Source organism: Eptesicus fuscus, chromosome 14 (genome assembly GCF_027574615.1).
Source record: "Eptesicus fuscus isolate TK198812 chromosome 14, DD_ASM_mEF_20220401, whole genome shotgun sequence".
In the NCBI taxonomy this organism is placed as follows: domain Eukaryota; kingdom Metazoa; phylum Chordata; class Mammalia; order Chiroptera; family Vespertilionidae; genus Eptesicus; species Eptesicus fuscus.
This window is the reverse complement of record NC_072486.1, coordinates 53,521,033-53,665,211: the sequence shown is the minus strand read 5'-3', so window position 1 is coordinate 53,665,211 and position 144,179 is coordinate 53,521,033. Positions and strand designations below refer to the sequence as shown.

Below are 144,179 nucleotides of genomic sequence, written 5' to 3'. Positions count from 1 at the left end.
ACAGACTACACTTTTAACCACAGGCTAGAGGCCTCCATAGTTGGCTCAGCTCACATGCCGATTCAGATCTATTTATAGTAGCTGTCAGGCAGGCACACATTGTTGAGAAGAATTCTAGGGCAGCATTTAGGTTCCATTGGTGGGGGTGGGGGGGAATCTGCCTTGATTGATTAATGATGTCTGCCACAGGCCCAGGAGTGGGGAGGTGGGGTTACTTTCTTTCTTTTTTATTTTTTTACTCAGCTTAATCAATCCTTGGAGGAAAAGATTATCTTTGGGGTTATATATAGCTCTAGTGCTTTTGAAATTAGGGCATGTTCACATCCAAAGTGTTTAAAGGCTGCTTTGTGTCTTTACTGTAGCAAGAGAATTCTTTAAGCACCTGTTCATAATTTATCTGAGAGAAGCCCTGGTGATTGGCATGTGAGCACCCCTTTGATTCCCTAGCCTCTTCCTCTTCCTGTGGCAAAAACAGAAAGTCAGAAAATAATCCCATCGCATCACGATACCAGTGGGCCATATAAAAACCCTGTGATGTTATTTTTCCAATCATCCGTTTCCTGGGCAGCCAGCATTTAAACCGTTCCAGATCGTTAGAAATGACCTTACCGTTGGTCTTTACTAACCCTTCTACGTCCCAAACAGCTTTACAACGTGGCTTCAGCTGCGGGGCAGCCATACTTGTAAAGGAATTCTATCCTTTCCCCTGAACATCCATTAGACAGCTTTAAGAAAGGCATCAAGTGATTTTCTCCCATCTCTACCCATTTTTCAAAGTGCACTTCTTCTATCTTACACTCAGAAACAGCATCTACTTGCTTAGGATAATTCTAGGAGGTGTTCAATATTCACTCTCCCATCCTTTAAAAAAAAATGTTTTCAGCTAAAAGAACATACATTTATCGAGAATTCCCGGGATGACTGTTGTCTCCTCTAACTACCAGACTGGGAACCGAGCAGAATAAAACATCACTGAGAAATCACAGGGTCCCCATCCCTCCAGCTGAGGAAAGGGAAGTTGCTCTGAAGTCCTTTTCATGAAGCCAACAGGGTTCTGAAGGAGGTCCGTTGAGAGGAAGTCCTATGACACCAGGAGTGGGTGGGGCTATCCTTTCCCCCCACTGGTTCCTCTGACTGGATCAGTTTCTCGGGGGAACTATGTACACCTAACCAAATGTTGTTGAGTTTTGAAAAGTGGGGTGTTAAGCACAAATCTAGCTGAATCATGGAAGGACGATACTGCCACTTCTGGGTGAAGCCTCCCAGGATGAGCTATTCCAAGAGTCTCCAGGTCAGAGCCCCTGTAAGGAATAGTGGGTACAGCTTGGAAAACCCAGGACTCACCGGGATTAGGGTACCTGTGTGGACGAGATACTGGGCACCTGACCGGAAGTTGATTAGGCAAGAGGTACGTTTGTGTTCACCAGCTCACCCCACTTCCTGAGGTCCCCTACGCTGCCTGTCCTATACCTTCTGAGGACTCCATGGTTCTCTGCTTTTCCCACTGGCCACCTGTGACTCTGTCCTCAGGTCTGCCACTTCACCCTCCTGCTGGGTTTCTATCTCTTAAATCTCGTTGCTGTCGTTTTAGTGGGGATTCCTGCGTCAGCCCCCATCCTCACCTGGAACTCTTTCTCTTGGTCTTACTTTTCTACTGAGCTGTGTGAGGACTGCTTCATTCACTCACTCACCAAATGTTCCCTGAGCTCCCCGAGCCTGCGAGACCAGGCTGTGAGGAGGAGGGAGCCCGTGGGCCTCTCCAGAGCGGGCACTGGTCAGGGAGACAGAGAGGAAACGGGTCTTTCCAGAGCAGCAGTGTTGCTTCAAACATGGTTCGGGGACCGGTTCTGCAGGAATCTCCCTGATGATCGTCCAGGATGTCGAACCCTGAAGGATCAGGAGTGAGCCGGGGCAGGGGCTTCGGGGCAGAGGCCCAGGGAGAACAAAACCTCAGGAGAGGTAGGAGCATCTGGGGGAGCTCGCCAGCAAAAGTGTAAGGTGGATTCACTGGCTGAGGACTGACTAGGGAGGACCGAGTAGGGAGAACGGCAGCCCCTGTGGGCTGAGCACAGGCAGGAGACCCCCAAGGGAGAGACAGCGGAAGCAGCCCGGTAGTCAGAGGGTGGCGTCTGCACTATGGCCGTCACGAAGGTTTCAGAAAGACAAGGCTTTCAAAAGGAACCTAGAAACCAATCCTGTGTGATGCCACTTATATGAGTTATCTAGAGCGGTCAAGTTCACAGGAACAGAAACTCGAGTGGTGGTTGCCAGGAAAGAGAAAAGCAGTTGTTTAATGAGTGTAGAGTTTCAGTTTTGCGGGATGAAAAAGTTCTGGAGATTGGCTGCGAACAGTGTAAACATACTTAACACTACTGCACACTTAGAAATGGTTAAGGTGGAAAATTCTGCTATGCTTTTGTTCCCACAGTAACACAGCAATCACAGCCTGTTTCTAACCTTCAAAGGTTGCTTGATTCTTTACCCCTTTGTGAGCAGGCTGACTCCGTGGGCCAGCATTCCCCAGAAGGAGAACGTGTCTGCTCATCACCACTGGAGCATGAGAGACTTTGCCCGCCCCCACACTTACCCATAAGCACCCCCAAAAACCACATGCTGGTAGACAGCAGTCTTAAAAAACTAAAGCCAGGGCTCTTAGCCTCCTCCAACTACATGGCCCTCTTCACACCTAGCAACTCTAATAAAGAAATTCTGGCCCTAACCGGTTTGGCTCAGTAGATAAGAGTGTCGGCCTACAGCCCTCACCGGTTTGGCTCAATGGATAGAGCATCGACCTGCGGACTCAAGGGTCCAGGGTTCGATTCCGGTCAAGGGCATGTACCTTAGTTGCGGGCACATCCCCAGTAGGGGGTGTGCGGGAGGCAGCTGATTGATGTTTCTCTCTCATCGATGTTTCTAACTCTCTATCCCTCTCCCTTCCTCTCTGTAAAAAAAATCAATAAAAATATATATATATATATAAAAAAAAAGAGTGTCGGCCTACGGACTCAAGGGTCCCAGGTTCGATTCCGGTCAAGGGCATGTACCTTGGTTGCGGGCACATACCCAGTAGGGAGTGTGCAGGAGGCAGCTGATCGATGTTTCTCTCTCATCGATGTTTCTAACTCTCTATCCCTCTCCCTTACTCTCTGTAAAAAATCAATAAAATATATGTTTTTAAAAAACAAAAAGAAATTCTGCCCAACCAGTGTGGTTCAGTGGTTGAGTGTCGACCTATGAACTATGAGCTCACGGTTTGAGTCCCAGTCAGGTGGGGAAAGAGGAAGGAACTGGCCAGGGTTTACACCGTCCGTTGTTAGGTACAGAACTCGATGGAGGGGGTTACCCTGGCTTCCGTTACAAGAGGAGGTGTCTGTGCTCACTTCCTTATCACTGCTGTCATTCCGAAGGACGGGTCTCTTGTTGAAATCTGAAATTTCTTGGGTGAGAAATAAACCACTGGTATTTGAATGAGGCCAGGCACTGCTTGTTCAATATTTCAAGCCCCAAAAGATGAGTTAATTATTAAAAGACATTGAACTTGGATCAAATTCAGGTGCTACTTTGATCCTGCAGCGACAACTGTTAAAAGCGAGGATAGCAGAATATTTTGGATGGTATCTACGCCTCTGAAAAAGGAACAGTTCAGGCTGATGGAGATCTAAGAGTAGTTCAGCTACAGAAATAACAAGATGGCAGATCATTCTTAAGAGCCTTTTAATACTTTAAGAAAGTAGTTAAAGCCCTAACTGGTTTGGCTCAGTGGATAGAGCATCGGCCTGCAGACTGAAAGGTCCCAGGATCGATTCTGGTCAAGGGCATGTACCTTGGTTGCGGGCACATCCCCAGTAGGAGGTGTGCAGGAGGCAGCTGATCGATGTTTCTCTCTCATCGATGTTCTAACTCTCTATCCCTCTCTCTTCCTCTTTGTAAAAAAAAAAATCAATAAAATATATATTTTTTAAAAAAGAAATAAAGTAATTAAAGTTCTCATTGAAGAAGAAAAAAGCACAGGGAGGTTGAACTACTTGTCCAAGGACACACTGCAAACCCAGGGGGGTCAGCTCCCCAATTGGCATCCTTACCCACCAAGCAACCACTCTCCCAGCTGCTGTCAGATGGCCTATGAGACAGATGGCTCCTCAGTAGGGGAAGCCAGACAAGTCCAGAGCCTGGCAGAGGTCAGTCATGGTTCCAGAGAATCCAATGGTGTGAAGCAGGGATCATGGGCTGAGGATTCAGACTCCCAGAGCCGGGCAGGAGACAGGGAAGGCTACAATCCCAGCAGAGGACACCTGGGCCCCGTTTCTGACCCGAGCAGCAGGAGTGCTGGGACACCACAGCTACGACAGGGGCCCCCAGGGCTTGACCTAGGGTGCATGATCCAGAGTATCAGAGCAGCAAACATAGCAACATGGGTGAGCTGGGTGGCACCAGGCTTCTGGGTCAATGACAAGGCCTCATGGGTTGGTAGAGATCAAGGAGCAAAGGGCAGACCTGCAGGTGAGAGCACCAATGGGCTCATGGTGGGGAAGGAGAGGATCCAACACAGAGCAGGCGTGGCAGAGTCATCAGCAAGGGCTGCTGCAAAGGCCCCAGCCCATTTAAAAACGAGGACAGCCTGGCCTCAGTGGCTCAGTGGTTGAGCATCGACCTATGAACCAGGAGGTCACAGTTCGATTCCCTGTCAGGGCACATGCCCAGGTTGCAGGCTCGATCCCTAGTAGGGGGCGTGGAGGAGGGAGCCAATCGATGATTCTCTCATCATTGATGTTTCTATCTCTCCCTCTCCCTTCCTCTCTGAAATCAATTTTAAAAAAAAATTTTTTTTTAAAGCAAGAAATACCAGGACACATCTGTGACCCCTTCAGTCCTAAGGGTAAGACATTGCTGGAGTCTTATAAGTACTTATAAGTCTTATAAGTACTCCCACCTCACCTTGGCTGTTCCTCACCATGCCCAGCTCGCCCTGCCTCAGGGCCTTTGAACTTGCCAGCCGTGGCCTAGAACGCCCTTCCCCAGATAGCCTCATGGGCCATTCCTCATGCCTCTCAGACCTGTGCTCAAAGGTCACCTAATCAGAGAGGCCTTCCCTGCAAAGAGCACCTCTCTCTCCTGCTTGCCCACCACTCAATATCCCCTTATGTGTGAACTGTGTTTTCCAAAGGTGCTACAGCAATTCTATCCCATGTTTTCTTTCTCCAGCTCCTGGAATCTCTAACCAACAGAATACGGTAGCAGTGACACTGATCCAGGTCTAAGCACAGCCCTTAGCTGCCCTGGCCACCTCTGCTTCCTGCTTCTTGGAGAGCTCCTTCCAGAGCCAAGCTGCCACGCTGAGAAGCCCAGGCCACGTAGAGAGGCCACAGGACGTGGACTGAACTCCCAGCTCGTGGCAAACATCAACAGTGGCCAAGTGAGTGAGCCACCTCGGATGTCCCACCCAGCCTGTCCTTCAGATGACGCAAGGCCTGGCCAACATCTGACAGCACCACGTGTGAGACCCCCAGCAAGAACCACCCTCCTGAGCCCAGTCCACCAAAGAACCATGAGAGATAATACTGAATCATTGTTTTAGGCTACTAAGCCTCTGGGTGGTTTGCTTCACACCAACAGTTACCTGGAACATTTACCCTGTCTACCTTTCACTGTGCCTATCACTACCCAATACTCTGCCATTATTGTCTTTTTCTCCCTCTTGTTTTTTTTTTTTTTTTTTAATATACATATTTTTATTAATTTTAGAGAGGAAGGGAGAGGGAGAGAGAAAATCAATGATGAGAGAGAATCATTGATTGGCTGCCTCCTGCACACCACCCACTGGGGATTAAGCCTGCAACCCAGCATATGCCCTTGACCTGAATCAAACCCGGGACCCTTCAGTCTGCAGGCCACTGAGCCAAACCAGCGAGGGCCTCCCTCTTGGTTTTGTTTACTGCTGCACTCTTACCACTGAGAGCAGTACCTGGCATGTAGTAGGCCCTCAGTAAATATTATCTGAATGAGTGAATGAATGAATGGATCCAAAGACATTTTCAAAAGAAATCATAAAGCCATAGTCAATGTGATTTCATTAGCTGTCAATAGGCCTAACACTGGATCATTTGTAAGCACATGCTGGGTGTCAGATTTGATTGTATTTATTCACTCAGCAACTATTTATTGAGCTTCTACTATGTGCTAGGCCCTAGAGGTAAATCAGATTTTGCCCAAAGCAAAATCCCAGCCCTCGCTCTTAAAAGAAAAGACAGATATCTAACAAAATAAATAAGGAAATTATGCAGTATATTAGAAGATAAGTTGCAAAGAAGAAAAATAAGCAAGAAGAGAGAGTGTGTGTGCTGGGGGCTGGTTGAAAGGTTAAATAAGGTGAGGTATGTTAGTTAACTAGGGCTGCCATAAGGAAGTACCACTTAATGGATGGCCTAGACAACAGAAACGGATTGCCTCACAGTTCTGGAGGCTAGAATCCAAGTAAGAGCGATTCTCTGCAAGTGTTTAGCATTTTAGAACAACATAATATGGATTTAATTTAACAACATAAAAATTAAAAATTGAGATCATAAAGTAACAGAATAGATGAAAAGGGAAGTTGAAGAGCTCAGGGAATAAATTGAAAACCAAAATACTATGATGACAGGTATAATAAATTAATTAGAAAAGAAAATAATCATGGCTAAAAATCAAATGACATCATGGAGGGAAGACTTAAGATAATAGTGGATATAGAGGGGAAAAAAACAAAAAGATTGAAGCAACCAGAAAGAATGTGATAGATATTGAAGCCAAAGATGATCTATTAATTAAGGATAATTGATGTCCTTTGTGTACAGATTTCAACAAAAGGAACTTAAAGTTATTCATAGATATAATACAAAAAAACTTCTCTGACTGGAATGAAAAATTCAATCTGAAGATTGAAAAGATAGTGTATCTGCCAGAAAAAAAAAACGTTTTAATATCCCCAACATTGACTGCCCTAATTAAGTTCCTGAGCTTCAAAGAAGAAAAAAAAAAGCAGATCACTTTTAAAGGAAGGAAAAAAATAAATTTGGTCGCAGGCTCCCTATGTAAGCCTATAAGTCCACTCCAAAAGTTGATAATTAGGTAGAGAGATAGGGAGATAGATTTGTTGCAGAGATTTGAGCTTAGCAATCATGGGAGCTGGTTAAGAAATGATGTATGTATTTGTCTTCACATGTATGAAGTCCAATGCTGGAGCTTGAAGCTCACAGGCAGTTAGGAGGAAAATGGATGTGAAATGGAAGACCAGGAAGGACAGGCTGTAACCCACAAGCACGAGCTAGGAGCAACTGGAATGAATTGAAACTGTGTCAGCTCTAACCACCCCTGACCTTGAGGGCTGAGTATTTTGCAGAAGCAGTCAGTGCCCTCTGTGGTGGAGCTACCTGGTAATGGCACGTCTGGCCCAGGAGTTGGAAGATCAGGGGCAGGTGGAGCAGTTGCAGGCTGGGCTGTTGCCCTGCCTTAATGAGGCGAGCCAGCAGGTGAGTGACAACTGGTGAGCTATAAAATGGCTGCTGCTTCACTCTACCCTCCAGTTCTCTCTTGGGCCCACTAATTGGTAACACACAGAGGAGGGAGTCTGAGAAATGTAGTTCAGCCTAGCCAAGTTAATACATTATAAAGTCACCGGAGTACCCCTTCTCAGATCGGGACTCTTTAAGCCATGCTTAACTTCTAGATAAAGACAGTAACATAGTAATGCTTCCACCTAACATGCACGACTGTCCACATACCACCAAAAGCACGTCAACCCTTCCCCCAGAGGAGATGCAAACCCCCTCTTTGTCTTTGAGTGATGTTTCTTCTTCTAGCTAACTCACACTCCCCTTCATGATCCTGTAATTAAAATACTGAGCTATAAGATTAATTGCAATCAACATGTCTGTTAAAGGAAAAGAAGAGGGAAAGAAAACAAAAATAGTTGGTTAACTTATAGTTATTTACCAACATATTCATATCAAGATCATAATTGTTGTAGTCCCCTTTTCTGTCATTGGTCATGTGGGCATAGCTGATGTTTTTTAATGTTTTATTGCTTTTTAGAGAGAGAGAAAAGGAGAGGGATAGAGAGACAGAAACATCGATGAGAGAAAAAAACTTCATCTATCGGCTGCCTCCTGCACGCTCCATATTGGGAATTGAGACCACAACCCAGGTATGTGCCCTGACTGGGAATTGAACCCGTGACCTCCTGGTTCCTGGATCACTGCTCAACCACTGAGCCACACCACTGGGCAGCATAGCTGATATTTTTAATTACCTTCCTCTTCCCACTGCAAACCCCCTTTCCCCACTGCAGGTTGTGGTTCCCTGCCTGCTGGGGTGACCGAATTGTCATTCTTGAAGGGTCTGGGCCATTAGCAGTCTTGCCTGAATTGAGTTGCTATGGTTTTTCACTGACTTTAACCACAGGGCATGGGAGTACTAACAAATCCCATAGGGGATCAGCTATATTCCAGGCATATTCCTTCTTACCCACATGGTGTAGCTGCAACCCAAGTTCCCTTGGTAGTCGGAATCGATTCCCCCAGGCAGTATAGTAACGCCCTTCTTTGCCTAATGATTCAATGGCATAAGGTATCCACAGTGGCCAGGTGATTGTATCGATTTTCAGTTCAATGGAATCGCTGTTGTGTTTCCATTGGTAGAAAAGGTAGAAGCATTCCTTCCTTGGGAACTAAGACCTCTACACTAGCAGAGCCTACAGTTGAGGGACAGAAAGATCACTAGGGGAATAGTGAGAGGGACTACTCCCTGTCCACCCCTTCCTGCCTGGCCTGGTGGATCCTGGCTATGGGAGACTCAGCTCTATATATTAGATGCCGATTAGAGTATCCTGGAGAACACTGCCCCAAATCCAAAAGTGTTGCCACCTAGCAGGCATCATAGCCAAGTCTTTGGAAGGCCATTCCATAATTCTGTCAACCCAACTCGTCTTGGATAATGAGGAATATGCTAAAACCAGTGAATTCCATAAGCACGGGGCCCATTTGCAGTGAAATGAGTTTCTGGTCAGAAATGATGCTGTGTGAAATACCTCGATTGTGCATAAAGCACTCTGTAAGTCCATAGATGGTAGTTTTGTTTTGCTTTTTGTTCTTTTTAAAAATATATTTTTATTGATTTCAGAGAGGAAGAGAGAGATAAACATCAATGATGAGAGAGAATCATTGATTGGCTGCCTCCTGCATGGCCCCTACTGAGGATCAAGCCCACAACCCAGGCATGTGCCCTGATGGGGAATCGAACTGTGATCTCCTGGTTTATAGGTCGATGCTCAACCACTGAGCCACACCAGCTGGGCCACAAATGGTAGTTTTGGCAGAAGCATCGTGGGCAGAGAAGGCAAATCGATGACCAGAGTGTCTATTCTAGTAAGAACCAAACACTGCCGCTTCCCTGGTGGAAGTGGCCCAGTGTAACCAATCTGTCACCAGGCGGCTGGCTGACTACTCTGGGGAATGGTGCCCTGTTATTGTTGGTCTCGGCTGGCAGACTGGGCACTCAGCAGTGGCTCCAGCGGGATGGGCCTTGGTGAGTTGTATGGGTGTAGATGTGGACAAAACCAACTCCGTCTCTGTGTCCTGGATTTCATTTCATTTCTAAGTTCATGTTGTGATCTCTGACCAACCTCACTATCCTTAGCAAGCTTATCAAAGCCTTCTAGTTGATCACTATCTGTTTGTGTTCCATAAAATGTAACCATAAATATTTTTGTTAAGCCGGAATGGCATGACGACTGAGATGAATATCAAACTGGTTATAGTATTGATTATAAACAATCATCCAGCACAAGACCACCAGGAGGGATGTTCCCTGGCGCCATTGCATTCTTTGTCCCTTTGTCCTGTCCATCATCAGTACCTGAGTTATACTAATAAAAAAATACAGTAACAGGGGTCTGTAGTGGAGGATAATTTGTACAGAACTGCTAGGTCATCTGTCTAAGCTGATCCTACATTCCTGGAACTAAACTACCCCATAATATTTCATTGTATTCTATAGAGTTGCCTGCAGTGTCTTTTTTTAAATATATTTTTACTAGAGGCCCGGTGCACGAAATTCGTGCACGGTGGGGGGTTGTCCCTCAGCCCAGCCTGTACCCTCTCCAATCTGGGACCCCTCAAGGGATGTCCGACTGCCCGTTTAGGCCCGATCCCTGGGATCGGGCCTAAACGGGCAGTCGGACATCCCTCTCACAATCCAGGACTGCTGGCTCCCAACTGCCTGCCTTCCTGATTGCCCCTAATCGCTTCTGCCTGCCTCTCACAATCCAGAACTGCTGGCTCCCAACTGCTTGCCCGCCTGCCTTCCTGATTGCCCCTAACCGCTTCTGCCTGCCAGCCTGATCACCCCCTAACCACTCTGCTGCCAGCCTGTTTGCCCCCAACTTCCCTCCTCTGCTGGCCTGGTCACCCCTAACTGCCCTCTCCTGCAGGGTTGATCACCTCCAACTGCCCTCCCTTGCAGGCTTGGTCCCTCTCAACTGCCCTCCCTTGCAGGCCAGGTGCCTCCCAACTGCCCTCTCCTTCTGGCCATCTTGTGGTGGCGATCCTGTGTCCACATGGGGGCAGCTATATTGTGTGTCGCAGTGATGATCAATCTGCATAGTACTCTTTTATTAGATAGGATAGAGGCCTGGCACAGGGGTGGGGGCCAGCTGGTTTGCCCTGAAGGGTGTCCCTGATCAGGGTGGGGTACCCTTGGGGCGTGGGGCGGCCTGAGCAAGAGGCCTGTGATGGTTTGCAGGCCAGCCACGCCCCCTGGCAACGCAAGCGGAGGCCCTGGTATCTGGAATTTATTTTCCTTCTACAATTGAAACTTTGTAGCCTGGAGCAGAGCCAAGCCTGGGGCTCCCTCCGAGGCCCGAAGCCATTTGTGTTGGGGTTATAATTGAAACTTTGTTGCCTTAAGCGGGTGGGCCTGGCCAGGGTGTGTGGAAAGCTTTGCTTCCCCTGTTGCTGGCGGCAACCCTGCCTGCTCTCTCAAGCTCCATTCTGCCGCCATTTGTTTGAATTTGTTTACCTTCTATAATTGAAACTTTGTAGCTTGAGTGGAGGCTTAGGCCTGCAACGGCTGGCAGAAAGCTTGGCTTCCTCTGTTACCTAGGAAACCTTGCTCTCTGTGGCTGTAGCCATCTTGGTTTGGGTTAATTTGCATGCTCGCTCTGATTGGATGGTGGGCGTGGCTTGTGGGCGTGGCTTGTGGGTGTGTTGGAGGTATGGTCAATTTGCATATTTGTCTATTATTAGATTAGATTGATTTCAGAGAGGAAGGAAGAGGGAGAGAGAGATAGAAACATCAATGATGAGAGAGAAACATCGATCAGCAGCTTCCTGCACGCCCCCTACTTGGAATCAAGCCTACAACCCAGGCATGTACCCTGACAGGAATCGAACCCTAACCTCCTGGTCCATGGGTTATCGCTCAGCCATTGATCCACACCAGCTAGGCTGAAGTGTCTTTCTATCTGAAGGTACCTTCTCGTTACCATAGCCTTTATGCCTTTGTCCCACTGTCAGACAGTGTTTAAAGTCCATGTTGCTGAGCCCATGAATGACCTTTTACCCCTGATATTGGGCAACAGCGGGAGAGGCCGGGGAAGGAGGCTGAATGGCATCCACAGAATGAATCAATCTATCCACCTGATTATTAAAATGCTCCTCTGCTGAGACCACCCTTTCATTCCCACTCATAGAATTCTATCCACATACCTTCTCTAGACCTCCCTGTCATCAGTTTTTCAATCATTATTCTTCCAAGTCTCTGACCACCAGCCAAACCATTAGCCAGACCCCACGAACTGATGCCAACCGTACCTCTAGCCATCTCTCCTTCCTGGCCAAATGAACAACCAGGTGAACTGCTAAAGTTCTGCCCACGGGGGAAGATTTCCCCCGTCACTGTCCTCCAGGTTCTTCCCACAGCGGGATGTAGGTGGTGGGTGTTTTTGCCTGGAAGAAACAAAACATCCAACAATAAGGAGCCCCTTCCCAGAACAACATGCAGAGGCAGAAAACTCGCTGTTGCAAAACTCTTTGTAAGAGTAAATAATACACTCCCAAAGCAGAGCCCCTTCCTGGAGCACCCCCTGGAGAGCAAACTCCAAACAAAACCAGTCGCTGCAAGAACAAAGGTAGGAGGGCCGTGGATGGAAATGAACCCTGTGCGGTGGGCTACTCCAGAGATGAGTTACTCCTCTTCTTCCTGGCTGTTTTTGTGTGTATGTGTGTTTGTTTGTTTTTTGTTAATACTCATCTGAAGATATTTTTTTTCCATTGATTTTTAAAGAGAGTGAAAGGGAGGGGAAGAGACAGAGAGAAACATCGTTGTAAGAGAGATACATTAATTGGCTGCCTCCCACACGCGCCACGATCGGGGCTGGGAATCAAGCCTGCAACCAGGGTACACGCCCTTGGCCAGAATCGAAACCAGGACCCTTCAGTACATGGGCCAGCACTCCATCCGATGAGCCAAACCGGTTAGGGATGGTTTGTTGTTTTTTTCCTTTGTAAATGTCTATGAGGCTTGACGTCTTTGTTGGTTTTATTGTGAAAACACACACACACACACACACACACACACACACACACAGCATAAAATTGACCTTTTTAAGCGTGCAGTTCAGTAATGTCAACTAGATGCCCATTGTTGTGCAAAACTCTCTGCCCTCGGAACAACAGCTCCCCATTCCCCCTCCCCTGGCCACCACCATCCTACTTCCTAGGAGTCTGACTATTCCAGTTGTCTCATGTAAGTGGACTCAGACAGTGTTTGTCTTTTGTGACTGGCTTATTTCACTTGTCATAACGTCCCCATGTTTCAGCCACGTTGTTGCATATGACAGACAGTATGACAGATCTGCTTCCTTTTTAGGGCTGAATAAGATTCCATTGTATGTGTGTGTATGTGTGTATATGTGTATATATGTATATATTTTATATGTGCATGTATACACATTTATTTTATCCATTCATCTGTCAGTAGGCACCTAGGCTGCTTCCACTTCTTGGCAATTATAAACAATGCTGCAGTAAACATAATGCTGTGAGCAGAACCCGCTTTCAGTTATTTTGGATATATTCCCAAAAGTAGGATTTCTGGATCGTACGGTGGTTCTACTTTTTATTTCTTGAGGAACCTCTATGCTGTTTTCCATGGCAGCTGCACCAGGTAACACTCCTCACAGTGCACCAGGTTTCCAATTTCTCCACACCCTTGCCCACACTTGGTTTGGCCTGGTTTTCAGTGGCCATCTAGTGGGTGCGAGGGGCTATCCACTGCAGTGTTGGTTTGCATGGCCCTGCTGAGTCACGGTGTTGAGCACCGGTTCACATGCATGTTGGCCATCCTCTTTGGAGAAATGTCTATTCAAGTCTCTGTCTCTTTGTTAATCAAGTTATTTGGGTTTTTTGGTGGTGAGTTGTAGGAGTTCCTTATAGATTTTGGTGTTAAAAATAGTTTGTATATATGTTCTCCCATTCTATAGGTTGCCTTTTCACTCTGTTAATTGTTTCCTTTGGGCTTGAAGTTTTTATAATTAAATATATCATATCAAGGGAAGATTAATAAACTGGCTCAGATCAAATGAGACTAAAGAGACACAACTAAATACAATGTGCTATACTGCTTGGGTCTTAGAAGAGGAAAAGGACATTCGTGGAAAAACTCTTGAAATCCTAATAAAACCCTGTAGTTGAGTCCATAGTATTATATCAACGTTCATCTCTTCGTTTTGACAAATGTACCATAGTTACGTAAGATTTTAGCATCAGGGGAAGCTGGATGAAGGGTACATGGGAACTTTCTGTACTATCTTTACAAAATTTTCTGTGAACTGAAAATGATCCCCCTCCAGAGATATATGTATATAATGAGTCATAATCTAAAATGAAATAAAATGGGATAAATACCTACCCTTAAAGTTGATGAGAGATCAAATGAGCTGGTGTCTGCAAAGCACTCCCACAGGGCACATGGCTGAAAAGCCAGTGAATGCAGGTAATTATAATAGTTGTTGTATTACCTCTCAATCCTTTTCCACCTCTCGGATTCTGTGAGCACTGTTACTTGGTGGCAGTGAACTTACAGCTTCAGTTTTTGGAAAAGGAAGTTATAACACAGTTCCACTTGCTAGTGTCCTCCTAAATGTGACACAGAGCAGTTCCGCTTCCCTTTACCCAATTTCTTTCTTTTAAAGCCACAAGGAAGATTGCCAAACGAACACATACTGTATCTGAAAACTCCCTGGAAAACTGTAGTAGATTCCACCCACCCTTCTCATCTTCTCCAGGTATTACTCCTCCTCCCCGCCATTAGTTCATTAGTAGTTGTAGTGTTTTGCAAACTCCTTAGCGCTGGATACTAAGGCAATGTCTACCTTTCCCAATGTCTACACCTGTGGTCTCAGCCTTTTGAATGCCACAGATCAGTTATTTTTTTTTTTTTGCTTTTTTTTTTTAAAGTTTAATAGGACAGTCTCATGTCCAAATTTTTTAATATGTTTTTATTGATTTCAGAGAGAGGAAGAAAGGGGTAGAAACATCAATGATGAGAGAGAATCACGGATTGGCTGTCTCCTGCACACCCCCTACTGGGGATCTAGCCAAAACCCAGGCATTTGCCCTGACTGGAATGGAACCATGACCTCCTGGTTCATGGGACAATTAATTTTTTTTTAAAGGAAGGGGTGGGGCAATTTACACTTATCAATTTGTTATTTTATCTACAAGAGAGCTTTTTGTTTTTAAATCTCAAATATACACTTACTATCATCAACATTTCATCGAGATGCCATAAAAGGAAAGGGCATTTTAACACCAAAAAAATAAGAGGGGCAGAATCTCAAAATAAAGTATCCTTCCAAAAAAATCACAGTTGCCAACTTACTCTGATACGTCAAAAATTTTAAACTAACAGTGTTAAAAAAAGTCCTAAAAAAAGTCAAGTCCTAAAAAAAAATCCCAACATAAAATATATCTTAAGATACTACATTGCATTTATTTTTGGATTGTGTCCATCGCATAAAGTAAGAGAGTACTTACAATGTGTACATGCGCCGTTTACAGAGTAACAGACTGCACAGCTGTGTGCCCATCACCTTGCATAGACTGGTCCCGGCACGTGGAAGGCCCTGGGGCCCCTGCACCTTCCTCTCCAGCTCCAGGGGACACCACCCCTGTGGGATGTAGAACCATTTCCTTTCTTTTCCTCATATTTTACTCCCTATGTCTCTATTCCTAACAAGGCACTTATTCTTTTTTTTTTCTTTCTGGTTTTACTACTTCTAAGAAAGGAATCATATTGTGTGTGACTTGCCTTTTTTTGCTCAGAATAATGGTTTTTCGTGGTACAAATGTGGTGTTGAGAGATCTGTATCTGACGGATTTTGCCAAGAGGAGCCAGGGTGTCCATCTATTTGTGCAGCAGCCGTGGTGGCTAAAGTCCAGCTGTGCCCACACCTGTGGCTGGAAGGGGACGCCAAGCTCCCAAAGCTCTCACCATGCTCCCTGGGTCAACAGCCTCTCGGTCTCCAGTGGCTTTTAGGAGACAGGCAGGCTCAGGGCCCTAATGTGGGCTGCGAGGGGGGTGGCACTTCACTGGAGTGGCACAGCTCTAGGCTCCGATCGCCCCCCAGCAGTCAGAACATCACCTGTGAAGGCACCGTGAGCAGGTGAATTTCACAGACCCACAGGGAGGCCTGGGCTGGTCTTGAAAATCACCACTCCATTGGTTTATAACTTCCTAGGTTAAGATTCCCACCCATTATCTCCTTGGCACGTGCAAGGAGAGGCCTAGGATACTTTCATCAGATTCCTGGAACGTCTCTAAAGAAAGATCCTGAGCATACCAGTCTCTAGGTCTCTCTAGAAACGCAGACTCGCACACCCCTCCCAAGACCAAATGAATCAGAAGTTTGCATTTTAATGAGATTCCCAGGGGACGCGTAGGCACATTCAAGTTCGAGAAGCACTGGCCTAGGTCCTTCATTTGGGAGGTGGTGTTCAAATGAATATTTTTAAGTATAACACACAGAGAGAAAAGCGTTACATCATGAGAGTGTCGTTGGAGAGGTCACTACAAAGTGAACCTACAGGTGTACCCAGCACCCAGATGAAGAACTAGAACTCTGCCACGCCCTGGAAGCCCCATTTCCCACATGCCCTCCGTCACCCAAGATAACCAAAACTCCAGCTTCTGATGGCACAGGTTAACTTGGTCCATGTTTGCCCTTCCTATAAGTGGAACCATACCGTAGGTACTGTTTTGTGTCCAACTTCATTTGCTCGACGTTACGTTTGTAAGAGTCTAAATCGCTCCCCAGGAGCCCTGCTGTCCGCTGTGTGCTTACACATTGTGTACTGGTCTCCCTCCAGCATCCTGCATCTCCCATCTCCAGAAAACTGCCATAATGTTAAAGAAAGCCCATTTAGTCAAGTGACTATTTATTGAGCATCTAGATTGCGTTGGGCATGGCGCTGAAGGCTGGACCCCGACATATGTTGCCAAATTGAGACTTCTGCTTCAATGCCCTCAGCGATGTGGGAGATTCGCGTTGGGATGTGAGTTCAAACTTTGAAAGGAATTTATTACCTGCCCTAAAAACACCCCAAACTGCAGGTTAGCACACAGCCGCCAAGGAGCAGAACACATCATGAAATCCAGGTCCAACAAGTTTCTGCCTCAACTATTTCTACTTCTCTTCAAATGTTATTGGGTTAAAGACTGGGGTTCTCCCAGCTAAAAGTTCTAACTCTCTCACAAACCTCTTGGTGCTTGTGCTTCTCAGGGCCTTTGGGAATAAAGGATGTGCAGACACGCACCCGGGCTCCCCGTGGACATCCGTGGCACTTAAATCCTCTTGCCTACTTAGTCCACCAGAAGCGTTGCTATGAGGCCAGTGGTTGAGCATCTTTCCGGGCCTCGGTTTTCTCATCTACAAAAACAAGGAAGCATACTGCATCACAGGTTTTTACCTTGAAATCCATGGATCCACTAGAGAATCTGTTAATCCGTGGAAATTACATGAAAGATTATGAATGTGTGTTTTGGGGTGGGGGAGGAAGTCCAGAGTACAATGACCCCCACATTAAACACATTCGGTGATCCCCAAGGACCTTTTAGCACTTACTATTCTGCAGTCAACGTGGCTCTTTGTGTCAACAGGAGGACTTGATTTTTCTCAGTGTCTGGCTCCAGCTGAATCTAAAAAGAGAGGTTGGCCTGGCCTTTTTCATTCTGTAGCTTTCCCTGCCCTAACAGGGAGGACTGTAATAGAGCAGCGCCACACAATAGAGTCTCTCTCATCTCTCCAGGTGAGATAACATCAAGGTCATTTCATTTAAAATAGCATGGCCCTGAATCGAGTCCCTTCGTTTTAATATGACCTCAATCTGGGTCGTATTGTGTTCAGTTGGCTTGTTTTCTAAACACCGTGTCGATCCAAACCCCCAGAACGCAGTGGCAGGTCTGGTTCTCATAAGCAAATAGATGTGAATGTACTGATGTCTTCTGGACCAGCGGTCGCCAACCTCTCGGACCTCACGGACCACCGGTGGTCTGCGGACCGGTTGGCGACCGCTCTTCTGGACAGTTGAACCGTCCAGTCTTCTCTACCCAAAGGAAGGGTCTGCAGCACCCCCAGGGAGAAAGGCACCCAGGTTGGCCCAGCCAGCCCAGGGTGCTAGCCTGTCACCTGAGCAAAAGCGTGAAACCGGACTCTTCCTACCCGTCCAAGGTCAGAGCTCGTCATTTTAACCCAACAATAATATTGCATTACACGTTCCCTCTGTGTGGCTGGTTCCCCTGGCAGCACCCTGGCAACAATTGAGCCAAAAGCTTTCATTACAAAACCACGTCGGTCAGTAAAGGAACACCTTGTATTCCTTACATGGAGCAAGACACGCTGGACTGGTAAACAGTGTTCTTAATAGCTGCACTGGTTTCACTGCCGATGAAAAGAGGTGGTTTCAGAACTCCTGGCTTCCGACAAACACCCTTTTCTGTTCTCAGTTATCTAAGGAGGCAGAGCCCCACCTTCAACGCTTGCTGCTCCGAGTGTGGGCCAGGGGCCAGCCCCACCTGGCAGCTTGTTAGAAATACGAACACCGCAGCCCCACCCAGAACTGCTAAGCCAGAATCTGCCTTCTACGCAGATCTCCAGGTCATCCCTCATCATAGACCCATTCAAATCTGAGGAGCACTCCTGAGGAGCGGCCCCAAGTCTCACAGGCAGCCGCACCTCTCTTCTATCATGTCTGCGCCCTCCCAGCAATTAATCAGTGATCAATAAAGGTGAGCTTCCTTCTTCTCCCTCCTAAAACCCAGAGGACCACCAGGGATGATTTGAGGGAGGAGAGAAGGAACAAGTCCAGAAGAGGAGATACTTGGGAAGGGAAGAGGGAATGATGAAGGAGAAAGAGCAAAGAGATTACTTCCGAAAAGGAAGTTTACATCTCAGGTTTTATGGGCTTTTTTTGTTTTTTTCTGCATGTATATTGAAGTACGGTTGGTATATACGTTATATTCATTATATGAGTTTCAGGTGTACAGTATAGTGACTCAACATTTTTATACCTTACAATGGGAACACCCCCACTAATTCTAATAATTGTCGGTCCCTATGCAAACGTATCACAATATTATTGACTGGATTCTGCTTCCCCTTTTCACTGATCGCTACACCCACTCCCCGCTGGCAACCATCCTTTTGTACTCTGTTTCTGTGAGTTTGTTTTTGTTTGGTTTGTTCGTTTGCTTTGTGTTTTTAGATTCCACATGCAAGTACAGAATCATGGCTATTAAGGTTTTGTTTGTAACCTCCTCAGGGATCCCTGGTGGTGTGCGTCCCGCCGGGGACACAGAGGAATGGTCGATCGGCCAAGTGCAGCAGGAGGCCCGTGAGAGCCGGCACAAAAGGCGCAATGAGGGCTCTGGTCGCCCTCTCTGTGAGCTGCACTGCAGGGCCTGAGGGTGTGGCATCGCACTGTCGCTCAGGCTGAGGCAGCAGTGGACAGCAGCTCACACTCCAGGACCAGCCGAATGTTTAAGGGTGTTGGCAGAACTCAGGGTAAAGACCTCAGCGTCACAGGTGAATGTCCATCCAATGCTCCAGGTAAGGGAAGGGTGCGGACATGAGAGAAGCAAGAAGCCCTCATCTGACCTGTAAGTTGTCACACAGCCACGTCCCTTTTCACTCGGTCTCCACAGAGTTCTCAACAATTGACGGAACTCACTCTTCCCTGTCTTCTGGGAAAAGGGAGATGAAAAACAAACCTAGGAGACTAGCATGTGCCACTTTTTAAAAGAAATGGAGAAACCAAAAATTCCAATAGAAAACAGAAAATGACCAAGAAGTCAGAAACACACACAAGAAAGGAAGGTAGCAATTATGTAAAGGTGTCAGTTAGCCGGTTCTCTGGAACTTAACAGATACACAGACCCTGGAAGGTGACAGTGTCCGCTCCATCTCCACCGAGAATACGACATGAAAGGAATAGACTCAAACCACAGCAGGAGCGCAACACAACTTGGACTGATTAGGGCTCCTAGACTCTGATCCAAACTAAAAAGGAAATAATGGGCTCGCGCGGAAGATCCTTTTTAATGGGTAGTTTTTTTAAAAACCACCCGCTCTATTGTACCTTAGGTGAGGTTCTGACGGGATGTCAGGGGTGCGTGTATGGTTCCTTTAATCCAGTTCTAAAAGGCTCCTGGGACCTCAGACCCAGTCCTTTCTAGTAGGGCAATTAATTCGACTGCATTAAGTATTCTTGTGGCAAGTGAGCCACCAACGGGCCCGGAGCCGTTCCGTTATTCACGTTTCTGTGCTTTCAAGAAAAAGGGCCTTAAAAAAAAAGAAAAGAAAGAAAGAAAAAGGGTCTTCTTACCAAGCCCTCTGTAAACAGACTTTCTACCAATGGCACACAGTATGTTAACTGCACCACAGGAGGAGGGAGGAACGAGCTTTACCGTCAAACTGAGACCCTTTTGTGAACCTGGGTTTTGAGAGACACAATGGAAGAGCCCACCCAAGGTAAAGAAATGAATCGCTCACAAACACAGGCCAGAAATTTAGGGCGGCTGGCAGGTACCCAACGCACGTGAAGCTGTTCGCACCGTGCCTACCCCTTAGGATGCAGGCAAGACACGGGGTGCTCTCAAAACATCTCTTCTCCGCTGTTTGCTCTAACCTCCACTGTGCACAGGCCTTGGGGTCCAAGGGTCAATATTTCATCCAGTGCGCCCAGGCTCTCCCATCTCTGTCCAGGAACCCACAGTGTTTCAAACCCAGGCTGCACCCCAGTTCCCTCCAGCCTCCCCTCCCTGCCCCGGGGTCAGGCCAGCCTCCTCTCTGTTCTCTGCAGAACATCAGCTCCTTCCTGTTCAGCCTTTCCCACCCTTCTGAGAGCCATGAGATGAAAACAGAAGCCTGAAAACCACTCCATCGAGCCTTGGCTGGTGTGGCTCTATGGTTAGAGTGTCCGTCCATGCATCGATTCCCAGTCAAGGGCACGTACTTGGGGTGCAGTTCCATCCCCCGCCCGGTTAGGGGCGTGTGCAGGAGGCAACCAATAGATTTTTCTCTCTCTCTCTCTCTCTCTCTCTCTCTCTCTCTCTCTCTCTCTCATTCTTTTCCTCTCTCTCTCCCTCCGCTCCTCCTCCCTTTTACTCTCTCTAAAAATCAATGAAAAAAATATCCTCGGATGAGGATTAACAAAAAAAGAAAATCACTTCATGGACTGGAGCTGAAATAGAGGGTAAAGGTAGTGAATGAGCCCGAGGTCCAGCCCCTTCCTCCTCTACTCCCTCCGACGTCCTCCGGAAGGTAACCCACACTCCGGGCCCACGCAGTTCGTGCAGAATGGGGGAGCTCACACTTCCTCCAAGTGACTCTCTGAAAGTACATGGCGCTTATCAGACATCTGGTTTACCAGGATTAAATTATGTATATTTTAAGCACCCTTTAACACAGGGGTTCGATTTTATTGTTTTTTGGTCAAAGGCCACGGTAAGATTACAGAGCGAGGAACAGCACAATGTAATCCTGAGTTATAGAGTCAGAGCCGTAACATTTCAGAGGAGGTTTCAAAGGAGGAATGGTTTCTGGGTCAACTTAACTGTAGAGTCCAAAATAACTTCAGCAGCCAGCTCAGAAGATAACCGCTGAAGGAAACGTGCGTGTCTGAGTCAAAGTAAGATTCTGACCTTCACAGCAACCTATCTCAAGTGAAGGCTGTTAGAGTTATCCCCGAGAACTTATGATGGAAGAGTTGATAGACTAGAAGAGTCTACATGGGACACTTATCAGTCAAGGCTGCCGAGCGGAAATGGGTCCCAGAAAAGGCTTGTCTCAGTTTAGACAAGACGAGGCTGGCCTGGGAGCAATGCATTTCGGTGAAGTCTAGCCATTGTCTACACTGTGTCCACCATCACCTGCCTATGGGCCACGGAAGGCCCAGCGGCGAAGATGTGCGCTGCTAAGAGCCTCACTTCTGTTTCTGCTTCTTCGGCCTTGTGTCCTTTTGTGGGTAGAATTGTGAGCCCCCAACCCTCCCACACACACAAAGATACTCTGAAGTCCTAACCCTGTGACCTGTGAATGTGACCTTATTTGGAAATAGGGTCTTTGCAGATGTAATCAAGTTAGGATGAGGTCATACTCAGTTAGGGTGGCATCCTGCCATGTAGAGAAAGCAGAGTTGGAGACAGACACACACAGAGGGAAGACGATGTAAAGAGGGACAGGGAGAACCCCATGTGACCACGGAGACAGAGATCAGAGTGGTGCACCTGCCAGCCAGGAGCACCAAGGATTGCTGGCACCATCACGAGCTCGAAGAGGCAAGGGTGGATCCTGCCTTAGAGCTTCATCACGAGCCCAGCCCTACTGACACTTGACTTTAGACTTCTAGCCTCCAGAACTTGAGGGAATAAATTTCTATTGTTTTGAGCCCCGTTCCCTCTCTCCGCCCCCTAGTTTGTGGTACTTTGTACGGCAGCCCCAGACGACATCCCCCCAAAGTGCTCTGGCCCCTCCTTCAGGTAAATCCTCATTCTTCCTCATCCACACAGATACACGTGCCGACCTATAACCACATGGGGTCCACAATCACAGCCCTCCGCATGGAGCTCCCCAAAATACAGACACACTTTGTGTGTATCTACTGAACTACAGATGCTGTTTTTTTTAATTTATATTATGGAAAAATTTTTTAACATTCACAAAAATAGAGCAGTATAATGAACTGCTATGTGTCCACCCCGCAGCTTCAAAAATTATTGACATGCTGCCCATTTTATTTCATCTGTCTCCTAGCCAAGTTTATTGTGCATGGAGGGGTGCCTGGAGCATTTTAAAGCAAACTCAACACATCATTCCAATTCATCTGTAAATGCTTCAGTCTCAACTACATTAGATACTTTTTTTGTCATCTTTTAGGATTGTGTATTTTATTAGTTATGTAAAAAGGAATGAATAGCATTTTATGTCTGGGTCCTCTGTTTTTTTTCTTTTTTACAGTTCAGTGGTTTTTAATATATTCACAGAGTTATGCAACTATCACTCAATCTAATTTTAGAGCATTTTCATCACCCCAAAAAGAAACCTTGTGCCCATCACTCCCCATTACCCTCCCCACCAGCCCCAGATAATCACTTATCTACTTTCTATCTTTATAGACTTGCCTTTTGTGCACATTTCATATAAATGGAGTCATATAATCTGTAGTTTCGTGTGTCTGACTTCTTTCACTCATCATAATGCTTATAAGATGCATCTATATTATGGCATTTCATTCCTTTTTATGGCTAAATAATATTTCATTGTATAAATAGACATTTTGTTCATCTATTCACTAGTTGACAGAAATTTGGGTTGCTTCCACTTTGAAGTTACTATGATATTACTGCAATGAATGGTTGTGTATGTTTTCATTTCATATATATAAAATGAAATGAAAACATACACACAGTGGCAGGGGGACAAGGGGGTCCCCTCAGCCCAGCCTGCACCCTCTCAAATCTGGGATCCCTCTCACAATATGGGACTGCTGGCTCCTAACTGCTCACCTGCCTGCCTGCCTGATCGCCCCTAACTGCCTATGCCTGCCGGCCTGATCGCCCCTAACTGTCCCCCTGCTGACCTGGTCACCCCCAACTGTCCCCCATGCCGACCTGGTCGCCCTACACAGCCTGCTGTTTGGTCATCCATCCGATTGTTTTGGTCGTGATGGCCCCTGGCTTTTTATATATTAGGATATCCTATCTAATAAAAGAGTAATATGTAAATTAACCATCACTCCGCTATACCCACAAGCCACGCCCACCAGCCAATCAGAGTGAGTATGCAAATTAACTCCAACCAGGATGGCTGCAGCCACGGAACGAGCAGGAGGGAGGCTTGGGTTTCCCTGGCAATGGAGGAAGCCAAGCTTTCCACACACCCTGGCAGGCCCAGGCCTCCACTCAAGGGTACAAAGTTTCAATTATAGAAGGTAAATAAATTCCAACAGAAATGGCAGCAACCATGGAGCTGGAAGAGCAGGAGGCTAGGGTTGCCCCGGGCAATGGAGGAAGCCAAGCTTCTGCAGCCCTGGCCAGCCTAGGCCTCCACTCCAGGCTACAAAGTTTCAATTGTAGAAGATAAATAAATTCCAGATACCGGGGCCTCCACTTGGGTTGCCGGAGGGCGTGGCTGGCCTGCAAATCACCACAGGCCCCTCCCCCAGGCTGCCCCATGCCCCAAGGGAACCCCCACCCTGATCCGGGACACCCTTCAGGGCAAACCAGCTGCCCCCCACCCATGCACCAGGCCTCTATCCTATCTAATAAAAGAGTAATATGCAGATTGACCATCACTCCAACACACAAGATGGCTGCCCCCATGTGGACACAAGATGGCCACCACAAGATGGCCAGCAGGGGAGGGCAGTTGGGAGGGACCAGGCCTGCAAGGGAGGGCAGTTGTGGGCGATCAGGCAAGCAGGGGAGGGCAGTTGGGAGGCACCAGGCCTGCAAGGGAGGGCAGTTGAGAGGGACCAGGCCTGCAAGGGAGGGCAGTTGGGGGCGATCAACCCTGCAGGGGAGAGCAGTTAGGGGTGACCAGGCCGGCAGAGGAGGGAAGTTGGTGGCAAACAGGTTGGCAGGGGAGCAGTTAGACATCAATCAGGCTAGCAGGGGAGTGGTTAGGGGGTGATCAGGCTGGCAGGCAGAAGCGGTTAGGGGTAATCAGGAAGGTAGGCAGGCAAGCAGTTGGGAGCCAGCAGTTCTGGATTGTGAGAGGGATGTCTGACTGCTCGTTTAGGCCCCATCCCACTGGGATCAGGTCTAAACGGGCAGTCAGACATCCCTTGAGGGGTCCCAGATTGGAGAGGGTGCAGTCTGGTCCCATATTGGAGAGGGTGCGCCGCCCCCCCCCCCACCCCGTGCACGAATTTTGTGCATCGGGCCTCTAGTGTGTGTGTGTGTGTGTGTGTGTGTGTGTGTGTGTGTGTGTATGTGTGTGTATATATATATATATATATATATATATATATATATATATATATATATGACTAGAATTGCTGGATCATATGTTCAACATTTAAACTTTTTTCCAAAGTGGCTACACCATTTACAACCTCACCAATGTCTGAGGGTTCCAACTTCTCCATAAATATTCTAATGTTTGTTACTGCCATTTTCTTTATTTTATAGCCATCCTTATGGGTATTAAATGGTATCCCATTGCGGTTTTGATTTGCATTTCCCTAATAACTAATAATGTTTAATTTTTCCATGGGCTGATTGGCCATTGATAAAACTTCTTTCAAAAACTCTCTCTTCACACTTTTTGCATATTTTTAATTGGGGTATTTATATTTTTATTGTTGAGTTGTAAAAGCTTTTTATATATTGTAAATACAAATTCCTTATCAGATATATGATTTGCAAATATTTTCTCCCATTCTGTGGACTTTTTCTAGTTTCTTAATAGAGTCCCTTGTAACACAAAAGTTTTCAATTTAATGAAGTCCAATTTATTTATTCTTTGTTTTGTTGCTTGTGAAGTCCAATTTATTTATTCTTTGTTTTGGTGTGTACCTAAGAAACCATTGCTTGACTCAACATCAAAAAGATTTACTCCTAGATTTTCTTCTAAGAAATTTATGGTTTAGCTCTTAATAAGTGATGATCCATTTTGGATTATTTTTATGTGCAGTTTGAGATGGGGGTCCAAATTTATTATTTTGTGTGTTGATACAGACATTACACTTTAATTCTATATCTTACTAACTTGTTCTATGATACTGAACCTCAGTTTGCCATAAATCACCTTTTAGATGGCTTTCTACATAAGACTAGCCTAGAGTGATAAGAAACAAAACCCTAATGGAGAAATATTTCAAATAAGGAAGTGGTTAGCCCTTCCCTCATTGCCTGTAATCTGTAATTCATTTCCCCAATTTCAGACTTCTTTCCATTTTCTTATAACATTCCGCAATGCATCTAGCACTTGGTTGACTCAGTCAGTCATAACTGTGCAAATTAGTTCTGCCCTAAACCGCAGATATTCAATTCAAAAATTCAATATACGAAAACTTGGGGTACCGACAATGTGCCATTCAGTCCTGATCAATCACAAATGAAAAGACAGTCATGCTGCCCTCAGACAATTGTAGCCTAGATGGGAAGGAATGGCATGTACACAAATAATAGAACAGAATGAGTACAAACATGGGAGGGAAAGAGTGACTGATGGGAGGGGATCAGAGCAAAGGCTTAGAACAGGGACCAGGAAGGGAGAGCCAAGGTCTGATGCTGACCAGATGAGAACCTTGTTGAGCTGAAGACCAGAGAACCATCTACAGGGGGTGGTCCCTCCTCATCCCCAGCCGCTCATATCCCCACAGAAAGGTGAACCCAGGAGTGATAAACTTCTAATTTTTTTCAAGAGAAGTTGGGACAAAAATCTAAATTTTATGTGTAATCCCTCAATTTTTAAAGTTGTCAAGTAGTTTGAGTTTTAAAATTCTACAGTGGGTTCTTCAAAAAGCTAAACATAGAGTTACCATATAACCCAGCCAATCCATTCCTCGGTATATACCCAAAAGAAATGAAAACAGGGACTTAAACAGACACTTGTATGCCAACATTCACTGCAGCATTATTCACAATAGTTGAAAGGAGGAAACGATCCAAGTGTCCATCAAAAGATAAATAGATAAACAAAATGTGGTATATCCATACCATGGAATATTATCTATATACTAGTGGCCTGGCGCATGAATTTGTGCACATTTAAAGGAAATTAGAAGAAATATTTTGATACCGCTATTCGCTCTTTCTCTATAATAGAGGAGTCAGAGATGAAAGAAAATTAGTAAAATGTACATGAAAATAATATATAAATTGATTAATAAACAATAACAGCATGATATAACAACAAATATTTTCCATGAAATTGCTACTGTCAGAATCTTCATTTATCATTAATTTTTTTCAAATATACCGGGTTGCCCTAGCTGGTTTGGCTCAGTGGATAAAGTGTTGGCCGGCAGACTGGAGGGTCCCAGGTTCAATTACATCAAGGGCACATGCTCGGGTTGCGGGCTCAGTCCCCAGTAGGGGGTGTTCAGGAGGCAGCCAATCAATGATTCACTCTCATCATTGATGTTTCTATCTCTATCTCCCTCTCCCTTCCTCTCTGAAATCAATAAAAATATACTAAATATGCTGGGTATTCTGGAAAATTTATATCATTTGGACAAACTTCGCCTTTGCTATACCAAATAAATTTTCCATCAGATGGTTTTTCATCAGAGAAATTTATGGATAAGCAAAATTGACATGTAACAGTCATTCCACCACAACTGTGTTCGATAATTGCATCCTCATTTACTTCATTTTCACTATGAAGGCAGTTCCTACCAGTATTGGTAGTACTTGTCTATGACTAATCTTCAGACATATTCTGTCAACGACGTCACTTTCAGCTTCAGAGGTATGTTGTGGCAATAGTTGGTCTTCAGACATATTCTGTCGACAATTTCGGCTTCAGAATGTCAACAAAAATGTGACCTCATTACCCGGCGCCCACAGCCACCCTTTGCAGGCTGGGCTGGGCTGTGGGCTGCATTTTGCGCCATGGCAGCATCAGCTGCAATTGGTGGGCTGTCGCTTAGGGGTGGTGGCGAGGCCTGTGTCCCACTTGGGGGAAGCCAAGTGTTGCTTTGTCGGCACCAGGTCCGCATGCTGTTTCTCTGTGCATGTCACAGCGGCTCCTACATTGAGCATCTGGCCCCTGGTGGTCAGTGCGCATCATAGTGACCGGTTGGACAGTGGGAAGGACACTTAGCATATTAGCCTTTTACATAAAATGCATCGGCAGGACCCCTAAGTGTCCGACTATTCGACCATTCGCTATGACGCGCACTGACCACAGGGGGCAGACGCTCCGACTAGTAGGTTAGCTTGCTGCTGGGGTCCGGCCGATGGGGACTGGACAAGATGGACCAGACACACCCTGGAACCCTCCCACAGTCCCTCCCCAGCCCTGATCGTGCACCTGTGGGGTCCCTTGGCCTGGCCTGCACCCTCTCGCAATCCAGGTCCCCTTGAGAGATGTCAGAGAGCCGGTTTCAGCCCGATCCTCACAGACCAGGCTGAGGGACCCCACTGGTGCATGAATCTGTGCACCGGGCCTCTAGTTGAGCTATAAAAAGGAATGAGTATTGGTATAGGCTACAACATGGGTGAATCTTGAAAACATTATGATATAAAGCAGACATAAATATTGCATAATTCCACTTATATATTCTATCTAGAAGAGGCAAATTCATAGACAGTAAGTAGGTAAGAGGTTACCAGGGGCTGGGGTAACCTCTGAATGGTTATAGAGTTTCTGTTTGGGGTGATTAAAACATTTTAGAAATAGATAGCGGTGTTGGTTGTACAAAGTTGTGAATGTAATCAATGCCACTAAAAATTGTACACTTAAAATGGTTAAATTACAAATTTTATATTTTATCCCATTTAGAGTGGCTAAATGAAACATGTCAGCGTTACTACGTGTGCTGGGGGCCACCAGTTTGGGACCTTGGGCTCCGAGTGATCAACACTGGACCCCACATGTGCACTGAGCAAGGACTCGGTGATAATGCAAAGCTCTAAACTAGACACCAGAATGGGGCAAAGCAGAGATAAAATTAAAAATATGTATCCCTTATCCTCAAGGAGATTAAAGGCTAGAAATACACCTAATATAGTTATAAGACAATTTTTCAGGAGGCTCTCAAAATGTGCTTCGAGAGATTCAGAATAGAAATCACTCCTGGTTGTGATCATGAAGGTGATGAACTTGAACGGCCCTTGAAGGTTAGGTAGGAAGGTGAGGCTGCTTCAGGAGAAGAAACAGCAAAGGAAAGATCTAGAAGGTGTATTTTAGTATGGAATCCAGTTTGGCTGGAGAAGAATACAAGTAGGGAGGTAGCTCAAAAGGTGGTGGGGGCAGGGGGAGCAGGACCAGGTGCCATGTTGCCAAATCAAGTATTTTCCACTTAATTTTGAGCAGAAGAATGAAGTTCTCAAAGCTGTCCCTGAGACTGATTAGCTAGGCATCAGGGTCTATAATGGGCTGGAAGAGGAGACAGAAGCTCCTGCACAGCTACGTGAGTGTTAAGGTAGGTCTGGGCCTGAACAGAAGCCATGAGATGGGTATAGTGGGGAGGGTGGGGGTGGAGAGGGGGCTCTTGGGAGGAGTAATAGATCCATCGATTGATGCTGATGCTGGGAGGGGAGAGGGAGTGTCAGAATGGGGCAGAGGGTGGTGGCTACATTTTTGGGGGTGTCAATTTTCGATTCATAGAGCAATGAAGATGAAGAGAGCTGTATGTTGAGGGGGAAGGTCTTTTTTACATCATTTTGATTTGTGGTTTTTGTCTTTTTTAGGTTAGGAGAGACAGGAGGAGTAGAATCGGTAGCATGGGGGATACTAGAGATTGAAGAGAGAAAGAAAAGTGAATTGATGGGGCAGAAGATCAGAGAGGGAGCTGAGTGGAGAGACTTGGCAGAGGGTTACGATGATGCAGACAGAAGGAAGGGTAGAAGGGTGGGAGATAGTAAAGAGTCAGTTTTTTAGAGAGGAAGGAAGATGGCTTCATACTTAAGAAATGAAGTTTCTACTTCAAGAGAGGGGCCAGGAGTGACTCTGATGGCTCAACAATGGCACATCTATTGCGGAATGTGACACAGGGAGCCCAGAGAAAGGATTAAGATGAGGCTGGAGAGAGAGCACTGACATAGCAAACCCACCCTGTGGCCCAGCCACCAACGCTTGGTGCTCTAAGCGGGGAGAGTTAAAAAACCTATGGCAGGTAGTTTCTCAGTATGCTCAGGATTAGTGTGATAAAAATCCAAGGAGCAAGGCATTCTTGGATCATAGAAGGCACATCTTTGAAATGGTCAACCATGGAAGCTTCTGAGTTTTTCAGGGAAACAAGAGAAGGTAGCCTTGGAGTGGCTGGGAAAATGAGATCTAAGTCTTCAAAGTCATGATGAGTGGAAGTGGGAAGGAAGGAAGGAGGGAAAGAAGAAAGAATGAAATGAAGGAAGGAAGACAGACAGAGAGAGAGAGAGAGAGAGAGAGAGAGAGAGAGAAGGGGTGGAGAGAGAAAAAGAGGTTGTAACCCCTTGGGCCAAATATGAAGATATAGGGGCACTAGTGTTCATGTGAAGAAGGACTTTCAAACCTGTGTCCAGGCTCAGTTGGACCAAGTGCCCTGGCCATCGATTAGTGATGTCTGGCAAAGAAGAGGAGAGCCATCAACCCTGTGAAATGTGGTCAGAGAGATTTTGAGTTGAAAAGACTGGAGGAGGAGCAGTCCCATATGATGATGCAGTCCAATAGCCAAATTGCCCTCATAGGACTGAAATGTCCTACAAAGGGAGGTACCATAGTTAAGGAGGTCTAGGAAACTAGATGGGGGGATGCTTGGATGGTCAGTATCATGGATGTCCAACGCTTTGGCAGTGGTGGCAGTAAAAAGGGTGGGGCACTATCAGTTCAGTACTAAACTCATCATCGAAGTCAGTAGATGGATGTGATGATAGGTGGTGTATCAGAATTCGGGACCTACAGGAGAAGAGGGTGTTGAGTAACGGTGACGGAACACGAATTTGTTTTCAATACTAAACACTAATCCTCAAGGACAGGGCCTCTCCTTCTCTTTGTATCTACAGACTTAGCAGAGAGCTCAACACACAGCAGATTCTCAATAATTATTTGTGGCATGAAGGGGAGCATCTCTAGGCAACAAGGAGTATTCCATTCCTTCTCCTGCCCCACAAGTCAGGGTGCCAGTGTGATGGGAAGTGGCACAGTCAGGAGAAAGTGAGGAAGATGCTAGCAGACCTGGTCTGGGAAGGTGTGGGCGGAGACAGAGGAGTGGAATCCTGAGGGACTGCAGAGGGAGCCTGCTCCTAGAACTTAAGATAAATTCCAGGTGATAAATACTCCGCTCTATGGAATAGCATGTAGATAACTCAGGGAAACCCTTTCCCCCTTTAATAAAAATCTCAGAGCACAGGTTCTTCTGAGGGTAGATTGTCTCCTCTCTTATCTAAAGGAGGTTTCTGGAAAAGAGAGCAGCCTGAGAGAAATCAAACACAGGTCAGGGGTCTAATCCCAACTGTGCTAACCAAGTCTGTGCCTTTTGGAATAAATGCTGAATGACTTCATTCATTCATTCATTCATTCATTCATTCATGCCTGTGTCTGTGTCCTCACTTTACCATGGGCTTAAATCTCTGTCTTACCCATTTCACAGAACTGCTCTGATGATAAAAATGAAAGCTACCTCAAATCATTTCACATGTAATTTAAGCGCCCTAGGTATCCCTTGAAATGAAATTTAGATAATTACCTCTTGTGCTTTCCAACGCTGTGTAACACGTTTGAAATAATGGGTCATCCACTGGGGATTAGACTAAGCCATGATCCAGGGACATGGTCGTATTTATTACAGGGCTGACCCTCGCACAAAAGTGAAGTCTGACTTGCACCCAACCTCCTGTTTTCCAACCTCACGCAGGATGTATCCCACACAGCCAGTGCTTCGTCTCATCTCGGGGGTTTTGGAAATAAATGTATTGGATGCTTTGTTACTAAAGCTGCATGGCCCTCAGAGCATGTGTGCTGTGCAGCCACGAGGAAGGGAAAATAGAAACATCTAACGCGGTAAATAACCACTCACCCAGACAAGCTATGCCACTCTAGACAAGCCAGGGAGCCTGGCCGTGCCTGCATTTCTCTAACCCGTCCTGGGACGACGCTGGTGACAGGCCCAGGAGGAGCTGGAAGCAGGAGCTCCCACTGTGAGGGAGAAACAGGGGCAAGTCAGATTTAACTCGAGTAGACACCAAGAACTCAATGTTGGGAAAGAGGCAGAAGACAAAGAATGCGTTGCTCCACGGATAAAGCAGCAGGAGCTGGGCGCTGTCGAGAGAATGAGAAGCTGGGCTGAAGGAGACCGCGAGACCTGGGCCCGATGAGAAAGGATCCATTTTTAAGCCTAATTCGGTGTTAGGATGGTCTTTAAACTCATGATTCTGCTGTGCGTCATAGGGGGACAGATGTGGTGACCTCTGGGCCCGGATGCACACTAGGGGGACAGTGTTGAGAACACTGGGATATCCTCTCCAGCAGGGCTAGCGATAGGCGAGGACCAACCAAGAGATTTGGATGCACCTGGTTGAAAACTATCCTGAGAAGGAAAAAATCCAACTACTGTGATTTCTTAAATATAATTCTGCCTGAGCAAGGAGAGAGAGAGAGATACAAAGAGAAAAGAGTGGGACAAAGAGAAGAGAATGCCAATCGGATTAACAGGTGCCGGATCTAACAATGAGGGATACTGTAACGATGGATGTAGGAGCACTGCTCAGCTCAATGGGGGAGGTAGGCCCCAAATTTAGATAGGCCCCAAATTTAGATAGGCCCCTAAAACGATCACTGTCTTCCAAATATCAGGATTCCCTTCCTCGCCAAATGTCGCTAGAGCTTAGTGCAGATGGAGCAGGAAGCCGTTCCAGAAGGGACGGGCCACAGCAGGCACCCTCTCCTCGTGGCACTGCCTCCCGCATCCTCCGCTGGCAGCGCTGTCGGGAGGAAGCTGCGGGAGGCCTGACTCACCCTGTCCTCGGCCACTCTGCTCACGGGTGGGTAGGCCTGCACACGATGAATCACCGAGAGCTGCGAAAGCTATTCTGGGCCCTGCCGAGGACACGGATGCTCTTGTTGGCACCCCTCACCGTTTCTCTCCTTTCTCGTCTGGCTGTCAGGAGACAAGTAGGAATGGAGTATTTGAGCTTTTTTAGCCCGAGACAGGAACTATGTAACTCTTTCTATTCCTCCTGCCTCCCTTCTCGGTTCCTGGAAATCACTGGTAGGAAACTGAAACCGAGAGCCACCTCCTTCAGGCCCCGTTGTGGTGGCCTTGCTAAGCAGCCATTTCAGGGAAGGGCAGGGCAGGGCAGGGCATACCTGTGGAATTTCCCAAATGAATCACCTGGCTATTTATTTTGACTGAAAGTACTTAAGAAGTAAGTTTCAGATTCTACAGGGGAAATCAGACTGGTACCCAGAGGTCTGCACAAGTGCATGGTACTCGGGTTGATTTCTCGATCTATCTGGGTCCCATGGAGCTCATGATGACTTATGGCCATGCAGACCCTGTAAAGCAAGCATGTCAAACTCAAAGGCAAACAACGGCCAAACATGCTTGCTGTAAAGAGTAAAGTGCTGTGTAGGTGAAATCAACCAGGCATTTAAATAAGAATGTGTCGTTGTAGACTGGCCAGAATGCAGTTGGCTGAGCAAGGTCCTGTGCACCAAAGGGTTGCCGGTCAGTCGGGGCAGATACCTGGGTTGGGGGTTTAATCTGGATCAGGGCATGTGCAAAAGGCAACAATTGACACTCTCTCTCTCTCTCTCTCTCTCTCTCTCTCTCTCTCTCTTTCCCCTCCTCTCTCTCTCCCTTCCTCTCTCTAAGCATGTCCTCAGGTGAGGATTAAATGAGAAAAAATAATGATTAAATAAATAATTAGAAAGAATGTGCCTTGGTAATATCGTCATACTACTCTATGTTAAATTACAAGAGGCTCCACAGGGGAAAGTCACTGTCCTTCGTCCTCACGGTCTGTCTCGCAGACCCTTGGGAACGGGCACTTGGAAAAACAAAGCTCATGCTTCAGGAAGATGAGAAACGTAGTACATCCCATTGACTAATATTTATTAAATGCAACGAAGGCATTTGGAGGTTTACAGAGATGAAGGAGCACCCTCAAGAGGATTAAATCTAGCAGAAGAGGTAAGGTACACAGATCATTTTAAGTCAGCACAAAGTCCTACAGGACATGGAGAAGGAGAACTACCTGGTTTGATGGAAGTCAGACAGGATTCATGAACTCTACCTGGGAGGACAAGTATAGTTTCCACAAGGGAAGACACAGGTGATACCAAAGGTACAGAAAGGTCTAATTTTTCTACAAGAATGCAGGGAGATAAAACTGGAGAGGCACCTTGGGCTTGGACATGCAGAACCTTAAATGACAAGCTTGGGCTTGGTCTAGTGGATGTGGGGAACTCACTGAAGACCCTCAACCGGGTGAGGTCATGATCAAATCAGAGTCTCCACAAACTCAGTCTGGCAGTTGCCTGCAGGATGGATCAAAAAGGAAGTCAGAGGTACAGAACTTGTGCTTTATTTCAGATGGGAGTAAGGAAGCCTGAACAAAGGCGGTAACAGTGGGACAGAAGACGTTATGGACAGGACTAAACTGAGCCTGAACTTTCACTGTATGCGAGGAAATGAGGGTGAGAGAGAAAGACATCAAGAAAACTGGAACACTAGAAACCATCAGAGATATATGTGTGGGGGTTTTTTCAACTAGAAAAAATAATGATTTTAAGCTGGTTTGACTGAGAAAATGACAGTGTTAGTAAGAGGCCTATGGACATGAAGAGGTACATGAGGCCCATGGATTTGGAGGATGGCTCTCCCTGTGAGCACTGAGAGGCCCAGAATACAATAAAAATACAAGTGAGGTCAGGGTAGTCAGAGATCTGGAAGTTATCCGCACAGGGGTAAGGTGGGAACTGTGGGGCACAGCAAAGAAAAGCATTCTGAAGATGGAACTAACAAAACGAAGACCTACACTTAGAGAATGGAAGAAACAGAAACAAAATGAGGAGAAATAAGAAGAATGGGTATTTTTTGAGTCTCAATCATATTCTTATGCACAGAGATTTGCATATATATCAGTGAAATATTTTTCCCCTTTACAGATAAAAAAACTGACTATCATGTTAGTCCACCAAACAACCCAGATGCCCATATCAGAAACTTGAGAGTCATTCTCTCCAAATCCATCTTTTTCACCTTAGTCAATTATAACATGCCTTGTTAATTCTACCTTCAAATCTTCCTTGACCTATTCCCTCCTACCAACCTTACTTTAGACCTTCAATTCTTCCCTGCTTTGGTAATAATCTCCTTTCTCCAGGTCTCCCATTCATGGTCTCACCCATCACCAACCCAATCTCCTTCCCCACCACTCAAGTGTTCTAACACAAATCCGGGCCTCACAAAGCCTGCAGAAGGTGCAAGGCCCTTGGTAAGATGCTCCACTAACTCTCTGGGATCACCTCAGGCCCCTTACTTGCAAGCACCCCACATTCCAGTCCCACCTTACCTGTGACTTACCTGTGGTTCGCAGAATCCAGCCACCTTCCCATCTCCTACAGTTGTTTAAGAGTGATTCAGGCACCAAATCCTCAGGTTGCACTAATCTTCCCAGGGGCCCACCTTCTGTCCTCCTCACTGCCTGGCCATCCTCCCATCATAGCACTAATCATACCACAGCATTTAATCCCACCTGACAGTCTCTCTACTGACCCTTAGTAGTTTGGGGGAAGGGGTTTTCTTTTACATACTGGTGTCTGGCACACAATAATTTTTTATAGAATTCATAAAACAATCAATTCAGACTCAAGTCTGATTCTGAGATCCACATTCTACTTATAAAGCCAGAGAGTAGAAAAGAAAAAAAGAAAGGATAGTGTAGGATGACAAAAAGGTAAGAGGCCATCTATGAAAAACCCACAGCTAACATCATACTTAATGATGAAGACTGGATGCGTTCTTCCTAAGATCAGGAGCAAGAAGTGGCCACTCTCACCACTTCTATTCAACCCTAACCAGGCAAATTAGACAAGAAAAAGAAATAATGGCATCCCAATTGGAAAGGAGAAAGTAAACTTTCTCTAGTCCCATGTGATGTAATCTCACATATTAAAAATCCTAAGGATTCCATAAAGGAATTATGAGAACAAAAAATAAGTTCAGCTACGTTGCAGGATATAAGATCAATACACAAGAATCAATTGTATCTCAGTATACTAAGCAATGAACAAGATGAAATTAAGCAACTAATTCTATTCCTAATAGCATCAAAATGAAAAAAAAAATTTTAGAAATAAATATAACAAAAGAAGTGCAAGACTTGCACACTGAAAACTATGAAACATCACTTGAAAGAAATTAAAGGAGACCTAAATAAGTGGAAAGATATCCCATATTCATGGACTGGAAGATTTAATATTTTTAGGATGGCAATACTTTACAAATTGATCACAGAGTCAACACAATCCCTTTCAAATTTCCAGCTGCCATTTTTTCCCCTTTTGGCAGATATTAACAAACTAATTCTAAAATTCATGTGGAAATGCAAGGAACCCAGGTCACCAAATCAAAATTGGGGGGGGGGAAAAAAGAACAAAGTTGGAGGACTTTGCATACATCTTGATTTCAAAACTTACTACAGAACTACAATAATCATGACTGTGTGGTACTGGCATAAGGATAGACACATAGATCCATGTGGACAAATAGATCAATGGAACACAATTGAGATTTCAGAAATAAATCCTTACATTTATGGCCAATTGATCTTTGACAAGAATGCCAGAAAATTAATGGGGAACCAACTGTCTTTTCAACCAGTGATGCTGGGACAACTGGATAGCCACATGTAAAAGAATGAACTTGGACTCCCACCTGATCCGACTTACAAAAATTAACTCAAAATGAATCATGTACCTAAAGGTCAGGGCTAAAACAATAAAACGCTTAGAAAACTTAGGAGTAAAACTTCATGGCCTGGGACTAAGTAAAGATATCTTATAAAGTCCACATTACACCACTTCAGTTTTACCAAAGACCTACATTAGTACCCGTTTCCCTAACCAAAAGAAGTCCAAACAGGGTTTTTATGAAAAAAGCCGTTACTGTACCAATGTCTTTGTTATAAACTAAGTGGCCTACTGTGAATTTAAAGAAAGCAGGGGATACCTGTATACCCAAGAGACCTGAACACATGTATCCACACAAAAACCTGTACACAAACACTCATAGTAGCATTATTCATGCTAGCCAAAAGTGGGAATAGCCCAAATGTCCACCAACTGATAAACGAATAAACCAAGTCTGGTTTGCATACTAGTATATAATTCAGTCATAATAAGGAATGAAGACGTGTTCCTTGTTGCTACAATATAAATGAACCTTTGTCTCAATTGGACCTGCAGGATTTTCGTTTATGGAGGTGGCTGAGTGATGACACCGAGAGGGCCATGCCATTTTAAGATCTTTATTACGTCAAGTCCCTTAGAGGGGGGGCACATCACCATTACACGGGGCCGCGTGGGAAGCTCCAGTTTGGTCAGGAGGCAGAAGGAGCAAGCCAGAGCCTGCATTGTTTTCTGAAGGAAAGGCGAGGCAGGACGGAGTAAACCGCTTAGGACTGGCTGGTCTGAATAATTCTGGCAGGCTTTGGGAAGGGGCTATCCCTAGGTGTCTGGTACCCGGCCTGGGGTTGATTCAGGGCAGGGAAAACACCGGCTAGGTGTGTGAGGGTTTGATAAAGGAGATGGCTGGTGAGGGTGTGGGCTCTGGACCAGGCCATTTGCATATGAAAAGTGTGCTCCTGGGTGAGCCCTGAACTGTCTCTAAGAATTGGATAGCCCTGGAAGTGCAGTTTCTGCCCTTGAGTCAAGGAGGCCACAAATGCTGGAGCATCAAGAATAGAGAAAATGTTAAAATATAATTAACACAGTTAGCCCTCTGATGAATGGATGCCAAAATAGACAAACACAGAATCTAAGAAAACCCAGTTAGAACAGCCTTGAAAACATTATGCTAAGCGAAAGAGGCCAATCACAAATGACAACATATTATGTGATTCATTTATATAAAACTAGTGACCCAGTGCACAGATTCATGCACATTAAAAGGATATTAATTAGAAGGTGGCTGGTGGGGCAGGACTGGGCAAGACGGGCCAGACACATCCTGGAGCCAACCTCCCGAGGTCCCTCCCCAGTGTCTGTGGAGTGAGCAGGGTCCCTCCAGCAGGTGGGGTCCCTCGGTCTGGCCTGTGGGTAGTGGGGTTTGCAGGGACTGGGGTGAGGAAATGAACGATATTAAATTGGACTGCCTGCAGATATCTGATCTCCAGGCAATTTAAGATTGGAAAATGATAAACAAATTGGGGATAGAGATAAATATTTGATAGTTACTTGTAGGTTTTGGAGAAACGTAAAAAGTGAACTTTCTGAAGCAAGTATTGGCAGTAGAACATTAGCGAAGTTCTATTTCCACTTACTAGCCACTCTATGAGGGGATTTTTCAAAAATGATCAGAAGATAGTACTGACTTTCTAGAGTTTTGTAGATGGGTTGAAGATAGGCTGAAAATAAACTATGAACAAGAATCTCAGGAACACAGAGGATGAAACAATTTCATTTGGAGAGTTTTCTTGGGATTGAAAACTAGAAGGAAAGGGGGGAATTAAATTGGAGAGAAAAGTAGACTTTAAAGAATGAGAAGATAGTCAACAACTTCAACAGTAAAGAACAGGTCTGTCAGATTTGATCAGAAATCAATAGCTGGGGGAATAGTTTCAATAAATTTCAAATGCTGGCCCACTGGTGTTGCTCAATGGTTAGAATGTCGACCTATGAACCAGGAGGTCATGGTTCGATTCCCAGTTAGGGCACATGCCCCAGTTGCGGGCTTGGCCTCCAGTAGGGGGCATGCAGGAGGCAGCTGATCAATGATTCTCTCTCATCATTGATGTTTCTCTGTTTCGCTGTTTCTCTCTCTCTCTCTCTCTCTCTCTCTCTCTCTCTCTCTCTCGCTCTCGCTCTTTCTCCCTTCCTCCATAAAATCAATAAAAATATATATTTTTTAATTTTAAACACTGAAAGGGAGAGACTAAAATTATCTTCAAATACAACAAGAGAAAATATATATCTGGGTTGCTTCAGAAGGAAGAATTAGGACCAATGGAAGACATTATAAGGAGAGTTCCACTCTGTAGGAGCATGAATTTTCTAACTATCTGAGCTATTCCCATGGAATGGCCCCACAAGGGAGAGTGTACTGTGTCTCTGGAGAGTCCACTTCCCAGTGCAGGTCCAGGCCATGACTGGCTGCTAGGATGACACAGAGGAATCCGCATACTGGGGAGGAAGAAGGAGGAGCTCCCCTGAGCTCTAACCTCCGTAATTCATAATTCAAAGCTGGAGTCCAGATTAGGGAAGGAATAGTTGGTGAATGAAACAAGGTTTTCAGGGGTGACCATGCAGGTTTAGACCATCTGGGCTTGCATGGGTAGACTTCAGGGTTGCTGGGTAGATCATCCAGGTTTTCACAGGTACACTTCCAGGTTTGCATGGGTGGATCATCCAGGAATGGTACCAGCCAGGCATGGAGGTAAATATTTGATAGTTACCTGTAGGGTTTGGGGATGGTTGAAGGTGTCAGTAGAGGAGCCTGCAGAGTTTAAAGACTGAAAAAAAAGGCCCTGGCCAGTTTGACTCAGTGGTTGGAGGGACGGCCCACAGACCGAAGGGTCATGGGTTCGATTCCCAGTCAAGGGCACACACCTCAGCTGCAGATTCTCCAGCTCCAGTAGGGGCACATGCAGGAGGCAACCAGCCGATCGATGCATCTCTCTCATATCAATGTTTCTCTTTCTCTCTCTTCCCCTGCCCCCTTCCTTCCACTGTCTCTGGAAATCAATGGAAAAAATATCCTCAGGTGAAGATGAAAAAAAAAAAAAAAAAAGGCTGAAATAAACAGTGAGAGAAACTAATCAAAGCAAGTGGGATTTAGAGTGAAGTTAATTCCTCTGAGAGACAGAACTGTCCAAGTGGAGAAGCTCCAGATAATCCTGATCCTTCGGTAAAATCAGTCCTCGGATGATGGGAGGCTGGGGCGGGGGAACTGAGAACTTCAAAGAGAACAACGAGCCAGGAGGGTTTCAAAACAAACGGATATAAAGTAATAATGAAATAAAGAACATGTGACGGGTGCTAAAAAGTACAGAAGGCACAGTCTTTGCAACTTTGTCTCCCCCTGCTGAGTCAAGAGGTACATGTGGCCGGTGACACGGAAAAAGGTGTGATAGTGAGCTGTTTCTTTGTGGGGTAGGAGGAGGTAAACATAAATGTTGACCTAAAAATCTTATAAATTAGAATCACCATGATGATCCTGTAGCATCAAATGAGCTGGTTACACAGACTGTGCCAAAGCCACACTGCAGATGTGTGTGTGTGTGTGTGTGTGTGTGTGTGTGTGTGTGTGTGTTGGGCAGGGACCAGGGTGTGTGTGTGTGTGTGTGTGTGTGTGTGTGTGTGTGTGTGTGTGTGTTGGGCAGGGACCAGGCTGGGGGCAGTATACTTGGGGAACGGGGGGGCAGCTTTGGTCTTGTTTTAACTCAGTGAGGAAACTATCCTTCAGTCATGACACGGGCTTGTTTCTCAAAAGTCCTGTTAACAGTGACAATCTGGGTGATCATGCAGCACTCATACTCCCTCCAAGGGCTTGCTCACAGAATCTTCTTCTATGCGGACCCAACTAGTGTGAACAATGATCAGACTATTTCATGGCTATGGGGGACCTGGGGAAGGAGCTCCCTGCTGCCTCCCCTCCCAGCTCCCCCCTCCTGGCTCCACAGGGGTTGTTCTTTATTTGATAAGCCCTTGAATATCTTCATTCCATGAAACAAAGGCATGTCATGTATGCTATTCATTAGGTACAATTTTTTAATGGAAATCAAGTGCAAAACTTTTTGATTCATGAAACTTCCTAGGGTGAGGCTAGGAAAGCAAACAAAACGCTAAATAAATCAGCAAATACACACACACACACACACACACACACACACACACACAAAACCTAGGCCTATGGTATCCTGATGTCACTTTTTAGGGCATGATAATAACTATTAAATAAGGTGAAGGCCTTTGAAGTCCTCAGATGAAAGGTTTTACCTAAATACAATTATCCCATTAAAATCCACAACAACATTCCCATCACACAGGGTGGCCCTTTTATAAGCATTTCGCAGATGATGAAGTTATGAGATGACAACTTCCTTGTGATAAAGGAGGTTTAAAATAGTCTCAAGTGATTTTGCTACTTCTTATCTAATTTCTAAAAGGGCAAACGGAAAAAAATATTTCTTTAATCAGCAGGCAACAGCAGGCAGTAAAAAGCTGACTAATGGCATCTTAGAGCCTCATTCAAAGCGAATGAAACATTCATTAGAGGGATGGGGAAGAGCGGGATCTTGGTAACAAGGAACGAGTCAGACTTGGCAAAGGTGGGACCCGCCCTATCCAGGGGCCCGGGAGGAAGAAGGAGATTACACAGTGCACTCCTCCTGAGCTTCAGACAGAAGGACCAGGAAAAAGAGGGAAGAAGTGTTTTCTAAAAAGCAAACCTGGAGCAGAAGGCACTGCAGAGACGCTAAGGTGTGGGTGCAGGGTGGCTCTGACAGGCTCTGGGGGCGCTCAGGCAAGCAGCAGGTGCGGGGCTGGGGGCAGCTGACCTGCAAATCCTCACAGGGTCAGGCAGGCCTGATCATCCTCCAGGAAGCTGGCCCTCGGAAAAGAGGAGAGCAGTTGCACAGTTGATAGCTTGGAAGTAAACCTAGGATAAGATTAAGTTAAATGAGACGAGGCCGCATAGCATAAGGGAAAAAGCACTGGCGTTAAATCGAAAGGCCTGGGTTGTGACTCAGTCCTTGTTCTGTCACTTGTCAGATTGTGTGACCCTGGGCAGACCACTTAACATCTCTGAGCCTGTTCTCACATCCAAGGAACAGAACCAGCTGCCCTGCCTACCTGACAAAGACATGGAGGGATAGAGTAGTGAATGGGACGGCATTTTAAGAGAGGTGTGTGCATATGAAGTATTGCATCCAGTGCTGGCGGGAAGACCACACCACTGGTGCTCGGGTACAGAATTCCTTCTCAAGTATTAGGCTTGAGATATACGTACACACATACGTATGTATGTGTGCATATACTTATATGCTGAAGTGGTACTTGTATACCTAAAGTTACATAACATACGTATAACATATAGTCACAGGCATATAAAATCATTTAAGTGATTTGTATCATCGCCTATATAAACAGCTGCATTTCACATTTAATCTGATTTACTCTGGATATATGCTGAAACAAACATGGTCACCAGAAATGCTCAGGGCATTTCAGGAAAAGCACAAGGAAGGTGACCCTGAAGCTAAAGGTCCAGAGGCCACGTGAGAAGGTAAGCCTGCCGTCTTGATGAAACAGCTACAGCGTCCTTGGAGGTGGAACTGACTCTTGGATGCTCACGGCTTAACTGAGGAATGACATCGTACCCAGAAACAACCCGAGAACAAAATAAGGCAGTAAAACCAGTCAGCCTGGGGCAGACTGTGTGTTCTACCTGGAACGGCTCTGAGGCTGTGCAGTGGGAACAAAGACGGCAGCCGGAACCGCGGACAGCGGGATAACGGGGCCATTTGCTGCATCCGGAGGCTGTGTCCTGTGTTATGCAAGGCAAAGGGTCATTTGTAGAGTCAGGGAGTCACAGCCCGCTTTTCCCACTCTCCACTCTCTCGATTTCCTTTCACGTTTTCCAGCATGATCAACATTTACTCAGGATCTACCACACAAGGAACCAGGGGCTGGAGAAAAAGAGCAACATGGTCCCTGGGGAGTTAGATATAAAAATAGGTAAGACAGAAACAGCTAAGCACCAAACAAGTAATATTGCTACTGCTACCAAAGCTAGGTGAGACAGTGGAGGCCACGTGGGGAGGAAAACCTGCCGTCTTGATGAAACGGCTAATAAGTGGAGGGCTAATGAGGCTGGCTGGGAAAGGTTTCTTGGATTAGATGGAGCTTGGCCAAGCCTTGATGGAAAATTAAGATTCAGAAAGCTGAGCATTAAAAGGGGTATCATAGACAAGAAGGTGTGCACCACAATGTGAATATAATTACACTACTTGACCATACACTTAAAACGGTTAAGATGGTAAATTTTATGTATATTTTACCACAATTAATTTTTTTTTCAATTTTTAAAGTAACAGATGCTTTCTAAAAAAAAATTAAAGACAAGATATGCCCAGCTGGTGTGGCTCAATGGATTGAGTGTCGTCCCATGGACCAAGAGGTCTCGAGTTCCATTCCCGCTCAGGGCACACGCCCAGGTTGCAGGCTCAACTCCGAGTAGGAAGCATGCAGGAGGCAGCTGATTGATGTCTCTCTCTCGTCAATGTTTCTCTCTCTCCCTCTTCCTTCCTCTCTGAAGTTTTTTTTTTTTTTTTGGTTAAATAAAAATAAAGACAAGATATGAAAACAAGCTGCCATTGGAAGCAAGTAATAAGCTGACTGGTCTGGTTTTGTAGTGGGTTTGTGTAGCAGCTTTGGGAAATTCAGTAAAGTAGATGGAAACTAGATGGAAAAACCTTATGCCAGGTGGTATTTAACAAGCGGATGCTATACCTCTCTTTAGTGGTTTCTTACTATTTAGCAGAGCTAATGGCAGATTATGAGAACAGCTCAACAGAAAAGTTGGTGACACCTACTGTAGGAAGGAAACTAGCAGAGGGTGAGCGGAGAAGAGAACCCAGTAAAAGGGAGGAGGTAAGAAGGTTCAATAAATTAAAAGGCCATAGAAGTCAAAGAGGGAAAGTCCGGTGTCAAGTACAAGAGCAGGCTTAAGATAAGGAAATGTCCAAAAAAGATCTCTAGCCCGGCTAGTGTGGCTCAGAGGTTGAGCATTGACCTATGAATCAGAAGGTCATGGTTCGATTCCAGGTCAGGGCACATACCCAGGTTGTGGGTTCGGTCCCCAGTGGAGGGTGTGCAGGAGGCAGCCAATCAATGATTCTCTCTCATCATTGATGTTTTCTCTCTCTCTCTCTCCCTTCCTCTCTGAAATATATATATAATCCTTAAAAAAATATCTCTAAATTCTATGACCTTCCAATGCACAGTTTCTGTCAGTCTCTGTGGGATGATGAAATAAGGTTAAGGATGAGATGTCCAAGTTGAAGAGCAAAGAGAAGTGGTGTTGATAATTATGTCAGAAGATCAGGCAGAAGCCAGGGCATCCGGGCAAACAGATCTAGTTAGTTACCTAGTTAAGGAGGAAGGTAGTAGTACAGCCAGGAAGGCAGCAGACACCAACTCAAAGGATTTGGTCGTGAAAAGATAAACAGGACGTGAGTCAGAAGAACTAGTAGAGATAAGAGAAGGCTTCATCAGTCATTTATGTGGGAGGCAAGTAGGACTTCTGGAGGTTTTAAAGGAGAAGGCAAGGAGCAGATGGGAGCATCTTGCATCCTTCATCCCCCACATGGAGGGATGCACACATCTCTTGCATGAATGTTCACTGTGGGGCTCTGGTCCTCCAAGAAGCAGGAAGGAACTGAATAAGCAGGAAGGGAGAGGGGCCTTTCTTCCTTTGAAACTACATGGAAGGAGAAAATGTATAACAAGAAAAGGCAGGCCAGAGCATTTTACTTCAACCTAGTGAACATCAGAGAGCAAGCTGTCAGCGAAGAATGCATTTCCATTTCCGAATCAGCCTCACTATGGCCTCTTCTTCATGGTAAAAACAGTCAGTAAGAAAGTGAAGGTACCTCTTGGGAGTTCTTTAACACTAATCCCTACGTAGATGGTCAGAACCAGAATAAGGAAATATATCCATAGTGCAACGTATAATGTCGTTCAGTGCTGGGCAGTTATTTGTAATTTCATTTCAGGTGCGTCTAAGTTTAAACTGGGTAAGAAAACAACAGTTGGTGTTGGGATAGAAAGATGTGACCACACCAAGAGAGGCGGAGGGGATGCATGGGGGAAAGATGGAAGACTTCCAGGTTGCGGGAGAGACTGCTTTTGTTGAGGAAGTGAGCAACATTAGAAAAGAGGCCACAGCAGGTGCCATCGGTGGCAATGCCGAGCAGCACAGCGAGGTGAATTAGTGCACCACAAGTGCAGTAGAACAAACTTGAAGCCAACTCACCAGCTGGGAAAACCATTTTAATACATTGTAACGGTGCAACTACAGAAGGGAGCAGGATTCCACACACAAGTTCTTGCTTCTGGGACAGCTCTGCTGCCCGCAGCTGCACCGGGTGACGGCAGAACACGACGTGTGCTGCACCGCAGTGCCCTTGGGCTGCCCATCCGACCTCCTCACCTGCCCGGCTCTTCCTCTTCTTGTCCCAACATTTCTCATCCATCTTCTAACCACCGCCGGGAATTCAGTGAACACCTTTCCCACTCTCTGTTTTTGGTGGCACTCCCAAAATGCAGAGGAAAACCCAAATGACTGCACTGTTCTGATCAGCACACCTCAGCCAGAGGACTCGTGCACCTGAGCGGTCAGAGGCCTCGACTGCCACCTGTCTCCACTTGAATAGCTCTAAAACTCCAATCTGCCAGTGGGAAACTGCTACTCTCTGAAGTGATTCAAACACATGAGTTTTCCATACTCTCTCAGTCAAATTCCAGGAAGAGGGTAAATAATCAGAATGGGGCTCATCTAGACAATATTCTTAAATTACAAGCAGGCAACTCATCCAAACGCAGCAGCACCTCACACAAGGGAAGAGCACAGAAATGGGCTGGCCCCGCACCCACAGATCTGCCGACACTGTAGGGCCGGTGAGTGGTCACGAGGGAACACTCAATAGCAGGAAATCATAAGGCATGAGTCACATCCTAAAACATGGAGCTCAGAGTATAAATTTAAATAACCAGATGGACAGACATTTATTATAAAAGTCAGTTTATTTTCCCTTCCTGTGTTTCATATTTTCCCTTTTTGTCAGTAATGAGCAATTAACTGATTGGAAATCTGCTTGATTAAATAACATTAAGTTCACAAACATACCACATTTCGGAGTATAAAGCAGGAGGCTGAAAAATATTCCCTAACCCAAAGCAAATTAGGCAGGCCTCAAAATTGCACATTTCCCCCTAGTTTGCTTACATAATTTAGAATATTTATCCAGAATGGCCTTAAAATATTGATAATCAGTCTAGAATTCACGCCTTGAAGACCGATACTCCACAAACTTCTGAAGAATGGATATGTAAGTCCCCCCAGGCCCTAGTGGTCCCTTAGTGCGATTCCATGTCACACGCTACCGCTTACTAGGACAAAGGTCCTTCCTTCCTTCCTCTCTAATTCTAGGCTCCTGCTGAGGCTACTCAAGGCAGCCAGTTGTGACAGAGGTCAGTCCTCTGAAAACAGGGCTGAGCAGATTAGCCTCCTTGTGGATCCGACAGCAAACCTGGGCTTGAGTACTTGTTGTGGTGACTCGTTGGAATGTTCACAACTGATATACCTTATGGTCCTTGAAAGGGTGACTCAACACTGCCAGGAGCCAGAGTTAGTTTTGAATGAAGGTGGAGAACAAGTTGACAGCAATTTGGAGACAGTCTGCTTCTGCACGTAGCATGATTTTTCCCACCGAGGTTAACAAAGGCATTCTTGGTCCAAGGCAGGCTTATTCTGGATCCAGTTGGAGCACCTTCTCAGGATTTGATGCTTCGAAGATGAGCTACCCTCTGCAAACTCATTTCCAAAGCAAAATGCAACGAGCCTTTCTATTCACGGAGCCCGACTCTGATAGAAACCAGGCACGGCTGCTTGTGGTCACTCAGCTTCCCAGGCTGGAGAACAAAGGTCCACGTCCAATGCAGCCTTTAAGGTTAAAGGGATAAACCTCAACAGGCCCAAGGAAGATTCGCAGGCCACTTGAACATTCATGAAACAACAATAAAACAATCAGCAATCATTCCTGTAGTGTAGCAAAACAGCCCACCTCGCTCTGGTCAGCATCGCAAGAGGCTGACACTGTTGAAAGAGGCTTGGCCATCTGAGGTTATTTTGGAGCTCTTCAGACAACCCCAAAATGGGATGAATTAAAAGAAATTATAGTCCTAATGTGCCTCCTATTATTCTTGTTCCTCTGGGGCACCAGTCATTCACTCAGTATGCGAACGTGTCGTCTTTGCATAAGAGAGCACATTTCCCTCACTATTAATGGCGAAATAAATACAATTGTACAACTTGTCTGTGAAGAGAAGAAGAGCATTAAATGTGCAGTAACAATTTAATTAATTCTGTTAGAGCATCATGTTTTGAACATAATGGCTTTGAAAAATTACATTCTTTCTGACTTCATACAAAGATAAATCTAACCTTCAATGAATTAAAAAATAACTTTGAAAATTACAGTTAATATTAAAAAAATACTTAATGTTACATTATAGTCTCCAAATAAAAGAACTAAGGCACACAAATTAAATAATTTGTGACAGATGGAACAGAAAATCAATACTGGGGCTTAGATTTTAAAAAGTGTTTCTTGCCTGGCCTGTGTGGCTCAGTGGTTGAGCGTCAACCTATGAACCGGGAGGTCACAATTCAATTCCCGATCAGGGCATATGCCTGGGTTGCAGGTTTGATCCCCAGTGTGGGGTGTGCAGGAGGCAACCGATCAGTGATTCTCTCTCATTACTGGTGTTTCCATCTCTCTCTCCCTCTCCCTTCCTCTCTGAAATCAATAAAAATATTTTTTAAATGTATTTCTTATAATAGATCCAGTTTTTTTCTATTAGAATTTCTAGTATGATCATAGCAGCAAGTTCATCAGGAGACACTGCCCTCTACTTAGCATGGGTGTCAGAAGTGGACAGAGTTCCATGACCCCAGTCTCTGGAAGCTGGAAGGCAGCTGGGCAGAAGGAAGCATCCTCTGTGACAGCAGAGAACGTAAGCCTTCTGGCCGTACCAGGGAACTCCAGTGCTGAACTCCCCCGACTCCCTGGACAAGACTGCGGTGTCTGGACTTGGGACGGCTGAGGCTGCCTTGAATTAGGATGCCCTAGATTTAGGGACAGCAAACTGAATGCATCCCCTGGTGGACGAAGCTGTCACAGACTCTCTCACGCAGACCTGTCTTAAGCACTGTCTCACCAATAATGGGAAAGACTACATCACATGCGTATTCAACAGAAAACAATATTTCAAAAGCACAGGCATTATTCTGTATTGGCTATTTCCCAGACAGTATAAAAGTCCAGCCAAGAAGGCCTAAGGCACAACAGATATTTTCTCAAGAGACTCAGGTTCTTTTTAGAACCCACACGACACAGTGTTAATCACAGCTTCTTTTTTAACCCTCTGTGGCTTGGTGCCCCCCACTGTAATTTCCTTCAGAATTCCCCAATTATATTCAGCAGCCGGAGAGTACCCTGGAAGAGCACACTGATTGATTGGTGATACTTTAAATAAGTCTCTTGTCATTTTTTCTGGTTTTATAAATGACAATACTCATTAGACTCGGGTCAAAGGCAAACTAAGGGCCCTTTCCTGCCTTGAAAAAAGAATGTCTTTTAGATTGACAAAATCTTATTTTTTACAAAAGGGTTTTAAAAGCAATCAGCAATTTTTCTGGTTTAAGAAGTGATTTAAGTAGATGCTTTGAAGTAAATCAGTAAGAAAACTTACTACTTCAAAAAAAGGGGGGCACACACTTACCATGAGAATGAAAAAGTAGAAAACCCACATCCATCCGAGGTTGTCCTGGATCAAAGACACTAAATACTAAAATGGAGAAAAAGAAATTATTATATAATCCTTCATAAATTAATAAAATCAAGTAGCTGTAAGTAGATTAAACATGGCTCTTCAGAAAATAAGGAGGGAGTTAGGATTTGCATAGTGTTTTGCAGTTTACAAAGCCCTTTCACATACATGCTCCTATGTGAGCTGTATTAACGGCCTTCACTTTGTAAGCTCGCAGAGTCCAAAACTGCACAACAGAAGACATGCGTTCAGAAGGTTTCTCTCTATTCCCTTTGCTATGAGAGAGGAAGATGAACATCCTCAAGTCACTTCCGTCTAATCGTTCTTTCCTCCAGTGAAAGGTATTATAATTGGTGTTTTCAAAAATGCTTTGTCTTCTAAGTGTATCACTCACTTTACAATTATGCTGTTAGCTCACAGGATTACTGTATCTTTAACATTTTACAACATATTCTTTTAATTTACTTTCAATTAATAAAAAGGATCTGGTAGCATTTAAACCCTTTACTTTTTTTTTTATGGTAAAATATATAAGAGAAAATTTGCCATTTTAACCATTTTTTGGTGTACAACTCAGTGGCATCAAATACATTCACAATGTTGCATAACCATCACCAACATCTGTTTCCAAAATTTTTCAGCACCCCAAACAGAACCTCTGTACCCATTAAGCAATAAATCCCCATCACCCCTTTTCCCCAGTCCCTGGTAACCTCTGATGTGCTTTCCACCTCTGAATTTGCCTATTCTGGATACTTCCAGTTAAGTGGAATCACATAGTATTTACCCTTTGTGTCTGGCTTATTTCACTTAGAATACTGTTTTTAAGGTCAACCATGTTGTACTACCTATCAGAACTTCATTCCTTTTTGTGGCTGAATAATATTCCATTATGTAGATACTAGAGGCCCAATGCACAAAATTTGTGCAAGGGGCTCGGCACTTGCAGCCACGGTGGCTTGCCTTGGCCCTCGCAGCCATGGCTTCGTCCAGAAGGTCATCCAGTCGTTCGGCTGTCTGGTCTAATTAGCATATTATGCTTTTATTATTATAGACTAGAGGGCTGGTGCACAAAAATTCGTGCACTGAGGGCGGGTCCCTCAACCCAGCCTGCCCCTTCTCACAGTCCAGGAGCCCTCAGGGGATGTCCTACTGACCTCTGCGGGAGGCGACCGGGCCTAAGAGGGGAAGGCGCCGCCTCCGTCACCCCGCTGCTGCTGCTGCCACTGCCAGCTGCAAGGCCTGAGCCCCAGGCTTTGCAGCCGCGAAAGCTCACAGCTGACTGAGCCCCGGGCCTCGCAGCCACTGTGGCTTTGTCCAGATGGACGTCCAGAAGATGTCCACTCTAATTAGCATATTACCCTTTTGTTAGTATAGATACCACATTTTGTTTCTCCAGTCACCTATTGGTCAACACTTGAGTTGTTTCCACCTTTTGACTACTATAAATAGTGCTGCAATGAACGTTGGCATATGAATGTCTGAAACCCTGTTTTCAATTCATTGAAATTCCACTCCTAAGAATATATACTTCGGAGTGGAATTGCTGGGCCATACGGTAATTCTAATGTTTAACTCTTTTTAGAACCACCAGTTTTCTATAACAGCTTTAACATTTTACATTTTCACCAGCAATGTATGAAAACTCCAATTTCTCCATGTCTTCATCAATAGTTGTTATTTTGTTGTATTTTTTTTTAATTATAGCTATCCTAATAGGTATGAAGTGGTATCTCACTCTGGTTTTTATCTGCATTTCCCTAATGACTTAGAATGTTGTAGGAAGCGGAGAAAGTGACTCAGAGCAGCTGCAGATCCCTGGCCACTTCTGGTGGGGATGGACCCATGTAATGAGCACATGTACGTGTGTGTTTGGTAGGGTTTACACGTCAGGTGGGGAATAATGACAAGCATGTCTCTCATGGCCTCCTTGGAGTGCCAAGTTCAGGCTAGAAAACGGGGTAGCAGGCTGAGGCTGAAGGATCTATCTGATGAGGTGTGAGCTTATTTCCAGGAAGAATCTGGAAGTAAAAGTGGAAAAAAGCAACTAAAAATGTAGAGGCACCTTCCAGATGGACCTTAGAAAGGACTCAACCTAGCTCCCAGTACAGCTGGCCCTTAGAGGTCTCAACCCCAGGCTCCCAATACAACTGGCCCTTAGAGAGGACCAAACCTCCAGGCTCTCCACCCCAGGCTCTCAGCACATCACACTACAGCACAAGAGTGCCACCTACTGTGGCCCAGCGGGCAGTTATAAATTCTTCCACCGGTTGAAGGACTACTTAACACTCCATTTCGACCCCTCTCCTGCTCACTTACCTGGCCCACCGCAGCTCCAATGCTCCCAGTTCCGTCAACAATTCCTGTGACAGTCGCCAAAGCCTCGCTGCTGCCTTGGATGAGCTCTTGGCGACCCAAGTCAGCAGAAATAGCAGAGCTAATCATATTAGAAGGTCCGCCAATAAAAAATCCTGAAGTCATACACAGAGAGGTTCTTATTAACACACTATTCATAACTCCATTAGGAATCTAGTGAATAAGGCAAACACTTATCCCACAATTTTAGTCAGTATGTTGGAAAGAAACAGAAAAAAAGGGAAAAATAACCAGTAAAAATGAAAACTCTCCCAGGTAGTACCATCTTCAAATTAATTACCATCCACTTTTCTGAAATCCCTTCTTGAATTACATGACACACTCGTATATTTTATAGAAACCGAACATATAAAAAATATAGTGAACACACAGTCTTTCTAATCCTGTGAATTGTACATTCATTAACAACTAGTTGCACTAGCTTGTCAAGTTCTGTCATAGAAGAGGTGGGTCAGAGACATCTGACTACCAAAGTCAACCAAACGTAATAAGAAAAGGAGAGAAGAGAAAAAGCTATTTAAACGGTGCAGGTGGTTCTGTCTGCGCTGCTTCAGGGACGCTGTCCAAGGCCCGCGCAGGAGCTGGCCCGCGTGAATCCCTTAGCACGGCGCCATCAGCTCCATGAGCCTCGGGTGGCATGGGCAGCTCTCACCATGCCGAGTACAATCCAAAGTTTAAAAATAAGGAATTTTTCTATAACACGGCCCCTAATTGCACTCAACTGTTTCATGTGGAGCTGAAGTGAAGAAATACTGACCAATTCCAACCCAGGAGGAAAAACTGGCTACACTGGGCTTTCTGAAAGCTGGTGAATTGGTTTCTAAGGTGGCAGCTTCCTAGGCCCCTTCCAGAAGTGATGTGAGAAGCTGGGGCAGCGATCAAAACTGTGAGGTCACCTCTGTCCAAAGGTGATCCTGTAACTGAAGGACTGAGGTCACAGACCAGCAGAGACACAGAATCTGCTGTGTCTGTCTTTCCTTTCACCATCTGAATTCTCTGTAATTAAGGTTTTAGTGTAACTCAAACTGAGAGAAATCGTTTCCTTTTTCCCTTCTTACTTATAGAGGAAATACAACAGTGAAATGGAGCCAGATGCCATACCTGTAACAGCCATCAGAAGCGCATTAATGGACTTGTCGTTTGGAGAGCCTGTGAGGAAAGACATGCTGACTTTAAAAGCGCGTCACGTGTGCCTTCACGGGACAGTCCACAAAGACCTGGGTCTCTGGGACCTCGCAGATCACACCCAGACACAACAAAGGGATACGACTCTTTCACGGCCTCTTCCAACTTTCATTTGTGACGTCTGTCTCTTGCTGGTGCTCAAGCTAATGAGACTTCTAAAAGCTACAGAAAAACCCTACTCCAATCTCAGCAGCATCTTAAGGGACATATACCAAACTCACTAATTACCATCTTTCCTCTTTTGAAACCTTTTCCCTTTTATTGTTTTATTGGCTCTAATGCTGTTCTTCTGGAGCCTACCCTCAAACAAAGCATACACACTCCCAAGCAACCTTTTAAACAAACCAACAAAGCAGAAGAGATGCCAGTTTCCTCCCCGACACAAATAAAACTATGTGATGATACTTCCACCAGGTATTCACAGGATAATACAAAAGTCTCTAGCATGCCTTTGTGGCTGGGCTCCAGGGTCTGCCCTGGGCTGGTCACGGACTCAAGGCAAATGCCTTAGTCCTAAGAGATCGGGACATTTAATTGCAAGGGAATACTCACGACTGTATCCAACCAGGGCCCCAATTGCCAGAAACAGACTCAGAGCTAAAACGGGTGCTCTCTTCTGTAACACATCAGAGATGAAGCCTTGCAGAGTTCCACCTTTAGGCACAAAGAGTGCATCATAATGAAAACCATTTATAATTTAGCTCGGTTACCTGAAACGTGCTCATCAGGTACCCTCCACCCGCTATCCAGAGCCTAACACTGGTCTATCCAGAGAGATGGCTGACTCTCCTAAGTTTCCTCCATAATTTTATTTCAGGAAGATTACTCACGATGGCTGACGGGGACAGGGCACCACAAATCAGACACCAAAATAAGGAAAAAGGGGAAATCACCAAAGCCACCCACTGTCCCTTGTTTTCTCTTCTCTAACCAGCTGTGAAGGTTTTTCCGGACTTTTTTGCTTTTTATTTAAAAGATGAGTAAGGACCATGCCTCATAGGCTATTAGTAGCAGCCAATAAATATTCACTACAATTAAATGCAGCAATTATGGCTTAAAATAACTACCAGGTCCTGATGTTTAAAAAGAGGTGACATGTTGCCCTGGCCAGGTGGCTCAGTTGGTTGGAGCATCGTCCCATGTATCAAAAGGTTTGCCGGTTCGATTCCTGATCAGGGCATGTACCTATATTGCACGTACAGAAGGCAACTAATCAATGTGCTACATCAATGTTTCTCTTTCTCTCTCCCATCCCCCGCTACTCTATCTGCCCCCATCTCTCTCTCTCTTTTTTCCTCCCTTCCAGTTTCCCTCCTTCTCTCCCTCCCCCTCTCTCTGGGATCAGTGAGTGTATCCTCTGGCGAATATTAAAATAAATAAAAATAAATAAAAAGAGGGGATATGAATTCTTCAAGCAACACAGTTGCATTTAGATACAGTCCCATGGTAAGTTCTAGGCGCTACCGGACATCTGGTACATCTTCATCAGAGAGTAGAACAAAGAAGTATTGTCAGGTCTAAAGGTGGCAACCTCACCTTTGACTCTGGATCCAAGAAGAGGGCAAACAAGTTCAAATACAATAGTAGTATATCACCTAAGGCTACAGCAGGTGCTTTCATGGGCTCAGGGCAGTTCAGTATTATTACCACCATTCGAAATGTAAACATTACAGAAAGGATGTTAAGGCTTTGTCATAGCCATTTAAGTCACACCCACTAAAATGCATTCTGAACGCTTGTCTTAAAGTTTCTTACTTCCCTGTTTATACTTCCAGCTATAATGAAAAGTCATTACTAAAATCTGTGTACAAAGCAGCTACAAAATATTCACAAATATCAATCCCTGCTATTATTCCCACCTCTATGATCTGAGAATCTAGACATTAACTAATGTGTATAGCTAAGAGCTAAGATTTACCAAAAGTGTATGCAAGGGTTACATTAAAAGAGGTCACAGAGGGAAACATCCCAAGACAAGAGAACAGATCCATCAACAAAGGTCTGAGAGTAAGAGCCCCATAAATCACAGGCTTCCATAGACTGGGTCTTTTGTACAAACTTCTTTTTAAGAGTTTGGCTGTTTACTGGTAGGACAGTTCAGGAAACATGGCTGTAGAATAAGTAATAAAACTATTATAGAAAAAGATGCATCACAGGCATTACCTATAATCCCTCCAACATCGTACCAAATGGACAGCTTGTCGGCTTCAGCCTCCTTCCACCCAAAGTTGTTACTCAGGTAAAAGGGCAACCAGAAGAAGAAGGAGTAATTCACTAACTTCAAGCAGGCATAGGCGAGCGAGTACTGCAAGAAACACATTCAACTATCAGCAAGGAACAAACAGCACAGCAGGGCCACAATTGCTAATGTCATTAAACAGCAAAACAAAATGGAGAAGTTTGGGACGGATAGCCTTACTGTAAAATTAAACTTTTCTACAAATTCCTATTGGCCTGACTTTACCTAATCTCCCTCTTCTCTTTATCCCCATTAACTTCTAGAAAGGCATTTACAGCAGGCCTTTGGAACAGAAAACACAGATGACCATCTCTTAATACTCCCTTTTTTCCTCCTTTCAGTTCTCTGGTAGAAGCAAACCAGTGTTTTGAACCTGTAAGGCAGGGCACATACTCATATTTCTTTATTTAGACAAAGATTAAAGGTATTCATGCCACCAACTAGCATTAATCATAGCAAATAAACCCAGTAAACATCACAGTTTCTATTGCAAGCAACCAAACTATTTTGGTTCTTCTATTTCCTGCAAAGTTAATATTATGAGCCATGGAAAATAACATGACTAAACTATAGTTTCAACATCTAAGAAAAGCATCAACATTACAACTACTTTCACATTATAGTTTCCAAAAGCTTTACATTCCCACATCCAGTGGAAAAGCAAACAATAACTTAAAAAAAAAAAAAAAAGAGTATCTTTAGTGAGTCACAAAGAAAGGAGCTTGATTGTCATGGGCCTTGTGGTTCTACTTTGAGGAATAAAAGGTGCAGCTGCCTTATGATGGCAGTGGCGCTAAGACTCCTGTATTCAACACATTATTACCAGGAAATCCTGACATTTAGCATCAAAGGAAAAAGGGGGAGGAACAGAGAGACTGACTTCAAAGGGTGTCTGGCTAGTATATTCTTTTCCCTGGAGCTGCCAGTTATTCCCTAGGTATCACTTGTTTTAAAACAGCTTCCCTGGCCGGGCCACAGCCACCCCCTGGAGAGCCAAGTCCCAGTCATAAGTGCATTTTGTCCAGACAGCCTGTTACAGAGACAAAGGAATTAAGTTAACTAGATTTCCCTTACATCCCTATCTATGTCAGGAAAAAACAGCTTGGGAAATACAAAGGAATAATGAAAGATTCCATATTTAATCACAACAAATTTTTAAGGTCTCAGAAATTAATCTATTACTATTTTATTAACTAGTTAAAAATACTAATCTTTAGCATAAGAACAGGACTAAAGGAACTTGCATGAACCTTATACATCATCTTTTTAAAAATCGTGGGAACTTACATTTTAACTTATACTTAACAATCCGTTTGCAAATGTCAGTTCCCTTACTGAGCTTGGGGCATAAGCAGAAGGGAACTGATAAGCATGAAATATGACAACCTACAGACTCAATCTAGCTCAGGGGCCACATTCAGAAAGCACCACTGAGCAATTAAGTAAGAGCCAGTGCGTGTTCACAATGCCATAACCCGTTCTAGACCCAGGGAGGACTGGTGTGCTCCACAGGAAGGGGAACTGAGACACAAGGTTGGGCTGAGTGACTTACCCCAGGCCTCACAGACAGTTAGTGGGTAAGCTGGAAACATAACCTAGGCCTCTTAACTTCCACTCCCGTGCTAGAGCGCCCGAAACATCAAGACAGAAAAACTGCAGCAGAAGGGATTTAGTTTAGACGTTAGAAAATTCTCCTGACTGTCAAGGTTGTGGAAACACTGGAATGCATTACCAAGAAATACTGTGGAGTATTCTGCTCTGGGCCTTTTCATAAAAGGGCAAACAATTGTTTCTTCCTAGAACAAGAGTATCAGCAAATAGGGCAGATTTAACGACCCATTCAAAACCCCTCTTGGTTAACATATAATTTTATAATACTGCAACAGGATATAAAGTATATATTTAAAAATACCAACTTTGCCTTCTTACTCAAATGCTAGGTCAGGGTCAGCAAGCTAGGGCTCAGGGCCAAATCTGGCATGCCCATTCATTCATTCCTTTTGTTTGGGAGTTAAGTAGTAGCAGAGACTGTGCGGTCCCCACGAGCTAAAAACATTACTCTCTTGCTCTTCATAGAAAAGGTTTGCCGGCCTCTGCGTAATGTCAGAAAAAATTTCCAGTGTTGCCAATATAAAAATAAGTTGAGGGGCACTATCCAATATTCCTCTGAATGCATTTCTAAAATAAAGTATCCGAGAGAATCTAAATACTTAACGATGCTTTGTCCCAGGCAGAGGTCATCTCCAGCTCTAATAGCTCACTGGCTGTGGCAAGGAGATCTGAATGATCCTTACCGGTATAACTCCAGGAAGGCAACAAGCCTGATAAAAGCTTATTGCCTTGACTTGGGTGATGGTACTGCCCTCTTGGACTGAATAATTAGGCTCATATTCATCTTCATTTTCAGCACCATTAATTAATGGCCTGTGCGAGTCTTCTTCGACATTTTCTTCTGCCTCGATACCTAGGAGACCTAAAACCACAGTAACAGCATCATTTACAGAGTGCCCTCTAGGTGCCTGGCGTTGTGCTAAGTGCTTTGCATGTATCATTACTTATGGGGTCAATATTATTTTATCTGCACTTTATAAAAGAAGCAACAAGGTTCACAGGCCAAGGTCAACTAAGGTCAATTAAGATCAACATTGCAACAAACTTTGGATTCTAATTCTACTTTATCTGGCTTCAAAGCAATGTGTTCTCAACTAAATCACACTAGCTCTCTCATATACAAAAAGGAGTGAATTACATGCTATTAAGCTGATGTGCCTCTTTAATAATATTCAAAGGATAGAATCATACATGTATTTGCTTCTGTGGTTTCGCTTATACAAATTCTGTATTTAACAAGAGGTAAATATCACACTAAATTATTTTTATGAAAGAAATCTGTCTCAAGAAGTGAAATTAGAAACACATCCATGCTAACTTCTAACCAGTGTCTCAATTATAAAACTCATTTGCAAATGAGTGTTCCCTATATCTGTAATAGGTGAGCCTCACTCCCCTCAAACACGTGCAGCTACGGTGGGCTTAGCTGGACCCAAGACACAACAGCAATACTGCTCCTTTAACCCACTGAAAGGAGCTCACAGCTCTCCTAGGAAAAATAGAGACTAACTGTCCTGGCCTCAGATTTCTCTTCGCCCATAATAGTAACAGAAGCGACAGCTTGTTCTCACCAATTTCTTCAGGTGACACCAGGAGTCCAAAGAAGATGACGATCCCACCAGCAAACTGCACAGCCGCCGTCACCAGGAAAGCGTACTAGAGGGAAGAGGGCAGATGCTCCTTATGTGTCTGGGACATTCATCAGAGACATGTGTGCAAGGTGGGAGGTGGGGGGTGGAGCGGGAAGGACGGGACACTGGGAAGAAAATGAGTGCTGAGTGCTTAGCCTGTGCCAGGCACTGAGCTATGATTTACTTGTGTTTTCTCTTTGATTTTCCCAATGACTTTATGAGGCTCAGAGAGGATAATTAAGGTCCCCTGAACACCGAGTGGTACGATTGGGAATCAGGACTAACTCCAAAAATCTTATTCTTTGCATTGCACAGCCTCCCAAAAGAGACATATCTGCCATCGATGATAGTCTACCCAGTTAGGGGATCAAACAATAAACACAACAATAATATAAGGCAGCATGAAGCTGAATAAATGAGGAAGCCAAATACTAATAAAAACCATGTACAAGAATTTAGAAGAAGGAAACCGCTTAAGAGGCTGAAGTAGCTGCACAATGCGTTAAGGAAAAGCTGAAGATCAAAACAATTGACCATCTTTCTGGGCACAACTGAGGCAAAGGCAGAGAGGGTGGGAGTGAGATGGAAAGCCATCCTCACAGTCGAGGGCTTCTGCTGAGAGGTAACAGGAATATAAAACTGATTTGGGCCCGGCTGGCATGGCTCAGTGGTTGAGCATTGACCTATGAACCAGTCACAGTTCAATTCCCAGTCAAGGCACATGCCCAGGCTGTGGGCTCCATCCCCAGTGTGATCCTCTCTCATTATTGATGTTTCTAGCTCTCTCTCCCACTTCCTTACTCTCTGAAACCAATAAAAAATAAAAAGAGCAACTTACCTACTTTTAATTATTTAGGTTTCTGAATAGGCAACACATTTACATGATTTAAGCAACAAAAATGTAAAAACTCTCCCCACACCCTTCTCCCGTCCACTCAATCCTCATTTTCCCATCATATAACCATAATTGTTACTGTATTTTTACTTTCCAGAGATTGCTTTAGTAACATACAAGCCAATACAAATACGTACTCTTGACTTCTTCCTCCATTTTACAGTAACGGCGTCATTCAATACACCCAGTTTAGCATCCCTGCTTTTTTCACTTAATATACACCATTGAGATAGTTCCCTATCGGTACAGAGAGAGCTCTGCAACCCTATTTCACAGCTGCACAGCATTCCACTGAACAGGTGTATCCCAGGGTAACTACTTCCCTCTTGGTTGACATTCGGCACCAACGTTTTGCTGTGACACACAACACTGAAGGAAGTAACCTTGTCGTATATCACTGCGCCTGCTGAAGCATATTCACCTGCAGGGTTCATTCCGGGGGGTGGAGAGCATCTCCTCGGGCAGAACAGCTGCAGTTTTAATAGACTGTCCGATACTGACCCCAAAGGGAGTTAGTTATTCACTTTGCCAACTGCAATGCCTGTTTTTCCACATCCTCATAAGCACAACGTATTATCACACTTCTGGATTTTGCCAATCTAATAAACATTCAGTGCAGTTTCTTTAATTTGCATTTCTCCTCAGGCTACTACCTAGCTCCATAAAGGGCAAAGAGTTTTAGGCCAATGTCCATTCTCTACTGCCTAGAGGCCCTTAGAGGAGCTTAATAAATATTAATGGAATAAAGTTATAAGTGAAGTGGAATTTCTTTTCATATGTTTATAAGGTGTTCCTATTCCCTTTTTACCAACTAGACGTTCAAGTCCTTTACCTTTTATCTGTGTTCTTGGTCTTTTTCTTATCAATCTGTGGGTGGTTTTTTATATTAGGAAGATATAAAAAATATTTAACGAGTTGCAAATACCTTTTCCTGATTATAAGTCTTTAGACTTGGGTATTCTTCAGAGATAATGCTGCCATATGTTTCCATTTGTCAAGTTTTCTTTTTATATTTTTTTTAAATATATTTTTATTGGTTTCAGAGAGGAAGGGAGAGGGAGAAAGGGATAGAAACATCAGTGATGAGAGAGAATCACTGATCAACTGCCTCCTGCACACCCCCTACTCGGGATTGAGCCCACAAACTGGGCATGTGCCCTGACCTGGATTCAAACCGTGACCTCCTGGTGCATGAGTCAACATTCAACCACTGAGCCACTCTTGACTGTGCAAGTTTGTTCATTTTTATCACAAGCCTTGTTTTACCCCGACACAGCTCAATGCGGTTTTAAATGGCCACAGTATTATTTCCTAAAAAAAAAACACACATTTATTTCCTTGAGAAAAAGCTGGAAATACCTACCTCATAACCATACTGCAGAACAGAAGAGGCCAGGCATGCTCCCAGAATGTTGCCCACCGAAGCACAGGCACTCCAGAGACCAAAAACAACGCCTCGGCTAAGATGGAGACAGCAGAACACAGAAGACAACAGAATAAGAAGGGATTTGATTCAAGGTTCAAATACAAAAATGCCAAAACAAAGAAGGTTCACACACAGAGAATCAATAATCTATTTTTAGATTTTTTTAAGTATACCCATATGACAAAACATCATGTCTCTTCCAACTCTATGACTTTATCATACTAAAGTTTAATTTGGGGCTCAATGAAAGAAACTATTCAGACATTTTAAAAAGACAAGCTACAGACTGGAAGAGAAAATCTTATATATTACGTATCTGATAAGATTTGTATCTGACATATAAAGAACCTGCAAAACTCAATAATATGAAAACAAGACAATGCAATAAAATGTTAAAGAGTATGAATCTTCAATCATCTCAAAATAAAAAATTTCTGAGAAGGGACAAAAGATTGTAATAGATACTTCACATATAAAAAATAGGATGTAAATAGCACATGAAAAGATGCTCAACAGCCCTAGCTGGTTTGGCTCAGTGGATAGAGCGTAGGCCTGCAGACTGAAAGGTCCCGGGTTCGATCCCAGTCAAGGGCACATGCCCAGGCTGCAGGCTCAATCTCCAGTAGGGGGTGTGCAGGAGGCAGCCAATCGATGATTCTCTCTCATCATTGATGTTTCTCTCTCTCTCTCCCTCTCCGTTCCTCTCCTAGTGGATATATATAAAGATGCTCAACATCAGACATTAGGGAAATACAAATTAAAACCACAATGAGGTATCACTATTCAGCTACAGAAGAGCTAAAATAAAAAAGACTGAGCATACCAAGTGTTGGCAAAGATATACAGTAACTAGAACACTTTACACTCTGCTGGTAGAAATGTAAAATGGTACAACCACATGGAAGAGACTACCAATTTCTTAAAAAGTTATAAAAATGCCTATCGTGCCCTAACTGGTTTGGCTCAGTGGATAGAGCGTCGGCCTGCGGACTCAAGGGTCCAAGGTTCGATTCCGGTCAAGGGCATGTACCTTGGTTTCGGGCACATCCCCAGTAGGGAGTGTGTAGGAGGCAGCTGATAAATGTTTCTCTCTCATTGATGTTTCTAACTCTCTATCCCTCTCCCTTCCTCTCTGTAAAAAAAATCAATAAAATTTATAAAAATAACTATCGTATGATCCAGCCAATCTATTCAAGGTATTTATCCAAGGGAAATGAAAGCATTTGTCCATAAAAGAATTTGTACACAAATGTTCACAGTGGCTTTATTTATGATAGCCAAAAACTGAAAACACCCCAAATGTTCATCAGCAGGTGGACAGATCACCAAACTGTGGTACAATGGATTACTATTCAGCTATGAAAAGGAATGGACTATCAATATATGCAACATGAATGAATCTCAAATTAATTATCGTGAGTGAAGACAAACAAGAAAGAGTACATAGTGTGTGACTCCATTTATATACAATTTTAGAAAATCCTAATTAACCTAGAGTGATAAAAAGCAGATCAGTAGTTGCCTGGAGATGGCAGTGGGGGGTGGGGGGGAGGGGGGTGGGGAGGAGGAATTACCAAGGAGCACAAGGAAACTTTTGGGGGGACGGGGGGACTGTCCATTATTTTAACTGTGATGATGGTTTTACGGTGTACTCTTGCCAAAACTCATCAAATAATACATTTTAAACACATGCAACTTATTGTACAACTCAATAAAGCCATTTTTAAAAGATGGATGGGGACAGGAAGAGTCTGGTGGAAGGAAACCAGATTTTACACACGTCTTGGAGAAAAAGGAATTAACTCTGAACATAGCCACTGGCAGAAAGGCTGGTGGGGAAAAAAAGGGGTTAAAAAGTTCATTTTTGAAAAGTTCACATTTGCATTTTATCTATTTGATACATATTAATAACACACTATGTTAGATTATCTAACTCCTTAAACATTTTTATAATCTCATCGAGACAGAAGGAATCTTAGAAATGAACAGGAAGCCACACTGTGAAAAACAAAGGCTGTTCACAAGCATGAGGCTGCTACCTCCAGCTGTTAATTTAAGTGAGTTACAGTGAAGGCTCAGTGTCCTCAACTGGGAGGGCCGTGCTCTGCAAGGACTGAGTGCAGTGAGGTACAGGAAAGGGCTCGGTGCTGCACACGAATCTGTGTGACTAACTCTGACCCTGACAACCAGAGGGGCCTGAATCATCCAATGGCCTCAATAGATGAGTGCTTTCTGTTGAGCCCCAACTTTTTTCACTTGGAAACAAATGACTTGAACCAGATGATCTCTATGCTCCTCCCCCGAGCTAAAATGCCCAATCCTCTTAAATATTAAGATCTGTCAAAGAGTGTTCTGGAGGAAAGAGTCAGAAAGCCAGACAACCTGCTGGCCAAAGACATGCTTTTACAAAAAGCTGGCTGAAAATAACTGTGACTTTACGTTGTCATAGTCTTATTAGCACTTTGTGGTTTCTTGTTATGTTTCATAGGAAGTCACTGTGTCTCAAGCAGTGCACTGTCAATTTCACTAATGTTACTTGTTTAAAAACAAATGATCTTACTTTCAAAAAGAAACTGTGACAACTTGCTTGAAATTTTGTTTCTTTGTAACTGATCCAAAAACATAAGGAAATGATCAGCCTGCCCAGTCACTCCTATCAAACACCCAGTGTCATCCAATTTATAAAAACTCAGATAAAAATTATCTCAAACTGATACATGTCAAAGTAATTATCTTTAGTTGATAGGATTTCAGGTGGTTTTGTTTTTATTTCTCTTTGCTCATTTATATTATCCAGTCTGTCTACAATAAACAAGTAGCATCTGTATAATTTTCAAAAATCATAAATGGAAAAAAATTACCTTAAAAGTCTTAATAACATTAAGTAGCACATGAGCAGACGGCATCATCCACTCCAAAAGAAAACGGAAGTATGCCGGGGGAACAAGAGCCTCTCAAAATCAATTCTGTTAAACCAGTGCTGCTAGAGTTAGAAACAGACATTACCAGCACACGGAAATATAATCAGAGCATTCTCATTAAGTGGTCTTATTCTGACCACAGGCATTTATAGGTGAACTTTGATGACGTTGCAGCCAGCAAGCATCCCCTCTGAAACCGGGGAAGCTGGGAACCGAGAGGCTAGGTCAGAGCACACGCGGATCCTGAGCTGGTGGACAATGTCTGGTGCACAACTGGCCCCGACATAAACGTATAAACAACCAGAAAAGACAGAGCCATCGGTAAGATAAATGTGTATCTCACAACACAAATACTTACCTATAAAAATTATAGGAATTCAAATTAATAATATTCCTGAAATTGGAGTGTCACATACAATGGCATACAACAAAGCCAAGTCTTGGGGTGTCTGAACTTATTCCCATCCTGTAAATTAAGCGTGGCTCTTCTTCCTGGTGGCCTAGAAGATACTTTAGCGGGTGCCTATCCTCACATCTTTGGCCCACACCACACACACAAACTCAAATACAATCTAATAATTACTTAAAGGTGTAGGGGGAAAAAGCCCCAAAGTTTGGCATTCTCCATTGCATCTTATTAGAGCCTTTGCTACGTGACCTTAGGCAAGTCCCATGGATCTCTTTGGCCTCGGTTTCCTTATATTTAATGGAAGAAGGCTAAAGAAGAACACTAAGTCTCAAAAAAGGGAAAGGAAGGCAAACCCACAGGAAGATCCTGATGGGACTGCACCTGAGATATTTATACTCTCTCAAGGGAAGATTAAAGAAAAAACGGAGCCGAAACCGGTTTGGCTCAGTGGATAGAGCATTGGCCTGCAGACTCAAGGGTCCCGGGTTCGATTCCGGTCAAGGGCATGTACCTTGGTTGCGGGCACATCCCCAGTAGGGGGTGTGCAAGAGGCAGCTGATCGATGTTTCTCTCTCATCGATGTTTCTAGCTCTCTATCCCTCTCTCTTCCTCTCTGTAAAAAATCAATAAAATATATTAAAAACAAAACAAACAAACAAACAAAAAAAACGGAGACACGCTGCCTTAGCCACACTCAAAATCTTACTATGGCCAGAGAGCGTTGTGGACGACACTATTTCCAATACACTTTGATGTGAAACCTCTCCCTGAACAATTCTAATTTTCTAAATGAAGGGAGAACATGGGGAGTGTCGAAGGGACCGAGTTAACTGACAAGTCTGAATAATCGGTATTAAAACCACTTAAAAAGAAAAATTAAAGAGGAAGGAGGCGGCATACCCAGCTTTCCCAAACCAGTTGCCCATGACAGCAACCACACAGGGCCACCCAGTGGACTGCAGCAGGCCATTCACAATCCACAGGCAGCAGTACAGCCACTTGTTGTAGAAATGCAGCCATTCTGTGACAGTGCCAAAGATAAACACCTTGGAGAAGAGGGAAGAAAGAGGGACATGTATCATCCATGTGGACACCTGGAGTACACTCAACTGCCAAGCACACTGTTTCTACGGGAAGAGACTACAGGAAGGAGACATTCAATGTCTCGACCTACGAGACATGTGGCCGACTCTTGGGATGCTCCTGCTCAAAGCAGCACTGAGTGAGTGACACACCACCAAACCACTGCCAACCGAAGAGGCAAAGAAGCCAAAGGCATAAAACTCATTAGTGATCATCCCTCCAACTGCTGTCTTCAACTCTAAAAAGTTAAGGCCTCATTGTCTGACCTCCTTTTGATCACTGAGTTTCAAAAAAGGGAAAGGAAGGCAAAACCCACAGGAGGATAGCTGATGGGATGGCACGTGAGAGTGGACCCTTGAACAACATGGAGGCCAGGGCTGCTGACCCCCAAGCAGTCACAAGTCCATGTTTAACTTTTCACTCCCCCAAAACTTAACTTCTAATAGCCTACTGCTGACAGGAAGCCTTAACAATATAGTGAACAGTCGACTAATACATATTTTGTGTGTTTATGTATTATAGGCTGTATTCTTACAATAAATAAGCTAGAGAAAATGTTATTAAGAAAATCATAGCCGAAGCCAGTTTGGCTCAGTGGATAGAGCGTCGGCCTGTGGACTGAAGGGTCCCAGGTTCGATTCTGGTCAAGGGCATGTACCTTGGTTGCGGGCACATCCCCAGTGGGGGGTGTGCAAGAGGCAGCTGATTGATGTTTCTCTATCATCGATGTTTCTAACTCTCTATCCCTCTCTCTTTCTCTCTGTAAAAAATCAATAAAATATATTAAAAAAAAAAAAAAAAGAAAATCATAAGAAGAGTCCAGCAGGCACGGCTTGGTGGTTGAGCATCAACCTATGAACCAGGAGGTCACGGTTCAATTCCCAGTTGGGACACATGCCCAGGTTGTGGCTCAATCCCCAGTGTGGGGGTGCTAGAGGCAGCCAATCAATGATTCTCTCTTATCACTGATGTTTCTCTCTCTCTCTCTTCTTCTCCCTTCCTCTCTGAATATATAAAAATACATAAAAATATATTTGGGGGGAAAAAAGAAAATCGCCAAGAGGAGAAAATACATTTACAGTATCTATTGAAAAATATTTCCATACAAGTGGACCCACGCAGTTCAAACCCATGTTGTTCTAGGGTCACCTGTGTTTCCGTTTCCTCTTCCTCAAGCTGTGCTTGTGGAAGACTGGCATGGGGACTGGGAAGCGCCAGCTATCACTACTAGTGTCACTACTAAGTGAATCTGAGTAACTCTTGATCGGCTCAGTCATTTAGTAGCATTCGTGTCTCTGAATTTTTTCCCAGGCATTTTGCTCAAGTGGACATTTTATTTGCGGTTGAAGTCTCTTTTGGGAATACCTGGCACGGGTACATAGAATAATGTATGATGCCAGTTACATGGCATCCTGAAATGAGCAAAACTCTAAGGACAGGAAAATGGTCAGTGATGGTCAGAGACCAGAGGAAGAAGGAGAGATGGCAGTTACACGACTACTAGTATACTTGCTGGCCAAAATTCAGGACTATACACAAAAAAGGGTGAGTTTATGTACACACTTCAATTTTTTTAATTGTTTACGTATATTTTCAAACCAGTTTTGAAATAGTATGTACATATGTGTGGTGAGCAGCTTGTGAATAAATAAAATGGTTCAATCTCTAAAATCTCTAAGGAAAATACATTTTTCCCTGTACACAAATGGCAGACATTGAAAAACAATAATAAACTAAACTACTTTAGTCTAACTAAACTCCATGCCTTTATTCAATCAACAAAAATTTCTCACCAGACCCTTGTAAGCAAATCAAGATGACTCACAGGGACCTTGCCCATGTACTGCGCCAGGCACTGTTCCAAATGCCTCACTACAGCCCTAGGCAGAGGGATTCACGTGAGGAAGCTGAAGCCCAGAGAAATCACAGCCAGGAAATTGCAGAGGAGGGACCGAAAACAGGCACTGCCGTCTCAGGAAGTCTGTGATCTTAACCACTGGGCTCCAACCTCCCAGGGAAAGCAGGACTGACACAGACCAAGTAGGCTACACAATAGGCAATATCCATGCCTTCAAAGAAATGCAGGCAGGGAGCTCCAAAGAGGAACGGTGACTTCTGCAGGGGGCGGGGGAGTTAGTAAAGTAAGGCATTATGAAGGAAGTATCACTTAGCCAGTGACTTGCAGGAGACGTTGAGTGAGACTGGAAAGCTGAAGAGAGGGCCATCCAAGCGAGGCAGAACAGCAGGAACAACAGGCGTGAGGGAGAAAGCAGCCGGACATGTCAGGGCCACGGAAAGTAGTCTGACCAGGCAGAGCAGTGAAGCAGTGACAGATGCGACTGCAGGCGGCTGGGACCAGGTCCTGGGCAGCACTGAACGGCATGCCATTTATGCACTGACTTTGGTGGATGAGAGTCAAGGAAGGGGCGTGACCCCAATCATACTTATAAAAGACTCCCCGAACTGAAAAGGCAGGCAAGGCATTCAACAACTGAAGACTAATTTATTCTCTTCTACATACAGAAGTAGGGGGATTGCTTGGATGGTAAAAACCTGACAATCATCATCATCATCATCATTTTTTAAAAACGTTCAAACTTACCACTAATGCAGAAGAGCACATGCCAAAAGATAGGACATATCGTAAATTAAGCCGATCCCCAACAATACCGCTGATGAAAAGGCCCTGAAAAACAAAACGTTTTATTTTTCAGCCCTGAATTACAGCACCGACTGGAAAAAAGAGGCACTGCAAAGCAAATGAGGCAAGCAATACACTGATATTACTTCAAATTAAATCTCATTCTCATACCCAGGCGAGCTGTCTATAACAGTTTCATAAATGTTTCATGAAATGACACGGCTTCTGCACACCCCATGCACTGGGACATCGTAACTCAGTGCAAAACTTATGTTCTACTTGATCCCATCCCCTAACTGCCTAAAAGGAGACTGGGAAAAAAAAAACAAAAAACAAAAATTCTTCCAATAACACAAGCAGACAACTCCATTTCACTTTCCAGGAGAGATTAACTCCTAACCATCAGTTATCTGCTTTCCCAAAGGCACCCCTCTTGGCCATCTGCATTCTGAATGGAGGTGTGCTACGCTCCCCGCTCCCCGCAGAGCAGAAGCTTCCGGAGCACAGGTGCTGCCTCTTTAGTCTGACCCTGGGGCTTCATGACACCACAGGGCCAGGAGCTAGGGAGGCAGAGGCAGTAATTAGTTGATCAGAGGTACAAACGTTCTGCCTTCTGCTCTCCTGCCACCGAGTAGCAGAAGTTAAAATGCTCAGAGCATAGCAGCAAGCAGACTAAAGAGCTAAGGGCAACACACTTTAGGTTTCTTCCATAAATATGTAAAATGAATAAAAGTCCCTACTAAAAACCTAAATTTTGATTCAAGTGTTTCTGATAAACTGACCATCTGTATTAGAGAAAATGTAGATGACAAATACCATAATAAATGTTTCTCCCTCCTTATGGACAAGCTTTCACTAGCTTGAAAGAGGCACCTGCAAACACTGGAGAAGATTCTATGTTCTATAGCTGCCACTCATCACATGGTCTTATGCTGTAGAGAATAATGGGGATGAAGAAAATTTCTGTTATGTTTCAGATTAGGGAATCAATTTATTCTGTGCTGCTCCAACTCCCTGCACAAAACCTGGAAGTTATAGAAGAAAGCACAGCTCAATGGAAGAACCACAATCACCAATTTTCCATGGCACTTACCTTTTACCTCCTAAATCTATTTTACCCTATAGACAGGTACTATCATAACTCTACCGAGGAGGACACTACATATCAAAAAAAAGGTTAACCCTGGCCAGGTGGCTCAGTTAGTTGGAGCATCATCCCATATACCGAAAGGTTCCCGATTCAATTCCCGGTCAGGACGTGTACAGGAGGCAACCGATTGATGTTTCTCTCTTGAATCGATGTTTCTCTCTCGCGCTCTCTCCCCCCTTCTCCTCTCTCTCTAAAATCAATAAACAAACATATCTTCTGGTGAGGATTTAAAAAAAAAGGTTAGACGCCAGTGTGAAACCAAGTTTAACACAGCTAGCTGATAGTGGTAGAACTGGTTTTTCCACTAGACTCCATTGATTCTTAAAATACTTCATAAAAGGCCTTGACTGGTGTGGCTGGGCATCATCTTGTGCACTCAGGGTTACTGGTTCCCTGAGAGGTTGGTGCACATGCCTGGGGTGGGGGCCCTCGATTCCGGACAAGGCACATGCCCAGGATGCAGCTGATCGACAGATGTTTTGCTCTCACATCGATGCTTCTCTCTCTCTCTCTCTCCCCTTCTCCCTTCCTTTCTCTATAAAAATCAATTTTAAAATCTTTAATAAAAATTAAAAAAAAAAACACTTCATAAAAGGCAAATAGAGAAGCCTCACTCGGAATGACCATATATGCCCAGGGTGAGAAACTAGGCAACGTGATCTAATTTCCAATTTTATAACTGTCCTCTTTGAAGATATTCTAATAATTACCCAAATATACATTGAGAGATTACTTTGGGACTTTCACTCAGTATTTCACATCACTGGACACATTTTCAAGACGGGAAAAAAGATGCTGGGAGAAAAGGTCAGACTGCTCCCACAGTGCCCAGTGTCAGCCGTTGCCACCCCTGGCCCCACAGCTCTAACTTGGCAGCCACCACTGACGTTCCCTACGACCCTGGCTGCCCAATCCGAGGACCGAGGACAGGGTCAGCCCCTGCCACCCTGGATGGCTCCCGGGACTCCACCCTCTCTCGGTACTCCTGCTCCCCATAGCTCCGTCTCAGCCTCCCTGCCCGTTCCTCATCTTCCCTAACTCACTTAGGGGTGGAGAACCTTCTTTCTGCCCAGGATATTTACAACATTATTCAGGGGCCATAAATTATCAACTTAAAAATTAGCCTGCTAGCCCTGGTGGACTTGGCTCAGTGGATAGAGCACCAGCGTGGGGACTAAAGGGTCTGGGGTTCGATTGTGGTCAAGGGCACATGCCCAGGTTGCGGGCTCGATCCCCAGTGTAGGACATGCAGGAGGCAGCGGATCAATGATTCTCTCTCATCATTAATGTTTCTATCTCTCTCTCCTCTCCCTTCCTCTCTGAAATCAATAAAAAAATACTTTTTAAAAAAAGATTGTCAGGATTTTTTTTAAAAATCAGCCTGCTATATTTGGTCAAACATTTAATTAACTCACCCCGAATGCCTTGGCAAGGCCTTATATGGCCCACGATCTGGACGTTCCCACCCCTGCTCTAAATGCTAGAAATCCCATGGCTTAGTCTTCACACTTCTTTATCTTCACCAACTCTTTTTTTTTTTTTTTAAGATTTTTAAAATTGATTTTGAGAGAGAGAGGAGGGAAGGGAGGGAGAGAAACACCGATGTGACAGTGAAACATCAATCAGGTGCCTCCTGCACACCCCCTACTAGAAACTGAGCCCACAACCCTGGGCATGTGCCCTGACCAGGAATTGAACCGGCAACCTTCAGTGCATGGGACGATGCTCAACCAACTGAGTCACACAGGCCAGGGTCTCACCAATTCTCTTGATGATTTCACTCAGTCTCATAATTTTAAAAATCACGTACACACAAAGGACTCTGAAATTTGTGCCTCCAGCCTGTCTGACCTCATTTACCCACTTCAGGTCTTTGTTCAAATAACCCCTTCTTTGTGAGGTTCTCCCCAGCCACCTGCTTAAATCACCCCACCCTGAGCTATCTACTCCCCTTTCCATGCTTTATTTTTCTCCACAGCACTTACCACCTTTAAATATACCTTATAATTTCCTTCTTTGTAGCGTTTTGTGACTGTTTGTCTCTCTTAGCTCCCACTCCAAGATAGAAGCTTTATAAAGGTAGGGTTTTCCCTATGTTGTCCACTGATGAATTCTCACTGACTGGAACAGTCCCTGGCACATGCTAGGTGCTCAATTTGTCAAAAGAATGGATGGATGAGAAAGACACAAAATATAACCTTCTGAACACTCCTCAGTCAGCAAATTCAAAATGTCTTATGAACTTCATAAAACTTGGGAGTCATTTCCTTTTACATCTTTCTTTAAAACCCTGGAATTCTAAAACTTACCACGGCATAGGAGAAGAGAAAAATAGTATCCAGTGTCCCGAGGAAAAGAGTGGCTTCCTCCGCACTGGGGAACAAATGGTTGCTGCTCCAGATCTACAGGAACACAACAAGAGCAGGTCAGTCCCGCCGGCATCTGCAATGCTTTATATTCCTCAAGGCACCTTCACGTACAACCTCCCCCACTCTCTGAGACCTGGTGATGCTGAAAAGAGCACACGACGTCAAACTATTTGCATAATACAGTAGCCCGCCCCCCTTACCCTCAGTCAAAACTATTCACTTAATACAGGAGCCCCCCCCCCTTATCCAAGGTTTTGCTTTCCAGTTACCTAAGATCAACCAAGCTCCAAAATATTTCAGTATATTGAGGGGGAGAGGGAGAGTATGCACATTCGAGAGCAGGAGAGTGGGAGAAAGAGAAAGAAAAAGAGAGAGTCTACATTCACATAACTTTTATTACAATACTAGAGGCCCAGTGCACAAAATTCATGCACAGGTGCAGTCCCTAGGCCTGACCGGCAATCGAAGCTCAAGCATCTGGTGTGGAAGGGCCCTGGGCAGCACCTGGGCCCCTGGGCCCCCACACACACCCCTCCACCTGAGTCACAGTGCCCAAGTCCCCACGTGGAGATGCAGTGAGCGCATCCAGACGCCGCAGGCCAGGGCACTGTGGGCCTCTGGGCCACCCAGCAGCACCGCACGGAAGCTGGCGGGCAGCGTGCTCTCTTCTGGCTGGCCTCACAGACCGGCTCCTGCACGAACCCATGGGGAGCCCGATCGGCCCCTGCGGTCCCAGCGGCTGCGGCCCAGCTCACCTGGAAGAGGCCATACAGGTACGGGGTAGGCTCCTCACACGCACCTGGTACCTGAGTGCAGGGGCTTCCCCAGCGTGCGAGCCCTGGCATCCCGGGGGAGGTTAGCAGGGGGAGTGAGAGTGAGCTCGGCAGATACCCCGCATTCTCACAGCACCTCCATCCCCATCACCCCTGCCCCCAGGCAGCTGGTGAGAGGTCACAGCCCCCTGCCCAGGCACCACGTCACCCGTCATTTTCCGCCCCGCCCCCTGGTGGTTAGTGCACGTCATAGCAAGCGGTCGAACTCCCAGTCTCCTGGTCGAACTCCCAGTTGAACAACTGCCTGAGGGGGCAATTTGCATATTAGGGTTTTATTATATCGGATATTGTTATAATAGTTCTATTTTATAATTAGTTATTGTTGTTAATCTGTTATTATGCCTAATTTATAATTAATCTTTATTAGAGGTATGTATGTATAGGAAAAAGGATAGTACATACAGGATTTGGTACTATCCAGAGTTTCAGGCATCCGCTGGGGTCTTAGAATGTATCCCCTATGGATAAGGGAAGACTATCTATCCTATATAATAAAAGCCTAATATGCTAAGTGTCCGACCATTCGTTCAACCAGTTGCTATGACCCACACTGACCACCAGGGGGCAGACGCTCCAATCGGTAGGTTAGCTTGCTGCTAGGGTCCAGCCGATCAGGACTGGGCAAGACAGGCTGGACACGCCCTGGAGTCCTCCCATGATCCCTCCCCAGTCCTGATCGTGACCGGTATGAGGGATCCCACCAGTGCACGGATTCGTGCACCGGGCCTCTAGTATATATAAAAAAGCCTAAGCAACCATTTGACTGGTAACTATGACTCACACTGACCACCAGGGGGCAGACGCTCAACGCACAGGCATGGAAACATGGAATAGACTGATGAATCTCAGAGGGAAGGGATGGGGGGAGGGCAGGAAGAGATTAACCAAAGATCTTACCTGTATACTAGAGGCCTGGTGCACCGATTCACGCACCAGTGGGGTCCCTCATCCTGGATTGTGGGGATTGGGCCAAAACCAGCAGTATGATATCCCCTGAGGGATCCCGGATTGCGAGAGGGCTCAGGACAGGACGAGGGACCCCACCGATGCATGAATCCGTGCACCGGGCCTCTAGTCATACTGTAGTTATTTTCTTTTTCCCCTTTAACTTTAGCATTGATGATGCAAAAGCTGTGGTGGGTAAAACTGCTGTGCTTTGGCATGAATCGAGCAGTTACACCAAACTGTGCTATATTAATTACTGTATTCTTTATTGCCACACTGACAATAAAAAAAGGTCAATTTCACTTGAGAATGTTCTTAATGAAGTAGTAAAAATTATTAATTGTATTAAATCTGGCCCCTGAGTATACTTATTTTTACCATTCCGTGTGATGAGGTGGAAAATACACGTACAGACCCTGCATACCAGAGTCAGATGGCTGTCCTGGAGGAAAGCACTGTGCAACTGTGTGAGCGGCAAGCTGGTATGTCATTTTTACTTGAAAGAATGACTGACAGACTTAGTGCCCAGTTTTGAGTATTTGAGTACTGTATTTGGCAGATTTAAGTATCTGGCAGATATTTCCTCAAAAAAGAATGAAACCAGCCTGTCACTTCAAGATTCATTTAAAATACAAGATAGGCAAATGGATGTTAATGTAAGGTTATAAAAAGTTAATTAATACAGTTTCAGATTCCACATTGCAACTACCCTTTAAGAAATTGCTACTTGTCAAATTCTGGTGTAATATCAAAGACAACTACCCACAATTAACTGAAAAGGCTGTTAAAATACTTCCCCCCTTTCCACCATGTATCTGTGGAAGACAAACTCTTCAGAGACTTGAAATTCACAAGCAGACATGAAGACCCATTGTATTCTATTCAGCCAGACAGGAAGAGATTTGCAAGAATGTGTCAATCAATGCCACTCTCCTCACTAAGTGAATTTTTTTTGTCTTGAAAAAGTCAATTTTCATAAAATGTCATTCATGTTGCCCAGCCAGCATAACTCAGTGGCTGAGCGTCAACCTATGAACCAGAAGGTCACAATTCAATTCCTGGTCAGGACACATGCCCACCCGGGCTGTGGGCTCAATCCCCATTGTGGGGCATACAGGAGGCAGCCAATAAATGACTCTCTCTCATCATTGAGGTTTCTATCTCTCCCTCCTTCTCCATTCCTCTCTGAAATCAATAAAAATATATTTTTTTAAAATGTCATTCATGTTAACATGTTGTAGATCAATTCATTTGAAAATAACCTAATCATGTATTTTTTAATTTCTTTTAATTTCTAAAATAGTAAATATCTATAAATATAAATCCACATAACCAAAAAGTTCAAGAACTGCTGGACTAAATGATTTCTGAGATGGGTTATTAAAGAAGGGGAAAAAAATTTTTAATCCTCACCCAAAGATATGTTTACTGATTTTAGAGAGGGGAAGGAGGTAAGGGGGGAAGAAGAGAGAGAGAAACATCCATCGGTTGCCTCTATTACATGCCCTGACCAGTGATCAAACTTGAAACCTAGTCATGTGCTGTGAGTGGGAATCAAACCCACAACCTTTTGGTGTATAGGAGGATGCTCCAACCCACTGAGACACACTGGCCAGGGCAAGAAGAAAAATTTTGACTTAAGAATAGTAAAAAGAAAAATCACAATGAACAATTAAAAAACATGTATCTTCAACATAAAGTAAAATCTGAAATTGTAAGAAAATATTTAAAGTGTGATTCTAAAGTACTGGGACTCGTTTCTGGGTGGCTTATCGCACCAATTTTTTACTTTAACAACACGCACTGCTTTCATGATCGATAAGAAACCAGTTCACACCTAGATCAATCAGTATTTAATCATGCCAATTGGGGCCCTAAATATCTCCAATTAGTTATTTTGCCACATTTCCCCTGTAACCACAATCTTTGATCCCTGATGCCATCTGGGCTCAATAGGACCCAGGATTAAGCCCTCTTGGGCACACACCCAGGTGACCTAGAGACCCAGGCCTCACGTAGCTGCTGCAAGTTTCAGGATTTTCTTTACTCTTGGGGGAAGCCATCAAACTCCCAAAGACGTGGCTTTCCCAGGAACTGACAGACTGCAAACAGCTTTTTTTCTGTTCCACTGCCAGAACTCAGCCGAAATAGTACACTTCTGCTTACCTACTTAACAAGCGTAAACAAAACAGAACCAAAAACTAAAACAACCAAGTAGGACTAACAAAGAGAGTCAGAAAATAGGTTAACAGAAAAAGCCTAATGAAGCAAGTTTAGGTCCATAATATAGCTCCGATCAAGATGATTATACCAGTAGGTGAGAAATGGTCCAAGTGCACTTAGTGAATCATCCAATGTTTAATGAAGATCCAGTTCGATCTTCAAACGCTCCAGTGATTCAAGCTGTCCTACAAGCATGTACAATTACCATGTGAATGTACCGGCCTATATGTATGTAAGGTTTTCTGGTGTTGTGGGGGCAGGCGCCGTGCTAAGTCACTGTAATTGCTACATGTTGAGACACTTCCTGGAAGCATGACATTGTGGGCACATTCAAAAGGTCACGGTGAGAATGTTTGTCACAGAGTAAGGGCTGTGCACGGAGGTGGGGGAACCACTGACATGAAAGAGCTTCCTGGTACACAGAGGGTGAGCTCAAGCGACCTGAGCTCGGGGGTTTGTTCTCCGTCTAAGGTAAGAATCTGAGGGACAGGAGCTGTGAATGTGATTGAGATGGAACGTTGAGGACACCCTGAACCCTGCATCCTTCTCCTGAAGAGAACTCTAGAATCTCTTTCGCTATTCTCTTTATCTTTTTTTAAAAAAAAACATGTTTTTATTGATTTTACAGGGAGAGGAAGGGAGAGAAAGAGAGAAACATCAATTGGCTGCCTCCTGCATGCCCCCTACAGGAGATTGAGCTAGAAATCCAGGCTTGTGCCCTGACCAGGAATCCAACCAGTGAGTGACCTTTCAGTGCACAGGATGATGCCCAACCAACTGAGCCACACTGGCCAGGGCTCTTACACCATTCTCAAAGAAGGACTGTGCTGTCTAAAGAGGTAAGACTTTTTAATTTAATAGAACAAATTTTTGTTTATAATATTCAGTCAAGTTGTCCTCAAATATTAGATTTAGCCATTACCTCTTTATTATCTATAAACATAATTTCATGCTAGTTTCACTTGGTACTTCCAATGTTTGTCCATGTCAGTGGAATCCATTATAAATTCTCAAGGTATAGCCCTGGCCGGTTTGGCTAACTGGATAGAGCGTTGGCCTGGGGACTGAAGGATCCCAGGTTCGATTCCGGTCAAGGGCATGTACCTTGGTTGCGGGCACATCCCCAGTAGGGGGTGTGCAGGAGGCAGCTGATCAATGCTTCTCTCTCATTGATGTTTCTGGCTTTCTATCCCTCTCCCTTCCTCTCTGTAAAAAATCAATAAAATGTATTTTTTAAAAATAAAATAAATTCTCAAGGTATAGAGACTGTGTCTGCTTAATTTTCTGTAAAGCACCTAAGATAGCAATGCATAAAAAAAGCACCCTTGGTGGTATGGTCAGAAGTTAGGGTGTCAGCCCTCGCACCAAAGGATCTCCAGTTCGATTCCACATCAAGGGCACGTACCTGGGTTGCAGGTTAAATCCCTGGCCCTGGTCAGGTCACACGCAGAAGGCAACCAACCAATGTGTCTCTCTCACATCCATGTGTCTGTCTGTCTGTCTGTCTGTCTCTCTCTCTCTCTCTCTCTCTCTCTCCTCCCTGCTCCTCCCTCCCTCCCTTCCACTCCCTCTAAAAAAAAATCAATGGGGGAAATAAATAAAAACAAAAGCTATAATAAATACTTTTTGATGATGCTATTTAAGGTATTTAAGAAATGTTTAACAATATATGTAAACAAAATATTTTTTAGAGTGCATACTCATTTTATGTATACTTCTGTCACTAAGTTCCTTTCCACTTCAGACAAGAAAGAGTCTCAAAGGGAAGCTGGAGTAAAGGTGTTATAGACTCAAGCACAGGAGGAGTGAAGGGTACATGCCACCTCTGAACTCCCAGCAGTGGTCTTCAGGAAAAAAACCCTGGGTTTGAAAGTCTAAAGAAAGAATGGACAAAAGTCACATAATCATATCAATTGATGCAGAAAAAGCATTTGACAAAATCCAACACCCTTTCTTGATAAAAACTCTCAGCAAAGTGGGAATAGAGGGATCATACCTCAACATAATAAAAGCCCTATATGACAGCCAACATCATACTCAATGGGCAAAAACTAAACCCATTTCCCCTAAGAATAGGAACAAGACAAGGATACCCACTTTCACCACTCCTGTTCGACATACTACTAGTACTAGCCATATCAATCAGACAAGAAGAAATTAAAGGCATCCAAATTGGAAAAGAAGAAGTAAAACTGTCCTTATTCGCAGATAACATGAGAACTATACATAGAGAACCCCAAAGACTCCATCAAAAAACTACTAGACCTAGAACAGGTGGGGTGCCCCGGGCTCCCTCGTGCAGCCGCCGGTGTGCGCTCATTCCGGTACCGGCGGCGCGGGCCAAACAAGCCCCAACGTCAAGGAAGCCAGTAGTGCCTTCCCAGTCCCCTCCACGATATCCAAGGCCGAGGAGGCCAAGAAGCTTGCGGGCCACGCGGCGGTGGAGAATCACGTGAGGAATAACCAAGTGCTGGGAACTGGAAGTGGTTCTACAATTGTCCATGCTGTGCAGCGAATAGCTGAAAGAGTGAAGCAGGAGAACCTGAACCTCGTCTGTGTTCCCACATCCTTCCAGGCCGGTCCGCTGATCCTGCAGTACGGCTTAACACTCAGTGACCTGGACCGACACCCAGAGATCGACTCGCCATCGATGGTGCTGAAGTAGATGCTGATCTCAATCTCATCAAGGGTGGTGGAGGCTGCCTGACCCAGGAGAAGACTGTGGCGGGCTATGCCAGTCGCTTCATCGTGATTGCTGACTTTAGGAAAGATTCAAAGAAACTTGGGGATCAGTGGCACCAGGGAATCCCCATCAAGTTCATCCCCATGGCTATGTCCCAGTGAACCAAGATGTGACTCAGAAGTTCGGGGGTGTGGTTGAACTTCGAATGGCCGTCAACAAGACAGGTCCCATGGTGACGGATAATGGGAATTTTATCCTGGACTGGAAGTTTGACCGGGTGCACAAATGGAGTGAAGTGAACACAGCTATCAAAATGACCCCAGGTGTGGTGGACACAGATCTGTTCATCAACATGGCTGAGAGGGTCTACTTCGGGATGCAGGACGGCTCAGTGAACATGCGGGAGAAGCCTTTCTGCTGATGTGTGCTCACCTGGAATCCCCGCCCAAAGCAGGTGGACACGCCTCTCCCGGATCTTTGCCTTAATGTATCTGTGCCAAGGTCCTGCTGGCAGGGAGGGGTCGGGGGGGGAGTGAAATCCAGCCTTCTTGTATTGTTATTAAGTGTCTTTTTTAAAAAGAGAAGTATAAACATCTATTTTTACTATTAAAAATGCTGTGTTTTTAAAATAAAATTAAATAAATTAATTAAAAAAAACTACTAGACCTAATAAATGAATTTGTCAATGTAGCAAGATACAAAATTAACACCCAGAAATGTATGGCCTTTTTATACACCAATAATGAACTCACAGAAAGAGAAATGAAAAAAACAATCCCATTTACCATTGCACCAAAAAAATTAAGATACCTAGGAATAAACTTAACTAAGGACGTAAAAGACCTGTACTCGGAAAACTACAGGACGTTGAAAAAAGAGATAGAGGAAGACATAAACAAATGGAAGAACATACCATGTTCATGGATTGGTACAATCAACATCATTAAAATGTCCATACTATCTAAAGCAATCTATAGATTCAATGCAATACCTATAAAAACACCAATGGCATATTTCAAAGATCTAGAACAAACTCTCCAAAAATTTATCTGGAATAAAAATTAAAAATAAAAGACCCTGAATAGCCACAGTTATCCTGAGAAAGAAGAACAAAGTTGGAGGGATCACAATACCAGACATCAAGCTATATTACCAAGCCACGGTTCTCACAACTGCCTGGTACTGGCACAAGAACAGACATATAGACCAATGGAACAGAACAGAGAACCCAGAAATTGACCCAAGCCATTATACTCAATTAATATTTGACAAAGGAGGCAAGAGCATACAATGGAATCAAAACAGTCTCTTTAATAAATGGTGCTGGAAAATTTGATCAGATACATGTAAAAAAATGAAATTAAATCACCATACACAAAAACAAACTCTAAATGGCTAAAGGACTTGAATGTAAGATGGGAAACCATAAAAATCCTATAAGACTCCATAGGCAACAAAATTGCAGACATATGTCATAGCAATATCTTTACAGACACAGCTCCTAGGGCATTGGAGACTAAGGAGAAAATAAACAAATGGGACTACATCAAAATAAAAAGCTTCTGCACAGCAAAAGAAACCATTAACAAAACAACAAGAAAGCCCACTGCTTGGGAGAACATATTTGCCAATGTAATCACCAATAAGGGTTTAATCTCCAACATTTACAGGAGATTCTCTCCAGTTCCATCCATGCTGCTGCAAATGTAAGAATTCCTTCTTTTGATGGTCTGCGGCGGGATGTGAGCTCATACAACTTAACAAAAGGAGGATAAACAATCCAATCAAAAAATGGGCAAAGGATCTAAATAGACACTTTTCGAAAGAGGACATTCAGAAAGCCAAGAGACATATGGAAACATGCTCAAAGTCACTAATCATCCGAGAGATGCAAATCAAAACAACAATGAGGTACCATCTCACACCTATCAGAATGGCTATCATTAACAAATCAACAAACGACAAGTGCTGGTGAGGATGCAGAGAAAAAGGAACCCTCCTTCACTGTTGGTGGGAATGCAGACTGGTGCAGCCATTGTGGAAAACAGTATGGCATTTCCTCCATAAAAATACTAGAGGAATCCACAGGCAGCGAAATCTCAGACATATGCCAAAGCAACTTCTTCACTGATACCGCTCCTAAGGCAATGGAAACTGAAGAGAAAATAAACAAATTGGACTACATCAAAATAAAAAGCTTTTGCACAGCAAAAGAAACCATCAATAAAACAACAAGAAAGCCCACTGCATGAGAGAACATGTTTGCCAATGTTATCACCAATAAAGGTTTAATCTCCAACATTTACAGGGAACTCATACAACTTGACAAAAGGAAGATAAACAATCCAATAAAAAAAAAATGGGCAACGGACCTAAATAGATACTTTTCAAAAGAAGACTGAAGGAAGGCCAAGAGACATATAAAAACATGCTCAAAGTCACTAATTATCCAAGAGATACAAATCAAAACGACAACGAGTTACCATCTCACACCTGTCAGACTGGCTATCATCAACAAATCAACAAATGTCAAGTGTTGGCGAGGATGCGGAGAAAAAGGAACCCTCGTGCACTGCTGGTGGGAATGCAGACTGGTGCAGACACTGTGGAGAACAGTATGGAGTTTCCTCAAAAAACTAAAAATGGAACTCCCATTTGACCCAGTCATCCCACTTCTAGGAATATATCGAAGAAACTAGAAACACCAATCAGAAAGGATATATGCACCCCTATGTTCATAGCAGCACAATTTACAATAGCTAAGATTTGGAAACAGCCTAAATGCCCATCAGCAGATGAGTGGATTAGAAAACTATGGTACATCTACACAATGGAATACTATCCTACCTAATAAAATGGTAATATGTAAATTACCATCACTCCGCTACGCCCATGATTGGGCCAGGAGGAGGCGCAGGGGGCGGGACTCAGGGTGGCCGGGGTAGCCGATTGGGCCAGCATCTGCGCCATGGCTGTGCTGCGGCACAGAAGGGGCCTCTGGGGCAGCGAGCTCACATCCCGCCGCGGACCATCAAAAGCGGGGGAGCTGGGTGCCTGTCTGCTCCGGCACCAGCGGACAGGCACCGAGCTCCCCCGCGATCGAAAGCGAAAGCGTGTAGGGGACCCTACAAGTGCATGTTTCAATCATGCACTGGGCCTCTAGTACTGCTATAAAAAAGAAGGAATTCTTACCATTTGCAGCAGCATGGATGGAACTGGAGAGAATTATGCTAAGTGAAATAAGCCAGGCAGTGAAAGAAAAATACCACATGATCTCACTCATTTATGGCTAATAAAGAACATTATAGCCTGATGAATAAAAAGATAGATACAGAGGCAGTGAAACATCGAAGAGAATGTCAAATTACAGCGGGAAGGCTGGGGAGTGTTGGGGAGGGGGGGAAAGAGATCAACAGAAGGACTTGTATGCATGCATATAAGCACAACCAATGGACACAAGACACTGTGGGGGTGGGATGAGGGCATGTGCCAGGGGGTAGGGGAGGCTGGGGGAAGGTCAATGGGGAGAAAAAAGGAGACATATGTACTACTATTTGTAATACTTTAAACAATAAAATAAAAATTGGAAAAAAAAAAAAAAAAAGAATGGAAAGTCAGCACTGCTCTCCATGAGGCAGGTCCACATGCACACAGCTCTCCTGGATGAGTCAGCACCTGACATCTACATAACCAACCCATCCAAACTACGTAATCCACAGTTCTAAAACAGCACCACAGTGAAACCTATCTTAGCAGCAGAGTAAGTAAGTAAATATCTAAGCAGAAAAGTTAATGCCAATTCTAAACAAGCTAATACTGTAACATGGTTCCTGGCAGGAAAGAGTTAACACGCCTGAGACTGCTATCCTTAAAAAGACCTACTTGCAAGGCTGGTGGCCCTTGCCTGGCACCTGGAAACTTGGATCCCCAGAGGGTTCCCATAATTCCCTGCTAAGACTGGCTTACTGTCCAAACAATGTGGTTTATGTGTAACACCTGCTTTCCTTCTGGGAGTGTGGGATTTTCGTATGTGCCAGGCAGAGTGCCTCCACGACCAGCTCCAATAAAAATCATGGGCACCCTGTCTCTATTGGGCTTCCCTAGTAGACAGCTTTTCACCTGTGTTGTCACAACTTGTGCTGGAAGAATTAAGCATACCGTGTGTGACTACTGGAAAAGGGCTCTCGGAGGCCTGTGCCGTTTCCTCCAGGCCTCGCCCTATGTGCTTTCCCCCTCCCCCCCCTTTGCTGACTTGGCTCTGTATTCCCTTACCTGTAATGAACCACAGCTTTGAATACAACTATAGGCTAAGTCCTGTCAATCTTCCTAGTGAATCATCAAACCTGGGAGTGGTCTTAGGGACCGCCAACCCAGATATCTAAAACACAAAGGCATGGGGGTGGGGTATGCGTGGGGAGGGGTGTGGGATGGGAATGGGGGGATGAGGACAAATATGTGATACCTTAATCAATAAAGAAATTTACACAAAAAATAAATAAATAAATAAAACACAAAGGCAGCCTTAGGCAGTACAACCAGAAATGTAGTGCCTAAACAAAACCCTATTGTTCTGTGTTTTTATAGACTGTACCTGAATACCACATTTAGTGTTCAGTGTCACTAAACTACAGTTGAAGGAGCCAGGGATGTTTTACCTAAACAAGAAGAACTTAAGGAGACAGGTTTTCGTCAGATATTCAACAGGCCTCATGCAGTGAGGACAGACTTCGGGTACATGGCTCAAAACTAAACAGCAGAACATTTTTATGTCAATAGAAGTTAGAACTTCCTAATAATGAAAGTTGATAAAAAATATAATTGTGCATCTCAGAAAAATAGGGAGGTTCTTCTCCCTACAGGTTTCAACAGAAGCTAGGTGGTCATCTTCAATAACCACAAAGAAAGACGCCATCCTGGCTGGGAGGTTAGGACGCATGACCACTCTGAGGCCAGTCCATCCTGAAGGTTTGTGACGAGTCAGTCAATGATCATTTACAGCAGTGGTTCTCAACCTTTCTAAATGCCGCGACCCTTTAATACAGTTCCTCATGTTGTGGTGACCCCAACCATAAAATTATTTTCGTTGCTACTTCATAACTGTAATTTTGCTACTGTTACGAATCATAATGTAAATATCTGTGTTTTCCAATGGTCTTAGGCTCTACAGCAGCGGTTCATGACCCACAGGTTGAGAACCACTAGCAGGGTCACCTAAGACCATCGGAAAACACAGATATTTACATTATGATTCGTAACAGTAGCAAAATTACAGTTATGAAGTAGCAACGAAAATAATTTTATGGTTGGGATCACCACAACATGAGGAACTGTATTAAAGGGTCGCGGCATTAGAAAGGTTGAGAACCACTGATTTAGAGGGATTCACTGTGCACACAGCACAAGTCAAGCATCCATCGGAAATCCAGCTCTCTATTCTGAACACCTTTCCTTTTACAAGTTCCTATCAGGCCCTAGCTGGTATGGCTCAGTGGATAGAACATTGGCCTGCAGACTGAAGGGTCCCGGGTTCGATTCTGGTCAAGAGCACATGCCTACGTTGCGGGCCTGATCCCCAGTGGGGAGCGTGCAGGAGGCAGCTGATCAATGATTCTCTCTCATCACTGATGTTTCTCTTTCTCTCTTCCTCTCTGAAATCAATAAAAATGCATTTAAAGAATAATAATAGAAGTTCCCATCAGGAAGTTATCAAGTTAAATTCAGGAAAACTGTTCGGGAGCCTCTCCACTAGAACATCAGCTCCATGAGGACAGGCTGTCTTTCTTGTCCTCTAGGCTTTTACTCTTTGTGTCCTCAGTGCCTAGAAGAGGGTTATGCAAGATAGACCCACAATAAGCTATTGCCTGAATAACTCATTTACATTTGGGGGGCAATATATAACCTTTAGATCTCTGTCAACTTTAAATTGGTCCAAATCAGGGAAATAATTCTTAAGAAGTAAAACATGCTAAGAATATAAATAAGTAGCTATAATTCCACGTAAGCAGAACTCAAATAACGTGGTAAAGACTGAGGGAACGGAACTGTGTATTGAGGTAGGGTGCTATAAAGGACGGCATCTCTGTCCTAGTCATCAAAGAATGTTCTTGGCCCACGTGAGTACAAGGAACTGGGCTGCATACTCTCTGAACTTAAGCAAGATACAAATGAACAAATGAATCAATCAGAGAGTATGCAAATACTGAGACATTAAACTATGCGATACACAGTGTGCACAGTTTAGGAAAAAACACAGCAGAAGCAAGAAAAAAACTCTATTTTTTAAAAAGCGACATTTTATCTTGACACAAAGAGAAAAGCACATGAGCAAAATCTCCAAGACAGAAATAAGCATAGTACTTGTGAAACTCAATGAAAAAATGGCCTAGCCAGAATTGTGTGATTTCAAAACAGTGAGAAATAAGCTGACTGGAGCGGTATTGAATCAGGGCAAGCTAAGAAATTAGACAGAAGAATTTGGATTGTATGCCACAGGAAAGAGTAAGCCTTTGAGAGTCCTAAGCAAATGAAACAAAATAAGAGACCTTAGGAAGAATTCAGAGGTAGGCACGGTTCCTTACATCTATCCCAGCACTTTGGTCTACTTACCTCCACAGGTTCAATCGATCTGTTAACAGCACTCGGGGTCCACTGCTTAGAGATGCTGACTTTGACATTGCTAAATGTTTTTCTCGATGCGTGGAGCAACGAATAACTACAAAAGAGAAGAAATACAGCTGAATGAAGAGCAAAGAAAACGGCCTTTAATAAAATCACAGACAAAAAATAAATAAAATAAAATCACAGACACATTCCTCTTTGTTCTTTCAGTTTTAGAAAAAGAGAAATACTGCTTTATAAGGACTATCAACTGAAATAGTCTCTGCTAAGCAAAAGAAATAATTAACTGGTCTTCTTCAATATGAGCCCCCATGTTCACTCATAACTTATCCCTGGTTCTAGAAGATGGAGATGTGACTGATCCCAACCCACTTTAAATTATGGTTCAGTTCTGGCCCGGCCAGTATGGCTCAGTGGTTGAGCATCGGCCTATGATCCAGGAGGTCATGGTTCGATTCCCAGTCAGGGCACATGCCTGGTTTGTGGGCTCCATCCCTAGTAGGAGGCATGCAAGAGGCAGTCGATCAGTGATTCTCTCTCATCATTGATGTTTCTATCTCTCTCCCTTCCTCTCTGAAATGAATAAAAATATATTTTAAAATAAATTATGGTTGTAGTTCTGTAAAAAATTTTAAGTCTTTAATAAACACTGGCTGCTCATTGCACTAGCCGTTCAGTAGCTTTTTGTTTTTTTATTTTTTATTTGTTAATCCTCACAAGAAGGTATTTTTCCATTGCTTTTCAGAGAGAGTGGAAGGGAGGAGAAGCAAGGGAGAGAAACATCAATGTGAGACAGACACATCGACTGGTTGCCTCCCACACATGTCACAACCAGGGGTGGGGAGGGAACCTACAACCCAAGTACTGTGTTTCTGACCAGGAATCAAACCCACAACCCTTAGGGACAAGGGCTGACGCTCCAACCACTGACCAACACTGGCCAGGGCAGTAGCTTTTTCTTTGGGTCCCGCATTTCCTCATACTACTGCTTCCTCCCATCCCTCACAAATGGATATTCCCTAAACCAAGCTTCTAAAACTACCTATCAACTCTTACATAATTAGAGAACCATTTTCCTAATTTCTACTTGAAAATAAAACAAACAAAAAAACCGTCATCCTCATTTGTGGTACCTTCAATAAAGAAAAAAATCTACTCAGAAAAAATAATCAAAATAGTTGAGTCACAGGGTTATGAGTAACATGCCCCTAACACCAAAAGGCCTGCTTTGTGTCATCAACAGACCACTACAGAGGGCCACCGAGGGCCACAGAATCACAAACATGGACAATTCTTCAGTCACACTGACTGGTCAGGGACCTCACATGAGTTACCAGAGTTCCTCACAACTGTCTCAGACCATTTTTACTACTCAAGGGGGCACAGGGCGGTCCCTGAACATGCACACCCTTTGTTCTCAAGCTCCTCATTTTAACAAATACAGGACTTGATATTAGATCAGGGTTTCTCAACCACAGCACCACTGACATTTTAGGCCCCCAAATTCTCTATTTGGGGGGTGGGGGGGTTGTCTTGTGCATTGTAGGATGTTTAGCAGCATCCCTGGTCTCTACCCACTAAATGCAAATAGCATGGCAACCAAAAATGTCTCCAGACATTGCCAAATACAGGCAAAAGAGCCCCCAAGAACTACTTTATTAGAGCTACCAAGAAGTACAAGAGGAGTAACTAGTCTATTTCGTGGTAAGTCCATACAAGTTCCTGCATGAGACACTCGCCATGCAATAAGTATCTCCCTCGAAAGGACAAAACAGCAACAGTTGCAGCAATCCACTTACCTGAAGAAGGTGAGCAGGAACACGGCAACATGATGATGGCTGAACCGGGACAGCAGAGTTCCTCTCCGAAAAATACTTGGCCAGGCCATGTTCCTCCTGACCTTCCTTCCAGTCTTTGACCTTAAAATTTGGATAGTGAATGGCTTACACCATTTCTCTTCTTTCTGGAAAGGCAAAACACGTTATTAACATTACTCAGTTTATCCAAAAACTGAATTATTTAGGCTTATAGTCAGCCAGCATAAAATCAGGCCTTGAAAGAAAAAGCATGTGGGCTAGCTGACACCAGAAAAACTAGATGGATAATTACGTTTTACAGCAGTTAGCTAGTCCTTTAAAAAAAAGAAATCCTTGACCAAAGGTTACACCCTAATAGGAAGAACTCTCATACAAACTGATAAGAAAATCACCCACTTTAACAGAAAAAAAATGAGCAAAGGAAATGAATATACAATTCAGAAGAAATGAAATGGCTATTAAATTTACCAAATAATATCTCACTAGGAATATAAAAAATGCTAATAAAGGCAAGAAAATGTTTGCATAGTTAAAACAGACTGTGGCCTGGGGGACATCTGTAATACTCTCCACAATAAAGATAAATAAATTTTAAAAAACACAACAGATTGTGGCCAATGCAGCTCAAAGTCCAATGATTTCTGAACTCTCATATGATGTTGATGGAAGTGAAAATTAGTACAGTATTACAGGAAGACAATCTGGCCAAGTTCATCAAGAGTCTTTGACAGCCCTGACCGGTTTGGCTCAGTGGATAGAGCGTCGGCCTGGGGACTGAAGGGTCCTGGGTTCGATTCTAGTTAAGGGCATGTACCTCGGTTGCAGGCACATCCCCAGAAGTGGGTGTGCAGAAGGCAGCTGATCGATGTTTCTCTCTTATCAATGTTTCTAACTCTCTATCCCTCTCCCTTCCTCTCTGTAAAAAATCAATAAAATGTATTTTTTTAAAAAGAGTCTTTGACACAGTCCAGCCGGCGTGGCTCAGTGGTTGAGCTATGAACCAGGAAGTCACGGTTCGATTCCCGGTCAGGGCACATGCCTGGGTTGTGGGCCTGGTCCCCAGTAGGGGGTGTGCAGGAGGTAGCCAATCAATGATTCTCTCTTATCACTGATGTTCCCCCTCTCCCTTCCTCTATGAAATAAAAATACATATATTTAAAAACAACAACAACAACAAAAAAGTGTCTTTGACACAAAAATAATTTCTAGGGATCTATTCCTAAAGAAATACAAGATGAATTCAGGTCTAATAAACAAAGTTAATTTTTACAAAGTGTCAAAGGAACTTTTTTATTTTATTTACTTATTTGTTTAATTTTAATCCTCACCTAAGGATATGCTTTATTGGTGTTTTTAGAGAGAAAGAAAGGGAGGGGGGAGGGTGAAAGAGACAGAGAGAGAGAGAAACATCGATCAGTTGCCCCCCATATGCACCCTAACCTGACCGGGAATTGAACCCATAACCGCTTGCTGTACAGGACGATGCTCCAACCAACTGAACCACCTGGCCATGGCAAGGAGCTATTTTATTTTAAAGAAATGAAATTGTGTCCATCTTAGAGAATAGGGAAAAGACGCAGGGCACTCCTATGCCATCTCTCCACTACTTCAAAGGGAAAGTCATCTCTAAAAGCTGCATCCATGCCCTGGCTAGTTTGGCTCAGTTGGACAGAACATCGGCCTGTGGACTAAAGGGTCCCAGGTTCGATTCCAGTCAAAGGCACATACCTGGGTTGGGGGCTCAATCCCCAGTTGCGGGCATGCAGGAGGCAGCCAATCAATGATTCTCTCATCATTGATGTTTCTCTCTCTCTCTCCCTCTCTCCCTTCCTCTCTGAAATCAATAAAAATATATTTTAAAATAATAATAAAATAAATAAATTAAAAAATAAAAGCTGCATCCATGCTCTCACAGCCAAAGTTAATGAAGCATAAAATTAGCATCTTAACTTAATGTCTCCAGTTATGAGTCTGCAGAAACAACCTAAATATGCAATAAGAATGGAATGATTAAATTACAGTATATCCAGGTGGCCAAATATTTTATAATCATTTAACATGATGAATTAACTTTTTTTAGTAACATGAGAAAATGTCAAATGAAAAGTATAAATATAATGAACTCCATATTTACATACTATTTTTTAATAATTCTTTATTGTTGAAAGTATTACATATGTCCCCCTTTTCCCCCCATTCATATTTACATACTACTTACAAATAAGTAGGGAATATACTAGTTCTTCTTAAGTAGTGAGATTAGGATTAATTTTAATTTTTTATATACTTCCCTAAAAATTCTACAATAAATGTGTATATCACTTTTATAATCAAGAGGGAAACATCCAACAGCACTGAAAAAGTCCTATAATTGATCTGCATATTAGGAAAAATTAAATTAACAAAATGACTTGAATGATAAATGCACTACAATAGTCAAGGTAGAAGACAAACTCAAAAGCTCCCAATACTTGAATTAGCAAATCACAGGGCGTTGCTTTCAAGGCTGTGCTCCCTGTAACTGCTATTATACTCCCGTTTTCACTAGTCACAGCTTGGTGCTGTATCCACAGTTTAAATGCTGCAAGACCCAGGCGAAAGGCCTTTCTTTATTTTTTTTAATCCTCACCTGAGTATATTTTTTTGGTTGATTTTTTAGAGAGAGGAAAGGAGAGAAAAATATCAACCAGTTGTCTCCAGTACACTCCCGACTGGAGATCAAACCCACAACGAAGGTATGTGCCCTGACCGGGAATCGAACCCGAAACCTTTTGGAGCACAGGATGATGCTCCAACCAACTGAGCCACCTGGCTAAGGCCAAAGGCCATTCTTGATAAACATTATAACTGTTTCAATTAATGGCTGTGAGCCCTTGGACAAGTCAATCTCTATGAATTGCAGATGGCCTATCCCTAATAGTTATGAAACTAAAATAAACAATTTATGCAAAGAATTAAGGTAATTATTTTAGTCACTGATCAGCCCAGGATTAATCCCACATCAACAGAATGTAACTAACTTCATTTAACCATTGTCCCTGAAAATTTTTAACAAAATTATGAGTTGAGTAAGACTGTAAAATTCCATTTACAAAATGTAACAAATAAACCTGCTGTCTGTAATTCCAGAAAGTTACCAAACCAAGAGCTATTAGCATTACTGCTAAATTTATCTCCACTCCCAAAATTAAACATGCGACCCAAGTGGCACAATTGGAAACTTCAGCCATTCTTTATAAAGAATAGCTCTTTGAACACATTCACCCCTCAAAACGCTGTGCTGAGTATTTCAGGAAAGGTTATGGGTTATGAAATTCAATAATTTATCCGGGAAAATAATTCCAAAAATGTACACTCCAACAAGTTAGGATTACATCACTTCGGCAATAATGGTTGTGTATTTCAGGTTGTGTACAGTTACATTAATAGCTTTAATGACTACCAAGCTGTTTTGGACCACCTGGATTTACTTTCTAAATAAACCACCTTTTCCTTGGCTACAGTGATGGGGGAGAAAGGGCTTAATAAGTACATGGAGAAAGTGGTTTTAAATATTCACCTGCTACTGGCAGAATGACTTTTAAAGTGAATACTACTATAACATCTGGTCCTATGTAATTATAATAATACCTTGCACTTCTATACCCTACATCACAGCAGTGATTTCTAATAATCTATGAGCTCTGGGGAAGCACACAGAGTTTTTGCCAAATCTGAATCCATCAAACACATCCTACTTTCTGAAAACCATCTTTTTTCCTGCTCTAAATATAAACAGATGTCTAAATTTTTCAAGTGTATGGAAATGCTGTTATAATTAATACAATCAAAATTCATTTCAGTGTTTCTGAATTCACAGTAGGTTGTCATTTAGTATTTTCTCAATGGATGGTGAATACTTAATTGATACAACTATCATGTGAGAACAAGAATTATCTTAAAAAAACACACAAATCTTATTAAAAATAAGATCCTTCCCATCACAGAGGATCCACAACCACTGAACATGTTTTACTTTTCAAAGCAAATTCCTATCACTAACTCATCTGATTTATAATTAAGCTTGTTTTGGGTTCTAGCATATCCCTCATACAAGGTATTTTCCAGAATGGAACATATTGTATAATCAATGCATAATAAAATATGGCTTCACATGTAACATGTCCAGGTAGAAGGCAAGCTCTCCCTTATAAACATTGCCGTGGAATATAAAAGCTTCTAAAATTTTCACTTGCTGTTGATGTTTAGAGTCCATTCCAACCCAAACAACAAAATTTAAAGTTGTCTTGTATTAATAAGACTATGGGATTACAGAGTGGAAAGGGGAAAGATTGGCAGGAAAGGAGATAACAGACCTGAAGCATCCAGCATACATCTCATGTGGCTCAGTCTTCACCCAACCCCAACCTGTTACCACGCTCTCTAGGAATCTAGATATGCGGTTAATAAACTTTCTTATATCATAGCCAACTCCTGCCTGCCTCCTCTGAGGTCTCTCAAGGAGAAGCGATCTTTTTCTCACACCCACTTTTCCTCCTTGTGAAACCCCAGCTTCTTTGAAACGCACACCCTGGGCTTTACTGCCCACTGTGCTGACAGCTGTCATCGTCTGATCTCCCACCACTGCCCTGTCCCTGCAGATGGCTCCTGCCTTGCGCTTCCTCCCACCACCGCCTGCGTCTCATTTCAACATCCAGGAGCTAATCGATCACATCTCTGTCCTATTCACCACCAACTTCTGCCTCTACCCCACAATGAAAACCTACCCCATGATCAACCCTGGTCCCTGCCATGGCCAGTAACTGAGTCACCTCCCCAACTGGATTTCAAACATCCTTCCTTCCAGAAAACTGCTTTCTTTCAATACTGCCCACTCCGACAGTCGTCTTACCTCAGCAAGGCTCTTAATTCGGTCACCTCATCATTTTTTCCTTTATCCAATATCTTCCTCTTTACCAACTTAGAATCTGAACCATCTCCCTATGGGACTCTTTTTCTTGCTTGCCTCTGTGCTCCTTCCCTGCACCCAAGCAGTTGAGTTTTGCCAGAGGAAAATCACACATTCTGGCTGGTTTCACTTTTTAGATTCAAAACCACAAACCTCAAAGGACATGCAATACTGCCCAGCAAGCCTACACTTCCCTAATCATTTTGCTTTCTCACCCTCGAAGACAGCGAAGTCACACTTCTCCCTTTCAACTTCCAACATTCTCTCTCTCCTCCTCCACTGAGTACCAGGGTTTCGGTCAATGACTCCCAGATCTATAGCTCTAACTCAGACACTCCAGGGTTCCCGACAGTACAGCAACCAACCACGTGATACCCCTCCCTGCACCTGAAACAGAATTCTTCATCCTCCCTCCAAACCGAATCCTCCCCCAGTGTGCCCCACTTCAACAAACGGTGTCACCACTGCTCCATTTCCCAAGGTAACTAGGCCGTATCCTTCATTTCTCCTTTTCTCTCAGCTTCCACACATAACCCATTACTAAGCTCAGTCCCTATGACCTCCAAAATACATCCCAAGTCCAACCTTTCCTCTCCATCCCCACTGTCATCGGTAAGATAAACCACCATATCCCCCACCAAGCCAACCACACAGCCTCCTGTGTGGGTTTCACTGTTTCTACATCTACCCCGCCCCCACTATCATTTTCCACACGTGGGCCAGAAATACATCTTCAAGTATACGTTAGCTGTCATTCCTCTGCTTAACACACTCTGATGGCTTTCCAAGACTCAGATAAAAACACAAACCTCTTTGCCATGGCCATCAAGCCTGAATAGTAGGGAGATGAAGGGATGGGGGGCAGTAGGGTTGACAGCTGGGGTTGGCAGAGAGAGCCCAAGGATAAAGGAGGGGGCTGTCTAAGCAATGACTGAGAGATTGGGCTTATTTTTTATTTTATTGTATTAGTTTTCAATAGGTCCTATATGCATAAGGTGGAAAGTTCAAAAGACAGCAAAGGGATAAAAAAAAAAAAAAAAGATTTAAAAAAAAAAAAAAAAAGACAGCAAAGGGTATAACAGTGACATTTCGCTCCCTGTTCTCGTCACCCTTGCTTCTGCATCCTATACATTCCAGCACAGGCCTGCACATTCACACATACACAGATGGCATGTGACCCACACTATCCTGCACCATTTTCTCCTTCACTTATCAGAGGTGGGGGGTCTATCCGCATCCTCATCTACAAAGCTGCCACGTTCCAGTCTACAGGACATCCCAACCCTTTGCCAGGATCCAGGGAGGTGCTGCACACTCCCTGCCTACTCCTTGCCCACCTTGCTCTCCACCCTCGCCAGCACCTTGCCTCCACACTCTAATCTCCCCACACTCATCCCTTTCTTGGCCGGAAACCCACCGAAACTCCCTTCTTGCTTTGGGTCTTTGCATTTGCTGTTTCACAGCCTGAAATGTTTTTCTCCTGGTTCTTTGCAAATGGCTTGCTCTTTCCTTTTCTTGGCTTGTCCTCAAAAGTAATCTTCTCGAGTGATCTATCCTGATCACTCTATTTTAAATGACTTCCCTCAGCCCTGGCCAATGTGACTTCAGTGGGCTGGGCGACCTCCCATTCACCAAAAGGTTGCCAGTTCAATGCCCGGTCAGGGCATAAGCCCAGGTTTCGGATTCCATTTCCCCCACCCCCAAGGGGGCATGCAGAAAGCAGCAGCCCTCTCATATCAATGTTTCTCTCCCTTTCCTTTCCGCTCTCTCTAAAAATCAATTTTAAAAATAGTTGAACTTTCATCAAAAAAGAAAAAAAATGGTTTCCCTCAGTTACTACTACCTATCTCATCTGTTTCTTCCCTTCATAACATTTCTCCCAATCTAATTACCTGGTTTGTTTACCCCTTTATTGTTCATCCGTTAAGTTCTGTCAAAGCAGGGGCCTTATCGGTCTTAAGCCCAAGGCTATTATCCCCAGCACCTAGCAGAACATTTAGAACGATCAGTAAAGATGTTTTGCATGAATGATTCTGTGACTGAGGGCCAACACTGAAGGCTTTCCAAGTGCCAGGCACTGTGCTACTTGCCAAGCATTAATTCGTTTAGTTCTCATAACATCTCACAGATGAGAAAACAGATTTTAGAAAGTAATCTTTCTCTCAAAAGATGACACGAATAATCAAACCCAGACCTGACCCTAGCCCCTCAGTTATACTGTATACGAGGAAAACGTTAAAATATAAGACATCTCACCTTAAACTCAAAACATATAAATCCAGGATGGGAAAAAATACACCTTATTAGTAATAGTGGTCTCTTACACACTACTCTCAAATGAGGACATTAGATGAGCAATTACTTCACTTTCTAGACTTCGGTTTTTACATGTGCAAAGTACAAATATTATGTGAACTCAAAGTATAGAGAGGTAGGTGAAAAACTATTAAATGGATAGTTGAGTTCACCTATTTTGACAGTATTGTATATGCTGTAATTTAGCACCCCAATGCTCAACATTTATACAAGTGTCTTTTTATCCCGCATTATCTCATTTGAAGCCGTTTACCTGTAACACTTAAATCCTTTTATTCAAAACTCAAGTCTTCCTGTAATTGTTCTCTCTTCTCAAATTGTTTCATTACCACAAATGTAAAATACCTAGCACTTATCTGAAAATTCTCTCATCTTATTCTAGGTTCCCCAAACCACATTCTTCCCACCTATTTTGAACACATTCCAAAGACTACAAGTTTTCAAGATAAAATATTTCCCTCTCCTAGGCAAATGACTTATACTCTAGTTAATGGTCATTGCTGTGCCATTTCATTATCACAAATGAATAGAGACAAAATAAAACCTTCAGTGATACACTGGATCCTAACAGCGAGAGAGCAACAAATATTGCACTGTCTTTACTTTTAAAGAGCTGTTTCTGGGTCTTTTGGTGGAAATCAAAAAGTAACAGAAGAATGATGTCACCTGAAGCCACGTGTGGCCCACAAAAAGGCATCAAGTTCGAGTTGGAATCCAAGACCCTCCACTTAATTAAATTCTTTGAGCCTCCAATTCCTCATTTAAAGATCACATGAAAAAAATAAGAGAGAAAAAGATCACATAAGTATAGAGAGTCCCTAGTACAGAGTCGGACACACAGTAATCAGCCAACGAATGGGAAAGAAATAATTCAAGTACCAAGACACTGAAGAAAGAAGGTTGGGATTCAGAATGAGATTCTGCTCATCCCAGGAACATCCCCTCCTCCCTATAAACATTTCTGTAAAAGTTGCCATGACTTCACCCACAGTCTCGTATTTCAGAAAGCCTCGCGGACACATTCCCATTGTCCTCTTGTCAAAAGTGAGAATAAACAGACCCCATCTGCAAATAATACGTAATTTGACCAGATTCCTCGACTGAGACCGTGTCGCCAAAGCACAAACCCAGGTCTCCCACTAACACCCTTCTCCCTCTGTGGCCTCTGTACACCCTTTCCCCAAGCCTCCCCGTCCTGCCTGGGGAGGACACCTTCACCGGGCCAAGTGCGAGGCGCACGGGAGCCCCCGCCGCGCGGCCCTCGGGCCTCCCGGACCTCCCGCTGCCGTCCTCGCCCGCCCCCCCCCCCCCCCAGGCCCGCAGCACGCGGGCGGGGGTAAGGGGGCCGAGGAGCCAGGCTCCGGGGTGGAAGGAGTGCGCGGCCGCCCCGCGGCGCCACACCCACGGGCCGCCACCCTCGGCATCTCCGCCTCGCCCTCCCGACTCCTGGAAACCCCTGGGACTTGCCCTCGCGTGCGGCGCCCCCACCCCGCCGTCGCCCCTTCTAGGATGGCGCCCTGCAGCCGCGGCTCGCGCACCCGAAACCTGCAGTAATCGCTGCTCTCCGACCAGCTGCTCCGCTCACGCCGCTTGGTCCCGTTGCCCGCTGCCCGCCTCCGCCGCCACCTCACACCCAGCGCTGCGGCCAGGGTTTCCGGACGCCCACGTGACCCGCGCGGTTCCCCCGTGGCATGTTGGGAGTTGTAGTCTGACCGCGAAGGCTGGGGGACTGGGTAGGCGGGGGTTGCTTCTAGCAGCGGGGGGGAGGTCTCCGTGGACCAGGCTGCTGGGAGGAGCTGGGACAGGGGGTTGGGGGCGGGGCGCAGCGGGGGCAGGGGTAGGGAGAGCAGTATATGGCCCAGGATCGTTAGGGAAAAAGCAGTGAAGGAGAGATAAGATATAATTTGATATGATGTATACATCACCTTTTTTTCAAAAAGCTTTATCGCTCTTTGTTTTCATAGAAAGAAACGTGTTGCTAAGTGTGCTACTAACCGAAGGCATAGCCTTTAGATTGTTTGATTAAATACAGTTGCCCATAGTCTACCAGTCTCATTCACTGTTCTATGTCGCACCCCACCTACTCCAATAAATGAATGTTCAGATCCTGGCGGCCTCAAGCAAACATTAAAGGTCTTCCAATAGCCGAAACTGGTTTGGCTCAGTGGATAGAGCGTCGGCCTGCGAACTGGAAGGTCTCAGGTTCGATTCCGGTCAAGGGCATGTACACTGGTTGCGGGCACATCCCCGGTGGTGGGTGTGCGGGAGGCAGCTGGTCGATGTTTCTCTTTCATCGACATTTCTTGCTCTCTATCCCTCTCCCTTCCTCCCTGTAAAAATCAATAAAATATATTTTTAAAAAAAAAAAAGGTCTTACAACACTCAACTTTGAACAAGGGTCTCTGTCCTTCTGGGCTGCTTTCAACTACTGGGGAAATATAATTAGGAGGAAAAAAACAAAAAAACTCCCAACCCAGAAGTCTTTCCACAAAAGTAATAGATTAGGAAACAGCTTTGTTATTAAATAAGCTTTAATCCAGAATGTGATGCACTTTATAGGCAATGCACTAAGATAGCAACCACAGAAAGGAATCTCCCCTTTATATAGCCAAGCCAGGACAACCCATTAAAAAGCATGTTCTCAAATGAGAGGACTTGACAAGGACTTGACAAGGTCACACATCCTAACTTTATCAGGGTAACTGGGGAGACAAAACCTGTGTTGGCTTATCCAGAGGAAAAACCAATTTCCATACCTTTAGGACAGGAAATAGTCTTGCAGATTGGAGCAAAGTGCCCACAAAAGTTAGGGTCTTAAACTGACGCCATTTTGGGCAGCCCATCTGGTTTGCAGATGATTAAATAAAATTATAATCCCTTAAAAAAAAAGTTAGGCTCCTACCCTTACACAGAAACTGTGTGTTAGGGACACTATCTTCCTGGTTGTTTGCATTTCAAAGATGGTTGCCAGGTCCTGGAGGAAACATTCCTGAGCTGTGAGACTAGCTACAGGCTATTTAGTCATTATAAATATACTAGAATCCCTGGGCCAGTAGCTCGCTGCTGCCCTCCAGTAGCTCTCCGCCCGCTGCCCCGCCCTCTGTAGCTCCCCCTAACCCTTCCCTCATAGCTTGCTGCCCTGCTCCCTCCTGTAGCTCTCCGCCGCCAGCTTGTAGCTCACTGCCCCACCCTCCTGTGATCCGTGATCCAGTCGTTTTTTTCGGTCCATCGTTATGTAACGATCATTTGCATATTACATCTTTATTAAATAGGATACTGTACATGTATTTTAAACGTATGCAGAAAGAAATTTTGAAAGAAAAGGGAGGGAGGGGAATTTGTGCAATGCAGTAGTAGTTTTGTTTCTAGTCACCTAAGAGTGTATCTGGGGAAATGTGATATCAGGGTGAGCAACAATACATCAGCCAAAGGTTTCACTTTTATTTTTTTAAAAAATACATAGTAGAATATTACTCACACACTTAAAAGATGAATGAAATTTTGATACATGCTACAACATGGGTGAACTTTGAAAACATTATGCTAAGTGAAATAAGCCACACACAAAAACAAATATTGTTTGAGTCCATTTATGTGCAGTACCTAAAGTAATCAAATTCATAGGAAAAAAAGTAGAATAGTAGTTACCAGGGGCTGGGAGGAAGGGAAAATGTGATTACTGTTTAGTGGATATAGAGTTTCAGTTGGGGATAACGAAAACGTTCTGGAGATGGATGGTGGTGATGATTGCACAAAAATGTAAATATATGTCATACTATTGAAAGGTACAGTTAATTAATTAATTTATTGTTTTGTTAATCCTCACCCGAGGATATTTTTCTATTGATTTTTAGAAAGAGTGGGAGAGGGACAGACAGAGAGAGAAACATCGATATGAGAGAGACACAACATCGACTGGTTGCCTCCTGCCGGCACCCTGACCAGGGCCCAGATCGAGTCTGCAACTGAGGTACGTGCCCTTGACCAGAATCGAACCCAGGACCCTTCAGTCCGCGGGCTGGTGCTCTATCCACTGAACCATACTGGCTAGGGCAGAATGATACCCTTAAAATGGTTAAAATGGTAAAAATGTATATATTGTGAAATACATGTGTATACTGTATATGTACATGCGTGTATATAAAGTAAGTATAGCCTTAGCTGGTTTGGCTCAAGAGATGGAGTGTTGGACTACAGACTGGAAGGTCCTGGGTTCGGTTCCGGTAAGGGGCACGTGCTCGGGTTGCAGGCTCAGTCCCCAGTAGGATGCATGCAGGAGGCAGCCAATCAATGATACTCTTTCATCACTGATGTTTCTATCTCTCCCTCTCCCTTCCTCTCTGAAACCAATTTAAAAAAAAAAAGTAAGCCGAAACCGGTTTGGCTCAGTGGATAGAGCGTTGGTCTGCGGACTGGAAGGTCCCAGGTTCGATTCCGGTCAAGGGCATGTACCTTGGTTGTGGGCACATCCCCGGTAGGAGGTGTGCAGGAGGCAGCTGGTCGATGTTTCTCTCTCATCGATGTTTCTAGCTCTCTATCTCTCTCCCTTCCTCTCTGTAAAGAATCAATAAAATATATTTTTTTAAAAAAAGTAAGTATATAACCTGGCCACCACCACCACCCAGAAAGCCTTTTCCCATGGCCCAGGCTATGCTCTTTGCACTGATTGCCACACTGAGGGAGAAGGTCGGAGTAGGGAGCAGAATCTCTCCTTGGCTTCCATAACCATCTGGACATTTTACCACTGGATGTTACTCTAGAATCTAGAGTCTAAATGTTCTCCAAGTAGCGGGTCTGAGTCCGCTGACTTTTTTTTTTCTTCTCTTTTTCTTTAACAGTAAGCATTACCGGGAGAAGAAAACATTTGATGGCTAACCTCACTGACATTGACATTTAATGGGTTTTGTGTCCTGCCCCCTGCCCATACATTTGTGGTGGGTCTTGGCCTCCATTTCATTTCCCGTCACAGACCTAGGACCGTGGCTCTCAGCAGTCTGGGGCAGCAGCCTGTGGCAGGGGCTTTGTTTTCTTGCTCTACCTGCCAGCATTGGGGTTACCTTACTCAAAAGAGCAGTTCCCCGAAATTTATCTGTAAGTGGAACACGGAGCAAAATAAATCATATTTTAAAGATCACCTGAAGGAATCATGGGAAAAAAGTGTGGTTGGATATTGAATAAATTGTCCTCTGTTGCAGTGCTTCTCAATCTTTCTAGACCTCAGCCACAGGAAGAAATGCATTCTATCTACCTCATGCGCACCGCCCTTTCCCCCCCCCCCCCCCCCATCCCCACACACACACACACACAGGCAGGTCTGCAACTGACCCAAACAGTTCACAGAACAATCCTGAGCCTGGTTACATGAGATACATTCTGGAATTTTTTGCGAACCTTTTCTGTAAAAACGCTGGTTGCAACCCGCTAAAACTGGTTTCAGGGCTCATGAATCGGTCTCAGCCCACAGTTTGAAAACAGTATACCAATTTAAATATTTCATCAACCAGATGTCTCTGTTTTGCATATTGTACCTACATGGCTTATGTGACCTTCTTCATAGTGGAGAAAATCTAATCCTATGGTCCGAGAACCAGCGACCCTTCTGACCTGTGGGTGGACTTTCTGAGGACTTCCTGTGGTGGGGTGAGGCAGAGAAGGAAGATTTCAGGGGGGGAACTAAGGAAAATTCACCTGGGCTTTGTCTCTTCTGCCAGCATCGGGGACGGATAAACTCTGTTTCCTCGGACCTAGAAATGAACCTCTGTTCTGTGGGAGAGTATCTGAGGGGGAGACACGAATGCTTTTTCAGCTCTTTCTTCCCGCACAAATGCCAAGTTATTTTCGTTTGTTTAATCTTCTCCTTGGAACACCTTTCTCTTCGTGGCTCCTCAAGAACAGTCGTTCAAATCCACAAAACAATGCAAAGACTCAAGACCCAGCTCTGTAACCTTTACATTGTATTCCCCCCACTCCAGCCCCCACCCCAGCCAAACAGGGGACCTCGGGAAAAATCGGGGCGGGGAGGGGGGGAAGCTGCCTAAGAGAAAGTGAGTAGAACGGAGGAACAGGGTGGTTTGCGAGGTTTGGCCGAGTTACCTGGCTTTGCCAGATGAAGAGTGTTCAGGCTCTGGGCGGCCAGCGCTGGCCAGCGCCTCGGCGGCGGGCTCAGGGGCAGGGCTCCCCTTTCCTTTCGCTTTCTCAGGCCGCCAAACCTGGCACCTGGGCACTGAACTACAGTTCCCACCGCGCAGCGAGGCAGCAGGAAGAAGGGGCCCTGAGGGCTGGAGAGGAAAACCAGGAGAAAAAGAAAACCTTCCCCAGCGAGCCGAAGTGAGAGAAGCGCGGCAGGTAAGCGACAGGTGAGCCGGAGGGTGGAGGCCACCGGATGCAGGATGGAGGGCGTCGCAGGTGGACACGGCGTCCTCCTGGCAGGACGTGCAGGCTGAGCTCGAGGGGCTGCTGCGGAAACTCTGAGGACTTCCTGTGGTGGGGTGAGGCACAGAAGGGAGATTTCAGCTCAAGTTATAGTGACAAGACGCGGAAGTGGAATGGCTTTCTTCATTTGAAAAGTCAGTCGGAGGGCGAAAACAAAGGGGTTGGATGTGTCCACTGTCTGCCGGATCATTGAGCCACAGGTGATTCTGGAGAAGCATGGGGTTTCTGTAGGCTGGATATCTGTGTGCATTTTAATTTGTGTAACAATGTAGATTTGTCCTTTCCCATGACTTTAAAGGAAACCATAAAGTGCAACTGTGGGGGGGCGGGGGGGGGGAGAGAAGAAGGGTATCGTAAGGCAGGAGCAAACTTGCAGCGCAGCACATCAACTTTAATCATCAAATGGGGGTAGGTTTCCTGTATTTTTATGAGGAGACCCGACACAATCGTCTATGAGGAACAGTTGAGGCCTCAGGGTAGGTGCCTGGAAGGGATATGCTTGGCGCTCCAAATATCTGATGGGCTGGCATGTGGAATCGGAATCTGCCCAGTCGGCCTGGCACGAGGGTCAACAGACGGAAGCCTGGGAGGTAGATTTCAACCCCAGGTGAGTTAGAGCTGCACACACAGAATGGATTTTTGCAGAAGGTAGTGAGTTCCTCCAGCTCAGCGATATGGAAGCGGAGGTGAATAGTTGGGCAGACATGCTGAAGGTGAGAATAAAATTTCAGGCGAGTGATTGTGTTGATCGGAGTTTTCCAAACCTGGCTGGGCAGGCATCAGAATCACCTGGCGAGTGTGTGCATGTGTGTGTGCGCAGGTTTTTAAATATCTTTAGCAGATCTGGGATGGGCTTGGGGAATATGTATTTTTTTAATTATCTCCCCAAATAATTTTGATGTAACCAGTTAGTGTGGAAACACTGTCACTTAGGAACTTTCTTTTCCAGCGTATGGTGAAGTATGCCATAAGCATTCTCACTACAGTTTTCTTTTGGGATTTTCTCAAAATCCTAATTTCCTCATCCAGAAAAAGTAGGTGCCAGCCAGAAGAAAAAGACCATGTCACTCTTCCCTGAACTGGCTTTTCTGTCCGATCTTGTCAGTCCTTTGCTGCTGGTTGCCTGGACACTCGGCCTCCCAGTAGTTTGGAGTCCTTCTTCCCATGTGAAAAGCTAGGCATCAACTGAAGAATGGCAGGAAAAACACTCCTGTGGGCATCTCCTCTGCCATCCTCCTGCTGAGTGGGCGCTCCATGGCGCATGGAGCCCCTGGTACCAGTGACTAGGATTCCATCAATGCTGTCATCCGACTGTGATGACTGAGTAGTGGGCCCGGCAGAGAATGGCAGTAGGACCTCTTCATCCTGAGGGCACCCCTAAAGTCCTGTCAACCCACCTAAGGCAGGTGTGAGCTTAGGGGGGCAGCTCCCTTGTACCTGACCAGTAATTAGTGCCCTTCAACCAAGAGAAAATATATATATATTATTGATTTTAGAGAGGAAGGGAGAGGGGAGAGAGGTAGAAACATCAATGATGAGAGTGACTCATTGATTGGCTGCCTCCTGCACGCCCCCTACTGGGGATCCAGCCAGCAACCCCAGCATGTGCCCTTGACCGGAATTGAACCCGGGACCCTTCAGTCCACAGGTCAATGCTCTATCCACTGAGCCAAACCAGCCAGGACCCAAGAGGATGTTAGTGCTCTGAAAGCAACGATCTCCCCCTGCCTTGTCCTGTCCTGGACCCCAAGTGCCTTGAACAGTGCCTGGCGCCTGGTGGGTGCTCACTAAAGAGATGCTGAATTCCTCCTTTTCTTCCCAGCTCCACTCTAGGTAGGCAGCGCCATGCAATTCTCCGGCTCTGCCAGGGCAGCAGATGAGAACTTCGACTATTTGTTCAAGATCATCCTCATCGGGGACTCCAACGTGGGGAAGACCTGTGTGGTGCAGCATTTCAAATCGGGGGTCTACACGGAGACACAGCAGAACACGATTGGGGTGGACTTCACTGTGCGCACCCTGGACATCGACGGCAAGAAAGTGAAGGTCAGAGGGGCATGGGGTTCGCTCCTCCTAGTCTAGCCAGAGTTCCTAACCCCGAAACACATGCCTGAGGAATAAAACATTTAAATGTAAAACATGAAATCATAAAAGTACCAGGAAAAAACATAGGTGTATTCATTTTTATCATTGTGGAATGAGGAAATTGGGCTTTTCAGTAAGACGAGAAACCCAGGATGTCTGTAATAGTGTCAACAATAAAATTTAAAAATAAATGAATAATGTGAAAAAGACTAGAAGCCATAAGGGAAAATATTGCTCAGTCTAAATATCTTAAGGTCAAATGTACATATTTCTATGTAACTATATAAAGGTAACATTTCTACATATTCAAAAACACTCTAAACCAAGTCAAAAAATGGATGACACTTGGAAAGAAATATTTGCATATATGGGACTTGACAAATGGCTAATTGCTTTAACATGAAAAGAGCCCTGATAAATAGCTGAGAAAAAAAAGCTAAACAACCAAGCACACACAAAAAAGTAGGCTATTCACAGATTGAACAAAACTGCTGTTTCACAAATTTTATAAGAACGAGCTCATACATTTATGTAAAGGTGCCCATCCTCATTCATAATTAAATAAACAATAAGCTAACAATAAAATACTTTTACCCATTTGATTAGAAAAGATCAAAAAGTCTGGGTAAAAATGTAATAAATGGATCTTGTTTGGGATCCTGATAAAATAAAAACAATAGTAAAAATACATTTTGGAGACAATCAGGAAAATTTTCATATGGACTGGGCATTAAATAATACCAAGAAGTTATCAGAAAGTTTATTAGTGATAATGGCATTGTGGGTATGAAAGAAAATGTCCGTTTTTATAGGGATGTACATCATTGTAAGCAGAGATGAAATGACATGAAGTCAGGGATTTGCTTTAAAATAATACCTCACTGACCTAAAGTAAATTCCCAGGAGGAGTTCTTCCTGGGCTTTGAATTTGCAGTGATAGGTATGAACATTCTAGAGGCAGCTGGATGATCATGTATGATGCTGCAGACAAGAAAAATAAATAAAATAATACCTCACAGAGCCCTGGCTGGGTGTTCAGTGGTTAGAGGGTTCAATTCCAGGTCAAGGGCATGTACCTTGGTTGCAGACTCAATCCCTGGCCCTGGTTGGGGCACGTATGGAAGTGCGGGAGGCAACCAGTCAATGCATCTCTCTCACATAGATGTTTCTCTCTCTCTCTCTCTCTCTCTCTCTCTCTCTCTCTCCCCCCTTCCCTCCCTCCTCTTCACTCTTCTAAAAAAATCAATGAAAAAAATATCCTCAGATGAGGATTTTTTAAAAAAATTAAAGAATAAAAACAAAGAAATCAACAGAACAGGCTAGATGTAGCAAAAGTGGCAAAATCTTGATAATTATTGAATAATTACTGAATCTGGAATGATAGGTATATGAAGGTTCATTGCTCTATTCTCTCTAGTCTTGTATATGTTTGCAAACTTTATTTAAAAAATAAACTTTGTGCCTGGCTGGCATGGCTCAATGGTTAAGCATCGACCTATGAACCAGGAGGTCACGGTTCAATTCCAGTCAGGGCACACGCCCTGGTTGCAAGCTCAGTCCCCAGTAGGGGGTGTGCAGGAGACAGCCGATCAATGATTCTCTCTCATCATTGATTTCTCTCTCTCTCTCTCTCTCTCTCTCTCTCTCTCTCTTTCTCTCTCTCTCTCTCTCTCACTTTCTCTCTCTCCCTTCCTCTCTGAAATCAATAAAAATATATTTTAAAAATAAATAAATAAATGTTGCAAATAATGTAAGTATATGAAGAAACAGGTACCCTAGACACTGTTAGAAGGTGTGTAGATTGGCGCCATTGCTCGGGATGGTAGTTTAGGAGGTAATATTATGAGGATACTCCTGAACATAAACAGTGGAGTGGTCCTTTAAAATCAAAACAGTTCAGCCAACATTATTTCCTTTTCCAGTGTTAATAACAATGGGCAGGTTCAAGAGATAAGCCCCAAAATCTGGAGGAAGGGATGATGGAGATGCAAAGGGGAAAGAACACCAGACACCAGGGCACTGGATCCCCACTCTCCAACTAACGCATCCCTGAGGTGGTGGCTCCCAAACCTGAGAGTCCATTCACATTACCCTGGCACAACTGAAAACAGACTCATGGCCCAGCCCAGACCTCCTGAATTTGGATATCTCCAAGTAAAACCCAGGAAACTGTATTTTGCAGACAACTTAGTGAGCAAGTCCCCATCGGGTGTGGGAGCTCCTGATGCCATCTGCTTTCCCGCCCATCTCCAGATGCAGGTGTGGGACACCGCAGGCCAGGAGCGCTTCCGGACCATCACCCAGAGCTACTACCGCAGCGCCCACGCGGCCATCATCGCCTACGACCTCACCCGGCGGTCCACCTTTGAGTCCGTTCCTCACTGGATTCACGAGATTGAAAAATACGGAGCTGCGAACCTGGTCATTATGCTGATCGGTATGGAGTTTTCAAAGGGTTTAACTTTGTTTTATTGGCCCCCTCTGCTGACAGACACTCAGCTTTTTGTGTGTTTCCGGTGGCAGGGGAGCATGAAATCATAAAGTGCAAATGGTGAGAGGACCTCAGAAAGCATCCGGCCCAGAAATTCCACCAGATTCACTTGAAAATGAGAGGGGGTGGTGTGAACTTGTTAAGAATACAGATCCCATGCCGAAACCGGTTTGGCTCAGTGGATAGAGTGTCGGCCTGCGGACTCAAGGGTCCCAGGTTCGATTCCGGTCAAAGGCATGTACCTTGGTTGCGGGCACATCCCCAGTAGGGTGTGTGCAGGAGGCAGCTGATCGATGTTTCTAACTCTCTATCCCTCTCTCTTCCTCTCTGTAAAAAATCAATAAAATGCCGAAACCGGTTTGGCTCGGTGGATAGAGCGTCGGCCTTCGGACTGAAGGGTCGCAGGTTCGATTCCGGTCAGGGGCATGTGCCTTGGTTGCGGGCACATCCCCAGTGGGGGGTGTGCGGGAGGCGGCTGATCAATGTTTCTCTCTCATCGATGTTTCTAACTCTCTATCCCTCTCTCTTCCTCTCTGTAATAAAATCAATAAAATATATTTTTTAAAAAATCAATAAAATATATTTAAAAAAAAAAAAAAGAATACAGATTCCCAAGGCCCCACCCTAGAGTTTCTCATTCTGGAGACCTGCGACGGGGTCCAGACCTCTGTGTGCAGGAGCTGGTTTGCTGACAGTCTGTGCAGACCACACCCAAAGTGCTCTGTAGGCTGAGGTTCACGGGCAGCGGCTCCAAACCCCTGAGGGAGCCATTCAGATGAATGTAACTACACACCCGACACACCCTTGAATGACTTCTTTAAAAAAAAGTTTTTATTGATTTTTGAGAGAGAGGGGAAGAGAGAGAAACATCAATGGGCTGCCTCCTGCATGCCCCCTACTGGGGGTCGAGCCTGTAACCTGGGCATGTACCTTGACTAGGAATCAAAATGGTGCCTCTTAGCACCCTGGACGATGCCCAACCGAGTCACACCAGCCAGGGCTTGAATGACTTCTTATACCTGTTAAGACCCTACGTGAATCTTAACACACCAACATCAAAACTAACAGGAACTTCAACTGCACAAAGTGAACTTGCAGCTGGAAATGTGAGCAGTCCTATTGTACATTCAGAAAAGTGTTAATGTTTCTGTTATTTCTATAGTTTTAGTTTTGCAACCTTTTGATGCACAAAATGATGCCCAACCAGCTGAAACTGGTTTGGCTCAGTGGATAGAGTGTCGGCTTGCAGACTGAAGGGTCTCAGGTTCGATTCCGGTAAAGGGCATGTACCTTGGTTTCGGGCACATCCCCAGTGGGGGGTGTGCAGGAGGCAGCTGATCGATGTTTCTCTCTCATCGATGTTTCTTTTTTTTTTTTTTTTTAATATTTTTATTGAGGTATTATATGTGTACATATCTTACTATTACCCCCCCACCCTCATCGATGTTTCTAACTCTCTATCCCTCTCCCTTCCTCTCTGTAAAAAAATCAATAAAATATATATTTTTTAAAATGATGCCCAACCAACTGAGCAACGCTGCCCCAGTTCTTAATTGATTCTAGAAATGCCCCTAAAGATGATCTAGACATGTCCCCATCACCCCAGGGCTAATACAAGGGGGCTTTCTGTTTTCTGCCATTGGCTTCCCTGCCTTAATCTAGAAAAGTCAAATGTCTTGTTCCCTATGGAAGTGTTCCTGTCCCTTTTACTATTTTTCCATTCTGTCTACCCCAGCCCCTTCCCACCACACAAGTGGCAAAGAGATGACTGTGCGTTGATTCCTACTGTTCCTCCCGGTCCGGCCAGTCACAGGAAGCTCAGCTCCTTCGTGATGTGATGTCCCTCTGTTTAAAATCCTCGCTGGTCCCCATGGCCCTCCAGACAACCCACAAATTCCTGAACCCGACTGACAGGACTCCTGCTTTCTCCCAGAGATGGCTGGCTGGCCTCGTATCTTTTTCTCGTCCCCTCAGCTCTGTTCCTCACCTAACTCTTCAGACCTTCCTCAGAGTGAGGGGTCAAGAAGCCAACATCCTTCTGTAGGTTATAGTGGCTGCTCTGTCTCATAACTTTCTTCAGCATCTGATATTTTGTCCCCTTAGGATCTCGGGCAAACCTTTCACCGAAATTCATTTTTTTAAAAATATATTTTTATTGATTTCAGAGAGGACGGGAGAGAGATTAAAACATCAATGATGAGAGAGAATCATTGATCAGCTGCCTCCTGCACGTCCCCTATGAGGGATCGAGCCCAAAACCTGAGCATGTGCCCTTGACCGGAATCAAACCTGGGACCTTCAGTCCGCAGGCCGACACTCTATCCACCGAGCCAAACCAGCTAGGGCCACTGAAATTCTTTTACAGTTACAGGTCCACAGTCTCTCAGTGAAAGCCCTTAAGGCCAAAGATTTCAGAGTCCAGAATTTGTTGAATGCTATGTTACCTAACACCCTCAGTAGTGTCTGGGCCAACATCCCATGGTCAAATGCATTAATATATATGCAGTGAAATATCTGAATAGTTATACAAAGCAGGTTGAATAAAAACTTCAAATGGCCAGTGTAGGACAGATTTTACTGTCAGATAAATTACCAACAAATTTAGGGGTTTCAGAGTTTTTTTGGATTTGGGAAATGTGGATTAGGGATGGTACACCTGTAAGGCTAATAACTTGTACTATTCACCTGGTCCTTAGGATGTGTTGTTTCATGGCCTGTCTTAGATGGGCAAATTCTAGTATATCTCTTTTTTATTTTAAAAATGTTTTTGTTGATTTTAGAGAGAGAGGGAGAGGGAAAGAGAAACATCAATAGCAGCCTCCTGCACACCCCCTACCAGGGACAAGCCCGTAACCTGGGCATGTGCCCTCACCTGGAGTCAAACTGGCGAGCCCTCGGTGCACGGGACAATGCTCAATCAACTGAGCCACACTGGCCAGGGCATTTGGCTCTTCATTTTTATTTTATTTTATTTTATTTACTTTTACATATTTTGATTGATTTCAGAGAGGAAGGGAGAAGAGAGAGAGAGACAGAAACATCAATGATGAGAGAGAATCATTGATCGGCTGCCTTCTGCACGCCCCACACTGGGGATCGAGCCCACAACCCAGGCCTGAATCGAACCCGGGACCCTTCAGTCCTCAGGTCGACGCTTTATCCACTTGAGCCAAACCCGGTAGGGCCATTTGGCTCGTTAATTGTCCAAGTGTCTCTCTTGCCCCCCTAACAAGATGAAGAATCCCTTTCTTGGGGACAGGGCCCATGCATCTTTGGTGTCCACACAGAACACGCAGCGAGCAAAGACTCAGACTGCAGGTGCAAGCACATGTTTCTTTCCCTCCCGCCAGTGTCCTGGCTTGTCCTGAGGTTGCAACCACCAGCTGTTGGAGGCAGACCCGGGGACAGTCAGTTAACCCGGGGTGGCACTGGGGCAGGTGGGAGGAGCAGTCAGAACCAGTGCAGCCAGCCCAGAAGCCACAGATCAGGGTGAGGGGTGGCCTAGACTCCTGGCTCAGGGATTCCTACTCTGGAAGCATCCCTGTCCCAACCAAGGGACCCTCACACCTTTCTTCTAGAACAGTGGTTCTCAACCTTTCTAATGCCGCGACCCTTTAATACAGTTCCTCATGTTGTGGTGACCCCCAACCATAAAATTATTTTCATTGCTACTTCATAACTGTAATTTTGCTACTGTTATGAATCGTAATGTAAATATCTGTGTTTTCCGATGGTCTTAGGCGACCCTGCTAGTGGTTCTCAACCCGGTTCATAACAGTAGTTATGAACTACTGTTTACCGGTTGAGAACCACTGCTATAAAGCCTACAGCAGCAGGGTTCGATTCCGCTAGCAGGGTCGCCTAAGGCCATCGGAAAACACAGATATTTACATTACGATTCATAACAGTAGCAAAATTACAGTTATGAAGTAGCAACGAAAATAATTATATAGTTTTCTTGAAACTACATACCTGAGTTAGTTTCCTGTAGTTGCTAATTACCATAAACTGGATGCCTGAAAACAACAGAAGTGTGTTCTCACTCCGTTCTGGAGGCCAGAAACGGAAATCGGTATCCCTGGGCCGAAATCACCGTGTCAGCAGGACCATACTCCCTCTGGAGGCTCTAAGGGAGGACCTGTTCTTTGTCTGGTCCAGTGGCTGTCAGCGTTCTGTGGCTCGTGGCTGCCTCTGACTTCCCATCACCTCCTCTGTGTGTGTACTCAAGTCTCCCTCTAGCCCCTTCGTGTAAGACTACACATGACTGCACGTAGGGCCCACCCCGCTAATCCAGAATTATCTCCAGGGCTCAAGATTCTTAACTTAATCATATCTGCAAAGACCCTTTTTGCAGATAAAGTAGCATTTTACAACTCCCAGGGCGTAGAACCATGTCCTTAGGGACCATTTTCCAGCCTACCACAGCCCCAGGAAGGGTAATGGCCCTTGGATTTAACCTTATTTGGGGAGAATTATGATAAAAATCTAGCTTTGTCAATGACCAGGTTGGTGCCTATGATGCTGAGTATTTTTTCTTTTTCTTTTATTTTCTTCCATCACCATTTATCCCCCTTCTACCTTCTTCCACCTCCCCCTTCCCCCCTCACAATCACCACACTGTTGTCCATGTCCATGAGTTCTCTTTTTTTCCTTTTTGCTCAATCCATCCATCCACTGAACACCGCCCTCCCCCCACAACAGAGCTGTCTGCCTACTCTCTAGGACAGTGGTCGGCAAACTACGGCTCGCAAGCCACATGCGGCTCTTCGGCCCCTTGAGTGTGGCTCTTCCACAAAATACCACGTACAGTGCGATTGAAACTTCGTGGCCCATGCGCAGAAGTCGGTTTTTGGCTCTCAAAAGAAATTTCAATCGTTGTACTGTTGATATTTGGCTCTGTTGACTAATGAGTTTGCCAACCACGGCTCTAGGAGAAAGTATCTTTTCAATCTTTTTTATTGGGACATAGTGCATACAGAGAAAAGTTTGCAAACACTGATATATCACAAAGGGAACACTTGTGTAAATGCCACCTGGGTCAAGAAAGAATGCACCCTGCCCCCCAGCTCCCCTTCCTGTCCCTCTCAATTTCTCTTTCTTCTCCCCCAAAGTAAGCCCATCATGGCTTTTATGACATCATTCCATTTTCTTTATCAGCAGCTCTATTTTGCTATTATTTTTGATCCTTCTACAAATGGCATTGTACCAAGTGTCATTTTGTCTAAGCTTCTTTCCCTCAGCATTACTTTTATTTCCCCTTCTGTAGGTGATGGACATTCGAGTTGTTTTCAGTTGGGACAATTAGCAAAATTGCTGCTCTGAAGGTTCTTGTATGTTTATGGATGTACATGGGCTCATACTTCCCTTGGGTACATACCTGGGAGCAGAATTGCATGGTCTTGCAATGGTCTCACTCTAGTGGATAATCTCAAACCACTTGCATACACATTCATCAAGACCCACTGAGTGTCAAGTCTGTGCATTTTATTGTATGCAAATTACAGCTAACAAAATAAGTCCTTCCTTATACATTCCACAGCTTCAACCCAAGAAATCCTGACCACAAGGTCCAGCTAGACCAGGTTCTATCTCAGTGTCCAACACTTTGTGGTTAGGGAGAAAGAGGAATGAGATCTGAAGGGAGAAGAGAGAAGCAAGAGGGAATCGCTCTGGCACCTTCTTATCTTGTCTCACGTAGGAGAGATGGCCCCTCCCAAGAATATGGAGGCTCCACCTGTCACAGCCAAATAACACACATACCTCTGGTCCATCCCTCACAGCTCTTAAAGATCTTAAGAACAGTGAATTAAGATAGTGGCTCTGTTTCCATTCATATGTGGTTTCATTTTCATTAAATTTGGCCTCAATTACTATTTGGGAAGAAGTACATGCATGCATATTGCTGAACTAAGATGTTCTTTCTAAAGTTCATTTTTTAAAAATCAGATTAGGTTACTCAATGCAATATTTGCTTCTCTCTCACTCCCAGGGAACAAATGTGACCTGTGGGAGAAACGGCATGTTCTGTTCGAAGATGCCTGCACGCTGGCTGAGAAATACGGCCTCCTTGCAGTTTTGGAGACATCAGCTAAGGAGTCCAAGAACATAGACGAAGTCTTTGTGCTCATGGCCAGGGAGCTGATTGCCCGCAACAGCCTGCAGCTGTACGGCGACGGCGCCCTGAACCACCTGCCCCTGGACTCCAGTCCAGTCCTTATGGCCCAGGTGCCAAATGAAAAGACCCACTGCACTTGCTGAGTGTGTTCACCAGGCCAATAGCACCCACGAGAGGCCATCGCTAAGCCAAATTGGCCGGGTCCTCTAGTGTCTGCTGAATAGCATTTCAGACCCAAGTGTAGACTTGCCACTAGTTCTCAATCCTGGGTTCAGACCAGAGGCCACAACAGCTGACTCTGAGGCCAGGGGACACCACTGTCCTTTCTGATTTGGCCTTGGACCTAAAGGCACAAGATTAGGAGGACAAGGTTTGCTCCTTTTCATCTCTCTTTTTTCTGTCTCCCCAACTCTTCAACTATGTTTCCACTGAATTTTGCTTCTCACTTGAAGACGAGGGTAGTGAGGAAAGATCAAAGAGGGGCGAGGATGCTTGGAACACTCCGGAACAGTTTAAAACAGCTCGGTCATGGGAAGATGAGAAAAAAGCCTGCAGTGATAAACCAGAATGCTGTTAACATTTGCTTCCTGGCAGTCACACCTCAGGGTTTTAGTTTGGGGAGCAAAGCCTTTTGATATAAAGACCATAAATACCTCTTGCCAAATGGTCAGGAGCCATGTGATGGAGATAGAACTGGATTTCACTTCATTCTAGTTTGGGCTGATGTGGGAGATGTCTACAATTCCTTTCTAAAACACCACATTGGCTGCTGGATCAGAAGGCATTCCTGAATAGAAATTAATTTGGCTCACAGATGAATAGCTAACCAATACTGACCTCACAGTATGGCCTGGGCGCACCACGTACCTGTAACCCACGGTGGTTTTTCAAAGTTCCCCAATGGTTGTAGCTGAGCTGCGTCTTGCAGTCACAGTAAGAACCACAAAGGCCTGTCCACCACCACATCGGCTCCAAAAAGGGAAATGTTGCTGGGAGCTCTCCCCGGGCCCAGGTGAGTGCCCACAGGCATTTCTCCTCGATAGCGGCACAATCGATAGGCGGAGACCTTCACGTGTGGCTACTGAGTGCTTGAAGAGAGGCTGAGCAGGACATGCCATTAATGGCTCACACCAATTTCCCTTCATTTCTCTGCACATCAATCTCAACCAACACTCTGAAAACCTCATCAGCTTCTAGGGTTATGCACTCAGGATTACCTGGAATTGAAATGTTCCTACCAACAGGTTAGACATGTGAGAACCAGGTCCTGCACACCAGGAACCTGTGATTAACCACCTGGGCTTCTGGCGAAATGATGGGGCTGTGACGGAAACCCTCGAGGACTCAGAAAGGAGCAGCCTCACTGGATTCGGGTGCCCAAAGGTCGGCTCCAAAGAGGCAAGGCTTTTCTGAAGCTGAGCAGTCTGGTTACCTGGCCTGGGAAGCCAGCTCAGGGAGGTTCCTCTCTGTAGCTGTGGTCTCAGAAAGCTACGTGTTAGCTCAATTCTGGCATTTTTCTCACACTCCCAAAGCTGTATTAAGTTATGTGAAATTAAGTTACAAAAGAGATATTTCAGAAGAATAAAAAGATTGTAAATGTCTCCATATTTTGTTCACCAGTGTCAAGTACATTTCCATGTGTGCAAAAATCTGTTAATATTTCATTGTGGGGTTGTTTTTTTTTTCAAATTTTTTTATTAAGGTATTATATGTGTACATATCTTACCACTGCCCCCCCACCCCATAATATTTCATTGTTCACAGACTGTTCCTGAATCTCATCCCCACTCTATTACTAGTAGTAATAGGAATCTACACTAATAAAAGAGAAACATGCAAGTTGACCATACCTCCGCTACGCCCAGGATGAGTATGCAAATTAACCCAACAAAGATGGCGGCGGCCACGGAGCTGAAGCGAGCAGGAGGCTTGGGTTGCCCCCGGTGATGGAGGAAGCCAAGCTTCCCACCTACCCTGGCCAGCCCTGGCCTCCGCTCAAGGCTACGAAGTTTCAATTATAGAAGATAAATAAATCCCAGATACCTGCGTCCATTGGCTCTGGCCTCCTCTAAAGGAAGCGCTGGGAAAAAAAAAAGGAGGGTCTGGGAGCCCTCAGCCCCTCACCCAGGCTGGCCACACCCCCATGGAGTAAGAGTCCCTGCTGTGGGGCTTGGCAAGCCTGCAAACAGCCATCAGCCCCTCATCCACGCTAGCCAGGCACCCCAGCAGGGACTCCCACCTTGAAGGGGTGTGGCCAGCCTGCAAACAGCCATCAGCCCCTCACCCAGGCTGGCCAGGCACCCCAGCAGGGACCCCCACCCTGAAGGGGGTGTGACCAGCTTGAAAACATCCCTCAGCCCCTCACCCAGGCTGGCCACACCCTAACACACAAGATAGCTGCCCCATGTGGCAAAGATGGCTGCTCCCATGTGGACACAAGATGGCTGCCACAAGATGGCCAGCAGGGGAGGGCAATTGGGAGGGACCAGACCTGCAAGGAAGGGCAGTTGGGGGCGATCAAGCCTGCAGGGGAGGGCAGTTAGGGATGACCAGGCCAGCAGAGGAGGGAAGTTGGGGGCGACCGAGCCTGCAGGGAAGGGCAGTTGGGGGGGACCCAGGCCTTCAGGGGAGAGCAATTGGGGGGACCAGGCCTGCAGGGGAGGGCAGTTAGGGGTGACCAGGCCTGCAGGGGAGGGCAGTTAGGGGCAATTGGGCTGGCAGGGGAGCAGTTAGGCATTGATCAGGCTGGCAGGGGAGTGGTTAGAGGGTGATCAGGCTGGCAGGCAGGCGAGCAGTTGGGAGCCAGCAGTCCTGGATTGTGAGAGGGATGTCCCAGATTGGAGAGGGTGCAGGCTGGGCTGAGGGACACACACACACACACACACACACACACACGTGCACGAATTTCGTGCACCGGGCCTCTAATGGTATTAATAAAGACAAGCATAGCAATTACTATATGCCCAGCACTGCACTATACACTTTATTTATACTAACTCAATGAATCTTGTCAACTACAGTGGGAGGTGGTAATATTAGGCTAGTCCTATCTAATAGGGAGCAGGGTCTGAAATATGCCAGGCCCAGCCTGAGTTCACTTCTTTTTAACATGGATGTGGAGTCGCCAGTTCACTCATGTGCATGGTTACATGGGTGACCTGAGGCAAACCAGCCACTCCAGCACAAGGCTTAGATGGAAGGATGGGTAAGAACTCAGCAAAGCAAGCACACGTCAGTGCTCCCTGCGGGCAGTGTGCAAGCCTCCAGGGGATGGAGAGAATTTCAGAGGATTCATATCAAAGGCATAATAGTGCCTGTTTCGATTTTTCATTTTCAAATATGTCATCTATTCAAGAGCCTGTGCTCAATTACTGAGTGACCATGCAAACGCTGGCAAGATACACCTAGTTGGTTTACCATTCAGCAGAATATTGCCAGCTACTAAGGTGGGTTTTTTTTGTTGTTTTTTTGTTTTTTTAAATATATATATTTTTATTGATTTCAGAGAGGAAGGGAGAGGGAAGAGAGTGATAGAAATATCAATGATGTGAGAGAATCATTGATTAACTGCCTCCTGCAGGCCCCCTAGTGGGGGTCGAGCCCACAACCCAGGCATGTGCCCTTGACTGGAATCGAACCTGGGACCCTTCAGTCTGCAGGCCAAAGCTCTATCCACTGAGCCAAACCGGCTAGGGCCTAAGGTGGTTTTGATCTCATATAGTTTCTTTTGTGTTAATTCTTAATACATTGTTTAATTTATAGCCAGAAATCATTGCTAAAGACTGGAAGCACCAGGAATGCTGAAATGAAAGTAAAAGCACAGAAGAGGTATAATTCTGCAAAATCATCCAAAGGTCCCTCTTCACTTGGCATATAAACCGCACTTACTTATCATCACTTGCATTGACTTATTCGTATACAGTGTATCAAGATGGCTCTAGAACTTGAAAGACCAACATTTGAGAGACCATAGAGCCCTGGCCCGTGTAGCTTGGTTGGGCGTTGCTCCATGCACTGAAAGGGTTGCTGCTTCACCTGGGGTGCCAATTGCTCTCACACTGATGTTTCTTGCTCTAAAAATCAATTTTAAAAACCTTTTTTAAAAAAAGACCATAGAGTGATGGTTTTATATTCAACTAGTGGCCTGGTGCACAGATTCGCTGAAAGGAAATTAGAGTATTTTAATATCGCTATTTGCCCTTTCTCTATAATAGAAGTGTCAGAGATGAAAGAATATTAGTAAATGTATATGAAAATAGTATATAAATTGATTAATAAACAATAACATGATATAACAAAAACATGATATAACAAAGACATGATATAAAAACAAAAACATGACAAAAACATTGATAAAAACAATGACTGAACCCTAACTGGTTTGGCTCAGTGGATAGAGCATCAGCCTGTGGACTGAAAGATCCCAGGTTCGATTCCGGTCAAGGGCATTCCTGGTTGCAGGCACATCCCCAGTAGGGAGTGTGCAGGAGGCAGCTAATGGATGTTTTTCTCTCATCGATGTTTCTAACTTATCCCTCTCCCTTCCTCTCTGTAAAAAAATCAATAAAGTATATTAAAAAAACGACTGATAAATTGATTAAACTTATTCTAATATCTCCCTGTATACCACATTAAGAGTGAAGACACTTTCAGAGTGCTTGACTAATTTCTCTTGTGATGAAGTATTTACAACTTTAATGTCACATGCTCTTCAAACTCGAGAGAAAGCAACATATAACTGACCATGTCCAAAAACAGGTTCAGGTAGGAATATTCCTACTCTGTCTAGAGTTTGTCCTTGTGATTTATTAATAGTCATCGCAAATGCTGGCACCACGGGAAACTGTCTTCTAATTAATTTAAATGGGAGGCCAGTGTCAGACGGGGACAAACATCGGGCATGTGTGAGTCGTTTACTTTTAAATTGCCAGTGGCGTCCTATGTACCGGCCGGTTGGTCAGTCAGGCTGACGGACTGTTGGTCACTTAGCCTTTTATACGTATAGATTCGTTTTTCTCACTTATTGGGAATAAAGACTACCTACTCATAATGTGTTCATTTTTGTTTTACTTTAATTTATTGGGGTGACATTGGTTAATAACATTACCGGTATATAGATTTCAGGTGTACAATTCTATAATACATCACCTGTATAATGTATTATGTGTCACCACCCAAAGCCAATAATGTGTTCTTAGAAAGTTGATTGAAAATAGCAGCCTGCAACCTTCTCATGAAATTTAGAAACAAAATTCTAATTTCAAGAATAAATTTTATTAATTTGGAAAAACACCAAAACAGGGGTTTTTTTGGTGTTTTTTTTTAAATATATTTTATTGACTTTTTTACAGAGAGGAAGGGAGAGGGATAGAGAGCTAGAAACATCGATCAGCTGCCTCCTGCACGCCCCCTCCTGGGGATGTGCCCGCAACCAAGGCATGTGCCCCTGACCGGAATTGAACCTGGGACCCCTCAGTCTGCAGGCTGACGCTCTACCCACCGAGCCAAACTGGCTTTGGCCAAAACAGTTTTTTTAAGCACAGAATACAGGCATTCGCTATATCAGAGCATTTCTTTTTTCTTTTTAATATATTTTATTGATTTTTTACAGAGAGGAAGGGAGAGGGATAGTTAGAAACATCGATCAGCTGCCTCCTGCACACCCCCCACTGGGGATGTGCCCGCAACCAAGGTACATGCCCTTGACCGGAATCGAACCCGGGACCCTTCAGTCTGCAGGCCTACGCTCTATCCACTGAGCCAAACTGGTTTCGGCTATCAGAGCATTTCTGTTTGTGTTGTGGTTGCCTATCTCTTTTATTGTTTATTCCCAAACCCAAACATGGGTTATTTTAAAATACTCTAAAATAAATAAATACTCTAAAATAAATAAAAACAACTTAGGCAGTGGGCCTCATTGTGGTAAATACAAATATAAAGAACTGCACTTTTTGCACTTACCACAATTTTAAAATTTTAAGTGGGTGAATTATATAGGCTATGTGCACTATCTCACTAAAGCTATTAAAAATGTTTTTAAAGGAAAAAATGCATTTTAATATTATAACCCTTAATAAGTTATCAGCCAGAAGTATTTCTTTTTAACTGTAACCATTATATACCATGTAAAAACACTGAAACTATTTTGAACTTCTAAGGGAGTTACTAAGATTACCTGTCCTGGCACAGTGTCTGGAAGGCACTCAAAAACTTTAAAAACACATCGTTACTTTCATTTTATTAAAAATGTTATTCAGGCCTGGTCAGGATGGCTCAGTTGGTTGGGCATCGTTCTGAACACAAAAAGGTTGGCAGTTCAATTCTCAGTCAGCGCTCATGCCCAGATTGCTGGGGCTCACCCTGGGTAGGGGGTGCACAGAAGGCAGCGGATCCGTTTTGCTCTTACATACCCGTTTCTCTCTCCCCCCGCTCCCTCCTTCCTTCCTCTATCCTAAAACCAATTTAAAAGTTGTTTTTTTTTTTAATATTAATAGTTTTAACACAAGAAGGCAAGGGCAGGGGAAGAGTAAGTTAGTGCATCTGCACCTACATAACAGGAAAATAAGCCTCTTTTAAAAGGGCAAATTTGCCCTAGCCAGTTTGGCTCAGTGGATAGAGGGTCCTGGGTTTGATTCCAGTCCAGGGCACATATCTTGGTTGCAGGCTCCTCCCTGGCTAGGGCCCTGGTCAGGGCTTGTGCAGGAGGCAACCAATCAATGCGTTTCTCACATCGATGTCACAGTCTTTTTCTTTTTCTTTTTTTTTAAAATATATTTTATTGATTTTTTTGCAGAGAGGAAGGGAGAGGGATAGAGAATTAGAAACATCGATGAGAGAGAAAATCGATCAGCTGCCTCCTGCACACCCCCTACTGGGGAGGTTCCCGCAACCAAAGTACATGCCCTTGACTGGAATCGAACCTGGGACCCTTCAGTATGAAGGCCGAAGCTCTATCCACTGAGCCAAACCGGTTAGGGCTCTTTTTCTTTTTTTTAATGTATTTATTGATTTCAGAGAGGAAGAGGGAGAGATAGAAACATCAATGATGAGAGAGAATCATTGATCAGCCACTGAGCCAAGCTGTCTAGGGCAATCTCTCAGTCTTTCCCTCTCTTCCACTCACCCTAAAAATCAATGAAAAAATACCCTCAGGTTAGGATTAACAAAAAAAAAAAAAAAAAAGTGGGGGGGGGGGGGAGACAAATTTATCATCAGAACTGGGTCTTCCTTTAAACAAACCTTTGTCTTACTAATTCAGTTTTACATTTTAGATTATTTCCCCAGTTAACAAAGGAGTTGATACAGCCTTGTGGAAGTCAATTTCTAAGTATTTACTAGGGGAATAAGCTTTTGATTAAAAGAAAACTAAGTGCATCAGTTGAACCTAAAAATATTTATTTGTTCAGGTACCACATGATATATATCTCTTCTATGCACTGCAAGGGAGCAGCAATAGAGACCTGATAAGATCTTGGGTATTTTCTATTATCAGCATGAGATCTCTTCCTGTCACGCAATACAAAGAAATAAGCACCTTGTCAAAATCTAAAATGTAAGGCTGTTTAAATGTTTGTGAAGTAAGTCCTAGACACCGTGGAAGTAATAAAGCAGCCACTTTTGGAGACAGTAATACTGTATTAGTCACTTCAGATATAAATTACAAAGGATTTACTGTTTAAATATTTTTTAAAATTCTTTTCCCACTTAGAGGTAAATCCCTTTGCTGCCAAAGCCCTTGAAACCCTCAAACTGCCTCAGAGATTTATTTTGAGGGCTATTTAAAAACTTAACCTCTAGCTTCCTTATTTACAACAATTTAAATAAGTGCTATGGACATACTTAACTATAGCACAAAATTTCCTTCTAAAAAATAGACATTTTCAGTAGTAATAATTAATGCCCAAAGTAGGCCAAAAAGCAAATAATTTGTAATGTTTTTCCTACTAACATCTGTATCGATTTCAAACCAGTTTGTTCAATGATTCACTCAAACACCTTACAATTTACTTTTTACTTATCTTAGAGGCACCTAAAAACATTAAAATGAGTATTTCAAATAGTACTTAGATTTCCTTATAAAACAAGTTCTTTCAACAGATACAACACGAGATAGGCTGTTAGGCTGTGACAACAAAGATTCCAAATCTCAGTGGCCTTTCTGGACACCAAAAAGCAGAAGTCTCTCCCCCTTTCCCCCATTCATGCCTCAGGCTCGCAGTAGCAGCTTAGGGTGGACTTCTGGCATTTCTGGGCAGGGAGCCACAGCTGTTACTATGGCCACAATAAGCCAATATACACAACTCTTAGACGTGGAAACATTTTCAATAGCATAAATTCTTAAATAGACATCAAAACTAGAAATGCCAAAAAGGCATTTTATTAATAAAATTTCATAACAGAATTAGGCAGAGCATGGGACCTACCTGTTATTTGCAGGAATGAGGCAGGTTCAAGTACATGCATATGTATGGCAGTGCCTGTGGTGGCCTAATAACTAGTCTTACAAATTCTAAAATACAGACTAGTTTGATGATCCTGTTGGTAAGGTTTCCCTCTCACACATTTGTCAGTGGGGTAGATGTCTTGGGAAAGGTGTCACTGTATCCACAGAAACTTGACTCACTGATGAACTGATCAAAGAGTCAGTGAAAGAAATAAACAGTATTTCAAACAGCTCATTCATTACACAAGACAGAAAGACAACTTAGGCTTTTTTATTGTTTTATTTGGGAAAGTGCTTCTTACAAAAGGGCAGCTGTAAAATACAGAGACCTCTGTAACAATGACTTGTTTTTTCTTAAAGTGAAAGAATGGGTGGGATCCAAGGAATCAAAAGCAGTCGATGGGCCAACTCAGGAGCATCTCCAAGTTATTTTAAGGAAACAGCAACAAAACTCAAGCTAAATTTTCCAATCAAGGAATTCTAACAATTTAGCTTGTCTTGTGAATTACCAACCCAACCCCACCCCCCCTTGAGTGGGAAAGCATAACTTATTACTGCAAACCAATGACTCCACTACAAGAAACACCTTAGAACACAGTTTTGAATCACATCTGTCTACCTGCAAAGTACAGGGATGGAATGAGGCACATACCCACAAAAACACAAAAACCTCACAACAAAACCCCTCAAGCGAGGACAAAGGTTTGCCAAAAGGTGCCGGAACTGGAGAGGGTAAGAGATCATTAAGCATTAAATACAACTGTGTATCCACAACCCCGTTTTGTGATAAGATATGGGATAACCAGATAGTTTTACCCTCTATGGCTAAGCCCATTTATTCATAGACAGACAAAGCTAGCACTGCTCTAGTAACAGCTACCAACATACTGCTTTGTCCTGTAAGATCTAGTTGCCACATTAGGCTGAACCACTAAGCCAAGGTTTTCCACTAAGGCTAAGAACACTGCACCTATGCAGGGATGCGAGGCTTACCACACACTCGCACTGACACAAGCCAAGTCTACCAGCTCTTGGGAGTCGACCTCAATTCTGCATTTCTTTTATGCCAGTAAATCATTCTTTCAGAATCTTCCTGTCATACTGAACAGTAAAAATCTCCACACATTCGCACCTGGTTATGGTTATCCAGTAGTTATTACTTGTGTGCAATTATCAAGAGACCAAAACCACAGAACAAGTGCACGGGGGTAGGGATTGTGGGGTAGGGAACATATAAAAACACAGATGTGCAGATTTCAGCAGAAACCTCAAGTATCCGCCTCTAGGTCTGTAGCACAGGCTACTTGCCAGTTCAGATCCTTCACCGATCACCTCTTCTTGGACCCCAGAGCAGGGCCAAGGCTGTGACTTTGGAACCTGGGTCCTTAGAATGAGTGCGGCACGTCCATGAACACCCTCCAACTGTGTGAATCTGGTTGAAAACAGATGACGCAACAAACCTACACTAACTGTCTGACAGTTAAGTTCGTGTTACAAAAAACTAACTTTAAGGTTTATTTTTGTAACTTTTTAACCAGAGGAAACAACACACTCCGTGGGGAAAGGTGAGGGAGTGAGAAGACAGGCCCTGGGTACGAAGTATTACGACAGCACCTGGAGTTGCTAGGCCTGCCTAGGAGACACGGGCACTGCCACCCCACCACAGGGGACAGCACTGTCTGGGCTCAGCAGACCAGTTCACACGCCACACAAAGCTGCTATAGGTCCAAGTCATAAAAGTCTTCCAGCTCATCGTGAAACAAGTCCCACTCGTCTTCAGAGTCTGTCAGCTCGTCGTCCCCACCTGCAGCCAAAAGCATAAGCAACATCTCGCCCAGCTCAAAGGTGACAACCTCTTCTTCATCGTCAAAGGGGTTGCTGTTCTCTCTTTCCTCAATGAGCTCCCAGAAGTGGTTCCTTCGTTGGGCCTGTAAGAAACAAGGCCATGATAGGGGTGGCACTGTCGAGTGGCATCTTCTATTCTCTCCTTTCTAAGGCAAAACGTCCAGCACACCAGAGGGCATGGCGAACCCACTTGTCACTTAGGGTTCCACTTTACCAATTCCTCCCCTCTGGTTACATGATGCACAGGTTTAGGCTAGAGTTTTAAGCATTCTAGCTCTTCCTCTCATGCCCCTCCCAGTTTCCTGAGGTTGGTTTTCCTGCTTTAATACTCTAGTTTTGCTCCCAGACCTGAGTGTTAACTTTCTCCTTCCCCTACCCCAATCTGTGCAGGACTCAACTGAGATTGTGGTATTTTCCCTTCTTTAAAAAAAGTGAGAATTACCCGGTATCTGCTTGATGTTCCCACTTTCTGTCTCTGTGGCTCCTCTCTACGGCCATCGGGGTACGCATGCTTGTAAAAACAGTTCCCTCCAAATGGGCAGCTCCCACGTCCTTCATCAAAATACCTGCACGCCTTGTTGCTGGAAAGGAAAATATCGCAACCCTTATTCACAGTGGACTTCAGGTCTGTATGCAACCCATATCCGGGGTTTCTCTAAACAGCTCGGGATGGAACCGGTATGTCAGTTTACAGCCCTCCCAAGGTGTGTTCTTAAAGGTGTGTGTGCTAATGCATGGAACACTAGCTAGAGACAGATACGCTGTCCAAGTCTAACTAAAATTTAACAGCTCTACCACGGCAGATCCAGCAGAGAGAAAACCTTCTAGAAAGCCCCCACCACCCCAAAAATATAGGAAAAGTACAACATGGATTCAGAAAGATGGGGCTTTAGTTACCAGAAGCACAGACTTCATTGTAACACAGTCCCTGGGCACACATCCCAAGGACTGTGCTATGGTAAGACATGTAATGGGTGTTACCGGGGACGACAAAATAAACTGTGCTGGGGAGTAAAAGGAAGGGTAGGAAGGAGGTAGGAGTATATAACGCAGCCTGTTCTTTTCAAAGTGAACCCAAGCTCCGCTGGGATCTTGGCTGAAGAAAAGGCTGCAGTGCTCATACCTCATTGCCTCCTTGTATTTCTGAATGAGTTTCTGCTTCTCTTCTTTCTCCTCCACCCAGTACTCACTTGGAATGACAAAGTTAGATGTGATTCGGCATTCTGGGCAGGACCTGGGAAACAATGAACAGGCTGCAGTGCAAATTCCCCTTTACAGGCCCACTCTTCAAGGACACACCCTGGTGCGTCACCTCCAGATTTAAAGACTTAAGCTCCAAGTCAGTGGGCATCTCCTGAAAGGGCTCCCAACACTCACACAACTGACCATTTCCTTTGAGGCAAGACAAGCTCCTTTATAAATTCAGCTTACTGGCTAGCCAGTTCATTAAAAAAAATAAAATAAAAATAGAACTTAAGTTAAAATAAACAACAAAAGAAGACATTTCACACAGACTCCTTTTTCTTTCGTTTAAATAAATTTATTTCTTGTAACTTTGCTCTGTTTAAGTTATGTCGTTTTTTGTTCAGTTATGAGAACAATCTTTAAAGGATGGTGGATTATTGGCTAGCTTAATGGATGAAATAGGAAAGTGGAAAATGTAAAACGTCAGGAAACATACATTCAGAGCTAGATAAGCTTGTTCACTGAGCCTAAAGGGGCTAATCCGTTAAACAATCTCCTCAGAAAAAGATTCTACTGTTACATAGGGTTTCCTCATTCAAATAAAAGTAGATATACCAACTAACCTAGAAGCTAGCTGAAATACAAACAAGAAACCCCAATTCCAAGAATACCCCCGATTCAAGATAAAATGCATGCATTTAAATGCGGTCCATCTGCTTGAAAGTTGGCACAAGACACTAAATTCTTCCCCAAAATAGAAAGCACAAACGAAGATTGGGGAGGAGTCTCACTTTATGATCTTGCTCTCAAATTGCTTAGCACTCCTCCACTTGCGAATACACTTGAGACAGTAGGTGTGGTTGCAGTTGGAGAGGATCCCGAAGCGGCGCTCACTGGGGTTGGCTTTCTCGTAGACCACCTCCATGCAGATCCCACACACTTTGTCCTTACTGCGCTGGACGGCAAACGAGAGCTCCATGTCCTTCTCATGGGCCTCAATGCAAGACTGGAAAAAGTGGAGAGAGAAGTGTAATCAAGTCACTGGATAACGCAAGACTTCACCTGGACAGTTAATGACTTGTGTTCAGAGAGCCACATAGTCAACTTAAGAGTTAGTGTTCCCAATTTCACAGCAGCTTTGTTCGTTCACAAGTGAGTACAGGTACACTGGCATTTTGGGACTTGACATTACTAGAAAAGTCACACAATAAGGACTTAACTTCAGGAACTGAAAAATTAGTTACCTTCATTAAAGGCCATTTTCATGCTAAGTTTGTTGACTTTCTCATTTTTAGATGGAAAATGCAAGTGGGATTAGGGCCCTAAATTATAATCTGTCAGAAAACAGGGTGAATGGCCTGACTGGTTTGGCTCAGTGGATAGAGTGTCAGCCTGCGGACTGAGGGGTCCTGGGTTCGATTCCAGTCAAGGGAATGTACCTTGGTTGCGGGCACATCCCCAGCGGGGGATGTGCAGGAGGCAGCTAATAGATGTTTCTTTCTCATCGATGTTTCTGACTCTCTATCCCTCTCCCTTCCTCTCTGTGGAAAATCAATAAAATATATTAAAAATAAAAAAAAGAAAACAGGGTGAATGAAACTAACATTTATTAGGTGACAATTATGTGCCAGGTACATAATTTGCACATAAAAAAACAGCTTTACTGAGATATAATTCACATACCAGGTAATTCACTCATTTAAAGTGTACAATTAGCCATGGCCAGTGTGGCTCAGTTGGTTGGACTATTGTTCTGTGCATGGAGAGGTCACCAGTTTGATACCCAGTCAGGGCACACACCCAGGTTGCCATCTCCATCCCCAGTGAGGGGGGGGGGGGGGGAGCATGCAAGAGGCAGCCTGATGTTCCCTTTCACATCAATGATTCGTGTTCTCTAGAGAAAAAGAAATCTCTTAGTGTGAGGGCCTTATTTCTTTTTTTTTCTAAATATATTTTATTGATTTTAGAGAAGGAAGAGGGAGAGAGAGATAGAAACATCAATGATGAGAATCATTGATTGGCTGCCTCCTGCATGCCGCCCCCACACTGGGGACCAAGCCCGCAACCCAGGCATGTGCCCCTGGCCAGAATCGAACCCGGGACCCTTCAGTCCGCAGGCTGATGAGCCAAACCAGCCAGGGAAGGACCTTATTTCTTGATAAAGCGATCAAAAAGCCCAGGAAGGAAAATATCCCTACTGACCAATATTTCAATTCACCAAACGTTTCCCTGAAGCCAACCAAACCAACGGGCAATGCTGTGAATAGGGAAATACATTCTGTCGTCCTGGAAACTTACTTTTATGTGCTGTGATCTCTGGGCAGCGTCCACTGGGTGTAGGACCTGCAGCCCGCACATGTCACAGGAGTCTCCGTGGAGGTACACGCAGTTCTCCCCGTAGCGGCACTCCCCCACCGCTGCATAGGGACAGAGCTGCTTCTTCGTGTCCACGGCCGTTGGCTCCTTCTCTGGCTCTTCCTTGGTCACTGAGCCCTGCAGGGGTGCTTCAGTGCAAGAAGGGGCAGCTGAAACGTTTAGGAGAGTGGTAAAGGTCCAACATGGATCAGGCAGATAAACTAGAGCCTAGCTGAAAAGAACTGTCATTAAACTCCAGAACAATTTACTGAACTAATCTCCTTACTCTTGGAAGAAATGAATTTTTTTTTCTAATGCTGATATTTCCGAGATTAGGCAGGTAAAAGGGGGGTGGGGAGCTCTTTATATATCTTTTGTGCAACTGTACTGATAAAAGAAAAGAAGGCTTCAGTTTTTCAACATTCTAAATTCAATACTATTGGGATTCGTCGAGTTTCTTTCACTCCATTTGTCAGTTTCAGGTCATCTGATTTAGACTATTACGATTAGGCTGCATGTGAAGACTGGCAACCAGAAGGTTGTAAAAACTACTATCTAGCCCTCTGACCTGTTTTTATTCTTCAAAATACTCACTACGGCCACAGTAGGGCTGCCCAGGAACAAACTCAATGGCATTCACCCAGTCTTCTGAACCTGCGCCTACAGTTGCAAAGTTTGAATTTCTTGACTCAGCCTCGCCCGTATTCATTTCAACAATGGGTCCAACTACTGGTGAGAGACTTGAGGAAGCAGCAAGGGATGGTTTTGCAGTTAGATCTATAGCAGTTGCTTCTTCCTGTTTCAATGGTTTACTATGCTCGTATCTAAAAAAAAAAAAAGGAAAATTAAAAGTCAGTAGTCAAAGTCTAAGCAGAACCCTCTAGATGGGATATCTATTCCCTGATCCTGTCCTTGGGTTCTTTGTAAACTGCTGTGCACATGAATCATCTGAGAAACTGTTCAAAGCCAGACACCTACTCTGCACCCACGTGATGCTCACACTGCTGGCCCAGGGACCACACTTGCAGAACAAGGTCACAGACAAGGGACAGAAAATGTTGGCCTGTGTGGCCAAAACAGACTGATTCATCAAAGCAAGGCTGGCACTCAAATTCAACTAGTGGAAATATGGAACCCATTTTACCAACACATAAATTAAAATGCTCCCATTATTAAAATCCACTGTTATAACTTACAGGATGTATCTAGTAGTTCTTCAATTACTTAACTGGCAATACTAACCACGGGTCATGTTTACATTTAAATGTTTACATTTAAAAAATAAGTAAAACTTAACTAAAGACTATCCTTTAGCTTATAGCAAACAATTGCCAAGTTGTTTTGATCGTTGTATTATCTTAAAACTTCATATCCCTATTTTGCTTTGTAGTACAAATCATTTTGAGTTTCCTGCCATCAGCTACAAAAGCCAATGCATTTTATTCCATAGCCTGGAATCATGCAAACTGAGAGGAAGGAGCTGTCATGAATATGCTTTTATCATCTTACTGCCTCCTCAAAAATCGTGAAGGAAGTATTCATTTTAGAGGTGATGTAGACGATGAAATGGTCAAATAAGTGGTATGCTAGGTCTCATGTAAATCTTAAGCTGCTTTTCACAAAATGGCAACCATTTGCCAAATCTAGCTACTTATTCTTAAATGAAATTTAAAACTTAGTTCCTTGGTCCGTGCACTAGCCACAATTTCAAGTGTTCCAGAGATACACATAGCACCTTTCCACTATCAGAAGCACTTCTCTGGTCTAGTTTTAAAACCGCAGGAAACCTTGGAAATCTAGCCCCAAATCCTCACTTTTCAGATTAAGTAATTCCCTGACTTGAAAGGGGATAGCAGAAAAACATTTTATTTTCAGTCTTGAAGGTAGAAGAGGACCTGGGCTCTGTAAAGGAGACAGGCTTTAATTGAAAATGCCCCCGCCCCCCCCACCCCAAGAGAAAGGCGTCAGGGCTTTGGGAATTAAATGTCAAGATGCAGAAACAGCCCTGGCCAGGTAGCTCAGTTGGTTAGAGGGTTAGAGTGCCATCCCGATACACCAAGTTTGTGGGTTCAATCTCCAGTCAGGACACATACAAGAATCTACCAATAAAGGCATAAATACATAAAACATCAAATCAGCTTCTCTCTCTAAAATCAAATTTAAAATTTTTAATAAAAAAAGATGCATAGCCCAACCAGTTTTGCTCAGTTATTGAGAATCAACCTATGAACCACAAGGTCCTAAGTTCGATTCCTGGTCAGGGCACTGCCCAGGTTGCAGGCTTGATCCCCAGTATGTGGCGTGCAGGAGGCAGCCGATAAATGATTCTCTCATCATTGATGTTTCTCTCTCTCTCCCTTCTTCTCTGAAATCAATATATATATAAATTTAAATGCATAAAGGGTCTTAGAAACAGATATGACACCCATATTTTAGTTCTTTCTCCTTTGCCATATTCATTTTAAGGATTTTAGGGTAAATGACTCAATAGTCATTAGACACTTAATAGATTATCAAATTGCAAATATTTTAACTTTTGAAAGAAGTGCATTTTGGTTTTAAGGCAAATTTATCAATGAATCAACAAAGTATGGTAAGTTTTTCAAAGCACAGAATATTAGCTAGAAAGTTCACATCTGTACATAAATTCTCTTGCTTTCAAATATTCTATAATTTTCTATGGCTATAGAGAAGAATCTGTTTTATGAACAGACTAAAAAGGAAAAAAGAACCAGACTAAAAATTTGAGATAAATATACTGGGCTACTTTTTTTATCAACACCTGATTATAGACATGTACCATACGTCAAGAACAGTACCATCTACTGAGGAGTCAAATGTGAATAAAACGAGGTCCCTGTTGAAAATTTACTTTGAACATTAACCTTTTAAATTAAGAGTTCCTCTGGAAAAGAAATGTATATCAAATAAAAACAACTTTATTCTAAGCGATTACACTGAGGAGAAAACACAGTATTTAAATTTATATTAAGACATTAAAAAGCATATGTTCTAAAAAACACCACCACCAACAAAAATATGTTCTCAAGTCTACCTAGTTAGGCAGAGTTATTCCCTTAGTGCAGTATAGAGCTATATAAAATGTGTTTCTGAGTAAAGATTTGTAAAGACAAAGCAAGGAAAAAAGAGTAAAAGCCAAGGCTACAATTCTGAAAGATGTTTACCAAAAAGTTCAAGGGGATGAGACTAGACTGGTATTGAGCACACAGTACAATTTACAGAGGATGTATTATAAGCGTGTACCCCTGAAACTTGTTATTAACCAATGTCACCCCAATAAATGTAATTTAAAAAGTAGTTTGGACCCTAGCTGGTTTGGCTCAATGGATAGAGCACCAGCCTGTGGACTGAAGGGTCCCAGGTTCCATTCCAGCCAAGGGCACATGCCTGGGTTTCAGACTCGATCCCCAGTAGGGGATGTGCAGGAGGCAGCCAATCAATGATTCTCTCTCATTGATGTTTCTATCTCCCTCTCCCTTCCTCTCTAAAATCAATAAAATATATATATTTTTTAAAAAGTGGTTTGGTGAACCATGGACCTCCTTAAGAGCAGGGACGGCCAACTAGGCCCTTAGGCCAAATCCAACCAGAGCTAACAATGGTTACAACATCTTTAAATGGTTGAAAAAAAGATCATTTGATGGCACACAAGATTATATGAAATTCAAATTTCAATATCTCAAAGTTTCACTCTAGTCCTATCTAATATATCAGCTTATTGGGGTGGGGGGAGGGCAATGGTAAGATATGTACACATATAATAACGTAATAAAAAATTTAAAAAAATTGGCCGAAACCGGTTTGGCTCAGTGGATAGAGCGTCGGCCTGCGGACTGAAAGGTCCCAGGTTCGATTCCGGTCAAGGGCATGTACCTTGGTTGCGTGCACATCTGTGCAGGAGGCAGCTGATCGATGTTTCTCTCACATCGATGTTTCTGACTCTCTATCTCTCTCCCTTCCTCTCTGTAAAAAACCAATAAAATATATTTTTTAAAAAAAAATTGAAAAAAAAATAATAATAATATATCAGCTTATATATATTATCCATGGCTGCTTTTGTGCTACAAGAGACCCTTATGGCCTGCAGAACCAGAAATATTTCTTCTCTAGCCCTGTGGATCGAGTCTGCCAAGCCCTGCTTAAGAGGATTCTCACATCTATTAGATTCACAGTCCTTGAGAGCAGTTTTGTTATAGTTATTACTTAATGGATTATCACAGAACCACTAATCTTTTTAGTCACATCGTTAAGTGATGAATTAAAGCTAAGCTAACACTGAAACAAACAGGAGTTTTTCTTTCACATTCTGCCAAGAAAACTTTGATACATACAATCAATTTCTACCTAAGGACATTTAATCCATGTTTCCTCTAGCTCTAAGCAAGAGATTTTTCTCTAGGTTGCCTTGCAACTGGCTACTCCCAATCACTCCAAGGTCTGAGGTCTGCCTGTAAAGATTTTACTGTATGCGATTTAATAGGTCCAGAGGGCAAAACCCCTCCCCAAAGCAGTTGTCAACCAAGGCAATACTGCCTCTTTCTCCAGGGGTGTGTTCAGGAACAATGACTGGGAGTTTTAATGAATTTAGTCGATGGGGACGAAGGATGCCAGCTGTCCTGCAATGCACACAACGGGCCTGGCCAACGAGGACCTGGCCTCACGAGGTAACAGCACCACCACTATGAAACACTGATGTGGTGCCACTTCTGAACTGCTGCAACTAGGATACTATCTTTCACTATAAACTATCCCCTGGATGAGGAGTTAAATTACTTTAAATCCCTGGGCATTGGTGAAGTTGTATAAAAAGATTCCTAGAGAATAAAAGTGAAAAGTAGATTTAAGTCCCTAAGCATAATTTTAACAACAAAAAACTAGCAGTCGTGGAACCAGACCCTCCCTAGGAATCCCTCCTTGCCTCATCTATAATCCAGCTTGTAATAATCACCCGCATCAGCCTGTCCCCACGATATCACCAAACTCCCCTTTCAGGCAGCACCCCAGTACAGATTTCCCCAACTCCTTCCACTCTATCATAAGTGTTCTACACCCAGTTCAAATCAGCATCATTCCCCAAAGAGGGAGCTGTAGCTTTATTATAAAGAAAACGAAGGGCATTCTGGGATTTTCTGAGGAGAGTATCACTGTGCCACTTTCTCCTTTCCAGTAATATTGCAATGAAAAAAACTAGAGCAAGTTATTGACTGCTACTCTCAGACATCAGTTCCACTTCTAAGCTCCCAGTCACATGAAAGGACCTTTTTTTCTCTATTCTTGCTAAGTTTCTAAGAAAACATGTGGGATGACCTAACATTAATGTCTCACCCATCAATAATGTCTTAGTCTTTTGAACTTTAAGCATTTGAACCTAGCAGCTGACATAATTCTTATCTAATAGGGACACTACTAGTAAAATCAGCTATGACATTGCCAATCTGTCTTACCATACTCCGCCCTTCCAAAGGTGGAGCCCAACCTCCTCTTGAACCCGGGCTGGCCTTAGTGACTTGCTTGTAATAAACAGAACACAGTGGAAGCAACAGTGAGGGCTCCTGAGACTAGGTCATAAAAGCCATTGTGGCCGTGGCCTGGCGCTCTCTGTACCGCTGCTCTGGGAGAGCCAGCCACCAAGCGGGAGGGCACCAAGGAGCCCTAGGAAAAGGTGCCTGTGGTGAGAACTCGGCTCCCACTAGCAGTAATTTAAAAGGTGATCCTCCAGCCCGTCAGGACTTCCGATTATGACAGCCCTGCCCCAAATCTTTACAATTCAAATCTGAGAGCTGGGCTAGAACCACCCAGGGAAGCCACCTTCACATTCCAGACCCCCAGAAACTGGTGTTTTTTAATTTGCTAGATTCTGGGACAATTGGTGTAGCATCAATAACATATTCATACACCTAGATATTTTCTGAAATGGGAATATAAAGAAAGCTCTACCCAATTCTGAAGCAGAACCCACCATTACTGAAATGTAACTTAACAGGATTATAGTACCAATTCGATGAACAATAGAAATTACTTAATTAATCCCTCTTGGTTCCCTAACATTCAGAATTAGATACTAAAGATATTCTTGAAGCACTTTCCCTAAATCTTAGCTTATAATTATTCTTGGGAGCTGCGATAGGGACAGGTTTAGGGAAATTTAGTTGGAATGACAAACCCTCTTAACTAGCAACCTAATACACTTTTCCAATGGTGAAACCAGTTCTCACCGTAGAGAATTAAAAGCAGTCCCGCTTGGTCCAATATGCACCTCATTCTGGGTTTAAAAAGGAAATGTCATACACAAACATACCCTCACCACTCCCTATCCCTAGGTTTGCAGAAGCTGCTCCTCAGGCATTAACTAAACTTAGAATTCTATTACAAATTCATTTTTTAAAATGTATTAATAGCCCTAGCCAGTTTGGCTCAGTAAATAGAGCGTTGGCTTGCGGTCTAAAGGGTCCCAGGTTCTATTCTGGCCAAGGGCACATGCCTGGGTTGCAGGCTTGATCCCTCCCTAGTAGGGGATGTGCAGGAGGCAGCCAATCAATGATTCTCTCTCATCACTGATGTTTCTATCTCTCTAGCTCTTTCCCTTTCTCTCTGAAATCAATAAAAATATTTTTTTTAAAAAGAAATAAAACGTATTAATATTCCTTCCAAGTGAGAGATTTCCGTCACTGCACTAACATTCCTAAGAAGTCCTTTTCAAAGCATTATTTTAACTCTATAAATTAAAAGCTATGGGGATTATGTACTTTACTAATTTTTCCCAATCCACCACTGAATACAACTGATTTGTGAGCAAATTCTTACCTGCAGCGGTCTCCGTAAATACAGTACCCTCGCTGAAAATACTTGCACAGCACACCGTACGGACTGTCAGAGAGGTCATGCGAGTAGCGACAGTTATCTCCTTCCTTACAAACCCCGTGCATGAAATACCTGTGAGACAAGGAACCACAAAGCTGGATTAGACAAGATGGAGCCAATACTCAAAGAATTCACGACCAATATATTCCACCAGCAATACACTAGTACTGTATACTAATCCTATACCCATGATTATATTCTACACAAAACATGTAAAATGAACAAAGTAGAACTAGACTATGACCATAAAATTATCCACTGAGATACCACAGGAAGGCTGCCTATAGACACAAAGTTTAAATTTAAACTTTGAGGTTGTCAATCTTATCTTTCCAGGTTAAGTGTGACCACTGTTCTCATGTTATAATCCTAGTGGGTACATTCTTGTTTTTCACTAACTTTAGCCATAATGGCAGTTCTATCTGCTAAAATAAAAATAAAAATCTAAGATTAAAAGCAATAAACAGTGTGGTAATTGGGGAGGGAGGATAGGTGGAGGTGGAAGAGGGTACAGAGGGATAAATGGTGATGGAGGGAAAAATAAAAAAAGCAGGAAACAATGAAGACTGGACCAGGTCAGACTACTGTTTGTTTCACTTCAAGAAACTATTTTAATTATTTAAAAGCCACATGTAACAATACAAGCAAAACTTGCTGCAAAAGTAGGGACGAAGAAAATCATTGTATGTCCTCGTTTAGCAGACCCATCTCCCTGTGCCTTAGAGGAATGCACTGCACGTGTACTGAACTAGCAGTTTCCATCTCAGTGTCAGAGGTCAGAGCATGCCTCAGTGGTTCCTAAGTGGATCAGGACCAGCAGCGCCAGCAGCACGTGGGGATTTGCTAGAAATGCTCATTTTGAGACTTCACCTCAGACCTTCTAACCTGTAACTGGGGTGAGAGGGGGCTAAGGCAAGCAGCACCTGCATTTCTCTAAATGACTCTGTGGATCAGGGAAGCAACAAGGGTTTTATTTTAATCCTGAAAAGGGAGTAGAACCAAAAAACACACCACCCCCCATCATCCCACCACTGACTTGTTAGGATTGGTTTTTCTTCTTTTAGTCTTTCTCTTGAGCAGGGTTATGAAGATTTAGTTTTGGCAGGCTACACCTCCCCAAATATGCGCCTCCCCACCGCTGGTACAGAGAGTAAAGGAAAAAGTGCCTATTTCCTGGGCGTAGGTAGAATATCAGTAAGCACATTCCACTTTGCCCACTGATTTGGAATGATACACAGAAAATAAATTCACATTTACCTAAGGCTGTCCCCAATTAAAACGTGAAAGGTTATTCAGCAATTTCCTGCATGTTATCTTCACAGCAGATAACATGGAAAGAAATACCTCTCTGGTGGAAAGATTCTATTAAGATCCTTAAATGCCCTAGGACTGCAAATCCGTAACAAAATAAAACATGGTAGGTCAAATTATACTTAACCTAATCATACTTGGGTTTGAACTTTCTCTCAACTTCAGAGCTATTTTGTGTAAGCTTTAAAACTGTTTGAGAGCCATATCACCCAAATTTGAGCTACACTGTATCAACAGATAATTTTTTAAAATATATTTTTACTGATTTCAGACAGGAAGGGAGAGGGAGAGACAGGAGCATCAGTGATGACAGAATTGTTGATCAGCTGCTCCTGCACGTCTCACACTGGGGATCGAGCTTGCAACCCGCACATGTGCCCTGACCGGGAATCAAACCGTGTGACCTTCTGGTCCATACATCGACACTCAACCATTGAGCCACACCGGCTGGATCCAATAGATAATTTTTGACTGCATTAAGTGAAGAGATTAAAACTTAACAAAACTACTAAGCAAGTAAATGATAACTACATTGTAATCAATACTACGGAGTAATCATGCTTCTGAGTTTCTATAAAAGTATCCACAGTTGAAAATAAGTTATTCATTAGAAACAGTGTCACTGTTTGAATACAGTTGCTTTCTGTCCCATCCCCAGTGGGAACACTTTTGCTCTTACATTCTAAATAAGACAAGAGTGCCTATACCTTCACTATTTATTTGGGGTCAATTTAATGTCAGAAATGCGTGTTTTTAAGGCTTGATAAAATACCTGCCTAGAGATAAAGCTAGGCAGTAGTTCCTAAATCTCAGGCACAATACTTGGAATTTCAGGTTTGTTCTTAAATCCTATTCTGCCATGGTCTCAATTCAGTGCATTGTTGCACTTAGGTTTATGATGCTCTTCTTTATGTCAAATTAAGTCACCCAGGATTCACTACCGGACAGCTGCTGACCTTACTTAACCTTGTTTCTTCAATCACTTGCTTCAAGGACCTCAACTCCCTAATACCTGCATCTTAATGTTCAGCATGACACTCCACCTTCACCAATATTACTTTTTGATATCCATAATGGGTGTAAACTTTTCTAGAATTCAAAATAAAAGAGTAAAAAATAAGTCAACAAATAGATTGGATTGAGAAATAGAACCTCCGGGCAATAGAAGTTCCTGAGGTCCATAATGAGCATCACTGAAGGAATTCAAGCAGGCGCAAAGTCACCTGATACTGCAGAATCAACAGAAACACTAGAATACAAGCCCTCATTAGTCAGGGCCAAATGCATACTAAGCATTATTTCACATTTACTTGGTATGTGTGGTCTGGGTTTTAGGTTCTTGCGTTTTGCCTTGCAGTGGTACCAACACTGTTGGTATACCCAGAATTACCGACATTTCTCACAGTGAAATCCCTTCTTGCCAACCTATCTCTGTGTAAGTCTAAGACTGGCATGATAGTGTAAGTTATAACAGGTAACAAAAAGAAAAAGGCAACCCACTCCCAAGAATTTCTCCCTAAAACCAAACCAATAAAAATGACACCATTAAAATTCACCTGACGCCCCTGCCCAGGCTGAGCTTGCCCTTCCCTGAGGTGAAGATTTCGGAGCCACAGATTTCTGCAGTTCCTTCCACCTGGAAGGTTCTGTGACTCCAAGCAGACATTGTCGGGTAATAAAGACATACCACTGACTAGAATCTCCTGACCTGCCTCTTGGAAGCCTAAGCATGATCAGGATATATTAGCATGCTCACAGTTCCCTAGCATCATCACAACCTAACAATCTCTTCGGGAATTTACAGAAAATTACAGATTAATTAATTTGGAATGTAACCACTTCATCTGCTGTTACAATTCTCACTTTGGTGTTTTAATGTACCCTATTTCTCAAACTAGTTTGTAAATTCCTGGTGGTTAAGAACCATGCCTTATTCTGCTTGTATCTCCTCAGTACCTATACACATAATAGGTTTGTTTCCTAAAAGACACCATTCAAATTCAGCTGATGCCCCTGTAGAAGAGAGCTAGGTGTCATGGTGAATCACAGTGACAGCAGCAAATTAAATTTCCCTAGGCTGGAGAACTTCTTCAAATACCATCCCTTCAAAAGAAAACACCCTAGAGTTGTAAGGAATGAATTTCAACTATAGATATCACAGCACTTAAAGACCTTCTGAAAAACTTCCTTCATTTTTAAGCTATACTAACCACATTTACAACTACAATTTGCAAGTTACAATGTTTCTTTACTAATTTTTGAACCCCCATATGCTCAAGGAAACTAAGAAGTGACAGCATTTCTATTTCATAATATTCCTCCAATAAAAGATGAAAAACGGCCTGGTGGGGGCAGCATAATACAGTTCCTTGAGAAAGATATACCTAGGATTTTCTTAAATGGCAGAAATAAAACACAATGAGATAGAATTTTGAGAGATCCTAAGCAATAGAAGATAAATATCCATCGTCCAAACAACTACTATCTTCTAAACGCACTAGGTGAAGAAAGCCAAAATCCTAGGAATGAGGGGGAAATGGACACAAACACTAGAACACATCACTATCTTGAATTCAAAGGAGTTTTAGCTATCAAATACACTGCAACTATTTATAATAGTGTTATCGCTTCTTGGGCTTTTGGCGAAGATAAAGTGTATTTATTCATAATACAGTGCATTTCTGTATTCCCTTTAACATCTAGCACACTCTCATTGTAGGCACTAATGCTTATTCACTGAATAACTGAATGAGGTAGTCCCAGAAAGACATACACATATGTCCCGTTTAAGTCCTTTGTCTTTGCTAATTCACAAGTTTTTTGTTTTGTTTTTTTTTAATGAAAGCAGAGGAACATTACTAGTCCAGATTGAAGTGGGTAATTTTAGGTGTGGATTTATCAACATCAATTCAACTAATTACTGAATATGCCAGATACCCTACAAATAGGATAATGAAATAGAGCCTTGCTTTCAGAGCTCAAGTCTAGAATAAATGAAGATATCATGATACTCCTCTGTTCAATAAAGTTTTTTTAAAAAAATAGAACGTGTTGGTACCTAAAATAACTGAAAACAATGTCAACCAAGACATATCAACTAACCTGAACATTTTTTCAGATAACTGTCTAGCAAGCTATTGACAGGTTTATGTAAAAATAAAAAACAAAACCCTGCACATCTAAGCCTGTATAGTGTTTTCTCCCCCCCCCCAAATATTAGATTGCTCAGGTATGTAAATTTCTTTAATACATACATCAATTGGTTCATGGGCAAAGAAAAAACCACTGGTCTGGGAACAATCTAGGATATTTCATTAACTCAAAGATCCTAAATGCAGGCAAAGAAGAAGAATCAGTTGGTGAGCTGTGTTTTGAATTCTGGTGTTACTGGTGAGGAACTAGAAAAGAGAACCAGAAAAGGAAAAAGCATCTAACAGCGGGGAAAGTAAAGTAGAGGAAGTGACAATGAATTCTGTGCAGAGATGTCAAGTTGGGCTCAAGTTACAGACACAGCAGGATAACCTGGAGGTTAAGTATGTCCGGTTGGTGGAGAGGTTTTCTAGACTATTTAGCTTGGAGATGGTGCGGGAACTGTAGTCCTTAACGTAAAGAAGCCCCATTTTCAAGGGAGATTAAGTTCATTGTATGAATGTAGATTGGGGCTGCAAGGTGAACGGCTGGAAAATTCAGGAAGACAAAGTTACACTAGCACTTTAATTTTTTTCAAGATTCACCTAGAACATATCAATCAACTGCAGCACATAGTTAACAAGGATGGGAATTCTTAAATTATCATTTTGGGGATACTGCACTGAATTCCTTTCTTAGGGTCTACCTAAAACAGCCTTATGCTTCCTCCATCCTGTTATTAAAGTAAAGGTAATTAAGCTTATCATCTATGCCTCAACTGCACCATATCAAAGACTGGCAGGGCTTCAATCTCGCTGTTAATACTAGAACAGTGAGTTCTGTATATTAGGAATATCTTTGCGTATTAATTATCTCACACAGATGAAACCGGCAAATCGGATGGATTTTTGCAAATGAAAGCTTCTACTCCTACTGATCACATTTTTTTAAACCCAAGCATAACATCAATGAAATGCTCTAACCTTATTATATATATAAATATATATATATACATATATATGTTATATATAACAGCTTGACAGTGTTTAACATGCGTATACACGTTCCTATAAGAGCCATCCACTGACCACTTAAAAGAAAAAAAAACACACTTTCATCTGACCTACCAAGCCAAAACAAAACCTCTCCCCCGGGCTGGAGGAGGTCTTGGACTCCCTTCAACGGAAAGATACGTGGATTTCAAAAAGAGAAGCATTTCGCCCCGGGAGGGGAATGGCAGCTCGTAAAATGTAGGGCGGAGGATTCCGACCCGGCCCGGCCCGGCCCACGGTTCCAAGACAAAGCTCAGAACCGCCAGCCTCGATAAACATACAAAGAAGAAATGACAAAAGCTACTTCTCCGGGTGGGGCGGGGGCGGAGACGCGAGCAGACGTTACAATCCGGTGACAGGGCGGCGGACCCGGCGGCCCGGCCACCTCGCCGGCACCCGCGGCGGCGCCCCCGGGCTCGCGGGGAGGCAGGGCCCCGGCGACAGCAGCTCTCCCTCCCCGCACCTGCGGGGCCCGCGGCGGCGGGCGGGGATCGGCGACAATAGAGGGAGGGAGGAGCCACCCTACCTCTCGCTCCGCGCGCCGCGCCGCACGGCCGGGCGCAGCGAGGGCGGCGGGCGGGGGTTGACGCAGCGCGGGCGGGGAGGCGGCGGCGGCGACCGCGGGGACGGCAAGTCGCCGGCCGCCCCGCTCCTCCGCCCGCCCTTCCTCCGCGGCATCGGCCCCCTCCCTGCACCAGCGCCGGGCCGCGCAACGTCTCACCTGCAGGTGACCTGTTTCGTCCAGCCGCCGCCGCCGCCGCCTCCCCCGCCCCCCGCCCCCGCGGACGGGGAGGTGGCTGTGGGGATAGGGGTGGGGGAGGCCGCTGCCACCGCCGCCGCTGCCGCTCCTGCTCCTGATGGTTTGGCTGTTGTTCCGGGAGCTGCAGCCTCCGCCATTACTGTTTATCCCACACAGCAATGGCACCGGAACTTCCGGATCACATAGTTCCGGTCCGGCTGCGGGGAGGTGAAGGCGGCGAGGCGACGGGAAGGGAGAGGAAGGAGATTGAGGCGCTGGCTCGCTCCCCTGGGCACCGCGTCGCGTCTCCGAGCGCTCTCGCCGCTCCAACTGCGGGCCCGAGCCGGAGCGCCCGCGGCCCGCCCCCCGCGCCCTCTGATTGGTGGATCGTGCCGCCCCGCCCAGGGGGCGGGGCCCGGGGTCCGCCAGGTGGGCCCCACCCCCAGGCTACACTTCGGGAACCGAAGTCCAAATTTCCAGAGGCTGCCCCAGGGGAGTCATTCCTAGCAGAGGCCGGTTCAGTGGAAGGGCGATGAGGAAGCGGGGATTTGCGATCTGCTTAAATTCACTTTCCCACTTACTGGCTCTTCCAATTACTAGCTGTAGGAATTTGGCTAGATACCCATTTTCTCTGAGCCTCCGTTTTCCCATCTCTCAAAGGGGATGATAATAGGCGCTATCTCATAAGGTTGCGGTGAGGATTATAAAACAAGCGTGGGGATCACTGAGCTTAGTGCCTGGAACCTAGTAAACACAATAATTCCTATTCCTAGCTATTGTCTTTGAGCAGGTTAACTTACCTCTTAGTGCTCCTGCTTTCTCTCTTAAAAATAAGTTTAAACAAATATTTTTACAATACCTACCCCAGAGGTGGTTGAGAAAATTAAATGAGTCCATGTAAAACCCTGATCACTGTGTTCACGATGCAGTTAATACTTAATAGATAATGAACAAAAGGTGTCCAAAATATCCCAACTTCTGAGTTATATTTAAAACTATCAAGGTTAAAAATGTTTCCCATCCTATTACCCCATTAATGCCCACTCAGACGCTGCATATTAAGTCCTGAGCTTCTTAACAACTGAGTGGATCCAGAGACATGGAAGCATGGAACAGAGTGCAGAGGGTGGGTGGGTGGTAATCAACCGAAGACCTTGTATGCATATATGCATAACCCATGGACACAGACAATAGAGTGGTGAGGGCCTGGGGCAGGGGACGGGTAGGCTGGAGGGGGCCAATGGGGGGAAAAGAGGGACATATGTAATACTTTGAGCAATAAAGATTAAAAAAGAAAAACAATAATCGTAAAAAAATAAATCCCGAGCTTCCACAGACAGATTTCCATAAGCCCTTAAATTTGCTTTTCTAGTCTCTACCTTGAGAGTGAAAACCCACCCCACTGATAATTAGACCACGATGTACCCAACTGAAACCAGGACAGTAACAAAGTGGACAGAAAACAATGTTTCTCCCAAGGCCACACCAACGGCTGCAAAAGGACCAACAGTCCCTTTTGTGTAATTACAGCTTTTTCACCAGTGACTTCCCCAGACCCACTCCATTCCTCCCTCCCACCTCCCAAAGATTGCCGAGGCGCCCAGCTCCTAAACTGCCCCATCTCAGGACAGCACCCAACTCAGAGCTGGCCTGCTCTTCCCTCAGAATCACCCAGCATGAGCTTCAACCCTGTAAGAAATGCCCCCAACTCCCCTTTCCATGAGGCCCCTCCCCCATTCCTCTCCTGCATGGCCTCCCCTGCTTCAGCAAGTTCGTAAATTTAACTTTGTTGGACTACTGGTGTATTTCTGGTAGTCTAGCTGTGAAGTATTACTAGTCAAGTAATAAATTGTGGGGGGTTTTTTAATGGGGAAGGGCCCTTGAAAGCAAGCGCTTTAAAGTTTCTCTTACGTTAAGAAAAATGGTCACTTACACCTAAAACAATTCCATCCTAGGGAAATCTTGAAGATTATGGATTCTTTTTTGTCTCTTTACTGTTGCCCTCCTCAGGAACAGTGGCACCCAGCTCAGAGCCCTCATGTGAAGACATGAGAGCACAAAAGAGCCGATTCCCCCAAGATACACCTGGGCCTGAACTTCGGGAATAATCCAGGCCTGGTGCTAAAATGGAGGGAGAATAGCACCCAAAGCCGTCCCCAGGCTCTTAGATAAATCCCGGGGCTGAGAGACCAAGGAGGCTGGCACCTCCAAGGATATCAGTTGTTAAGGGAGCTTACCTGCAAGGCTGGTCTCGGAAGGAGGAAAGATGGAATGGGTAGCCTCCGTGCCACGTGGAAGGTAGGAAAGGATTCCAGGACGGAGCAGGAAGGCTAGGGGTAGTGGGTGGTGACCTGCCCCATATAAGGGGACAAAGCCTTATTTACATCTTGCCTGGGGCGGGAATGGGCTGTTCCTGGACCCAGCATGCCTGGGGCATAGGAGAGGGTGGGGCAGTCTCTGTGGGGATTTAGGGAAGCAATCTCTGTTCCGCCCTGAATCTAGCTGGATCTAGCTGGAGGGTCCAGCAGCAGCCACACCACTGAACAAGCCCACAGAGGCCCAGCTGAGCTGAGCTCTGAATCTTAGATCTTCTAGCTCAACCCTGCAGCCTGTCCTCTGCTCCAGGTCCTGCAGGGGGAGTTTCAGTCGTGGTTAGTCCTCATTAGGTCCTGTGTGGCGTGGCTTCTCCCCGCCTCAGACCCCATCTCTATTCTGCCCCTTTTGGGGTTCTCTCCCAACCACTCTGGCCTCCTGCTGACCCAGCAGTTTAGTCATGCGCTCTTTACCTTAGCCATTCCCTCTGCTGGGAGTCTCAACGCCCAGGTAGTTCCTTGGTAGCTCTTCCAAGCTTTTGCCAAATCTCAAGAAATTCTCAAATCTTTTTTTATGTTTTTATGTATTGATTTGTTTTAACAGGAGGGAGGGAGAGAGAAACATCAATTTGTTGTCCCACTTATGTATGCATTCATTGGTTGATTCTTGTATGTGCCCTGACCAGGGGTCAAACCCCCCACTTTGGTGTCTAGGGACGATGCTCTAACCAGCTGAGCTGCCAGGCCAGAGCCGAAGGCCCCTTTAGTCCGAGGGCCGACACTCTCACCACTGAGTCAAACCGGCCAGGCCAGAAATTCTCAAATCTTAATTTCTCCTCTGACTGCCTCTGAAAATATTGCAACCTGTTTCCTCACTCTCCAATCTCCTTAAGCCTGCTCTACTTTTTCTTTATTTCATAGCATTTACTTTCTATATCACGATAGAATTAGCTTATTATGTTTATTTCTTGTCTGGCTCTCCTAGCTAGAATAGAAGCTTTCTGAGGGCAGTTATCTTTGCCTGTTTTGTTCAGATTGTGGACTAAAAAGGCAAGTCTATGGAAAGTAACCTCACAGGGTGACCTAACTGGGCAGAGCATGGTGGGTAGTCATGCCCCAGGCTTATAACTACTTTAGAGAAAGGTGTTAAGCCAGCCCCGTCCATTGTTCTTGTGCATCTAGTTTGACACACCTTTGAAATGCCAGAAATAATACCCTGGAAGGTGTAACCACCCTCTAGAGAGCACACAATCTTGTTAAATCTGTAATCCAATCCCCCACTCACTTTCTCCCACCTTCCTTATGTTCCCTCCTTAATTTCACATTCATAAACTGCAAAACCTTTGTTCTCCAGAGCATTTGAGAACTTGCGCCCTGGCAATTGTTGTCAGATTACTCCAAATAAAATCTTATAAAAATTCTCTCCAGGTTTGAATGTTTTTTACATCCACAAGATGTATCCCAAGCCCCTAGAACAGTGTCTGGCATATAGTAGGTGCCCAATAATAATTGGGTGACGAATGAAAGAATTCTATGATGTTTTGACATTTACTTTGCCTCGGCTCACCATCCATGCCAATAGAGATGATGATGTTTTGTATTATAGGGAAACAAAACTAAACAAAGAATCATCTCTGTTTTAGATCACTGGGAGAAAAGTTCAGCATAAGAGCAGCCCATGCATTTTTTTCATTCATGAAATATTTATTAGTGGTTCTGGCGTGACAGTTGTACCCACACAGCTAGGTTCTTAATTGTGCTTGGAGTAGCGGCCACCTGCATGGTGTGATGTGCGGGTGCTGAGAACCTTCTCCGATTACTAGTGCCGTCTCGGATGCCCACGTGCAGAGGAGTCGCGCCTTCCTTCGCCGGGGAGGACTCCCAGGGGAGCCGTTCCTCTCTCCACCTCTGCTGACTTGGGGTCAGACTAGCTCTGAAACACCCAGCAGAGACAAGGGAAAGAGAGAAAGGAGGCTTAACAAGAAAGGGGATGGTGGGTATCTCCTTCAAAGTTCTGAAGAGAACTGTCTTCAAACAGTGGTCCTATTTGTTAACTCAAAAATGTGTCCCTTGACAAGGAAGATGCAGTGAACCAGTCAGGAGAACAGGAAGCTGAAAGCCAGGCCTGCGCAGAAAGCCCAGGTAAACGAGGAATCCGGAGAGCACGCCAGTGCCTGAGCATACTGCCTCGGGTTGCTCATTGGTGGAATAAGGCTAATGAACACGCCTTCCTAGTAAGTATTTAATGAGTTAATACAAGTAACGCTCAAAGGACAGCTGCTGGACTTAGTAACTGCTGGGTTAGTATTTGCTATTGTTTCCATTGATGTTACTATATGATATTGAAATAGGGTTGCCAGATTTAGCCAATAAAAATATAGAATGCCCAGTTATATTGAAACTTCAGGTAAATAACATTGGTTTTCAGCATAAGTACACCCCAAATATTGCACGGGATATACATTACTTGCAAACTTTTCATTGTGTGTCTGAACTGCTAATACAGCTAGGCATCCTATATTTGACCTGAAAACCCTCCATTAGAGCCATACTTGACGGGGAGGACTCTCAGCTTCTTGTCTAGTGCTCCTTGCCTGGCGGGATGCTGGAAGTCAGGCTCTGCCCTAAGGCAGCATTTATTTATTTATTTATTTTTATTATTGATTTCAGAGAGAGGAAGGGAAAGGGAGAGAGAGATAGAAACATCAATGATGAGAATCATCGATCAGCTGCCACCTGTACACCCCCTATTGGGGACTGAGCTCAGTACCCTGAGCATGTGCCCAGACTGGGAATTAAGCCCTGACCTCCTGGTCCTTGCTGAGCCACACCGGCCGGGCAGGGAGTTTTTAATTTAAAAGGAAATACTACAGACAGGACACAATCATGCTCAGCAGGTGTGCTGAGGGCTGCGAAATTCAAGAAAGTATAAGAGGCCTAGCATCTAGAGATATTGTATGCATATTCAAACACAGATGTTTGTATCTTTTCCCCTCTTTTCAATTAAACAAGTGGCATATTATACACCTTGTCCCGGTCCCCACCTAACAACCAACATATTTTGGAGCTTTTCCCATATCAGAACCTAAAGGAAATCTTTGTTCCTTTTTCAGGGTTGCGTAGTTCTCCATCGTGTGGGTATATTATTATGGACAGTATATGACAATTGGTTTGTTTTCAGTCTTTTATTCTAATAAAACGGTACTTCATTTAATACCATTTTACAATGATATTTTGCACATGAGAGATTATGTCTGTAGGATAAACTCCTAGAACTGGAATTGTGGGGCCAGGGAGCATGGGCATTAGTCATGTGAACAGATTTTATGAAAACTTCCTCCATACAGGTCATTCCAATACAGTCCCACCAGCAATGTGTTACCATTTTTTCTAATTCCTCATCAGTTTACGAGATATTTCTTTTCTACTTATTCATAGCCTTTGTCCATTTTCCTATTATGTTGTTGGTCTTTTTCTTATCAGTTTGTAGGAGCACTTTATTTATTTTTTTTTTTTATAAGAACTTATTTGGCCCTAACTGGTTTGGCTCAGTGGATAGAGCGCCAGCCTGCGGACTGAAGGGTCCCAGGTTCGATTCCGGTCAAGGGCATGTACCTTGGTTGCGGGCACATCCCCCAGTAGGGGGTGTGCAGGAGGCAGCTGATCAATGTTTCTAACTCTCTACCCCTCTGCCTTCCTCTCTGTAAAATCAATAATACATACATATATATATAGATATATATATATTTTATTGATTTTTTACAGAGAGGAAGTGAGAGGGATAGAAAGTTGGAAACATCAATCAGCTGCCTCCTGCACACCCCCCACTGGGGATGTGCCCGCAACCAAGGTACATGACCGAAATCGAAACTGGGACCCTTCAGTCCACAGGCTGGCGCTCTATCCACTGAGCCAAACCAGTTAGGGCAATAAAATATATTTTTTTAAAAAGAATTTATTTGAACCAAACTGATGACATATGCAAGGAAGCAAGATCTCAAGCACCCTCTGCAGCAGCAGGTTAAAAATGGTTTTAGGGCTCTAGCTGGTTTGGCTCAGTGAATAGAGCATCAGCCTGCGGACTGAAGGGTCCCGGGTTTGATTCTAGTCGAGGCCACATACCCAGATTGCGGGTTTGATCCCCAATAGGGGGCGTGCAGGAGGCAGCCAGTCAATGGTTCTTTCTCATTAAATTTTCTATATCACTAAAATCAATAAAAATATATTACAAAAAAATTTTTAGATGGGCTTAGGGAAATTACTATTTTGTTTCTCATGAAGTGCAAATATGTTTCTCAGTTTGTTGTTGCTGTTTTGATTTTATGTGTATGTGTGTGTATGTGTGTGTTTTGTTTTGTTATTTCATTTTATGAAATTTATTGGAGAGACACTGGTTAACAAGATTATACAGGTTTCAGGTGCACAATTCCACAATGTACACTATATTGTATGTTTACCACCCCAAGCCAAGTCTCCTTCCATCACCATTTGTCCCCCTGTATTCCTTTCTCTACCTCGCCGGACTCCACTTCCCTGTATGTGTGTGTGTGTTTTTTAAGGCAGTCTAATTCTGTGGTTTCTGGATTTTGTATTGATAACCAGAATGGTGAGCAGAGGTGTTTTCCCAAGGTCATATCTTGAGACGCCAAAGAATGGGCTCTTTGGCCCAGAAGATTTAAGCAAAAGTGTGGAAAATTTATTACAAGCAGATGCAGACTCCCCACAAGGGGAGGGGAACCCAATAATGGGCTGCCGTTAAGCCTTGTAGTCCAGGGGTATATATTTGCCACAAGCCTGCTCTATGTCTACCTGTGTCATCACCTGGTTGATTCCCTCATTGTTCTTGCCCAGCAATGGACCTGAACTTCCTCTGTTTCCATGTGTACATACATCTTGTTACTGCAGGCCCTCCCTTGGTTTCCCATGCCTCCCGCTCTGTATCCACAAACATTTTATTTTTTTCAGCATGGTTGGTCTCTCGTATTAGGCTGCTCAAACTGCCATGCCCGCCTTGCCTATGTCCCACCTGCCTTTGTTTCCCCACTGGACTCCTGCCCTATCTGCCTGCATTTAAAGTTAACCCTCTCAGCCGAAACCGGTTTGGCTCAGTGGATAGAGCGTTGGCCTGTGGACTGGAGGGTCCCAGGTTCAATTCCGGTCAAGGGCATGTACCTTGGTTGCGGGCACATCCCCAGTAGGGGGTGTGCAAGAGGCAGCTGATTGATGTTTCTCTCATCGATGTTTCTGGCTCTCTATCCCTCTCTCTTCCTCTCGGTAAAAAATCAATAAAATATATTTTAAAGTTAACCCTCTCAGTATCTTAGTTATAAATGTCTTCTCCACTTTGTTGTTCCACTTACTTATGCACACATTGGTTGATTTTTTTTTTTTTAATGAGTTTATTTGAACCAAACTGACGACATAGTCTGGGGAGCAAGATCTCAAATTCTCCATTGGTTGATTCTTGT

General features: G+C 44.2%; 3 protein-coding genes, 1 non-coding gene and 1 pseudogene across 11 annotated transcripts; 3 read left to right on the top strand and 2 right to left on the bottom strand.

Annotated features, from left to right (window-relative positions):
• Nucleotides 1-44,449: 44,449 nt before the first annotated feature.
• Nucleotides 44,450-93,953, bottom strand: SLC37A3 (solute carrier family 37 member 3). Of its 7 annotated transcripts, none has more exons than XM_008150474.3 (15): nucleotides 93,874-93,953; nucleotides 85,054-85,217; nucleotides 83,243-83,348; nucleotides 69,893-69,985; nucleotides 66,395-66,478; nucleotides 63,610-63,755; nucleotides 59,317-59,413; nucleotides 56,999-57,083; nucleotides 56,111-56,289; nucleotides 53,741-53,882; nucleotides 52,130-52,231; nucleotides 51,494-51,541; nucleotides 50,336-50,487; nucleotides 47,969-48,034; nucleotides 44,450-46,500 (listed from the first exon to the last, which is right to left on the bottom strand). In XM_008150474.3, the coding sequence occupies exons 2-15, from the start codon at nucleotides 85,140-85,142 to the stop codon at nucleotides 46,408-46,410; spliced, it is 1,482 nt and encodes a 493-aa protein (XP_008148696.2). In that variant the 5' UTR covers nucleotides 85,143-85,217; nucleotides 93,874-93,953; the 3' UTR covers nucleotides 44,450-46,407. The 7 variants fall into 7 exon arrangements, with proteins under 7 accessions (XP_008148696.2, XP_054582249.1, XP_028014795.2 ...); XM_054726274.1 differs by having other exon boundaries at nucleotides 93,881-93,953; XM_028158994.2 differs by lacking the exon at nucleotides 50,336-50,487.
• Nucleotides 70,657-77,057, top strand: LOC103294132 (ribose-5-phosphate isomerase-like; annotated as a pseudogene).
• A 4,853-nt stretch (nucleotides 93,954-98,806) lies between the features above and the next one.
• RAB19 (RAB19, member RAS oncogene family) lies at nucleotides 98,807-111,032 on the top strand. The gene is made up of 4 exons (XM_054726271.1): nucleotides 98,807-98,967; nucleotides 100,590-100,813; nucleotides 103,106-103,289; nucleotides 109,333-111,032. The coding sequence occupies exons 2-4, from the start codon at nucleotides 100,613-100,615 to the stop codon at nucleotides 109,599-109,601; spliced, it is 654 nt and encodes a 217-aa protein (XP_054582246.1). The 5' UTR covers nucleotides 98,807-98,967; nucleotides 100,590-100,612; the 3' UTR covers nucleotides 109,602-111,032.
• Nucleotides 101,701-101,845, top strand: LOC114234807 (small Cajal body-specific RNA 16). Its single transcript, XR_003620989.1, has one exon. It is a non-coding gene; the product is annotated as a small Cajal body-specific RNA 16 (non-coding RNA).
• Nucleotides 111,033-118,157: 7,125 nt separating the features above from the next.
• On the bottom strand, nucleotides 118,158-136,733 carry MKRN1 (makorin ring finger protein 1). Of its 2 annotated transcripts, none has more exons than XM_008150472.3 (8): nucleotides 136,382-136,733; nucleotides 130,112-130,240; nucleotides 123,881-124,110; nucleotides 123,230-123,456; nucleotides 121,723-121,937; nucleotides 120,870-120,980; nucleotides 120,189-120,327; nucleotides 118,158-119,829 (listed from the first exon to the last, which is right to left on the bottom strand). In XM_008150472.3, the coding sequence occupies exons 1-8, from the start codon at nucleotides 136,555-136,557 to the stop codon at nucleotides 119,620-119,622; spliced, it is 1,437 nt and encodes a 478-aa protein (XP_008148694.1). In that variant the 5' UTR covers nucleotides 136,558-136,733; the 3' UTR covers nucleotides 118,158-119,619. The 2 variants fall into 2 exon arrangements, with proteins under 2 accessions (XP_008148694.1, XP_028014791.2); XM_028158990.2 differs by lacking the exon at nucleotides 136,382-136,733 and adding an exon at nucleotides 135,736-135,984.
• Between the last annotated feature and the right edge of the window lie 7,446 nt (nucleotides 136,734-144,179).

Coding starts and splice junctions, on each gene's coding strand:
- SLC37A3 (XM_008150474.3), bottom strand. CDS start 85,142: ATGGCCTGGCCAAGTATTTTTCGGAGAGGAACTCTGCTGTCCCGGTTC. Junction 53,883..56,110: donor GCCTTCCTGGAGTTATACCG/GTAAGGATCATT, acceptor TGTTTCTTGCAG/TACTCGCTCGCCTATGCCTG. Junction 51,542..52,129: donor GGCCCTGGTTGGATACAGTC/GTGAGTATTCCC, acceptor CTTTCCTCACAG/GCTCTCCAAACGACAAGTCC.
- MKRN1 (XM_008150472.3), bottom strand. CDS start 136,557: ATGGCGGAGGCTGCAGCTCCCGGAACAACAGCCAAACCATCAGGAGCA. Junction 130,241..136,381: donor ACGAAACAGGTCACCTGCAG/GTGAGACGTTGC, acceptor CTTGTCTCACAG/GTATTTCATGCACGGGGTTT. Junction 124,111..130,111: donor ATTTACGGAGACCGCTGCAG/GTAAGAATTTGC, acceptor TTTTTTTTTTAG/ATACGAGCATAGTAAACCAT.
- RAB19 (XM_054726271.1), top strand. CDS start 100,613: ATGCAATTCTCCGGCTCTGCCAGGGCAGCAGATGAGAACTTCGACTAT. Junction 100,814..103,105: donor TCGACGGCAAGAAAGTGAAG/GTCAGAGGGGCA, acceptor GCCCATCTCCAG/ATGCAGGTGTGGGACACCGC. Junction 103,290..109,332: donor CCTGGTCATTATGCTGATCG/GTATGGAGTTTT, acceptor TCTCACTCCCAG/GGAACAAATGTGACCTGTGG.